Here is a 121,896-nt window from a genome sequence, read left to right as displayed (position 1 = left end):
CATGGTGGTTGATGCCCACAAGGTTTTCATCTCAAGAAAATATGGCTGGCATGTGAACAGAGTTCCAGAAGTACAGGAGACATGTCTCCTATTCAAACTCTTGAATATCCTTTCCCTCTTTCATCTTTCCTCCCTTATCACGTGGTGAGAAAAATTAGTCCTTGAAGGTCCTTCTCCTCAACTTTCCAGGTAGAAAGGGCTAATCAAATGAGATATTAAAATAAAATAAAATAAGCTCCAACACTGAGATGAAGTATCTTCTGCTAATTTTTTTGCAAAACATACCCTTAATAAAGATACATTCTGCACACCCTGTGGGTCACCTGTCATTTCCCTCATCTCATGCACTTCTTTTTTATATCTGAATTAGTTTAGGAGCTCCTTGCTCATCTATGCAGGATTTCTGCTGCCTTTTTTTGATCTCTTACTCATTGGGATGGAGCTTTCTTAAGCTTGAATGAGATGATATTTTAATATAAACCAGGTCTCCTGGATCCTTTTCCTATCTAGAGTTATATCCTATGGGATTATTCCAAGAAATTTTATGAGGAAGTTGGAGTCTGAGCTCCCAAAATGCAGGCTTGTGGTCCTGATTTTTGCTCTGCTTCCTCCTCTCTGGATAGTGTTCTCTCTGTGTCCTTCTGTTACCCCCGTGGTCATATGGCCACTGCAGCCAAGGCTGCTCCAACTTTCATATCCCTGACCAATTCTTCCTTGTTTGTAAGTACCAAGTCCAGGAAAGCACCTTTCATTGTTGGCTCCTTGAGGAGGCTGAGAGAGTTGGGCATGGAGAAGAGAGGCTGAGGGGGCTCCCATCCATGTGTATAAATACCTGCAGGGAAGGAATGAAGAAAAGGTGGTCACACATTTTTCAGTGGTGCCCAGTGACAGGACCAGGAGCATGTCTCTCAGAATGAGATGAATTGCATCACGGAAGTGCCTTTTCTCCTCCACTCACTATAAAAAATACCCAATTATCTGGATCCAATGCAGACATCTGTGACAGAAACATCTAAATTTAGGTGAGCTAACATTCTGCTCTATAGTAGAATAAATCGGGGTAACATGTCTGACAAATACTTCAAGATTAGCATTCTTCCTTTTGATTAGCTGAACTCACATAAGCATATGCAGGATCAAACCCTTGCTGAACTGCTTGTTTTAGAGCCCTTCTGCATATAACCAGCAGCATTTAAGACTTTCAAGCATAGCACTGCCTTCTTTCCCTCCAAACTGACAGGAATGCTGAAATACCATGCCTGAAGCCACCTACACATACCACACAATGGAACAAAAGCTAGCTTCAAGTGGAAATCTCCACTGAAGATTATTTCTCAAAATTTATTCCTTTCTACCACTGCCTACCTACCTAGGTCAGCTCAGATGTTGATGGACACTTCCACTCAGATTCACTGAACTAGGCATTTTTTCCAGAGAGCTACATACTTTTCAAAACAAGAGTATGCAAAAGACCCGAGAAACTTTTATGTGTTTGCATATTACTAGTTCCTCAGCAGCTACTGGGTAAAATTTAAGCAACTGTCTCTATCTGAAATAGCACAGTATATTCTGACATTGGGGCACAACTTTCTTTGACTGTTAGTGTGCTGGACCAGTGAAAAAGAACATTTTTCTCCATGTTTAACGAATTATCTGTTGAGGTAAGTGGTCATATTCACATGCTACCTAAGCTTATGTGGCTAGCTAGTAGGTAAAATCTATGTACCTCAGAAACCCTCTGAAAGTCATTTGAAGAGTCATTTGAACCAAGAAACAGAATGCTTAGTCAACAGGAAACTAGAGGCATGGGGCCTTAGCCAGAATTTAGGCTGAGTTAGCATTGCAGCTGGCTAGGTCTGGTTGATGATCTGGTGGTTAACAAAATTTCTGTTATATTCTGCTCTATTCCTGTTTGTATTCTGACTTATGTTCAAAGGAGACTAAGCTGGCACTACAAGGAGCCACTGTAACAGCTCAACAGCTGTGTAACCACTGTGTGATTTTTAATGCAGTTATGTTACAAACACAGAAGAAAAGGGGGGTTCAAAATAAAAGAGGTTTATAATTTATGCGGAACTTTATTTTATGTAGAAGAAAATTAATTTGGGCATAAAGCCTACCCAAGAGCTGTGTATATGGGGAACATATACAATGATGAAAAGACTGAGAGTTATTTAGAAAAAAACCACTATCAGTACTGTGCAGGGCAGTGTCACCGCACATCTGATTTGAATGATCAGCATCATTTGGATACTGAAAAGATCATTTTCATTTTATAGCTTTTTCAAATAGATTTTTATATTATGTTATAAGCATTAGGAGAAATGCCAACACATCAGACTTACTGACCTAGCAGTAAATTACTGTGAATATGTATCCAGCTTCCTTCTGTTCCATTAGGACAGAGAGCATACTTTGCAGTTAATACAGCAACACTGGCCCTACAAGAGCATAGAGTTACTTGTGTACCTATTGCTTGGTCTTTCCTCTTCTAGTTGTATAACAAAATGATTTTCAGATAACATCAAGGCCTTAACTGGTTAGATTTTGTTTTGCATACAGACAATTTAATATCAAAGTAGCTTTCAGATAAATGGATTACCAAATTTTTGATAATCGTTTTCCTAAGGAATACATGCTAAAACTGTTTTCTACCTAATCATGCCTTATTGATATTACAAAAATGACAAGTATTGCCAAGATCAGAATAGAAATATCTTGTCCAAATAAGACTTCATAACAGCATTGGATTTATTCTTGTAGCATGCATCTGCATTGACTTTCAATGCACTAAGCCTACAGATGTCTGTATTTTCTACCATTTCCTCCATTTTTTCCCCAACAGACCACAAGGGTTTGGGGATTGTTTTGTTGTTCTTTGTCTTCCAGCTGGAGGTATTTTCTCATATATTTCCCACATTCCTTCACAGTTTGGTGTATATCTACATTCTCTATTCTGTATTTCAATTTTACTGTCATCGGTTTTATCGGCTCTGACTGACTTCTGCACATTCCATTCAACATCACTTGTTAAATGAAAACTTCAAAGCCATAGGGGGATTGTTTTGTTTGTTAAACATTGTGTATTTACATAACAGCACATGTTGGCAGCTGTCAACATCAGGTTTTTAACATCAGATCTGTAGCTAAAAACACACTGAAAAGCTAGGCCATATAAATTTTAGAAAATTCTAGTTACTTCTCAGCTTTTGACATTTGTGGTGTGTTTAGGTATTGTCTACCATCAGTGTTCATAACACACAAATATTTAAATTATTATATTTTATTACAAGGGATTTAAAAAAAAAGTTATAAACTCACAGATTTTTACCAGACAAACTTATTTTAAGTGAACAACTTCAAATTAGCACACATTCATGTGTTCACCCCTGTGATTCTTCTGCTTTAAATTGACTTCTTTCGAGTACATGTGCCTCTCCAAATAGGTGAGACTTGGCAGATCCTTTTTACTCAGTGTTAGAGCCTCCTCTGCCACCTGTGTGAAACACCAGCAGCCTTTGCATTCATTCTTCATTCTCAGTGTGTCACATTACGTAGAAATACGACTTCTTAAGAAGAATCTACTCTGAGAGCCAAGCACACACTGCCTCAGCCTTTATTTATGGACTCTCTACCATTTCCTCTAGGCTCATAGCTTACTGCACAGAACTGGCTAAGCAATCATCTTGCAGTGGCAGCTCATTATGCTCCTTTTTTTCCTCCTTGCCAAACCATTGAGCTGTACTGAAGAAGCTGTGCTGCTGCTAATGTGAGCACTGGCTCCCTGAACTTGTCTGAAGCCTTTTTGAAAGATGATGTTCCTTCACTTCTGTGGTCTCCTGCTTTAACTGCACTTGTAGTCAGCAAAGGTAATTAATGTAGATTGTAAGGGAGACAACAGAGATGTAGGGATCTAACCGTGCTACCAGCTTAGACAAAGTAGGAGGAGCTTGTCAGAATATACCTGAGCTAGTTCAGAACTGTCTCTGTGAGTTAGCAGGAAATAGCTGTGGCAGTAAGGAGATCCATGCAGGCTGCCAAATCTGTCCTAGACCAAGGCAAATATTTGAGATGTTTCCCAACCTGAGCTCTGTGTTGCAGTAATGACTTTTAAACCTGGTTCAGACACATTTGCATGGTATTTGGGCATATCCCAAGGCCAGATTTACAAGACTGTACACATGTACATACACACTAAACACAAACGATGACAGTGTAATTGAAAAACCTACATTTGGCTAAAAAATATTTAAAGTAGCCCAGTTTTCCTACTAACTATGGCTCTGGCATTGCCTATGTTGCCTAAAAAGGAGAAGAAAAGATGAAGAAAACCAAGCCAAAGTCCTGCTGTTTCTTTCTAAGAAACTCAGTTCCAGTGGTTTGTTTATGCCAGCTTCCTGCTTAAATAAGTATCTAAGCTGATACAGAGATTGCAAATTTTGTGCAGTTTACATAACCAGGAACATAGATTTAAAAGCAAATAGTTTATAAAAGGAGTTTGAAAATACAGATGAAAATAAATACAGTCAATAAATTCACAGCCTGCTTTAGGATTGGTCCATAAGTAAATTAGGTATATTAATTTCATTAGATTTACATTTGGAAAAAACCACTTTATTTCTCACTGACATGATCTGTATTAGAGGTGTAAAAACACATGTTAAAGATGTAAAACAAAGCTATAAAACCTGAAATTTTACTTTGTTTCCCAGGCTTTGAATAGGAATGTACAGCTTCTACTTTTAAATTTTTAAATTATTTATACAATACAGAAAGTAAAATATTATAGTAACTGCTATATTTACTTAAAATAGTACAAAATTATAGAATAATATAAATATGTGGTATTTGGTTTAAGATAAAATTAACTTAGTTCTGAATTCTACCTTCTCTGTAAGTTCCATAAGAAACCTTAAAAATTTGGATAGGCTTATAGAGGAGAAGAAATGTAAAGATAAATACTGTGCTTTCTTATTTGCTGGCCATTGATTGAATAATGAATGAAAAACAAGATTAAAATTGCTAACAGTCCTGTACTGCTTGCCTTTGTGCAACTAAGTTCAGACTTGTCTGAATTCAGATGCCATCGTTCAAGACAACTTTTCACAGAACTGGGCTTGCAAGAGCTGTTGCTACTGAGAAGAATCTTTTCTTGGCTTGTTTTCATGGTGGAACAAAGTTTAAACTGTTGTAAATTTGCTGACTAACAGCAATTAAATTTCTTTTTTCCTAAAAAAAAAAAAATCTGAGGCAATACTTCCTTTTAAATGTAAACTTGAAACTATTTTGATGACATGCTAGTTGAAGCACTATTTCTGTTTCTTTAAATACAGCTCTTTGACAAAAAACAATATTCAGTAAAATAGTAAATATCCAGAAAATAGTCCTAAACCATTACTGTCGTTACTTAAACTTAAGGTTTAAGAAGGTTAAACTGAAAAAGTAAATCTTAAAACTAGCATTCAAGTGTTTTAGTCAACAGGACAATCTGCATGATTTGTTCATCTAAGTAATAAAGCCCTAGCACTTCTGAAAGACACATTTCCTACATTCAATATATATTCTGTACAAGAGAGTACAAGAGAAATATGAACTCTCTGGAGAGAATCCAACAAAGGGCCACCAGGGTGATGAAGGGATAGGAACATCTTTCTTGTGAAGAAAGTCTTTGAGATGTGGGACTCTTCAGCCTGGAGCAGAAATGGCTCAGAGGGGATCCCATCAATGTCTATAAATACCCAAAGGGAAGGTGCAGAGCAGATGGAGCCAGGCTCTTCTCAGCGATGCTCAGTGACAGAACCAGGAGAATAGGCCCACACAGAAACACCAGAGGCTCTCTCTGAACATCAGGAAAATTTTTTTACTGTCACAGTGACTGAGCATTGACTTAAGTTGCCCTGAAAACTTGTCCTTGGAGATATTCAAAAACCCTCTGGTCCTGGGCAGCCTGCTCTAGGTATCCCTGCTTGAGCAGGGAGATGGGCCAGATGGCCTCCAGAAGTCCCTTCCAACCTCAACTATTCTGTGATTCTGTGATTTGAAGGAACCTTAGTGCTTGCCAATTGCTTTGCCTTATAGATTAATATTATGCCATGGTCAAATATACAGATAACACTCTTTAGAAAATGCAAAGATCTGAAAAAAATGCATGATCTTCCATTTTTAGCCTTTTACCAATACAATGACATAACTTCCTATCCAGTTACATAACTTTAAAATATATATTTTGATGTTCCAGAAAGAATAGGAATTAAAAGAAGGGCATATTTAAAGCCTAAATTAGTCATGTGGTCTGCTTTGATACAAGTCCCATAAGTACACTGATTTTACTGAAGTAAAAGAAGTTTGGTCTTGTATATAAGCTATATCACCCATCCAATATTTGCCCCTAAATATGAAACTCCCTCTCCACACACAACTGTGTTATCTCTGCTCAATCTTCTCCTGCCTCTACTGACTCTTCTCCCAAGTGCTATGGAATATTTTCCAGTTTTCCTATTAAATACACTTTGGTTCTCGCCTATTATCCTTTCTTCCCTTAAAAGACATGAATTGCATGAGTTCAGAACTGAAGGTTACATCTTAATAAATACTTACTCAATTATATTCCTACACTTTCAGGCTCAAATTCCATTTGGCAGCTCTTAACTAGTTGGAGTTTCTAGGACAGTGTATTGCAGAGCTGAGATACAACACTTTAAAAGCTATGGAGGTCAGGTGACAACTTCCTGAGCTGAGATGTCATGTGAAACACTTCAGAAAAAGTTTACTTTGGAGATAATTGTTGCTAACAATACAGAAGATGTTAAACTGATTACACAGATGGTCTAATTTCCATGCCCCATGAAACCTAGAAATATAATTAAGAGCTTTTGGTAACTGAAACACACTGCAATACTCTGTTTAAACTTTCTTAAAGTCAAGATGACCTTAACTAATAACTGTTACTTTTAGGACAGAATAATTAAACATTCATTATGTATAAAGATGAAAAAGGAGAAAATCCTATTAGGAAAACAATATTAATCCATTTCTAACCTATATTTCCCTGCAAACTTTGTTTCCTAACTTCTGGGGCTTTTGATGTGCAACAGAGTTGTACAAGAACAAACACAACAAACAGAATAGGCCCGAACTTTCCAAACTTGTTTTTCTTTTCATTTGGATAGCTTTAGTAACTGCTGCATTAGCCAGGTATGGGCTGCAAGCAAGGTACCAGGCACACACACAAAGTCTCACGCGTTCACCTCCTCCCTTATAATCCTGCCTGTCTCTGCTCCCACCCCCATCTAGAGACATAACTCCAATAATAGAGCTCGCTCTCCACTTCTCTGCCCTCCCACGCGCACGTACTGGCACTTCACTCCCGCAAGCCCTCACCCAGCTCGCCAGTGATGACTGCCTGCACAAAAGCACTTACCCTGCTGCTCAGGTCAGCAAGCAGCTACGGAAAGGTGATGACCTGAGCTGCAGGATAAAGTTCTGCGTGCCGGCCATTAGCGATAGCCACTTTTGTGAGAGCATTTGCCTTGCAGATCAGCTATATCTGCTGCACAAGCGAACACTCCTCTCCAGTGCAGCCAAGAGATGCATCTATGACTATTTGAAATTGTTGTGTGCCACAGCTACGCATCTGGCAGTTCCGGAACCTAGAAATGAGTCAGCCTCATCCGATACACCTTTATGGGTGCAGGCGTTTTTAACTGGTTTTACTCCAGGAGGTCATAAACATCTGAACATTTAGTTTTAGGAGGAAGAGAGAAGAGGAAAATCGCAATAATGTCTTGCCATAGAACGGTGCTTTGCCTTCACAGGAACAGCAGGCAAACGGGCTTAGGACTCTTAATTACTTTAGGTAGATGCCTATTCAAAATCACTCTCCGGATCCCCAAGACGTCTTCTGTGCCATGCTCTGCTTCTTCTTGCCCCATGGTGATCAATAGCGACAAATATCTAGGCAAGGCTCTGGGCTTAGGACGTAACAGCCTCACAGAACAGAGTTGCCGAGCGAAGAGCGGGGAAAGACGAAAACCCGTTCTCGGCAGCCCCGGCAGAACGGCCCCGAGCGGAGCGCGGCCGAGCAGCGCGCGGGGGCGGAGGGCGCACACGCCCAGCCTCGGGCAGAGCGAGCGCGGCTCCCGGCGGGGCGGGGCCTGGGCCGGCTCCGCCGCCGCGGGGGCGGGCGGGGGGCGGCCGTAGCGGGGCAGGGCCGGGGCGGCGGCAGCGCCGGGCGAACGGGCGGGGGAAGGAAGGAAGGAAGCAAGCAAGCAAGCAGGGAAGGACGGACCGAGGGACGCGGCGCCAGGTCGGAGGAGCTGCGGCCGCGCCCGTGCGTGTCGGCGGGCGGCCAGGATGGATCGCCACCAGCCCGTCAGCCGCTACCAAGTGGTGAGTGCGGCGTCCCCGGCGAGGCCCCGCTCTCCTCCCCCCGCCCCCTCGGGCCGGAGCGGCGGGGCACGGTGCGACCGGGGCACCCTTCCCCCCGCCGCCGCCTCTGCTCCCTCGCGCGGGGGTCTGCCAGGGGCCGGGGCCAAGCGTGGCCCGTCCCACGGAGGGGCTCTGACAGCCGGGCCTTGCTCGGGCGGCGGGGGCTGCCTCCTGGCCCCCCCGGCGGGCCCGGCCTCGGTGGGGGCGGCTGCCCGGCCTGCTCGGGAGGCCGCCTTTGCCCGCCTCCCTCTCCCCTCCCGCCGGCTCCCGTGCGGCCGGTCCCGGCCCGGGCTCGGTGAGCTTTCCCGGGCGCCTCCCCGTGCTGGGAGCGGGTGGCGGCTCCTGGGAGAGCGCGGCCGAGGAGGAGAGCGGGGTGCGCCGCGCTGGTGCGGAGCAGCCGGGGGAGGAAGGGGCAGGGGTCCTTGTCTCTGCTGAGTACGTGCCGCGGAGCGAACCTCTGAAACCTTGTGATTTCTAATAGCCCGTAGCTGTCTGGCACAGGGATAGAGTGCAAGGCCTGTGTGAAGATTAGAGGGAGGGAGGGAGGGAGGGAAGTGTAAAATGCAGGGGGGAGACTGACCTTCAGTGTGTTTGTGTCTGTGTACGCACATGCACGAGCACACTCTTCTCAAGAACAGTCTGCAGCTTTGTGGGTCACTGGGACCAGTTTTTCTTTCGTTCCTGAGCTTAACCACAGAAGTAATCATGTAGAATACAAAGATTTTCATCCTGCCCGAGTTGATTGTCCTGCCCGAGTTGATTGTCCTGTTTGTTTCTTGCATTCGTTTGTTTAATGTCAGTTACATAAATCTTGCAGTCATTAGCTTAATGTCAGTTATACTCAAAATATATAAGCTTTTCTAGTTATTGGGTGCAAAAATGACTTAGGTGTAGTCAATCTCCGTAAAGTTTCAATTTTATCCTTAAGTTCCTTGTACTTTATGGCTTTGCTATGAATGTAAAGATCAGGAGCTCTGAAATCTTTGTTACTCTCTGTGATTCTAATTTCTACTGCAATCTTTCAGCTAATTCCTGAATTATTTATCTTAGTGTTTGTGCTTTACAGCTTGAGCAGTGAAAAGAATGTCCACAGAAGTAATCACACTTCTGTGCATATGTGAATACTGGTACTTACATTCAGATTGTTCCTAGGTTATGATTTAAGAAAAAAATAATAGGAAACACCTTTCTTGTATTTGGAATATTTGTTTGGATAGTCTTACAGCATTGTGGATTTCTGTATGCTTTTGGGCACTTAGATACAAGGATTGTCTTAGAGCTGATGAACATGCCACGCACCCTGTGATGTATGCCTTTAGGATGGTAGTTGGCCACCAACTGCTTTGTGGGTCAGTGCTTTCTAGCACACTTCTTTTCTTGCACTGTGCTTCCATAACTTGAAATCAGTAGAAGTCCTAAAGTCATTCCTCCTTCTCTGCAACAGAGAAGGAAAATGCTGGCAGAGCATTTTCTCGAGAGCCTACAAACAGTATCTTCCCTGAGGCCTGAGGTAACCTGGCCATGTTTTAAAAGGCCTTGAAAGCATATGTTATTAAAGGCCAGACAGGTAGAAGGGAAACTTTAATTTCATTACTCAGAGAAGTACAAAAAAAACCACGTGAAGAAATAATTTGTCTCTGTAATATTTTTATCTTATGCTTGTTAGGAACTTCCAGTGGTGGTGCTGATGCCCAGCTTTGGGTAAACACTCTTTGGTGTGGCCTTCCAAAAGGGCTTATCTTAATGTTTGACTGCATAAGTTGGCCTCCTCAGTTTGCTGTGTATATTAATCTGTGTAGTCATTTGTTGGAAATCAGTCTGATGTGCTCTAGAGTTTAAAATACAGCCTTACTGATTACTGTTCCATAGGAAGGAGTATATGTTTTAGTTTCTTTGTTATATCTGACTGCTGGAGATAGACATTTTTATAATGTTGTTTACTTACTGTTTTGGGTCAGAGAAAGGAAGGAACAAGGCAATTGCAGATATACTTAATTAGCAGCTGATTATTCAAGCATGTGATCTTAAGTGTTGTGATGTATTTGCTTACATAATGACTGTGATAGGTACTAAGCAGTAGATCATTGCAGATTTTATGGTTGTGTCCTAGTTTTTAAAGACAAAATATAGGAAAAAAAAAAGACTAAATATGGCTAATATCACATTTTATGAATGTGTGGTGAATTTACTTTTATGAAATCTGGCCGGTTCTGCTGTGTTCACTGTATTTTTTTTTTTCCTTTTTTTCTTTCTCCCATGATTAATAATAAACACTTTTTGGCCCGGCTTGTACCCATTCTGCCTTTACTTCTAGCTGATCTGTTTGACTCTATTCAGGGCAAGTTCTCTTCTAAATAGAAAGATTTCTAGGTGTATCTTATTATCAAAAGAATTACTGACTTGTGTTTCTGTTCCTAGCAGTAGCACTTCAGTGAAGTTGAAGGAGCTATCTTTCTCTTTTTATTTGTGGTTTCTTCAAGTAAGTTAAACTAAATCAGACTTTGGATTGACAGGCAATTTAGTTTAGAGTTTTATCTCAAAAAGCCAATTTTATGACTTCTTATGAAACAGAGAATGTCTCATCATAAAGCTGTCAGTTTTTCTTATTTTTATCTCTGTTGGAGATACATTATGAAGCCTTAGAGCTATCTTGTTCTTCCTTGTGTGTATGCATTTTATTTACAAAGCAGTTTAAAACTGTTCTAACTGGGCAGCTGTTAAAAGCTGGTACTTGGAATTGCAGCAAAGTAAGTGTAGTGAGCAAAGAGCAGGCAGTACGTCAGCATTACGTAACTATCTGCCGCGGGCATGTGTGATTTGTATTGCTTTCTGCCCCTCCTGTTTTGTCTCTCTTCGTAGGGCAAAAAGACAAGTAATTGATGGGTAAGAATTTGTCATGCTTCCCTGCAAGAGTATGACATTAGAAGTAAATTAGCCAACCTTTGTTGTCTTGCTTTACTTCCTTTTTTCTTTTCCTTAGTCACTTGCATGACTGCATTCCTGTTGGTAAATGTGTCTTAAATTTTACATTTGACATTCCTTGCAGGTATAAGTCAGTTCAGCTGTATCATGTACTTATTGCTGTATTTTTTCTATTTCTTCCCCTATTCTGCTCTTCGCTGGATTAGGCATCAACTTTAGGAAAATTATAATAATTCTTCAGTAATCATTATTCTGATTGTTTTTACCTTCTAGCTTTTTGTCATATGACCTTAATAGCATTACTATCTTGTCTGAAACATCTGCTTCTAGTCCAGCCTGTTTGCAGAAAAAGTGATTGCAATGATGCTTTGTGAATCTGTATTGAAACAAAGAAAAGGAAATGCAGTTGTTTTCTGCAGCACATAAAGCTGAGAGCGCAACTCAGCATTAAAGCTTGAGATTGCCTGTTTTACTTAGAAATGTGGTTTTCCAGCTAACTGAGTCATGATGGAAGGCTTCACGTGCATGTGAGTGATGTAAGCACAGAAATTGTATTGAAGGCTGCAGGACTTACCAGCTTTACTGCTCACAAGTTATAATAACCAGTCTTTCTTGATTAAAGTTTTGGGTAACCAATTTCGGGTCAGGTAGTCTTGAGTCTTTGACTTAGGGTTTGGTCAGAGCTAAATAGGTAAGTGGTAAAATGGGTAAGTAACAAACTGATTCGGGTGGAGCCGAAGGCAGCTGTCCACAGGGATGTCAGTTCAGCTGTTCCTGGACTTGCCATGCCACTGTAGCACTTGGGTTTGGTGGGGTTTGTAAATGATGTGTGAGGCAAGACTGATGGCAGCCTGCTGGCACTATACAGGGGTAAAGAAATTGTGGTTTTTAAAAGGGATGTCAATCTTGTATGAGTGTGAGTTGTGTGTGCTTATAGAAATGGGGCTAAGAGATGAAAATTTGTACTGTAAACACTATAGGAAAACACAAACTCGGATAAGGCTTTAATTTCTGTATCTGTTACTTGCATTGTTGCTGACTCTTTACTCTCCCAGTGTTACTTGGTTATAAACCTTGATCAAAGTCAAGTTGTCTTTGTAACTCTCATGAAAGTCAATCTACACAGGAAATATGAAGAAAGAAAAATGCATTCCCTCTTTCTTTTCAGGGGATTGAGTCTAATAGTGATTGGCAAATAAACTCCCAAATATAGGTAATGCTATGGCTTTGACGTGAGACCACTAGCTTATATCTATATATCTACTGTATTTTCTACAGTATTTATTGTCTTAGGAAAAATCTTATGTAATGGGTGTTACTGAACAGCTCAAGCTAGCTTAGGGAAATTCTGTTGCTTTCCACAGATATGAGGTGATGTCGTAACTTGAAGATAAAATTCTGCATCTGGAGGGCTAAATCTATAATACTGAAAAGTACTGAGGAAAGATGCATTAACTGATAAGTGTCACAGTTGTTTGCTTGTGACAGTTGCAGTGATATTTTTAGTGATATGAGCCTCAATTGCAAGAAGATAAAATTTTTCATTGCACTGACTTGCACGACACACCTAGTACAGACTTTTAATAGCTTAGAAAAGCAGATGAGAATCTCCTGAAATGAGGTAAATGATGCTTTCAGACAGTGATCTGTCCTTGCATCAGTTGTTTTTTGGAATGTAATAATAGACATTTTAAATTTTTAATTTATTTTTGTAGCCCTTACCTGTGACAAATTTCTCTATTAAACAGTAGTCTTTTTCTTGAAGGAATAGCTTTACTTTTTCATAAACATTTTTTCCCTATTTTTTAATGAAGAATCTTGCCACAAACAAAGAAAAAATTATAAATGTTGAGAAATTTGCAGATGCAGTAGGGATGTAGTTAATACTTAAAGGACTACATTTTACTGGGTTTTTTTTGGGTTTTTTTTTCCACTTTTTAGTTAAGTTTCTAAATACTTTCTCATTTTATACAACCAAGGAAATAAGCTTCAAATCTCTGTATCCATTGCTCCTAAGTAAAGGTGCTGAGGTACTGGACAGGTACAATACTTTTTGTATAAATTTAAAGCAGGGTGGTTTAACTGTGTATTGCCATTACTATCTGATTTCTGAATCTCTTGGAGGGCCACTGACATAATACCCTGCTCTGCAGCTTATTCATGGGAGGAAACCCTGGCTTACACCAGGAATATCAGTGGTTACAGTAACTTTCTGGGTTTTTATGTGGGCAGTTTCATTTCTTTTAGGTGTGGGCATAGAATGACCTAAGCAATTTTGCACACAAATTGGCTTAGTTTTATAAGGTACCAGTTTTACCATACTGAACAACAAAAAAAAGAAGAGTATGTAGAACCAGCAAAATGTACCTGGGTTGCTCCACTCAGGTTTTTCACCAAAGGTCTTGGTAGGCCAGAATCTAAGGTTGGATCTGTGCAAAGGTAGTACAGGAGGAAAGGCTGGGAACAAAACTGGCCTTTCTAGTGGCAGCAAGATCTTGGTGTGGCTGAGCCTATCTTGTGAAACCGGGGGATTTTTAGGTTCTTGAAAGATGCATGAAAGCTCAAAGAAAGGGGTACCTGATCTGTGCAGTGACATGAAGTCATGTAATGTAAAAAGGCAGCTTCAGGCTGTGGCATGCATGTCACATCTAGTAAGTCTTCTAATCCTAGTAGGAAAGTTCAGTAACATGAATAAAATGATTTCAAATAGCAAGGTTCTGAGTAGGAGTCAGTTGTGTTGTGGCCAAACTAGATGTTCTTTCCATGGTATTTTAAAAAGGAGAAACTGTAAACCCTTTCTCAGCTTGTTTGTATCTGAAAAATGTGGTAGGGACCACATCAGGATAATGTCAGAAATCAAGCAGTACATTAATACAAAATATTAGTAGATGGAGAAAATGAGTTACTTTTGACAAATTTCTAATTATAGGCGTATTTTGAAACTCTCTTCCCAGAGGCAGTGTTGACAAAACAAGGAAGATTTGGCAACCAGTAATGTCATCACACCTAACTTTGTGAGACCTCAGTGTTCAGTTTACAGTAATAGGTTTCAGTATTTTCTAAAGTTTCATAGCCTCAAACCTCCCTCTAGATTTCTAGCTGTTTTGGAAAGGGAAATGAACAAATAGACATATACCAGTACACTCAAATCAGGGAAACCATTTTCAAATGAAGAAGAAAAATAATTCTAAGAGATTGAGTAAAAAAAGAATGAAAAAAAAAATTGGCAACTTGTTAGGTTGGAGAGGCACTGCCAACTTTTCCTACTGAAACTGAACTACTGCAGAGCCAAAACTGTGGGTTTGAGCTGCCTCAGGCTTAGGTCTCCCACTTCCTGGGCAAGTACTGTCACAAGTAGCTGATTTTAGTAAATTGGGCACCCCCTTCACCAGCTGTGTTTTTTAATGAGAATGACTAACTTTTTCTGGTTTGTGCTTAAGTCTTGTCAGGCACTCAGAGCATGTTTGATTTACAGTGAAAGTGAAAAATATGTTTCCTTTTTAACATTTACCTGTTTATTCCACTTAAGTATTGTTTCCATTATTGTAGGTGAAGATTAGCCTAAACCTGAGATAGTCTAACTTTCTCCTCAACCACTCCATAGCCAAAACATTAGATATTGAGTCATCCCCCCACAACCTCATCCATGGCTGTGCCTCCAGCTGTGTTTGGAATGCACAGAACAATTTAGAAGAAAATCCTCCAATCTTTGAGTGGTGTAGACACAATAAAATCTGGTTAATAAGCTGTATATTGCTTTATTTTTGTTTGTAAACCTATCTTTCTTTTTTTTTAGTTACTAGGTGCTGGGCAGTGATTTGTCACCTTCTTACTTGTAAAGAGTGGGTTTCCTGTAAAAAAATGAAGAAAAAGTTGGTCTCCCCACTATTGCAGGGTAACAACATATGCACAAACATAGGTTGTCTATTTTAGCTTCGAACAATATTTTACCTGTTGAAAGTAATCCTGTAAATGTTCACTGATTGTTCTTGTAGGGGAGGTCAGAATCATGTCCTCTGTAAAGATGTATATGTAGCTTGAGCTATTGAACATGCTTTTTGCTTTTCCCTGATTTATCTGAAAAGGTTATGTAGAGCAGCCCTAAGGAGAGGTTATTGAAAAGAAGATACTTACAGTAGCAGTTGTTTTCTTACTGCAGGGAAGAAATTTAGGGTTCTTTCAAAGTGGCACAAGCACATGGTTAAGCTTTGCTTTGGTAATGGTTAGTGTAATTAACACTTGTCATCTTTGAGGAATAAGGGGCACCTTTGGTAAAACATGAAACAATTGGGATAGGGATCTTGGCTGATACTGAGGCCAATTGTCCATTTTGATCATGGTACTTAAGAATCAGTTGGGGTTTTTTTTTAATTTAACAGAAACAGTCCTTAAGGTATCTTTCAAGGAATGTACTGAAGCATTAAGGCTCTTAATTGAATCTCCAGAGTTGTGGTCATAAAATTGACTTGCGTCAAATACATGGAATAAATGGTTAGGAAAAAAACTTGCACAAACTGTTTGCTCTTTAAAATCTGTTCCAAATTCTAGAATGGGTGCATAATTCAAATAAATGAGCTGGCCACTAAAGCCCTGCAGTGCTGGGCCACAGCTGATGTTGAACGGTGTGGCTTGTGTTCCTTTCTCACCTGCCTCAATGTCTACTATTTTTTTTTTTTTTAATTTCCTCCTGAAAATACTTTCTATGATTTAGTGATAGCACTGATTTGGTCGTGTTCTGCTGTCTTCCAAAGAGGTGAACTTCCTGGACTGCTGCTTTTTTGTTTTGTTTAGATGCCTTATAATCAACCAACCTGCTGGAAAGTGCCTGCTTTCAGATATGTGCGTCATCTCTCCGGCAATTGAGAGGTCCAGAGAATTGTCCTTTGTGCCATGTATTTTGTAGGATTGCTTTAAAATGCTCAGTCAGCACTCTTTTAACAGTAGGGTTGAAAAAATTCTCAACTACCTGTTGGGACATAAATGTGTTTTTTTTAAAGGAAAGACCTTGAGTGTTTATTAGTGTTATGTGAGTTGCAAATCAAAATGAAAATCTTTTCAGTAGAGTCTGTTCTTGCAATTCACAGTAAGTGGGTTCAGCTGGTGTTGTGTGTGTGTTTTTTTTAAGCTGTTGAAATTTGTCTGTAATATCTCTGTGAGTTGATGAGCTCAACTACTCCATTTCCAGTTACTAAGAAAATGAGTTATACTGAAAAAGTTGAGCATGATTGACCCGCTAATAAGACTAGAGTTTGGTCTTATTGATTAATAGTATCCTCTGATTTATATTTTATTTAATTAATGATTTAATTTTGGGCTACTGAGTCATATTGTTGAGTAGGAAACTGTTCTGCTTGGCTGGCTTTATTTAAGTACACATGGAATAAAATTCTTGGGTTGTCGATAAACTTGAGACTTTTAAAGTTTTTTATAGTTTTTCTGAAGGATTTTCAATGACACTTATTCATGGGACAAGAGACACAAACTTGAGTCCTTTTTTTCCTACTTCTTTCAAATCATGGCCTTGAGGTGAAACCGTATGCTGCTTTAGCAGTTCAGTTTCCATAATACATCTCCAGGAAGAAACCTCCCTTCATCTTTGTTACTCCCTTGTAAAATAAATTTATCGTTACAGCATCCTCCTGCCCTGTCTTTAAGAAGCTTTTGTGCTTGAGCTTTCCCATTGTACTTTAAGTGAAATATGTATAACATATTTAGAGCTTTTATTTAATTAAATTTTATTTAATTTAATAAAATTTTTATTATAATATTCAGCTTTTTCAATCTATGCTGAATTTTGCAGCCCAAATGCATGTAGGCTAAAATGGAAGCTGAAACTAATTGTTGAATAGTGAGTCTGCTCTTTGTGACATTTCCTAATTTTACAGGCTTTCCTGTTCCCTCTACTTTTACTGTTTACTTGTTGTGTCTGTTCTGTGTGACTTAAGAGTGACCAGGATCTACTTTCTGTACTGATTCTGTAAAGCTGCTGCTACGTAAAGACATGACCTGTGACTGCTGGTTTGCTGAAGCTGTTGGTTAGTGGCAGCTGCCAGCAAATCCCGATGCAACATTGTCCATCATTAGGGAATATAGTGAGAATGAACAGGAAGTGTCATTGTATGAAACACAGGATCTGTCCGTGTGTTGGGTACTGTACGCAGTTTTGGTTGCTCACGAGGGGAGCTACAGAAAGGAAGGGGAAGCAGATTTCTTAAAAGTGGTCTGAAATGGGTGGTGGGAGTTGGAAGTGACCAAGGCAGTGGGGTAAAGTGGTTGTGGAGCTGTTATTCACCAAATTGTGCAATATGAAAATTGTAGAGTGCTCATTGAGATTTGATTTAGAAAAGAAACTACACAAGGAGAAGCAAACATATGTAGTTTGTTAATACACAAGATTATACAGGCAGATTATATTAGCAGATTCAAGAAAACAAACTCACGTGCATCCAATCCGTAACAGATGCAAGCGGAATAGGCAGAGATGTACGCTTTACCAGCTGTAATGGACCTGCTGTGAATATTGGGGAGTCTGAGGAAAATGGATGTCAAATAAGTGATTAAGGCTCGTGTGCTGGTGATTGTGTTGGAGACAGAACATGCCCTTAGACTGACCTCTGGTCTTGGTAACACGCTTCTGTTTTGCTACTGAGTTTCTTCTATCCAGAAAGTGTTCAAGGAGGAAAACCTCATTTTATACTTTGTTTACAGAATTTAGACCAGTTCCTCAAGCTGTTCTCAAGTTACTATTTGACAAACAGAAGGCTACATGATAGGTGGTAATGTTTTTAGTAACGTCTGCATTCTGGAGTAGATCATAACTGCAATACCTCATTGTGTACAAGTTTTAGAGTAATCTTTTAACAACTTTGTTTTTCCTAGAGTTTTTTTATACTCATGTGTGAAGATTTGAAAATGTTGGTCCCAGCCATTGTTGTTATTAATATTTAGAGACATCAGTTTTTTGTTGGCAAATTTATCTATTCCTATAATTATGCAATAGGAAGAACACTAGGAAACAATGCCCAATTCATAGTTTTACAGTAAATATGAAGCATGTATCTGTTTGGATCATACCAAAATTCCAGTATTCAAAATTATTGTGGCATAATTCTCAAGTAGACAAGAAACCTTCAAAAAAGGTGGAGAGAAATGGATATACTTTAAAGAATAAGCTCGTAATTCTAATATCATTAGTCTTAGAACATGTACTTTTCTGGGAGAGTTCACACATTCACACCAGGTACATTCTCATATCCACTAATAGCTCTAATTTTACTGTTAATGGGAGGGATTGGAAGGAATACATCTCAATAGAAGCCATAGGGAATGAATGCAGATGTGTATGTTGCGCTACTAAATGTGTAATTAATTGGTTAAATCTGGGTTATAATCCATGTAAAATGAAAGAGCAAGTAAAATGTTACATGTGAGGTCGTCACTGGGATGGAAAGAGAGACCTATCTATACAGATATATCTACACACACATTATAATGTTTTTATTTTCTTTTCCTTCATGAAGTCCTGATCACCATTGTTTTACTTGGTTTATGGTTTTTTTTTTTAATCAGACTTACAAGATTCTTTTAAAAAACCTTGAAAAATTCAATAGCCTAAAGATCCCTAGTTAAAAGATAATTAAGATAATATAAGTATCACTTACATGCATGTGAAACACTTTCACTTGCTACAGATTATTTTTGCACAAGGAAATTCACTGTGGTAGAAAAGCCATTCTCTGGCAACAGCATTCAGTATAAATCTCTGGATTCTTTTCAGTTGAAGTTTGCCGCCAGAGGTTCTGGGTTTCCATGGTATCTAATCCCTGTTTGACAGACACACTTGGTATTTCTACATAGCTGTGGAATGGCAGCAATGGACTTCTGTTCAGCTTTCCTGCTTCTAGTTCAGATTTTACATGTTTGACCTTCTGACATATTAACTGCTGTTGAAAGCATTCTGCAGAGATGCCTCATGAAAAAAAAAAAACAACAAACCAACCCACTTTGCTTTCATGAAAGGATATTGTTAGATCTGGGTGTTGGATGGTTGATGCTTGCCAAGTGATGGGATGGTGAGGAAAAGAAAATGATGTGCATCTGTGCAGTCAGGAATTCTAATCAGATTTAATCACTTAGTTTTGAATACATAAAAGTGAAAAGTAGCTGAAAATTTCATAGTATTCAGTGTTTATTAATCTGAAGGCTCACTAGTCTTTAGAGGATGTGGTTTCTCTGGAGTGCTGTGGCTGTGGCCAGGACTATATTTCAGCAGAGCATGCATTTGGTAGTGAACTGCAAATAGTTGCCTTCCTGATAGCTGGTCTGCATGGATTCATGGTAGATTGGTGTTAAAACATGCATTTGAAGAAAAAGGCATGTTGTAAACTACCTTATTTGTGGAGGATAAAAACCAGATACTGAGGAGAAAGCTAATAAGTTAAAGTACAATGTGGTTTGTTTGGCTTATTTTCTCAAGAATTCTTGTATTCTAGAAAACTCTGAAATACTTCTTTCAAATAGCTGTTGTGGATATGTTTTTTTCGAAATAAACAAGAAGATATAAACATTTATTTTGCAGAAGGATTTATTTATCTCTTCTGCTCTTAAAGTTATTCTCGAAGTGTAACTACAGAATATTGGTTTTAGTTTCGATTTTTCAGTGGCTACCAGTGACCTAAATCAGAGCCAATTGATCTTAGCACTTGCCTGCAGCAAGTTTGCTGATGACACCAAGCTGTGTGGTGTGGTTGACATGCTAGAGGGAAGGGATGCCACCCAGAAGGACCTTGACAGGCTTGAGAGATGGGTGGGTACAAACATCATGAATTTCAACAAGGCCAAGTGTATAAGGTCTTGTGCCTGGACTGGGGCAATCCCAAGCACAAACACAGGCTGGGGATGAACAGATGAAGAGCAGCCCTGCCGAGAAGGACTTGGGGGTGTTGGTGGATGAGAGGCTGGACATGACCCAGCCATGGGCACTTGCAGCCCAGGGAGCCAAATGTGTCCTGGGCTGCATCCAAAGCAGTGTGGGCAGCAGGGCCAGGGAGGGGATTCTGCCCCTCTGCTCTGCTCTGGTGAGACCCCACCTGGAACATTGCATCCAGCTCTGAGGTCCCCAGCAGAGGAAGGACATGGAGCTGTTGGAGCGAGTCCAGAGGAGGCCACCAAGATGTTTAGAGAGATGGAGCAGCTCTCCTATGAGGAAAGGCTGGGAGAGTTTGAGTTGTTCAGCCTGGAGAAGGGAAGGCTCTGGGGGTACCTTATGGCAGATTTCCAGTGCTTAAAGGTGGCTAAAAGAAGGCCAGCGAGAGTCGTCTTACAAGTGCATGCAGTGACAGGACAAGGGAGAATGGCTTCAAACTGGAGGAGGGAAGGTTTGGGTTAGGTGTTTGGAAGAAATTGTTTACTGTGAGGGTGGAGAGACGCTGGAAGAGGTTGGCCAGCAAAGCTGTGGGCACCCCATCCATGGAAGTGTTCAAGGCCAGGCTGGATGGAGCTCTGAGCAGTCTGGTCTACTGGAAGGTGTCCCTGTCCATGGCAAGGGGATTGGAACTATGTTATCTTTAAGCTCCCTTCCAACACAGACCAGTCTGTGATTCTATGAGTGGTGATTATGGTTTAATGATATATGTTTTATGTGTTTTTCTAAAAATAAAAAAATGATAGTATGAGCTGTTGATACTATTAGGTGGCATTCAGAAACAAGAAACAACATGAAGTATTTTTCTAACCGGTTCAGAATCAAATTTTATTTCAAGATTTTTTTTTTTTGTCTTGAAAATCCCAAGATTACGATTTTGCTATTAACAGATAAATAAATCTTATTTTTAGACTAGCAAAGCTGAAAAATGCAGTATGTGGTTACAAAACAAGCATTAAATTTGCAGCCTCTATTTGTTCAAGTGAAGTTATTTTTATGTAGCAAGAGTTGTCTGCTTTCAAGCCTCATTTGTGGAGAGCAGTTTAGTGCAGACTTACAAATCACTACCAGTAGGCAAGTGTAAAGGGATCTGAATTTTTCAGCAAAATGAGAGCATCAGGTGAAACAGATGTGAGAAGCTCCCTGTAACCTTAATGAAGATGATAGCTTTTTTCCTAACCCATTGTTATATTTACTGTAGTTACCCACCTATCATATTTACAATGTTATGATTTCTGTGGAATAAATACGTGTGTACCAGTATGGAAGATGTCATGAATCTAATGCAGAATTGGCAGAGTTCTTTTTATGCACTGCACTGGCAATCTTGAGTCTGTCATGCCTTTCCCTCCAATACTAGAAGCTACAATAAATGGATATTTTTTGTTGACCTCTTGTCATAATCTGAAAAATAGATAATAGAAGGCGAAAGTAACTTCTACCGAATGAAGAAGATAAATCTCAGATGCCAAGAGTTCCTTTTTGTGAAGGAAGTGTATCAATGGACTGTTTTGCATACAGAGGTTGAACTTGGATGATCTACTTGATTGTCTCTACAGTTTTACTTAAAGCAAAATATTAGGTCCAGCATTGTGGAATTTCTGTGTATTGTAATATTATTAGTTTTAATACAGTTTGGAAGAACCCATGAGGGTTCACATACCCATGACCCATCATTATGAGGTCAAAACTGGAGGAGTCAAGGCTTCTTCAAAAACATAATTTCATTTGAAGGGTAGAAAGAAGGATATGTTAAAAGTGCTTTGTAATTTATGATTGCTAATGAGAATTTTGTGTAGCTCTGTGGTGCCCCAGACAGAACCATCACTGCTAAAATTTACCTAAAAGTCACATTTTGACAAGATGAGCTTGTAATAAAGGTATTAGAAGAAACAGGAGAAGAAAGCTGGCTAGTTGTTTGGGGTTTTGTTTTTAACTTATATGGCAGTATCCCCTGCATAATTTTGTGCTACACTAAAGAAATTATGTACGCAGAGCAAAAAAAGCATATGTTTATAAATAAAGGATTTTTAAAATATCTGCAATATGCTGTTGAAGTTGTGTTGTAGTAATTTTATAATGTACTGGTTTCCATAAATCATATTTTGTGAAAGGAGTAAAGAGCAGCTTTTGAAATGTAAAATCAGGTAACAGAAAATGAGTGGTGTTTTTACACTGACTAGAATTAGTGTGTTCTACTTCAGTGCACTTTATCAGAGAGCATCATTCTAATCTTGTGTACGTATGGTGTACGTACGTATAGTACGTACAGGTGATATAAGACATGTTATTATATCCTTTTCTCCTGATTTTTTTTTTAAGTGGCATAATTGAATAACTTGCCTATATTGCCACTCTTGTACAACTAGTCAGTTCATCAGAAATGAAGCAAACTGTTTAGCCAGGAAAGCAAACATCTGTAGGTCAGATAGTTACTACCTGCAGATAGATGAAAAGTGTTCTGTAGAGAATGAGATCTTTTAGTTTTTATTTTGATAAACTTAAACATTTAAAGTATCTGCATCAGTTCCCTCAGTAAAAGCTTCTGTTCTAAGCACTTTCTCATGGGTCATGTTTCTTTGTAAGCTGTCAGCTGATTTCATATGTTGCATCTGATTACTTTGGAAATAATTACACAAAATAACAGACTTAAGGAAATCAATTGTAGAAGGAATAATTGTGTACATTGTGAAAGAATAATTTCTTTTTTTAAAGAAATTATTAATGTAAAACTAGAAAATAAAGGTAGCTGTATTTTATACAATATTTTGGTGCTGAAAGGTCTGGCATTGATTTTAACTTCTTTGGAAATGAAATAGTGAATCACTGTTCTGTAGATCTTTTCTGGGAAAGAAACTGAAGATAGTGTTGGGCAAAAATCATATGAAGGAAACAATTATGTTTTCCTGTGCTGTTCACCCTTTAGTAGTTACTACAAGATTGAGTTGTTGTCAGTAGAACAGCCATTGCTCCTCAATTGATCTTTGAATTTTACATGTTCTAACACAGATACATTTTGAGAATACAAGCATGCAATGTACTGTAGTTTGAGGGCTGCAAAAGCAGAGATTGAAATACTGGCATTAACAATTTAAGAGTAATGTGTCTAATAGCAAAGTACTCACTTCTTTTTTTCAGTAAAGCTCCATACAGTCAGCCAGATACCCCAAGTACAGACTAAAACATGAAGGAAAAATTTCAGTGTCACCAGCTTTTAAAATGTGAGGGAGGGAATAGGGGAAGGTACCAATTTACAGTTGTCTGTGGTTTAATAGGTCTTGATAATTGTTTTGACCATGATCTTGACAAAAGCAGCTATATTGCTTACTACCAAATAATGGTTCATTGAGGGCTTGGGAGGGGCTGAGATGATGAACTGTAAGTTTTCCTTTGTCCTTTAATTAAAAAGTAGGCAAAATATTCTTCTGTATTAGAAAAACAAAATCTTCTATACTGTTTATATACTTTCAATGTTAAATGCTGCTTCAGGTGACATTCAAGTACATAGCATAAGTAATGCCTTGAAACAGACATTTTCTGTTCTTTTCTGGGTGTTTTTAGCTTGGTTTCTATGGCAATGAAGTCTATGCAGAATGTCAGGCCTCTTCTTCCCCTGTCTCCAAAAATAACTTCTAAATTTACTGCCAGTAGAAGCCAAAATTAAACGTGAAGGGGGAGGCTTAGAGGTAGTCAGATTCCTCCTGGTTTCAGGGAGGCTGGTGATTCCAGAGAGGAGAGTGCTCTGTGAAGACAAGACAGAGTTGCTTCAAGACAAAAATGATATAACTGGTGCTGTCTACCCTGCTGGTGTGGGCAAAATTTCCAGTTTACTGGGGCAAGTTCTGGTGCAGTTGTGGGGTTTTGTTTTGTGTTTTTTAACCCAGCGAAATTGTCTTCTGAAAGGAGCTGAAGTTACTGCCTTGAGGAGAGAGTAGAATACAGGACATTTGAACAAGAACTAACAAAAGCTGGTTTGTGTTTGTGGAACAACTTGTGTTTATTATTCTAGCTGTAAACACTCAAGCTACTTAATCCAATTCTTGTGATTTTTTTTCTTTTTTTTTTTTAATTAAAGGATTCAGGATTTTTCTTTAAGTTGCTGCAGCATTGAGATAACCTTGGTGCTTTTCAGAATTTCTGAGAGGCCTTTATAATAGAAGAGAGGATAAACAGAAATACTTGGTTCCTGAATATAAGTCTTACAAAATAAAGACACTTTGAGTGAACTAAAGGGTATAACAGGTCTCTCTATTGTATGGAGCCCTTCGGATGGAATTTTTCCATTGCAGTTGCTTTAACCATTGAATGACCTGTTAGCTTTGTCTTCGAAGGCAAGAAGTCTCATGTACATGCTCTTGTCTGATTTTCATGTTAACTCCATCGTCTACTAATTACTCCACTGTTAGTATATTGCAGATAATTTGCAGTAAAACAGCTTTCAAAAAAGCATGTAGGAGGTGTAAAATTAAATTTCTGGGGAATGGCAACGTTTTTTGTTTGGTTTCTTTTAGGAGTAATCTCTGTATCTTCAGAATAGTGATAGCACTTACTGTGGCATGGTAGGGAAAAAAAGTTGCAGTGATTGAAGAGGAGGAGGACAGGAGAGGAATAATGAAAGTAACAAAGATCCATTTAAGTTGGCTTTACTTTTTCCCCTGCCCAAAGACCAGGTTGTTGTGGTGGGGTAGTCAGAACTACATACACATCCAAAATGAGGGTCAGTGTAAGAGCTATTAGTGTAAGAACTATGCCAGTAGTGTATTTTTTGTATCTTAGCTAATCAAATGATGGTTTTATTGAAAAATGGGCTTATTTTGGCTATGTCCATTGCAATACTGTATTTTTCTTGTGAATGATTGTTCTTAATTTAGAACCATAACATTTGTAGCTCTCAGCTTGCTTTTCTGGTCTGTTCAACCTTTTTAGAGTTGAGTGGTTTGTATTCTCAGTTGCTTTCTGTATCCCAGCATATATTAGGTTATTTTGAAGTGTTTTTGTTTTCTTTGGCTTTAACTACTCTAAATGGATAAAAATACTTCTCATATTACTGCTACTTCTGGATTACTGATTAGGCATTAAATGACCTGATTGCTCAGGACCCAGAAACCCTCAAAAGCACCTATCATTTCTATTGAAGGTGACCTCCGAGCGTCAGGAAACATTTTTTTCTTTTTTTTTTTTTTTTCTCCTTATTTTTAGTAATGTGAAGGTGACTGAGCACTGAAACAGGTTTTCTGCACAGCCTATGTAGTCTCTATCCTTGAAGGTATTCAAAAGGCGTTTGGATGTGGTCTCATACATCCAGCTGTAGGTGTCTCTCCTTGAGCAGAGAGGTTGAACTAGATGGGCTCAGAGGTCCCTTTCAACCTCAACTGTTCTGTGAACTTTGATATAATCTGCATATGAAAACAATTTGGAGTGTTACACTGCTTAATAAGAAATTTAGCATTCTTTCTTCTCAGAATGCACTTTTTCCAGTAACCTGATTGTACTTTGCCTAATAGGAAATAATTGTAGTTCTATTCTTAATATTTGTTACTGAAATAATATTTTTCTGTAGCGTGTTTGTAACAAGTACCAATTTGAAATTATAGCATTCTTCTTTTAGATATGTAACTTAATCTTATTTTTTGGTCTGGGTTTTACATGTGGTGCTTCAGTTGTTGCCTTCTAGGCATATAATCTTGTAGTTCACACTACTGGAACTAGCACTTTTTAAATTCCAGTACTCTTTCTTTTTAAAAGCTTTATACATTCTAGCACTATCAAGTTAGCTGAAAGAGTCAAAAATATCTTCTCTAAGAAAAGATATTCGCTGCTGGATCTGACAGTTTTAATCAACATTCTTCCTTATCTAAATTCTTATTTCTGCACATGCTTTACTGGACATGTCTTTTTCAAAGCTGTATCTTAATCAAGAAAAAAAACCAAACAACCAGCAACTTGAAGTTTTGTTGGGAAAAGTTTGTTTCCAGAGTGTAAAGAAAAGCAGAATATTTTGAGAAGTCTTAGAATTTGCATGGAGAAGCTCTTGGACAAGATGTAGGAGAATGAAAGTCCCAGTTACAGAAGTAGAAATGTGTGTTAATTCTTTCTCTTCCAGATAAATACAATAAACAATAATATTTCTCACCTGATGGGTTTTAAAATAGATTAATACATTTTATGACTGTATATAAGAACAAAAATATAATGGTATTAAAATATTCATATAGTAGTATTTTGCCATGTAGTAGACATGGAAAACTCCAGATTTCCAGTAAACATGGAAGACTCCCTGAACATCACTGAGAAGAAAACCATTCCCGGGGGGGGGAAAAAAAAAAAGGCAAGGCAGTTAAGTTAATCTTTAGCTGATTACTTAAAAGAATTTAGCTGGACTACTTGAAGTGGTCACGTGCTGTTTTGTAAATAATTTCTTTTGTTGATGGCAGTAATCTTGTCTCTCTTTGAGCATGTCTCTGCAAGTATTAGGTTGTCATGGGAAGTATTCCCTGAATGCCTCTGAAATGCGTGTGTTTCTCTCCTAAGCTTCACAATGAGGATGACTCCCCAGAGCCTTCAGCAGCTGAGCAGCCTTCGACGTCTGCAGAGACTCCGCAGCCTCCGCAGACAGCAGCCTTACCTGAGGCAGATACTTCCCCTCCACCTTACTGTAGCATAGCTGTGGAAGCAGCTGCAACCTCAGGTATTTTTCTTGCACAGCAGGTTGTCAGGGACGAGTGTGTATCAATCAGCCCTTGGTTCAAAGTGGTCTGATGCTGCCATGTATTTTTTTTTTCCATGCACACAATTGCAGTAAAAAGCTGTCCTTTGATGTGCAGCCCTTTGGTTTGTTCAGAAGAAGCATGCTTGTAAATTACGCTGATTGTTCCAAATTGCTAGACTAAATGGATATTCATTAAGTAGTTTAATAGGTTTTATTTAAGTCTGCTTGCAGTTCATTTCCACATTTAATCTACATCTTTGAGTAGTGCTCCATTATTAGACCTCATTAGCAATTTTCATTGCCTCTTTATAAAAACCCCCTCAGATTTCTTTAGTGTGTGACATGGTTTGGTGACAATACTGCCATGAAAAGGTTAATTTTACTTTAAAGGCTCTTGATAAAACTTCTCATGAAAAATGAGTAATGGGTCTCTTATCCATTTATTCACTGCTCCCTTTCTTAGGAGATTGTGACTTTTCTTGCGGATACGGGAGACTTAACAGCAGGCAACATCGAAGTTCCTGTTTAAGTAAAATTGCATGGATTTGTGTCTCCCATGTGCCAAATAAATACTTTAGGAGTAGTTACCAACCTAATTTTTTTAATGTTGGTTAAAAGAACAGTTTCCTCTCCCTGTTCTTTGAGACAGTGTTTGCAAGTATAATACATAGCTGTGTGGAATTATCCCTATATATAACATCCTTGTGTTGGTGTGCTGACAAATCTGTTAACCATGTGATCTGTGCTGACAAATCTTTACCGTGTAAGCAGCCTTGTAATGAACTACTGCTTGCTTTAGGAGGAAGCTCAAGGCATATTTTAAGTACTTTTAATTAAATGCTGTTAATAATTCTATTCTATACAGTGATGTTTTACTGTTACAACACAGAAGAATGAAGTCTGTGCTCCATTTTGATGGAAGGAATATTTTTAAAAGAATGTGTTGAGATTGAAATCTTGGAAAAACTGATTTTCAGAGAGCACCTGGAGTTGGCAACAGGCCACACTAATAAGAATACAGCATGGCTGTTACCAGACTGAAGTAACAGATTGATAATGATATTTAAAAGCTTTTTTTTTTTCAATATTTTTGTGTGTATGTCTTTTGTATGATTGGATAAAAAGCATTTAGTTGGAATGCCTAGGGATATAACTAAACAAATATGATTTTTTTTGTTCATAAGTTTGTTGACTCCTTGCCAGCATCTGTGTTAAGGTTTCTGCCTTGGGTAGCCGCTGCGGCGTGCGGAGGTGGTGAAGTGCCGTGACCTTCCCAAAACTGTCCCCAGATAGAGGGAGCTGCTTTGGCGCTGAGGCCAAATGCAGGCACAGGCTCACACCCCCTGGGTGGTGCAACCACTCAATCACACGTCCAAAGGTGGCGATCAGTGGAAAAGAGGCGAGAAGGGTCTTTTGTATGGGATTCCAACAATGAGGGTTTATTCCACATGGGGAGGGTCCAGGAGCAAAAGACAAAATGGAGGATGAGGGTGCAGGTTTCTATATGGGGCTGGTTGGGGTGGGGAAAGATCAGAACTGATGGTTTGAGGGCAAGAAGGCAGAGTGATGGTGGAACAAAGGTGCAACAACCAATGGGGAAGTAGGAGGGGTGGGCAGGAGAACAGAAAGCACTGGGAGAACCAGGAGAGGGGAACTTCCTAGATGGGGGCCAAACAAGGTATAAAGGGGTGGGGACCAAGGGGCCAATCCAGAATACAGAAACAGCATATATCAACATAATGAAACAATGCATTGTGGGAAAGCTCCTTGTGCTCACCACAACCTTGGGGGGTGGTTCAGGACTTAGGGGCTGTCCCACCAGCAGACCTCTTTTGTTCCTGGGCCAACTGGCCCACTGGTCCTGACCAGTGCGGTTTCATACACTGCAACATCTCCCCCTTCTTTATTTAAAGACAGGGCCTGCCCCAATTATTTGTAAAGTAGCCTCTTGAAGCAACCAAACAAACATACAAAAATAAAAATTATCAAAAGGACCCACAGAGCAAGTCAGAGCAAAGAATTCAGCCACCCTTTCAACCCCCAAGGTCCAAAGAGCTCTTCAAACCACTCTGGTTCCTTTTCCACCTGCAGTTTTTTAATATGGTCCTGCATTTCTTGAGTTGTGGCATGGATGCCCTTACTATGCGATGAGAGGTTGAAGCAGCAAAGCCCTTCAAAATCTTTGCAGCCACATCCATGGGCCAGTAGCAAAGAATCGATTGCGGCCCGATTTTGGAGGGTCGCGTGCCTGGTGGTCTCTTCGTCTTCAAGGACCTGACTTAATGCATTGGATGTCAGGTTGGCCTGCTTGCCTAACCAGCGTTCCAGGTGGGAAATCTCCTCTAATGCTTTCGCGATGGCCACCCATGGCAGAAAAAGGGTGACTGCCACTTTCTTTACCCTGGACCAATCCACAATTGCATCATTGCAGTTTGGATCTAATTGTCTTAGGTCTCTCTTTTGGAGACCCAATTCACTTTGGTGTCGCCAATTAAGAATTTGAGTTTTGTTTGGAGCTAGTAGAGAAAGCCGGCCAAGCATGCATGGTCCTCCTTGAAGGCAGGATGGAAGCCCTGCCCATGCCCTTTCTCCACAAATTAAGAACAAGCCCAGTTGGAGCACCTTGGGTTTATTGGTGGACGCTGAAAATGTTTTAGTGGTATGATTGCACCACTCTTCTGAGTTATAAGCCTTTTGTACAGGATTTGTCACATTCTGTTTTCCAATTCCCTTATAAAAGAAGTGGATGCAATAGGGAGCTTCGGAGGACCCCAGCAGATCCAATTCCTGGGGCTCCTCTGGTGCATGTTTTAATGTCTTTGCCCATACATCCCAGGTGTCACACAGGCTAGGTCTCTTCCCCGTAGGGGATATTCACTCGGAGATAGGGGTATCCCCACCAGGCACAAGGACAGGGGATTGTCCACACTGCCCATGGACAGGCACCATCAAGCTGTTAAAAGTTTTTCTTTTAAAAATATTTTTACAAACTTTAAAATGCAAATATCTTCAGTTTCAGTCTCTGTAAAAAAATGTACTTTAAAGGTAGATAATTATGTGCATGTGAAAGTTAATATTCTTGACATCTTTCTGGTTTGAAAATAAATAACTTTTTTATTTTGAACAGACACACACAATGAGTTTTATCCTGTACCACCTCCATACAGTGTAGCTACCTCTCTTCCTACGTACGATGAAGCAGAGAAGGCCAAAGCTGCAGCCATGGCAGCTGCTGCAGCTGAAGTTGCCCAGCGAGTAAGTGATACAGTTCTGCTGTATTTCAGTTTTGTGGAATGTGTTAGGCTAATTATTTATAACAATTGGGCCCATATTATGACCCATTACGGTAATAATGGTGGGTGGATAATATAAATATTTTGGATGTTTAGGCTTATATAGATAGTGTAAGTTAGTTGTAAAATACTGTGACAAGCACATCATATTCAGTCTTTTGAGAGACATAGCTGTCTAAACAGCTTTAAAAGCCGAATGTTGCCCTGTTTTAATAGTTTATCTAGTATTTTGTTGACTTTTAATTAGGTATTTCCTACTAATGTTTGTAGAGTTATTGCTGTTGTTTAGTGTTTTGGATGGTAGAAACAAAAGAATTACCATAGACCTTTAGAGAGAAAGGGAGAGTTCCAACAGTCTGGAAGTGTCATGACCCCAAATCATGTAGATAGTTTTTAAAAGGAAAGGTTCCTCTTGTTTGATCTATGGAAACTTAAATACTGATGTTCAAAGAAATGTTCCAAGTACTTAAAACAAAAAAGCCCCTGCACAAGTTGTGGTAAACAGTAAATAGGCATATATTCAGTGTTTCTAGTTTTGTAAGAATTAACCTTAAGAAGAATACAGTCTTCAAAACAGAAGATTGATGTCTGCAGTTAGTGATAAATGTTAGTTTTGTAAGCAAGTTTGTTATTTTCTCTCAAGTTTTGGAATGTGGAAGTTCTGCTTGGTAGTATTGACCATAATATATTATACCCAAAAAAGACTTCCAGTTCTTTCACTAAAAATCTCCTCCTTGAGATCAAAAGTGATTACATTTGATACACATTTAAAACCTTACTGGCCGCAGTGTGCTTGTGGCTGGAAAAAGCCCTTTACTCACCCAGCAGGAGGTAGGTCCTTCCTGGACTGCTGCACAGTGCTCACAGTGCACAACACTCACTTTAAGGTATGCACAGCTAAAGTTAAAGTGGATTTGTGTAACATCACCAGTGACAGTGTCACACAAATCTGTTTGGCTGAATTTAGGAGGAAACCATGGTTTTTGAATGGTTACTTGCCAAATTTTAGCAGTGAGGGGATGATCTCCATTGTAAAATTTTATCTACTCTAACAGGAGCATGGATTCTCTGTAGTCTGTCCTTACTGCTTGTCACATAAGTAAAACTTTTGCTGAAATACTGGTCTGAATGAAACCCTTATTCTGAAATTACAAACTTGGAGCATTAACAACCCAAACCCTAACTTTTAGAGTACCTGTGACGCTGAAGGCAGGATGTGCAGCTCTTGCAAGATTCTTGTTCTTACATCTAGAACCCTATGAAGTGCAAACTTCAGACAAACAAGCAATCTCCCTTGACAACTCAGTCTGGGGTTCAGCCAATTGCAAGAATAAACCTAGAAAAACAAACAAAACCCCAAACCAAAACAAAAAGTATTTTTTGTCTTGTCATTTTAAGCTTTTATTTACTCCTTCTTACAAGTTCAGGTTGCTGTGACAGAAACTTCTTTTGCCCTTCCTCAAACAGTCTGCCCGCTTTTGGTCAATCCACAGATTTTTGAAAAATTAATTTCCTCAGTTGATACATATAGCTTCAAATTTTGTAAATGCATAGAGATGGTCTTGCATGAAAATGTTTAGGCTGCTTGTAGCTCTGAAGGGGATGGGATGTAAGATGTGCTGTTCCCAGAGAACATTCTCAAATGTTCTGTATCAGAGTAGAATTACAGAACTAAAAGTAGATACACCTTATGGCTGCTCTTCACTGCTTTCGGTGAAATCATTGAACCTGAGAAATAGCAATTTCTGGTGTGCCCTGAAGCAGTTTTATTATTCTTAGCCTTCAGTTAGAAGGGAAGGGGAAAGCCACTAGATTCAGCTGTCTTCAGTGATGGGTAGTGGGAAGAAACACCTGAACAGAGGCTGAGCCTCTGAACCTTACATGTTGTGGGAAGTCTGGTTTTGATTGAGCAAGCAGGTAACTGGCTCTGGCAGAGATCAGAGAGGATGTGTCTAAGTCAAAACAAGAAAAGGCAAGGATGAATGGAGAGCAATGGTATGGACAGAGTAGAAAGACTTAAATGACAAACAGAAGGGAAAAGGATAAACTGGGATTGGTGGAGAAAGGAACCCAAGTGGGGACAAAATGTAGTACTGGGAAAGGAGCTGAAGCTGGCGTGTGAGAAAAGAAGAGCAGCGAGGGAAAAGGAATCTGGAGTTGAGGCAAGAGAGCTGGATACAGTGATGAAGTGAAAAATAAACTTTTTCACAGTCTGCTTTGCTAGAACATACCAGAGAACTTGACATTCAAGAACTACGTGCTGACACCACAAGAATTTCACTTACTTATGAAAAATCAGTAGGAACATACTATCATTCCCCCAATGCAGAGATTGACTAAAAGGTTCTAGACTTATGGCAGTACTAAGTATCAGAAGTCTGCACAGTGTATCTGAAAGTCACATTCTTGCTGACTGCCGAAGAGCTCAAGTTTGGCAGTAATTCTGCTCAGTTTGCTTCTGTGGTTTTTTTTTTTTTCTTTTTTTTTTTTTAAGCAAATGCATGCACACACACAAGCTGTATTAGAGAAACAGCATTAAGGTTGCAAAGTTGGGATTTGGGAAAAAAGTAAGAAATGCTGAAGCTGAGTTTCAGTTTTGTAGATGATATTAAAATTATGTGCCAGTGCAGTTTTAATTACTGCCATTTTAATTATCTTACCACGTGATGCTGCCGCAAAATCCCTACCTTATTTATTACCTCTGGACTTACACTGAGATAGACTAAGGCTGTGTAATAAAACTGTCTTAATGTGGCAGATGGTTGGAATAAGAAAGAAGGGTCTTGTTACAGTTTCAGTGGTGGTTTGCCATCTTTGGGGGAAGGCTTTAGCTCTGAATACCCATGGAAGAACAGATAAGTAACTTAATTATGTAACAGTAGTGCAAAGTTTGTTTTCTCACTTTCACAAGTGACAGCTGCAGACATTACCTGACCTGCATGTTACACACTTTGCAAAACATAGACAAATGATGTAACATGTAGATTTTTCAGTTTTTATTTTCAGCCTTATGAAATTAGTGCTCTTACAAATGTGAACTCTGCTGTGTTCTGTGCTTCTGGTCTCTTCCTTGTAAACTGAGGATATATTGCCTCTACTGCAATAATGTGAACAGTTGGAAAAAGTTAAATGTTACTTTGAGTGATGTGTGAAGCTGATAATTTTCATGGTATTCTCCAAAGTGTGCAGTGAAGGTTACAAATCTATTCATTAAGCAAAAGAGAGGAAAATGACGTGAAAGGGCAGGACCCTTAATAAGCAGCTTTCATATTTTTGTCCCCCAAATCATGTAGGGCACTTAAAAAAAAAAAAAAGATCCTTAATGTGATCATATTAAATACTTCATCATAGGCCCTGTATTAACAGATAAAATGAACAATCCAAACTTAATATTTACTGAAACTTTCAGTAATTTTATAATTCTTTGTGTAGCTTGTCTTACAGGAATAGATTGTGTATAAACATGCATGCCTTTCAAATGCTCCCAGATGTCTCATTTCAACAAAGAAATTCTACTAGCCCTGTGTCATCAGTAGTGATAGCATTAGTTATCCTGGCTTTTTCTTTCCAAATTCTCAAGGTCAGTTTTGGAAGGTCAATTAAAATGGACAAAAATACTGCTAACAGTTTAATGACTTGTTTGTATGTTGCAATGAATGGCTTTTACTTAATGCTTTTCAGTTGCATTTGTCTTATGTTTTTCTGTTTTTACATGCTTAGCACGCCCAGTTTAGGGAATCTAGGAGTCTGTTTGATGAAATATTCCTCAGTCGTCCAGAGGTATGGTATAGTTCTCTCTAGTTTAGACTTTGCTATGAATTTTCCTGCTGGCAAACAAATGCTTCTGGGGTTAATTGTGCCTTTCCCCCCCCACTATTAATTTCTCCATATTGGTTCATATACTGAAGGCATAATTTTTGGGGTTTATTAAGTAATTTAACCTTTTCCTCTGAAGTTTTTCTCTGTAAACATTGCATTGGGAAGAGTTATATCAGTTTAGTGGTTCTTTACTTGATTAAAGGTGGTTGTATGCCATGCTAGATTTCAGTTTGAAAAAAGCTAAAAAAACATTAAGGAGAAAAAACAGTCCTCCTCTTGCAGAGTACTACAGAGAGCACTGTAGTTTACAGGGAGTTAATAGATTCAACTTCAATAGATGCTGTGTACCATTGATGTTCTTTTGCTTAGAGAAATTACTCTGTGTGACTTGCCATTTATGTTGATAATATAATTCACTGTTTAGATGTTTCTCTGGTCATAGGAACAATAAATTTTCTGTTCCTACAGATGTCAGCTTATTTAGAAAGTGAGAAATGCTGTCTATCTTCCTTAACTTGTCTAAATTCGTCAGAAATCAATGAGATACTGAAACAGTGTTAAATATCTTAACAGATTTGTGTGTGTTGTGTTACATACTTCTCATTAAAAAGAAAAATATAAATAAAATATATAATCTCATTCATAAAAGTGTCACAGAAGTATTTGATGACAATATGTTTAAGCATCAGCGTAGAGGACAGTTGGTCTTCATTGCCCATTTTCACTCCTCAGTACATGGTGGCAAACAATTTTATTTCGAAGAAAGACTAGGGCAATTGACACCAACCAGATCAAATGAGAGCACTGAAAGACAGCCAGTATTAGTGGGACTTGAGCAGTGGTCAGTTAGGGTTTTCTGTCTGCAGGACTGCTCATAAAACCTCATAATCCTAAATGATGTAGATATAGGCTGATGTAATTTCTTAGTATTCTAAGTATTTAATTTCTTAAACACTCTCATAATTTTTGTATGCCAGTTTTTACAGACCATAAAGAGAACTCAATTTCCCCTTCTTTTCTATGGAGTGTGATAAATTACTACTTGTTCACACTTAATACAACAGTGCTTTTTGCAGACGTCTGCTCTCATGTTCCTGAGCTGTACTTACTGACTTGTGCTTCTCACATGTGTAAGCCTCAGAGAAGCCTCTGCTAAACTTGTTACTGTCATTGAACAAAATTTTCTTTTTTCTGAGGCAACTTTTTCATGGAGCATAATTCACTAATTGTTTTGGAAATACCAGTATTAAGTACAGTAGTTAGCAGACAGTTTAAAAAAAGCCCAAAATTATTATGTATGGGGTTTTGTGGACCTTGTGAAATTAAAATCGAAAGTACTTTTTTTTTGTCCTGACTTGAAAAAGGAGCTTTTGTGGCATGCATTTCAGAGATAAATGCATTCAAATGCAGCTCTTTTTAAAATGCTTTTTCAGCCCTTCCTTCCCTCCCGTTCCCTTCCTCTCAATCAGTCTTGTAGCTGCAGCAAAGTTGAGCTAAATAAATTAATGCTTTCTTAGTCACTTAAGATGACCATTTAGAGACACCTGAAATTATGTGGAGTTGAATTATAGCCCCTTAAGATTGTTGTTCAGCTGGCTTTTTGTGCTTTCCTTGGAATTGTCTGTGTGAATAGCAGTGTTTTTAAAGTAAGTTATCTGATACAGTGTCTTGGTTAATTAATCTGAAATACAGAGCACAGCTGGAATTTCACAGCCATGTTACTAAGGGTGAATGCTGACTGCTCTGAGTTGGTACAGCAGTCATTCGAGCACATTTTTAACCTAATTGCCATACCTTGGTAAATTATTTTGCTCTGTTGACAAAGGGGAGCATGTGACCGAGCTTTAGACCACTGTGCTTGTTTAATGCCCTTTCAGTCATAAACATTATTTCTGTATTAAGTGCTTGTGGGTGAAACAGCCAAGTAAATTTCAATTGAATTGATCTCTCTTGATTTCGTTTGTTTTTATAGGTAATTTCTTATATCAGTTCCAATACATTATGTTAAATAGGAGCAAAAATTAGGAAAAGAATGTTACATGTGCTTCTGTTTAGACCATATTACTGCTGCTACTGACAGCATTATTTAACTTGTGTCATCCTGCATTGTTTTGATGTTACTCATTTAAGAATAAAAATGGTGTTTGATTGGCCTTAGTTTTCATTAGGCTCTTTAGGAAGTGCTGTAATTGTGAAAACTTTAGTGTTTGCCAGGCTACAGCTGAAGCAATGTTTCACCTGTGCATAGAACTGCATATATAATATCTGCCAAGTTCTGTTGAAAATCGAGTGCTGAGAAGCAAAGCAACTCTCCCTTTCAGTATTTTAAGGTCCAGCATTTTGACACAATGGGAGAAATCTTTGGATCGTTTTGACTGACATTTGTTTGCTTTGTTTGACTTCAAGTACTGTGCTTTTTGAGCTTAGAAGCCTTTTAGACACTTCTAATGTCCTCGCGCCCTCTAGTGACCCTGGAGGTGTTCTTTGCCTTGCTTATGTTTTGCTGTGGGTTATAAAATTTGTTAGTGCAATGCTGTTGCATCAACACTTGATTTTAAGATACTAACCTTATTCCATCACCTATTTTATATTTAGGGAATTATTAGAAGACCTTTCCAGCAGGAAAACTATAGACCATACTGTGTGATGACTTTTCAAAAAAATATTTAGTAGTTTGGCTACATGTCAAGATAGTTACAGTAAAAAAAAGAATTATGTTGGTTTTGATTGTTGAAGTACTAATCTGAAATAATTCTAGCTTCATTTAAGATGAATAGACAGTATATACATATCTTCTACAGAAATTTTACAGAAAATTTGGGCTCTGTCAATATAAGCAACAAATAAGACTTGTTTTATAGTTATAAATTATTTTTTTAAAACTTCCTTTATGTGGACATGTTACGGAAATGTTAATTTTCTTCTAGCTTTAGAAACATGATTAATACTTTATCCTATAGGTAGTTATTCTAAACTTTTCACTAAATTATCACTAACCTGTAAATCCAGGAAGAAGAGTATCCACCACGGGATGATTTCAGTGATGCAGATCAGCTTAGAGTTGGCAATGATGGCATCTTCATGTTGGCATTTTTCAGTAAGTTATCTTGTATCCCAGACCTACTGAGGTATATATTAATTGTACCTTTTTTCTATGGACTATAAAAGAGAGCTGTGATAAATTGCATTAATGTACTGTAATGAACAGATTTTTCTGACTGTGCACAGATATAAACACTTCCTGTTCCAGATACAGCAAATATCCTGCCTTTTTTTTGGTGGCATCTGTCACAGATAAGGGGATAAAGCAAAGTCATGGTAAATGCTTGAAGGTCTAGCACTGGAAATTCTATCATCTTCTAGTTGGACCACCAGCTTGAATTAAGGGCCAGGTCACGGTAATCTGGCAATTGATTTTTTTACTAGAAAAAAATTGAGAGAGGTGTGCTGTGTAAAAGTTGCTAATGTTAGCACAGTGAATTAAACAGCCGTGGATGGATTTTTGGAACAAATACAACCATACTCATTTTCAGGTTGAACTAACCACTGTCATATAAAAATGTGTTGTCTTAGGTAACCTCTGATTGCGAGCCCTCCTGTAGCTCTTCATCATGTACTGTGTGCACACTGTGCACGTCTTGTAACTTGTGTACTGCATTCAGCAAAGTTAGATTTAGCAACTAGAAGCTGTTTCTACAAGGAAGCTGTGTTAGTTTTACCAATTACTTATTTCTTTCTAATTTCTGACGATTTTTTCCCTTTCTGAAATAAATGTATTTGGCACCCTGGATGGAAGCTTGCTATTGGGGATATATCTGTTCTGCTGAGAATTCATCAGGATTAAAGCTGATTGATTATCCACTGAAATGTCCATGTCTTTCAACCTAGGTTTCATACTAGTTCTTTCTTCTGTAATCTTTTTTGCAATCTCTTTAACTGTTACAGATGCAGATTACCATGCTTTCACAGAAGGTTTTTTTCATGTTGGTGTGTGATGTACTGGGACAATGTGGTGTTTGCATCTTGGGGTAAAAATATGTGTCTGCCTCACATAGCAAATCTATGTGATATATATAAAGACACAGGGTAGTGAGTTCTGTAGTCTGACCTCTTTCTGTGTGGGAGCATGCAAAGAGTATATTCTTGGGGGCAAAGGGAGGTGTGACTTCATTTTTCTTTTTCCCCTTTTTTCCTCTCCCTTTTCTATGTGCTGTAACTTTTTGTGTTTAAGCGATTTAGGTCCTTTATTGTGTGAACTTGTTCTTGCTTTTAAATTCTGATTCAGGCCTTCATTGGCACTGCACTTGGAGGTCAAGGGGATTGTTGGCTTTAATATGTCAGTCCTTTAAGTCACAGTTGTCCAAAATTGCGTTTCCAGAACCTTGTGTCCACCTTCAAGAATGCAAGTGTGTATTTGGATAAACTGGCAACTTTCTCTTCAAATATGTATTTAGCTGAGTCTGACTGCACAGAGCAGTACTCTTCCACATTGGACAAAAATACTCTGTAGATCATAATTTTTCTTGATTGTTCTGAGACTATTTTATTTCAAACTTTGCTTGCCTATGAAGGAAACGCATAAAATGAGTGCTTACACGTTGTAAGGTATTTATGCAAGTGTGTGTTTAATTGGGATGTGTAGGTTATTATGGATACTGGTTACATGGGGAAATTGATAAACTTGCTGTTTGTGCTCAGAGTACGAGGAGTTCACAAAAACAGTCATAGTAATAGACCTATAATGTTAGTTTTTGGTAGTTTTTCTTAGGAAATTGGAGAATTAAATGAAAAATGAGCTTAACATAATGAGGGTATGTTGTATATAGTGGGTTGTGTATTCATGTTTGTCCAATAAGGAGATTAAAGTCTCCAGAAAGCTAATGTGTGTAGATTTAAGAGAGCTGTAATTAAAATGAAATTTACAGTAAGGCTATCTTTTGGGTTTTTTTCCAGGGTGGGATAACTTTAAATGCTGCAAGTAGAGGCGGCAGATCACAGCCTCAAATAAATTCCCTCAAATAGTTAAAATGTAGGAGAACTGTATCAGGAGCTGTTCTCTATGAAAGGAGAGGGAACGAAAGGTTTGTTCTAATTGTGCTCTCCCACCTCCTCCCCTGACTGTCGAGTACAGCGTTGGAAGATCTTGGGGATGGAAGTGGGAGCAGATAGCTTTGTTTTAAGTATAAGAGTAAGTTAGCATTCTTTAATTTCATTTTATTCAAGTGAAATGTAGTAAAATAAACTTTTCACTGAGCTTACCTGCATATTGCAATCACTTAGTGATATGTAGCCACCATCTAGTGGTAGCTGCCCACGTTGCATAAAATTGCTGTCTCGAGGCCATCTCGTGGCCAGATCTGTTTCTTGTTTGTTGGGGAGTTTTGGTTGTTCTAGGAGTCTGGTGCATGCCAGTTACAGGCCTGTTTCCCATCTAAGCTATAGAGTGTTGTTCTGTTTAGCAGAACTAAAAGAATGAGACAATACACACTAAAGAAGAGAAGTCTTTTGCATGAAGAGGTGGGGTTTTTTTGCTTGGTGCAGAAACTTGGTGAAAAAATTTGGAAAACAACCTGTTTTATTTCTAATGGGAAAATTGTGTTTCAAGAAATTGGTGTTGCTCTTGAAGTCTGTGATTATGTTGGTGATCTGTCTAATGATCAGGGCTGATGTCTATCAGCTTCTCATTTTGAGGGAAATGAATATATATGTGTATATATATATGAATATATTAATTTTGCTATGAATGCAAAATGGAAAAAAAATTGCTATCAGACCACTTCATGTGTTTTTTATTATGTATTTTTAAGTCAGCTGTGCCTTATGTAGCATAGTAGAAATTTTTCAGAATGCAAGAGGAAGTTATTAGTAGGTGAGTTTCTCAGTATTTTTTTTTATGCACAAAAAAAGGGAGGAATTTCTGAGCTGTTTCTTTCCATTTTGAACACAGCTATAATTGTGATAGAGCAAGTAACTGTCATGACCAAAGGGTTTGGTTTTCATGCTTAATCTGCCTTTGGTGGAAGTCTTTTGACCTATGATAAACTCATCCTGGTACTTAATCTGAAGAAGGTTCTTTTGGACATTAATAAAAGGCTTATATGGTTTTCCTTTACATTTAAGGAATGCTTTAGACCCAACCTTTTTTCCTGTGGGCCCCAAGGGGAATTGTAGAGCTTGTCTCGATTCTTTGAAACCGTGTAAGGGAGTTTTGGATTGTCCTTACAACATAGAAAAATGAATTTGAACTTCACAGATGGGTTAATAAGGAGGAAAAAATGGAGAAAAGTGTTCAGTAGTACAACCGAAGCTTAAATTCTCATACAGAAATCTGACCTGTTCTTTTTGAACATCTGGCCTGTTTAAGCACTCTATACAACTCACAGCAATAAAATCTTGTTTTACAGGGAAATGTAAATGTTGTCCCAAACACTGTATTTGAACAGAAAATAACCATACCAAAGTTTTGCAAATTAATGTTCATATAGTTTTCAAACTGTTAGGTGCCTCAAACAGTCCATAAACTGCACACAAGCTGGGGGATACCTCCTTTGGGGGTTTCGGTTGGGCACAAGTTGGAAGGCAGTGTTGTAGCACAAGCTCAGGGTGAGCACAGCTTCCTGGTGTATGCTTCCTGAGGAGGGGTAAACATGGCTGAATTTCCCATGGAGGATTCCTCTGTGTTACTTTATGCCTGTATATACTTCTGTATGCCTGCATCAGAAATGTTATGTGGGTTTCCCTTAGTCATGCAAGAGAAGCTGTGGGGAAGTCACTTCATTAAAATGTTAAATGTTGGAGGGAGATAGAGGAACTGTTTTGAGTGCTTATTTCTCTCTGGTAATTAGGGGAGGCAGATTGATCTTCATACACAATCACCTAACTTCTTTCTTACTGTAGAAACAATCTGACTTAACATAGTTTTTCTGTATGCATTAGATATAATACAAAACAATTGGAATGAGGAAGCTTCTAGTTGGGTAGTAAGAAAAACATAGTAACAAGGGTAATGAAGAAGTAGGAATAAATTGCCAAGGAATGTTTCTGAACATTAACCACTGAGAAAAAAAATTGTCTGTTTTCTGTGGAAACTGCTAGCCAACGCTTTTAGTGATCATCATCAGTATATAGGTGAACCGTCAGGCTGGAGCAAAGATGTGTCCCAGTTAATGAATGGAACAAATTGTATGCAGGAATGGGAGGAACAGTTCCTAGTGGCACATGAAGATCTGGAGAGGATTATTTATTGCAGTATGCTTAGTAAGTCTAGGCCAGGTATAAAGCATTAAGCTCTTTGGTGTTTGCTATATATTAAAATAGTAAATGAACAAATAAATTCTGGAATGAAGACTACAACTGAGCATAGTTGCTTTTTGTATATGTAGTTACCATTATAATCTTATTACAGGCTTAAGCCATGGCTAAAATTTGGAACATAAGGCTTCAGATCAGTTTTGCTGGCTTCTTTTCATCACACTGAATATAAACTTAAAACAAGTGATTAATGTGTAGCTGTGGAAAGCTAAGCAAAAAAGATCAGCAGGTGAAGTGCTAGAGCAACTGGGGAAAAATCACAGTGTAGTGTGCTTGTCATCATTTCGTGTGATGTATTTCAGTATGAACAATTCAAAAGTCATGTACTTTGTATTTTGGCTGGAATTATCTTACCGAAAACCTTAAGGAGAAATACAGCATAAATGTAGGCACTGCACTGGATCAAGAACACTCTTTATTAAAAAAAAACCACCTTTAGTCCAACCCTCTTCCTCCCAAAAAGCAGTTTCTTATGTGTTTCATTATGAGTTTTGTTGTCATGAGGCAGCAATGCTAATGTTTGCTTTTTTTATGTGAATTACATTAATACAGACTTACTCTCTCCTCTTGTCATCACCTTAGGAGTTGTAACATTCAAAAACCAGACTTTTTATCAGTTCCACTTGTCTGAATGGTGCTAGAGTATCAAAAGTAGACTCTAAAATCATTATGCCAGTGTAGTCAGCATGAGTTTCATCTAAATGTCTGAAATTTATTAAAGGAAAGTTGACAATAATTGAAAGCTGGGCTCAAGCAGGAATGTAATCACTTTTGGGATAGAAAACAATTCTTGTTGCAGTGGTTTGATTTGCAGCAGAGATCTACAGGATGCACACAAAACCTGGCTGCATGAAGAGGATGGGCAAGCAGAAGTTCAGAGTTAGAGGGGAAGTCATTATGTGGTTGTAGCAGCTTATTAGATGCTTTCCCCTCATTTTTAGGAATGACTTTCCTTACGATAGCATGTATTAGTGTCAAGGCAGGTATACTGTGTGGGAATGTCATGGAAGCTAATATGGTATGAAGGATGAAGTCATCTCTTGAACAGCTGAGCAGTGTCATTTACATTTCACAAAGTGAGTGAATGCAGAAAAATAGTGGAGGATAGCATTTGTTACAGCAAGGAACTTGTACAATGAGTTAGTTATTTCTAGTAGATAGAGAAGGAAGTTGGTAATTCTAGAGAAATTAGTACATAATTCCTTTTACTGGTCACTCCCCTCACCAATCTATTTTCTCCCTCATTGAGTTTGATGGGTGAACTTGTGCTGTGGCTTCTCTATGGCCACATAGGGATGAAAATTATGAACAACTTTCATTGCAATAATAAGTTGAGACAGGAATTAACTGCAGTAACTTCTACCAGATGCAGTGTAAGTTGTAAAGCTCAGAACTTGCATGGCTGACAGAAGATACACCTGGATGCACATTGTGGAAAAAGATATACAGATAAGCAAATGAGGCTGATCTTGATGTAGAGGAAAGCAATTAGAAGGAATTGTAGTCTGCTCAGAAGCTGGAGATGCATTTCTGAAAGCAAATAATGTATTTTGACCAGAGTGAGACAAGGAGAATGATTTTCAGAGTTAGCAGTAGGACGTGGGATGTGAGAGAGAAGTAATGGGAAAGATGGAAAACACGTATAGATTATTGTTGCCCATCTTAAGTTTATTAAAATGATGCAACACCAAGGCAGTGTTGGGAGAATCTCCTTAATACATTGCCTGAGTTTGAGAGGTGGAAGTAACATGTTCCTTATTCTGCTGAAGACACAAAGTTTTGATTAGGTCCTCACTGTACAAGTTTTCTAGCAAATGGTTACAGATAAAAACTTAAATAATGAGATTTTTCTTCTGTATATAACTCAGTTTTATTGGAATGTGTGAACTTGCATAGTTTACAACTTTTATAAGGTTTATATTTTTTCTGCTGGCATTAACTGCTCATGTAACTTGATGGAACAGCAGACTGATTAAAGAGAAAAAAACCCTTACTGTGAACAAGACTGGAACATTTTGATGCCTTTACTTTCAAGAGTTACCTTGATGTTAAATATCCATCAAATACCTATGCAGTCACTGTGGATTCCATTTTGAGTATTCCTTTAGTTCAGATTGAAAGTAGGGTAGAATTGTCAGTGTTCATCTTTAATTATAAAAACCAAATTTTTCCCCTCCTATATTTATGATTGGGAAATCTCTAACTTTTATAATACATTTACAAGTGAGTTGAGGTAATTTTTAAAAATATATATCTATTAAAATTGTATATATTCTGAGAATTCCTCTAGTCCTCATAGACCATTAGAAACATGTCAATCCTGTGTCCTTTTTAACATAGGTAACTTGTCTTTGGAACCATAATCAAAGTCACCCTTTGTAGCTTGAGTAGTGGGGAGAAATAACATTGAGCTCTTATGCTGAGACAGGATCAGAGAATGCATTGAATAAGGAGCATTTGAAATCTGTTACTGTTAAAAGATGGTGGGTTTGGAGAGCTTGCTTAAAATAGGGAAATCAAAACAGTTTATATAGGCTCCCTTAGATATAAAGGTGTCTTGGAAAGATAGATAAATGTTAGGGTCCCAATGTTGTTCTGCAGGTGTTTTTTTAGGGTTTTGGTTTTTTTTTTTAGGGTTTTGGTTTTTTCCTCTGCATATGCCAATTTGGATCAGCATCTGTTCAAAGTTGTGTGCGTTGTTTTTTTTTTTTTTTTAATTTTTTAAAAATTTTTTTTATTTTTTTTTTTTGGGGTCCTTTTAGATTAGTAATTTGTATAAAAGTAAGAATTCTTGTTGCCACTGTCTGTTACCCATGTGTCTGACCAAAGCAATATTTCAAAATTTCAAAAAAAATTTTTTTTTTTGCTTTTAAAAAGCAAAATTTCTCACTTGTACTAAATGACTATGTTGATGTGAAGCCTTCCAAAACTTCTCTTGGAACTTCAGTTTCTTTACAGTTCATGGAATCCTGCTGCAGTTTTACAGACTAATTTTGTGAGCATATCATTGCATCTTCATGTGGATTATTGGAAGAATTGTAAGAAGGTTTTAAAGTATAAGAATAGTTGTTTTTTATAGATAATACTTCAAAATGCTTTAATTAAAGAAAACTATTGATCAATTTTCTGTTCCTAGTTCTTGTTCAAACTTTAACTGAAGAGACAGACTTATTTTTCCTGTCATGATTTAATGTCTGAATTTTATGTAGCTAAGTTTGGGATTTTAAACATGAAGGATTTGTGGGCAGGGGTTTTGTTCCCCTCTGCCCCATTTTTATTCCTGTTTCCATCCTCTGTGATTCTTGTGTTTACTGTGGAGTTCCCTAATGTTTTCAATTTTCCACTGTCATGTCCTCTCTAGAATTCCTGAGTGCCGCCTTCTACCAGCTCCTCCAGCTTTTCTGTTTGGTGGTTTTCTTTTTATATGCCCTCACTGATTCCCAAGCTGGGACATTCCCCTAATTGTGAATGCTCACACTCTGATGTAATGTATGCAACCTGAAGTCAATACAGATGATGCTGATTGCCAAGTACATCTGCAGATATGAAAATTTAAGTTGTTAAACTGGGGGTTGTGTAAAAGTGTTAATTGAAGCTGCAGTGGTAGTTATGCTCAATGTCCTATTTTGTTCATTGATTTCTTAAACTTCTGCGTAAAACTTCCAAGGCTTCTTATGTCTTATGAATATAGATCTCAAAGAGAAGACATGAATATAGATCTGAAGGAGACCCATGAAACATCAGCTTCTCAACTTATCTTCCTTCCTATCCTATGTTTACAGAGCAAGAGTGGATAGTTTTATTCTGTTCGATCCAAACTGGATAAAGTTGATACATGCACGTATGTGTGCATATAACTGTATTTTTGGTTATAAAAGTGTAGCAAGGGTGGTTCTTTGTTTTAATCCAAATCTTGTATGTTATAGTCCTTTTTGTGAATTTACCCTTCATGTCCAGTATAATCTGTTTAGGTGTCTATTGCAGTGCAATACTTTCTTTTATGTTGGAATTTTCGCTTGTGTAAAGTAGTAGGTTCCAGCCTGTTTACCATTTGCTTTGTCATTAAGTGACTATACCATGGGGAATGTCTGGGTTCAAAGTCAATCTCTGAAAGGCTGAATTACCGGAAGGGAATTAACTGACTGTGTAAGCATGTCCTTAGTAGTTTAAAAGTGAAATTACTGTTAAGTCTGTTTGCTTAGCTATACAGATTAACAGAAGCTACTGTTTCTTTTATTTTATAGTGGCGTTTATTTTCAACTGGATTGGCTTTTGTTTATCCTTCTGTATAACAAATACCATAGCTGGAAGGTATGGTGCAATCTGTGGATTTGGTCTCTCCCTGATCAAATGGATTCTCATTGTACGGGTATGTTTCTTGATTCACACTGTACAGACTCTGTAGAACAAACCCATAACAATTTATTCAAGGATATAATAAGGGAATTAAAAATAAGTATTTTTTCTTTTTTTACCTGACATAGCATTTGATGTTCACATTTTCACTAAAATAAATGCAGAATGACTCATTCCTTGCACAGGTATTTAAGAATCTACAGAAAAAGTGGAGCAAGTACCTAAAATATCACTGGTATTACAGTGTCCTGTATAAAAGATTTATAAATGTCTTGGTCTGTTGGGAAGGAAATATAAGAAAGCATTTCTTCCTTGTATTTGATTCTTTTATTCCTTTTAAGATACATATGGGATCAAATCCAACTTGAATATTAAGTTAGTCACATTTTTACCATCTTAAATGCTTGATTCTTGATGTCTTCACTGCAAAACTAGATACTTTTCCAAAAGCTGTATTAGCCAAATGCAAGTTACTTAGCTAAGTGTGGATGCTAGATGAAATGTAATGCTGCTTTCTGAACTTGAATTCTATATATCTGTGAGACACAACATTTAAAATCTCATCCCTTTTTATGAAGAAAAAGATCTTGGATAACCTAGATAACTTCTATGTTCTTCCATCCATGACTTTTTAAAATTTTTTTTTTCCCCTGTTTGTGTGTGTGTGTGTTAGTGACTTGATTTGATTTTAGCATGATAGTAAAAAAGTTGCAGAAAGGTTGCATGGTCCTTCCTGGACATGTACTGCATCCTTCTTAGAGCTTTTTTTAATGTGCTTTTTGCTCATTCAGAGCAGGGGAATGCTGCTGGACCAGATGTGATTCTGGTGTATTTGTTGGAATTCAGGGGCTGAGATGGAATTTATCTTAATGGAGAGAAGAGACATAAATTTTTCAACTATGCATTCATTGGGGATATTTTCAGCTTCCCTTAAGGCATGCTAAACAGAGGGCAGAACTTGCTCATTATGTCAGCTTTATTATTCCTCTCTGCTGGAAAATGTGCTCAAAACAAACATAAAAATTAATATGTAATAAACTTCCTTGTGGAATTACTGTGTTCTAGACTATAATTAAATTATTGTATGCAATCCACTACTAATTCAAAAATATTAGAGCTGGCTGATTCCAAGACCTCAGGGGTGGGGTTTTTTCATAGTGAAGATCATCTTGTTGCTCTGTTGTCTCTCTTCCTAGAGACAAGAGCAGAAAGCCCATGAGGTGTGTGTTGAAAGCCAGTTTAATGGTGACACACAAGCAGGCCTATGTGCACCAAATTGTTCTGTTGCTTTCTTTCAAGCTCTTCCGAAGGTCTGTGTCACCCTTTTTCACTCAGGTTCAGTAGTACAAAACTTTTTAGTGTCTAAACAGCCTGAATTCACATATGCTTGATCTGTATCAGTTTTTACTGGGGAAAAGGAAGAGCAGGGGGAGCAAAAGCACAGTTTTACTATTGGGGAAATTCTGCACCCATGGCTGTTTCGGCCTGAGGAGAGTAAGGCACGTGGGGAAGTATTTGATTACTGGTTTTAGTAAATCTTCTTTCCAGTTAAATGAAATTGTATTTTTTCAAAAAGTGTATTGATGTGTGTGTATATATATATACACACATAGATGATGTTGAATTGAAAATACTGACTAACAAGTGAGATGGGATCATTGTCAATGTGTTGTCAATATCCTAGGAATAGAGTATTAATATAGGAATAATGTAAATAGCAATTCTTTAGTTCAACTTAGCAATTCTGTTCTATTTTTTTCTTTGATGATAGAAATGAAGAGTATATAAGATTAAACCCTCCAAGAATTCACATGATTTGGCTTTATTCTGGAAAAAACGTGTGGATTAATTGAAGAAAAGAGCCAGCTATACCTAGAGTTCTTTAAATGTATTGGATTTTTATCTCGTTGCATATGTGACCCAGTATCTTTTGTTTGGTTGATTTTGGTGGTGTTTTTATTTATTTTTTTTTTTTTTTTTTGGTTGTTGCTGATGTTTTGTTGGTTTTGTGGGCATTCTTTTGTTCATGCAGGGTTTTTTATTTCTCCCCCACTACTTCTTGGTTGATATACTGAAATGTCCTAGAAAGGGCAAATGGGAAGTACTATCAGGATGCAGTAAACATAATGAATGATAGCAGGGTGGAAGTGTATGGAAAGTGTGCAGAGCTGCTAAGTAGGTTATTTTATTCCTTCTGGAAACTCTTCACACATGTCCCCATTCTACTTTTTGTGTGGGTTTTAGAGACATTTGATTAGCCTTTTTATCAGTGAAGCATGAAGTCTGGAGTCTGGTAAAGGCACAGATACCTGTCTCCAGTACGATCACACCCTGCCCTCCAGCTGCCTCCCACATCACAGGGAGGACAAAACTGCCTGCCATGGTCACTCGAAGGAACAGTTGAAATGGCACTTCAAGGTTCATTTGGTTGCGTTCAGCTCGCTGCTGGGAACTGAATGCTGGTTTGAAAATGAAAAGACTTTAATGAGTTGGGGGTCTTTATGGGGCTGGTATTCGTGGCAACGATTAACAGTAGGGGGTATACAGAGGGTCAAAAGCTCTTCTTTTGTGGGGTCAGCAGAACATCCCTGTCTGATAAGATTAAACTAATGTGGCTTTTCGTGTTAATATCTAAAGCAGCAGGCTGCTGTAATGTGTTTGGCATGGCAGGCATGGGGGGAAAAAAGGAAAATTGACAAGCGGTGATTCATTATAATAAAAAACATTGGATTACTGGCAATAATACAAGTGCCTTTTTAATATATATATTTTTATGTAGGTACACACACACATTTTTTAGATATTTTAAATGACTTTGCCACAAACCAACTGATACTAGAAGTGTTTTGTGTATTAAACTGCTGCACAAATACTAGTTTTGCATTTTAGTAGGATACATTACTTTTATTTAAATTTGCATTTTTCCTCTGTGCTTTCTCTATTTGCATTAAATATGCCTTAGTTATCTATCTTACTGCAGCTAAGCCTCATGTATGAATTTCAGTTTTCAGATTATTTTACTGGATATTTCAATGGGCAGTACTGGCTTTGGTGGATATTTCTCGTACTTGGTAAGTGGCAGGTGAATTAATTTCTGTTTTGATGTGGAAGTACTCAGAGATGAATCATGTCATTGTAAGTAAGAGTTTTGTCACATGTTTAGCTGCTGATAGTTTTGTGCGTTGTTTTGATTTCTGTAGTATTCATGAGGTTATTGGTTACCATAGTAGTGTTATTGTGTAAACTATGAACTATTCAAATACACTTCAGCTCAAAAAATTTTCTTCTGCATAAGTGATTATGTGTAAAACGGAGACTTGTAATTTTAAGAAATAGGACTGAACCCAGGAAGGTGGAGTCTGCTGTCTTGTGCACAGGTCACAAAACGTCCTTTTTGAGTCCTTTGAAATGCAAACTGCATCAGCAGTTGCTCAGTAGGATGAGAGAATGGCTTCATGCTTGCTGATCACAGTGGTCCCATGATGTCAGCTTTCTCTTAAGAGCTCTGCCTGCCCATGTTCAAAGTCTTATGCACATCAAATTCTGCTCTTCTGTTTGTTTGTAATGAAGGTATACCAAACCCCAACCACTATACTTTTTTTCCAACTGTGGATTTTGTAATTTGAATATGGAATCTGGAATGATTTTCTTTTACAGAAGTGAATGCTGCTATGCATTTTAATTTCTGTTTCCAGCTCTGGAAGCATGCTAAACTGTTGCTGGTTCAGTAGGTGGCACTCTTCCCTTTGAGTCAATTGATGCAAGTGGCTGACAGCAAATGATAGAATGAAGTGTTGAGTAAATTAAGAAAAAACACCCATTCTGAGATCTTGACTGTTTGTGACTTGCTATTTATCTTGCAAGAAATGCCAAAAGTCTTAAACAACATTACCTAAAACTTTCTCTATCTGCCTTTTAGTGTTCAAGGGCATTCATCAGACTTTCTAATGCTCACCTTGCTCTGCTGTGGTGCACTTGGTTGCTTGAAATATGTAGAAACTGCAAATGTTTAACACATCACAGCATTGGTCCCTTGAATGTTTTTGTATTGTTTGAGGTTACTATATTGAAGTAGGTGAAATGACTCTCTGTAGGCACAGACAGACATTGAAGTGAAATGACTTTGCAGGCACAAACATCTCCAGATAAGTCTTTAATTAAAACCAAGCCCTGTGGTGCCTGAGACTGAGGTTTTACACCTTTTTTCACTAGGATGAAATTAGTGTTCTTCCCCTAGCACTCCCCCCGCCCCCGCATGTCTATGGAAAAAGCTGTAGTTTTTATTTTTACTAGTCTTTTGCACATGTTCAGGAAGTAGCTCACTTTAATTTGGGATAACCTTATTTTTGGTCTGATGTGTCTGAGGATTTTTTATTTTTTCTTTAAATCACAAAGTTTATAATATGCCTTGGAATAAAAGTCACTCTGAGGCATACAGTGTGCATCCGACAGTCAGCATTCCCTTATGTATGTTTTGCATGAAATATACCAACAATGTTTTTAAGCTGATGAAGTGGCTGTATGGGATTGCTAGGATGCCACAGGAGGATTCAACCCAAAAAAGCTATTATCAGGACACGGAGGAGTATTATCATGTCATAGGAACACTGCCAACCAGATCTGTATTTTGTTGTTTTCAATAACCTTCCCTTAGAGCACACAAAGTAGTATGTCCAGCATCCCTCCAGAAATGAATGAGTTGGAGCCTTTCTTTTGCACAGTGCTTTGACACCCTTGAGCCCACTTACTGCTATCTTCTCTCTTCTGGTGTTCACTGATCTGTTTTTGCTCGCTCTCCTTCTTTCAGCATCTGGAAAGATCTGCTTCTGCGTCGCGGAAAAGCAAAGTGGTCTAATTCCAAAGAGCTGTCATGTACAGTGAAAAAATTGGAGAGAGACAATTCTAAATTTGAAATTTAAATGCTAGCCAATTTTTCTTATTGAGGAAGACAATGGCGAGTGGGGTGGTTTTTTTTCTTCCCTTAACAGAGAAATTTAAAATATGGGTTGAGCTTGGACTGGTTTTCCAACATGTATAATGCAGAAGGTATGCTATCAAGCACCTAAAGAGCTGCCTACCCCCATTTTGCTGTTTCAGCTGCTTTTCAGTTGAAAGGGGGACTTCCTCTGGTAGCCTCTCAGAAGCAGGTTTTGTAGTAGACTTGTGGTCAAGAACTTACTGCTTTTCTTCTCTGTGCAAAATTCACCTTGATCACAGAGGTGTGTCCAGCTTAGTTGAAGTTCCGCTGGTTAGCAGAGCATTCTCCGTTGTCTTCTCTTTTTTTTTTTTCTTGCTTGCATGCATGTCCTGATGAAACTTTGGTTTAAAAAAGCAAAAGTAAAGTTAAAAAAAACCACAAAAATCATTTAGAGAAGAAATGATCACTGGAAAAAATCAGGGGCTCATCCAGGACAGCAGGAAGAAAAAGTGCATAATGCAGGAAAGAAAGGAATTAAATCTTTTGCTGAACTTGTAAAATCTTGGTGTAGATTTTCATTTGAACCTTTGGAGTTTAAATGCACATGTGTATATGCACATAAGCATATATCTTCAAGGTACCATTATTGCTAATGTAACTTCTCTGTGACTATTGTGTACATCTTTTTTCCTCTTAGCTGAAATATTCTTTCAAATGCAGTGAAATGTAAATATTTTTAAAGGATTTTGAAATGTGGAGTTGACAAAAACTGTAATATTGACATATGTTGAGTAATTTTCTTTGGCAATTGTTCTTCCTCCTCTTGGACAGGTGTTTTTTCATAGATGGTTAAATCCCAAGTCATAATCTTCTACAATTCATTATTGGCTTCTTGCTAGAGCAATCCTTACTATGTCTTTTTTTTTTTTTCCTCTTTTGACTTGCAGTACATTTACTGTATACATTGCTAAATGTACATTTTGTGAACCAGGTAGTCTTCTAACACATTAGTAATTTATTTTGAGAATTCTGCTTGAAAAGAATTTGCAAATCAGACCATTTTCAGGTTTTTTTTCTTCTTTATAAGTATTTTCATGCAGTCGTTTTAGCAGATGATACTTGAACTGAAAATTCTGAAAACTAAACATTTCTGAAAAGGCTTCCATAAAATTGAATCTTTGTATCACAAGATAAAAGTTGACTTGCTTGGTGAATTTGTGAATGATAAATAAAGTCTTCAATTTACTTCTTAGGCTAATTAAAAATTTTTGTTAGTAAGAATAATGTAGGATAGTATGGATATATGTTAATATACTGAATTTTGTGCATTTTCTACACTTTCAGGACTCCTTCTGTTCTTTCGAGGCTTTGTTAATTATCTTAAAGTCAGAAATATGTCTGAAAGCATGGCAGCTGCTCACAGAACAAGATTTTTTTTCTTGTACTGAAGGTAAGCAATTTTCAGTGATGAGGTTATCTTTCCCAGGAAAAATGGAGAAGAATGAAATATTAAAAATAAATAATCAAACTTCTGTCATGAAGTAGAAGTTGCATGGTTTTTGAACATCTGTCATGAATATTGCATATATATTCTTCGTGGGCTTGGAGATGTGTGAAGTCTCTTATTTGAAGGTAAATAATGCATCCTCATTGCCTCCAGTCTTCCCTGGAACTCATTTTCAGTAACAAAAATGAAGAGGAACATGTTGTTTTTCCCCAAGAAAGTATCTGCTGCTGTCAGGATACTGTCCTTTGTGTTGGAAAACTCGCTTTAGTAGTCAACCTGTTGTCAGCAAGTTAGGAAGCACTAATCTGCCTGCATATTAAATCTGATTGACATGGGTCTGAACATGCAAACAATAGTTGAGTATTGTCTCTCTTTACATGACTGGATTAAGACAGTCATGTACAAGTATGATTATTGTGTATGCAACAATGTGCTTTATGTATCCTTCAGGTAGCTGACTAATCAATCTGGCACATATCCACTCTTTTTTTTAATGCTATTTATCCGTTAAGTGGATTTATTGGACTTCACTATGTAACTTAAACCAGGGGTCTTTATTTGCATTCAACTTTTTTTATTTGAATTACATGACAAGATAAATTTAAGCCTAGAAACAAGTATTGCAGCATTTTCATTTCTCTGCACTTTACTAAAAATGCTTAAAGACTGTATTTTGACATTTTGACATACCTGAGAAGCTATGTTTGCTGCAAAAAAATGAAAAGTTTATTATAAATTTTCTCCAGGATCGGTCACAGGATCAATAAAACAGTGATAAACATGTAGCAACAGCTAATGATGAATGTGTGCTATACAGTATACACTTGATCATGAAAAAAATCTGTTAACATAACTGTGACATAATATTTCTTTTAAATGTGCCATTTTTTCCAAATTATGCAGTGAATTAATTAACCGAGGCCTATATTGCCTTTTAGTAACCAATCTAAATTGGCAGCTACATGGCAGCATTGCCTTTTTGCCTTTATGGCTTCTTTTCTTAGTGTTGTGGTAATCTCTTCAGAATACTGAAATTTGTTGAGGTGAGACTGAAAATATCTGTTAGCTTTCAGTACAATTCTGTTTAAAAATACTATTTTAAAAGCAGTTGTTAGGACTAAATGGTATTTGAGAACTGTAGTTTGAAGAGAACAGTGAGAGTGTAAGATAATGCACTCTGGGATTCCTTGCTCTTCTGCAGTTCTGATTCTGCATTGGGACAAAACACTGTTTAACCCAGCATTTACTGAAGTTAATGAGTTGTCCTAAGTTCAGTGGCTTTGAATTTTTTCTTTACCTGTAAGCACCACTGAGATGTATGGGTTGTGGGCTCATAAGGTCTGTGTAGTGTTTAGAGAGTTGAACACATAAATATTATGTTCTTGAAGCATCTTAAGTACTGAAACAAGAAGTTCAAATTAATTGCTATCACATTAAAATGTCCTTGTTACAGTGACTCCTGTACACTGATTATTAGTTTTAATAAATAACAAATAACACCCCTACAGTTAAAAAATATTCTCAGGTGTTCTTTTGAAATCATAACAAAATAACAGTAAATTTTTGGGGTTTTTCTCCCATCCTGACATGGGGGGTGGGGAGGCTGCTGTTCTGCTTGCAGTTCAGGTTTGCTGGTCACTTAGCAACGCTGCTTCTGGTGAGTCACGGTGATGAACTGAAGTACAACTTTTTCTTTATCTCCAGACTGCATCGAACAGACATTCCTTTCCTATGCTGGTGTGAAACTTCCAGATGATCTGTAACCCTCCAAGTTAATAAAATAGAAGACTACTAAAACCAGAAGATAAATTAGTGAAAATATGGCTCCAAAAATGAATGACAGGATGGTTATGCTCAAGTACCAGTTCTGGTCATTCCAGTAAATATTTATAATTGCTGCCTTTTGTTTTAGCACATTTGTATATGTGCTTGTTAAAAAGATAGTACTGAAGTAAGAACAAACTCTGTAAGTATAGATTAGGTACAGTCAGACTCAGTTAATCTGTGCTTGTTGTATCTGAAAGATTTGAGTGGTAACTTGTTTCACAGCTTGTATGTACCACTGACTTGGTGATCTGAACTTATGAGTACAATGAAATGCATTAAATGATTCAGATTAACCGGTTCAGGCAGGTTTTTTTTTTATATAATTTAGATTCATCTAATGATTGTAGAGAACATTTTTAAGTTTACTAAACCCCAGAGTTCCTTGTCACAAACATATATTCACCAATATTTTATTAAATTCAAACCAATGTACTGGTTTGTGCTAAAACTGATACACTTTGAGTCCCCTGTAAATAACTCTGCATAAATGACTGTTTTAATTGCTTCCTAGGAAATATGTCAAAATATATTTTGTAACAGCATATTCTCTAAATTTTGTTTAATCTTAGAGCTATATACATATTTTTTGTTAATTGGCTATTAAAGGTTGAGTTAGTAGTAGATGTAATTTTGGAGGTTTGCATTCTTGAGGTCACTATAAATACAACATCCACACGGAAGGCTTCTCAATAAAAATCATTCAACCACTTTATAATGCTTGTATAGAATAAATACTTTGCCATTTCATAAGAACAAACTAGTTTAAATGCAAGGTAATTTTGGAAGTAATCTGTGAAGGAAAAAAATCTTAAAGCTCTGAAAGTAGAAAATGTGTATTTTACCTCTCCCTTTATTCATTTAAGGTATACAATTACGTTCTTATAAATATCATCTCTTTAAGGGGTACTGTCTACTGTTCATGCATGTGTGGTTTCTTTTAAAGTTTGTGAAATTTATGCTTCTTCTTTAAATAGGAGAAGACATCTCTCAGTCCTTTGTACAACTGGAATCTCAGTTGCAAAATTACATTGGCTGTTGGTTGCACCTTTGAGGAAAAAAGTACAAATAGTTTCCTCCATTTTTCTTTTTAATTAGAATTCTGCTTTTTTATTACTAACATTAAAAACAGTGAGGTTTATGTTGTGTTAAGCTAGTGCTGAATTGAGTTTTGTATCTATAATGAATGTTTAAAATATACATATGTAAACATTTTCATTTTCCTAATCTTTCAGAGATAACTGATAGTGACTAAAATTTTAGGGGCACCTCTACTTCTCAGCATTTTAAGGAAAGAAGAAAGTTAGGTATTATGTTCAATATCTTACTGATATTTCCTTCTAAACTTCTGTTTGTTTCTGTGTTCTTTTGCATTCATTGTCCAGATGAAAAAGAAGCGAATAATAAAGCATTGCTTTGTTTTGCTAATTAAGACTTAATGCTTTTTGGGTTTTTTTTGTACTTCATGTCAAAAAATGCACACTGCAGTATTTTTGTCAACATCGAATTACAGACAAATTACTTGGCAAAATAGGTACTAACTAATCCTCCTTGCTCTTTTTCATCTCATATTTTATGGCAACAAACTGTGAGAATATTTATTTTAAGGAGTTAATGCAACCATGCAAAGCAGGCGATACTGCTTCATTTTCTATGCTTACCACAGTCAACTAGTACTATTTTTGAACTATGTCAATTTTCCCATATTAAGTAGCAACTTCTGGTAGAATTACTTCTGTTTGATCCATGCATTTTATAGAAAGCTTCATGCAGATACTTTGTGTACTACCTTGGAAAAATTCTTATTTGGTCAGAAAGAATATGTAGGGTTAAAAATGTACACGTTGTCTAATCCTCTATAGTTGATGCATCACTTTGGAAGCCTGAAATCTCATCAGCAGGAGGAAGGGAACTGGGACACTATTTTCAAAGACTCTGCAATCTATTCCAGATGTGTCAAATGCTGCATATTTTCCTTGCTATTTCCTGTGAGCTTGGTTTGGAGCAGCTGGCTCTGTGGTTTAGAGACACCTGGCCAGCTTTGCTTTGTGTCTTGGGGGTGCAGGGGGAGAAGCTCCAGTATCACAGTGAAGTAAACAGATTTTGTATGAATGCAAACAAGGCTTTGAAGCTTGGGGCAAAAACAGCTGAAGAGGGGAGGTGGGGAGAGAAAATTTTGGTTTATTTGAGCAGATGGCATTATCATAATTTTTCCAGTTTTGTCATCTACTTCTATTGATGTGGACACCACAAGAAGATTGACATCTTGAATGTGATTCAGGTAGCCTGTGGGACTTATTAACACATTTCAGAAATGATCTGTCACTCACACTTTCAGTCCTCTTTCAGAGCAGAGGTTGTCTCCAAGCTTCTGCTTTGCTGTCTCACCTAAAGTATGGACACAGTCCTTGACTTGCAACACCTTTTCAACACCCTACTCTTTCTGTGTCCGCTTCCCTCCCTTTGAATGATGACAGCAGGTGAGGAAAAGTGGCTTTGTTCGTGTGTTATCATAACACCAGAAACCTTTTAATCTCTCTTCCACTTTTTGAGAATGTTTTCCTATAATACTCTGCATTAGTCCCTCCTGTGTGGTTGCTTGCATTGTTCACTTGAGCAAAATGCATTCATTTCATGAAATGACTATAGATAGCTTCCTGGCCTTTTGGAGAGACGATGAATAACCTCTGCTATGGAAATAACATTCTCTCAGTAAGGCAAAAAAAAAAAAAAAATTTCTAATCATGCTGTAGCATGAGTAACATGTGCACAGCTACCCAGAAACAGCAGAGTCCATGGTATTGTTTCTCCAGTGTATGTTGTTCTTTTCCATCATCCAGAGATTCTTTTTTCTTTATAGTTCTGAGTATACTTTTACCATCTGTATGTTCTCTACCCTAGCATATGCTTTCCAGTTCCACATCCCTTCTCCTTTTTCTGTGCACTGGCTATGCTTCCTGCAAGGATGGGCAGAAGGCTGCTCTACTGCATGTGGGCTGCAGTTAATAAATAAAGCACCTAGCAATTCTGAAGGGTATTTTTTTATTTCTTGCAGCGATGATTTGTATCCCCATACATCCATATTTTATTTCTGATAGGTAATTGCCTTTCGCCCTCAACCCTTTTCAAATGAAATAGTCAGCTTTCTTGGATTTTTAATATGGTATATTTTCTGCTTGAGGTAAGTGGAATGCAATGAGGCTTAAAAGTATTGCAAACAGCATCCAGCTCTTGTTCCTTTTTTAATGTGTAAACAAGAATGGTGCCTATTCAAAAAAAGTTAAAAAAGTTTTGGTTCTTTCATGCTGAGGGATGGTCATAGTTATCCTCATGTTTTTACTTTTGTTCTTGTAGTCTTCACTTCTTTCTTGTGGTCAAAGAAACACTGTGTTTGTGTGTGGATCTGCTTAGTGTAATATGAGAAATTCTTCATTGGTTCTTCATTATACATGGCTGCACAGGTGCCCATCCTTAATTTTCTAGGATGGTGTAGTCCCGTGACTTTCAATTGCCCAGTTACACATGGAAGGTGGACTCCTGCTGCTATAAATTGTTTATGAGTTAAATAACTGTAAAGCATGCTTCACTTGGATGCATTCATTAACTGGGTCTGGTAGTTTAATATAATTGCAGTAGTGTTGCTGGTTAGTTCACTTCTACTACTGTTCTGTTCTGCCCACTTCCAGCTTTCTCCTGGAGTCTGAAGTGCTGGGTGCCGCGTCCTTCCCAAAACTGTCCCCAGATAGAGGGAGCTGCTTTGGCGCTGAGGCCAAATGCAGGCACAGGCTCACACCCCCTGGGTGGTGCAACCACTCAATCACACGTCCAAAGGTGGCGATCAGTGGAAAAGAGGCGAGAAGGGTCTTTTGTATGGGGTTCCAACAACGAGGGTTTATTCCACATGGGGAGCGTCTAGGAGCAAAAGACAAAATGGAGGATGAGGGTGCAGGTTTCTATATGGGGGCTGGTGGAGGTGGGGAAACATCAGAACTGATGGTTTGAGGGCAAGAAGGCAGAGTGGTGGTGGAACAAAGGTGCAACAACCAATGGGGAAGTAGGAGGGGTGGGCAGGAGAACAGAAAGCACTGGGAGAACCAGGAGAGGGGAACTTCCTAGATGGGGGCCAAACAAGGTATAAAGGGGTGGGGACCAAGGGGCCAATCCAGAATACAGAAACAGCATATATCAACATAATGAAACAATGCATTGTGGGAAAGCTCCTTGTGCTCACCACAACCTTGGGGGGTGGTTCAGGACTTAGGGGCTGTCCCACCAGCAGACCTCTTTTGTTCCTGGGCCAACTGGCCCACTGGTCCTGACCAGTGCGGTCTCACACACTGCAACAGGCCACCAAGATGGTGAGAGGGATGGAGCACCTCATCCTGTGAAGAAAGGCTGAGAGAACTGGGATTGTTCAGCCTGGAGAAGGCTCTGGGGAGCTCTTATGGCAGCCTCCCAGTGCCTAAGGGGGGCCTACAGAAAAGATGGGGTATAAATATTTAGCAAGGTCTGTTGTGATAGGACAAGGGATAATGGTTTTAAGTTGAAAGAGGTTAGGTTTAAACTAGATCTAAGGAAATTTTTTTTTTTATGAGGGTGGTGAACCATTGGAAAGGTTGTCTGGAGAGGTGGTGAATGCATCATATATGGAAACGTTCAAGGCCGGTTGGAGGATGTTCCTTCCTATTGCAGAGTGGTTGGACTAGATGCCCTTTAAAGATTTCTTACAAACTTCATAAATGCTATCACGGCATTTTTGATACTTCTTGTTCTTTCCCTGTGGCTTTTTTAAAGATTTACTAATGGTATTTGGGCTATATAAGTACTATATATAGAATTTGATCTCTGTCTGTGGTCCCTGTCTATAAAGTGACCTACTGTATTTTATGTGTGGGCAGTATACATTTAAGTTATCAAGAGAAAAGATGGTGTGTGGGTTTTTAGGTTTTTTTTTTTTTTAATAAGTCTAGTGAAGATTGCTTTTTTTGCTTTAGAAGTTTCAGCAGACTGTTTATTACTTCTGCATCTCAGCCCTAAACTGTTAATTGTAGTGGTAATGGTGATTTTTGTATATTTATTTCATTGGATTTTTCTCATTCTTTTTTTGATGCCTGTGTTAATGCTTGTGCAAGTGTTCAGCTCAATCCCACTGCCCATCTTTTTTAGAGCTTCTAATTATAGAGCATCTGTGTTACAAAAGTGATTAAACAGTTCACATTACAAATCACGTGTGTGATTTAATCCAGATTTGGTACTTGTGAAATGCATAGAATCCAGTTCAGTATTATTTGTACTCCTAATTAGTACAGGGTTGTTCTGCACTTCAAATGATAGACCCCATACTATTAACTCTCAGCTATCCAGAGGCAGCTTATCTGCATGGTGAATCCCATGGACTGACACCTGCACTGGTCTTGTTTGGCGCCCAAGTCTGTGCTTGGATCTGTTTAGTCACAGCAACCATGCTAAGAGCTTTGGATTTAGGTTTGAGTTTGGAAAAGTTACCACAGCCACCCAATGTCCCTGATCCTGGGCTAATAAGTCCTTTGCAACTGATCTAGCTTCATCCTGAGCCATCTTTAGTTTCCTAGACTGTGACTAGTATCATCAGGACTACTGGGAATTATGGTGCAGAAATTTAGATATGGAGCCAGCTTGGGTCTGATGTGGCTGGTTGTAATCTGTAAAACAGATTTGGTGAGGCTAAAGCATTTGCCTTTGGGGTCAGGCTGAACATGAGCATCACACTCTTCAGCACATTTGAGTATCCATATTAACCAGTTCTTTTTTGTGATGATAGTGAGAAATGAGTATCAGTATGATTTAAGTTCCTTTATGAAGCCAGATTTGGGTGTATTGCTTGGTTGTCCTGAATTCCTGCTTTCAGGAGTATTTCTACATTTAACATAAATAAAAATCACCTTTCCCAAGAATCCCAGCTCCTATCTGAGTCCTATAGCTAGGTTACAGGGTTGGGCAGCTTCTTACCTGCTTTCCTTTGGACCACTAAGTTCCACACTCACTACACAACCAGTCATTCAGGTTGGAGGGAACACAGGAGGTAATCTGGTGTGAGCTCCTGTTCAAAGCAGGGCCTGTGCTGAATTCAGACTACATTGCTTAAGACTTTGTCAGATGGATCTTAAAAACCCCAGAGCACAACGATTTTCCTCACACCGTGGGTGACTTGTCCCAGTGCTTGATTATCCTTGTTTGTTGTCATCACTGACCCCACTGACATCGCTGAAGTTTTGATGAGGGATGTGCTCAGTGCCTCCTTCCACAGCACCCCGGAGCTCTGAGCTCTCTCTTGACAGGGGAATCCTGCCATGAGGAGAAATGTAAGCCAGGTCTCTGGGTTACTGAGCAGCCCTGAAAACTGCTCTGCTGTCAAGTGACAAAGGGCAGAAGGCATTTGGAGGGAAAGAGTGTGGAAACTCTAATGAATTGCTCACATTTCCAACACTGAAAAAAGATTGTGGGTCTTTTGCTATGTCCTGCCAACTTGTTTAAGCATTGTAGCACTCAGGGTACTGGATTGTTCCTGAAATTATCTCTCTCATGAGGCCTTTTCCTCAATACCTGGCAGCTGCATATTCTCCTGTGATTCCTGCTTCAGACTAGCTGTAGGTTTAAGTGTGTGAATCACTTGCCATAGGACTCACGTCATCTAATTTCATTTGCCTAAAAGTTTGCATTAATTTCCCATCTAGTCTAAGCTAGTTACCAGGGCTTACTCTGTCACCAGATCAAGAAATGCAATTTCAAATGATGCTTTTTTCCACCCGAAGCCATATGTCCAAAATGGAGTCAATGGAATCAGCATTTAAAATATTGGGACTGCAAACTGCGCCTTTCAGTACCTTTCAAAAAATGTACCTTTCAAAAAATGTGTCTAAGAAAACAATAGCTTTTGGTCTCTCTGGAGCTTGCTGAAGAGTTCTCTATTTATAGGAAAATTGCTTTTCTTTCTGTGAAATTCAGTTGTGCAATTTTCCACAGTTTCCAGTGTTCCTGCCCTTCAGGACCATCTGTCCCGTGGCTGAGGATACCACAACTTCCAGAGTTGCCAGTCCCCTGGGTGCCTCCTGGATCCTGCCTTGTATTTGGCAATAGACTTCAGTCTGTGGTGTTTCGAATGGAATGGTTTGGGCTTTGTGAAATCCTGTTTTCCTACAGACTTTGTTTCATAAGCAAATAAGGATCAGCTGTTTGCTCCCTTCTGATCCAAGAATTGTCAGGACATAATGGAGCAAGTATGCAGATGTCAAAATTTTTTGACAAAACATACCATTGAGCTGTGGGACTCCTTCCCCCAGTATTTTGGTATTTATTGTGATTAAAGTGGCTGAGTTCTTTACAAAGACCAAAGAAACCAGTTTCCATGGCCAGGCTACTTTTTGGTATGGCTTGTGGAGGCTGTATGTTTCCATGATAGAGCTGGCAAGGTGTGTTAAGAGTGCCACACAGCAAGCTGCTGGTCAAAAATTTTCATGTTCCTGGCTCATTTACTTAGTTTATGAACAGTCTTTCCAGATGTTATTTTGGGATTAATTGCTACTTGAGTAATTTTGAGATTTTGAGGGGTCACCCAAGTGCTCTGAGGCCTACAGCTCCATTTGATTCTTGAATCCTTCCCCTGTAAGAGTGAGAGCTCCCCCAGTTCTGAGTTTTACTTAGACACTTGGCACAAAGAACAACAATCCTGCTGCGGGAGTGCTGCTCAGCAGCTAGGCAACACTTTCCAGATGGGGCTTAGGGACTTGCACTGAGATGAATTAAACTGATTTTCAGAGGCAGCCTGGGACACTCAGTGCAGTGCAGCTGCAGACAGGGATCCTCAACACCCAGGCCAGTGGTGCAGAACAGCTTGCATTTGTGCAGATACAGCAGACCTGCAGCAGACTGACTGCATCCATGCTGCATATGTATATAATGCTCAATTGTCCCAGGACTTCTGAGACAGTGTTTGGAGGACTGAGACAGTAGAAGAGGAAAGAGAGTCAAAGCTGCTGCAGTCTCAGTCATACTGCCTGTTGGGAGCCTCCTCTAGAATAGTTTCATGCCTGAACTGCATCCAAGTCCAGTCAACGGGGAGAGAACTTACTCAGAGCAGTCCAAAATAGCACCAGAGAATGACCTAACAGTTCTTCAGTGCAGAAGATTTGGGCTCTGGTGCTTGCTTTCAATCCATGATTCCTTCATTGAGCAATGTGGGCATAACCTTAAAACCTATTTTCATGATACCACAAATTTACTTTGCTGCAAGCTCAATCAGGTAAAACCTGAGAAAAACCTCCATATTGTTTAAGAAGTAGTGGAGACTCTTCTCAACTCTGGAAAACTGATTCAGTTGCTCCAAAATAAGCAAGATTTTCTTGTGATTTACAAGGTTAAGCCTGAATGTTTTAATCTGTTACATGAAATGAGAAGTCATCCATAATGGGGAATGGGAGAGTCTAACACCACTTCTAAGCTCAAACTTACCCTCACTACCACTATGCAAGTTAAAATGCTGTGACTGTGTGACTTCCAGGCAGGTAGCAGAAGGAGCATGTTAATATTTAATTTCCATACTGTGTGACATAGGAGTGTCTGCCCGCTCCCACCTCCACTCCGCATCCCATCTTCTGGCAGGGCAGTTTCCGTACAAAGGAAGGAAGTTTCAGAGAGCTCTGAAAAATATCCTCAGGTCCAAACAACTATGAAAGGAAGGTGTGTTATGGAATACACTCACCCCACCCAGGCAGAGAGACCACACTTGGGGTAGTTTCACAAGCTGTAAGGCCTCAAATCCTGCCAGCGTTAGCACATAGTCTTTGCTTTGCGTTTGTAAGTGGTACCCCTGCTCTTGAAGACTGGGGGAGTTTAGAAGAGGCGCTTTTCTTTGTGGGACTGAGGCTTCGTCTGATTTTTTTTTTAATCTCAATCAATGTTTCTGGTTAAAGAACAAGCACAGAAAATGTGACTTGTTTAATATTTTAGCCATGTTTTTCCTCCTTTGGTTTTCTGTAATGAGGTACGGAAAGGATGGCAGAGCTGTTGGCACAAGCATAAAGGATAACCAGTTGCTCTTTGAGGGGCTGGATGGGTATCTGGAATGTAATGCTTCACCTGAGCTTTGTCTTCATCCTTGGTGTTTGTGCCCACCCAGAAGGCTCAATAAAAACCTGCTTTGTTGGTTTTTTTCCTTTTGCTCTTGTTCTAGTGAGAAGAGGCTTCCTGAATTCAGCTATATAAAGTTTTAATGAGTGACCTATTTGTGAGACTCCTTTCTACATTGGCAAACAGTGTGGATGGGAGGCAGCTCCTTGTGCTCTCTGGCCCACAGCTGTCCCCTCCTCCCCGTCCCCTCTCCATGGGGCCTAACTGGGCAGCGAGAGCTTGACCTGAACTCTCCAGCCGAGAAATACAGCAGCTGGACATGGTGTTTCTGCACCTTGCTGTATGGACACCAAAACAAACAGGGGCCTTGTGGTGAAACTGGTGGTGTGTGCTGTCTGCCCCGGCTGATGAGAAACTTCTCAGGTCCAATGCAAACATCTCTTGCTGAATGCTGGGGCCCACACAGTTGTTGACATAGCGATAAAATCCCGTTTGCACCATACAGCCTCCTTTCTTTCACTGCTTGTGAAAGGTGCAGTGCGTCCCAGCACCAAAAAAGCCACGGATTGGGATTTGGTGTGTTATGCTTTGCAAGGAGAGATCCCTGTGTCTGTCTGGATGGGGCATAACAAGCCCTGCTTCCTCCTTCTCTACCTGCTGCTCTCAGGTTTGGGGTTTTTCTCCAAACACAAACTCTGGATTAATTTCTCCACCAAAAAAAAAAAGACAGTTCCTTGAAATAATACCTTTTGCATGCTGATATTCTTTAGGCATAATGTATTCCTGAAAATGGGATTAAGAACTAGAACTGGGGGAGAAGTCCCAAACCCAGAGTAAAATAATTAATAAAAATGATTGAAAAAGTGAAGATGTAGCATTGCACATTCTTTAAAACACAGATGAGTTCATAGTATGCAAGACAATATGACAGAAGAAATTTATAATGAATAATCCAGTTCATCATATGATATTCCAGTAAATACTGAAAAAAAAAGAATTATTGCTCAAGATTATGTGGCCAGGTATTTTTTATGAAAACAGTGCTGAGTTAACTTCCACAGGCAGCTTTGATCAGATTTGTTCCACAGACAGTGGAACAAATCTGATCAAAAGACTTTTTAAAGAAAATGGCACTCGTTAACTTTAAAGACAACTTTTGCTTTAACAGAAAGGAGTTCATAGGCTGTACTGATGGCTGCTTAGTCCTCCATCTCTGACAGACTTGAAAGATGTTCATACTGCTACAGTGAAGATGAAATATGAACATTACATATGTTGTAAAGAGACAGGATACATAAAGAGGAGAATAAGCAGGCATCAATTAACATCTGGTTTCACCTGAGGCAGATGTGGGTTTCACATCTTGGATTTGGTTCCATTTTACTGTTCACATACAGGCTTTGTGAGAGACCAGATGCACATGTTGATTGCAAGCAGAGTCCCTCTTTTATGTCTCCATACGTAAGAATGCACCATTTAATGCTGTGTGCAAGGAGAAGGACAAAACCATCCATGTTTTTCTTGAAGTTGTACTTGGAAAGTGAGAGAAAAATGCCCATTTCAAGTCTGCAGCATTGCTCCCTTTTCCATGGCTTTCCAGTGAGCTGCTCTGTAAGCCCATTTGCAGCTTTGTCATTACAGTTTGCATCCCAGTATTTCATCTCCTGTTTCTCTACAGTAAGTAAGAAAAGCTACAAGAGTGATATCCAGTGTCCTTGAAATGCCCAGATTTAGTTGCGACAGAGTTCAAGGTTTGTGTAAATAATCTTCATCCTGGAACTTGAATTCAAACATTGGTTTATTCAGTGTGTTGGATAGTTTATTTGTATACATCTCAAAACCACTGCATAGTTTGGCATGGGAAGGGAACAGCAGCCAACTGGTGTGTCAGGAGTGAGGTCAGCTGGCAAAATGGTGAGGAAGCTGGCACAATACCTGCCCGCCACTGGTTTTGCTCCAGCTGATACTAATTCCCCATGCCATCAGGAGCTCTGAAGTCACCCACAAGTCAAACAACATTAAAGAAACATTGTAGACATTTATATAACACTGTAAACATGAATCATTTTTTGCTAATGGAATGTGCTGTATCAATGGAACCGGGAATCTGGATTTGGGGGAAAGGAGACTGATGGGAGGTGGGTTGTTTTCTGGGGGTGGGGTGAAGAGGAGTCTTTTCTTTGAGAAGAGTGAAATTCTTTCTTCTGGAAGGTCCCCACCAGGTGTTTTGGTGAAGTCCTGTGGAGGAATGTGAAGTAATAAAAAATTGAGATTCAGTGAACAAACCAGGAGGGAAGGATAGATTTATGTCCTTGGCAGCTCAGGCCAGTCTCCATATGTTGTTAACATTAGATAGTGAGAGAAATTAACTATATCATACGCTATTGCACAGCCTGCATGTTAAGCCTCTCCTGTTTAAAAACTATTTAATACAAATGGAAGAGATAAAATGAGAATTTTCCTCAAGTGAGAACAGATGGCAAACTTTTCAGGCTCTGGAAGTCAGAGGGAGACTTCTCCGTGGCCAGGAAAGAAGTGGGACAAGGAGCTCTCCTCAGGGCACCGTGTCACCACTTTCCGCAGCAGGAGTGTCTAAATCCTCCAACAGCATGCATTGTGTTGCATTAGCTTCCCTTTGGAGCTAGCCATCTTCCGTTTCTGTGCTGTGGTTTGAAGCTGAAAATATTATGGGCATAACGTTGCATCTAATGATTGACATGGTCATTATTCCTGATGACACTTGATTCATTAAGCTGCATTTCCCAGTTCCTGCTTCAGCAAGACTTGGGGAGTATGATGTGGCACTGTCGAGCACCTTGGTCTTCTTCCTTTCTTATATCTCAGGAAATCCAGGAGCTTATTATTAATTTTTGTGGTGTCTAAGTTGCTCTCAGGCTATTTGTCTGTCTCCACCTCTTCCTGGGCTATGGTGCCAGTGAGCAAAGGAGCTGTAGCAGACTTTGGTGGGACCTGTAGGTATCCTGCCCAGCGTCCAGAGCCTCCAAATAAAGCAGGGAGGATGCATTTAAAACAATTAGTTCAGGAACTTTGCAGTTTATTTAAAGGTGTAGTCTGACTTGAGCTCCTTAAAAGCCTGACTTGCAATTCTCTTCTTTTAAGATATGAGCCTTTTCAAGGCTCTGAAACAAACTCCACTTTCCATTTTATCCAAAAATTGTGTCACTAAAACACCTGCCAGGGGAGGCTGCAATTCTCATTTTACCTGCAGGGGACTTTTTCAATCCGTATCCATTTGAAACGTGACAGTTATGCCATGCTGAAGCAGCACCCCCAAGTGACAAGGTGTCTGGGGCCTATTTTCCCAGTCACTGATGATGACTTTTTTCTTAACCAATAAAAATTTATTAGGTCTCTGAAATAGCAACATCATTAATGAATTATTTACTGGTTTGCTTTACCTCCCAGCAGAGTGCCCTAACTGATAGGCCTTAAAGTAATTTCCCTCTCTCTTTGTTCAATGTATATTTAAGTAATTACTTTATACAAAGGAGTGGAACAGTTCCAGGAGCAGAGCTTGGCAGAACAGGGCTGCTTTGTCAGGGCAGGCAGGATCCTCTCCCATGAGATGACTGCTAAGGATTCCACATCCTGAACCAGTATCTCCCAAATCCAGCATGCTAGCTGTTGAATAAAAGCACTACTGCCTTCATTTTGCAGATAATGCTGAATTGCAGCCACTTGAGCATTTCATGTGCCCCAAAACAGCTTGGTTTGTTTCAGTGTCATTAAGAACACTGCTCTTCAAGTCCCATTTTGCTTTGAAAAAATGCCTTTTAATTTCTTTCAGTGGTTTATTTTCAAGACTTAAGTAAAATGAAAAAACCCAAGGAATTTATTGACACATCTATAGCTTGCTGGGCCTTGCAGAGAAAAGGCAGCAAGGGAAAGGCAGCTGCAGGTTGATCCCTGCAGGGCAAGGAGATAGCTTTTCATTTTCTGTCTGCCGCAAGGTGATGAATTTCAGTTCATCTGGAAAATAGTCATGGCTGTAGGATCTCAGTTCAGCTCTGACCTTCTGGGCGGTTCCTATCATTGCAGAGCCTGGGGGCTTGGTTGGGTTTCTAATCACTTTTGCACTGCCTTATGCTCAGTAAACATTTTGAAAGCTGACTGCAGCTCTAACTACTAGAGACTTTATTTTCCAGTGTAATCTGAGATCCAAGGCATGTTTTGCAGAAGGGTTGAGCTGTGGGCACTCATGAAATATACAGCAGAGGCTGCCATCGCTCATGCCTGTGCTCCTAATTGCTGTCAAACCTGCTAGCAACTAAATCACTTTATAGCCTCTGCAAATAGGAACAACTGAAATACCAGGCTTGCCAAATGTTGTGGTATGACTGCAAATAAACTGCAGTGTCTGGGTGATTTTGGGGTGGATTATCTGACTGATCAAAATTGGTAAGGTGTAGTCTACAGTATAGAATCTGAATTTCTCAGCAGCAAGTCATCAAAAAAATTGAATGATTGGCCAGGAAGTTAATTGTTTACACTAAAACAGCTTTCTTTCAAGACTTTGGGTGTGGATGAAGCATAATATTTATTTAAAGATGGAGATAAAACTTTACCATTCTCACATAATCTTGTATGTACATCTCTGATGTAAATACCTTCTTATCCCTAATGCCTCTGACTGCTGTAATTGTGTATTGCACTATTTATACAACCAAGAAGCGATGAATGAAAAAGAAAATCCTGTACGTCCTTTAGGGGTACACAAAAGCATCCAAATCAGGGAATCAGAACCTTTTTTTTCCTACAGATTTTGTGGGTTTTAGCAAAGAGAATGGCTTCCAAGCACACGTATTTTCTTCTTACCACATAGTTTTTAGCAGTTATGGTGTAGTTTGTGCCTAGAGAAGATCAATATAGACTTTTGTCCCATCTTTGTAATAGCAGTACAGCAGAAGGTTGTGGGTTTGGTGCTTCATCCTTCACCTCACTGGGCTGCAGGCAGGGGCTCTGAGCTGCAGCACCCTGTGAGCAGTGAATGGCACAGTGATTGCTGTGGTGAGGAGGTGCTTAGCAGGCCAGTCCCAACACGGCCTATTTCTCCCTTACCAAGGATTCCAAACTTGTTGACTGGGAAAACCCTACTTGCCAGAACAAGATCTTTTTACACACAGTGAGAACAATCTCCTATTGTCTCCAGGGATAAAATGGTGCCAATAAAAGATGAAAACCCCATGCCAACACGATGATGCATAAAACTATGTTAACTGCTTCACCACTATATTTAACTATGAGGTAAAAGCCTCTGAGAGAAGTGTTTTTTGGTCTCACAAATCCAAATACATGGAATGTAGTAATTACACTGAAAACCCCCAAATGTTGTATTCACAACTCTGTAACTCTGCAGCTATGAATATTACAATTTTTTTGTTTGTTTGTTCTTGTGCCCTGGCTGAGTGTCTGTATGGTGGGGTAGGAGCGAACATTCAACTGTCCCCTGCTGCCTTCCCAGCTTTCTGGGGCTGTTGTCAGAAATGAAGCATTCACATTTTTGTTCTCTACATCTGGAAAGAAGATGCTATGACACACTTCAATTTTTCATGGGAATGTGCCGTTTCTTGTTCCTCCTCTCATGGTGCTTCTTCCCTCTACAGAAATAGAGGGTGCCTTAGTTTCCCCTTACTAGAGCAGCTCAGCTCTCTATGAGCAACAGCTCCCTGAGGGTACCTGTTTAATGTAGCTAGGAATTTTTAGGGAATGGAAGGAGACTGGGGATGGGTTTTATCTAAGACATGCACTGACTCGAAAACTGGAAGCTGGTCTGATATTTCTGATTCCCCCTTCTCAGCTTTATGCCCTGACAGTGAGCCTGTAGAGTAGGGTTTTCTCTGCCTCTGACTCCTCTTCCTCCTCCAGCTCACACTTTTGATGGCCTGTCCTGCCAGGTAAAGGTGCCAAGGGAGAAGGGCAAGGTACTTCCAGTGGCAAGGTACTTCTTTTCACCATGGTCTCTTTATGTAAGCTTTGTAGGTGAAGCCTGAATCACATTCTCCAGAGACATTCACAGAATTACAGAATATTCTGAGCTGGAAGTGACCCACAAGGATCATCAAGTGCAGCTCTTCAGTGAATGGCCCATACAGGGATTGAACCCACAACCTTGGCATTACTGGCGCCGTGCTCTGACCAGCTGAGCTAAAATTATGCACAAAAGGCACCAGAGGTATGCCCTGAAAGGACCCCGGATGCAGCAAGCACCTCTTTCAAGAGGCGGAACATTTTAATATCCCAGGTCTGTCATGTTCACTAGTAGAGGTAAGGTCTACCGGATGTGAAGCAGCAGCTTGCAGAGCCTGTGTGGAAGATGCATGCCTCTTGACAGAGAGGAGTGTGCTCAAGGCAAGGGATTCTGGAAGCTCCCAGGCTCACCAGGGAGGCTCAGAGGGACTGTAGGTTCCTCAGGCTTTGGTGCTGCTGTCCAGTACAGGTTTTCAGAATCTTTTGTCTACTTGGATATAGGTAGCCACAAGGAGAGCTTGGTGGTCTGAATCTTGACTGAATCTTGCCTTCACCTGATTTTCCCTACACAAAATGGTAATTCTACCGACAGTTTTGAAACCCATCTGCTGCTTATCCTTTGATCTTCCATTATTCTTTTTGTCCTGCTTAAGCCCATTTTGTAAATTAGCTGGATCATAGTACTGGCATTGCCTTTGAGCAGTCTTCAGATGTTTGCTGAGGGGTGGTTTACCTCGAACCATTCCAGCCCTTTCTTGTCTTTTTCTTCCTCCCCTCCCCTGCTCCAGCTTCCCTTCGCTAAGCTCAAACAATGTATCTCCTAGAGATCAGGTAGAGAAGCAGTTTGTGTTGTATGAATATGTATGTAAAATGCACATATATATGCATGGGTAGTGCAAATGTACACACACAAAGCATGTATTTATATATGTATGCACATATATGCATATATGGAATATTGCAGAAGAGCTCGAAATGCAGCACAGCCTCTAGATGCTACTGCATGCAAACAACCAGCCCCTCTTTGAAAATCTCCTTTTTTAAGTTTGGATGTGCTCATTGTGGAATGCTGGCCCCATTACGGGGCTTGCCCTTTTCCATTGATTACGTGGCACCAAAATGTAGAATTGAATGCAAGTCTAGGTTCATGCTGAGAAAACCCTGCTAACCTCAGGGAGAAAGAATTAGTCAGTTTTGGAATTTTAATTTGCTCCCAACTGTATTTCAGCTTTATTTCAAAAATCTGAAAGCATAACAATCAGGAAAAACATGCTACATTGATCCATGCCATTGAGTTTAAATGTTTGTTTGGAATAAATAAATGGAAGTGCAAACCACTGCAAACAATCTGGTTGCAGATTGTTGTCAAAATATATACACATATATATGTTTTCATTTCCTTCCTTCCCAAGGTAAATTATTCTTTAAGCTTCTCCTGTGGAACACGTGTCTCTGGAATTCCAGGGGACTATAATACGTGGAAATGCAACATGTGAAGTCAAATTACATCTGGTTATGTACTTTTTAACTCCAGTATGGCTCAGTCCCTTGCTTCCCAGTGATGTTTAGATTAAGCCCTCCAAGATGAAAATTGATTTTCTTTGTGTCTCTGAATTTGCAGACATGAGAAATTTAAAAAAAAAAAAAAAAAGCAAGGAAGACTTTTTCTGGTGTAGTGTTTTCCTGTATTGCTCTATGTATTTTTTTTTAATTGATAAAATCAGCTGTTATGACAGAGGCAGCATGATAAATAATAAGCAGCAAGCTGTCCAAGCTTCTTTCTCACGCTATTTCCTGCAGAGTCAGGTTGTATGAATGCCTGCAAATATCTAAACTTGGGGCAGTATTTGAACATCCCTATTACCTTTCCGAGCTTTAGATCCAGCTCTTTGATTTGTTCTCTCAAGCTCCTTAAAGCACCTTCTCTGCCAGTTTGGATGATGTGTAGGAGTCTGTAATGAATACGCTCATTATCTAATACAAAGTGGCATAAAACACTCATGCCATGAACTCCGCCACACAGCTATACCCCGCTGCAATTCTCTGATTCATGCTGTACGAGATTAATAGCATTTATGTTATTCATCTATCTTGGTTGACCTTGATCTGTTAGAAACTCCCTCCTTTTTATCTCTGTCCCATACTGGGGAGGTTTTGTCCCACATTAACAATGGAACTTTTGTACTTCAAAGCACATTCCCCCCACGCCCAACATCCTGAGTTTTAATTTTCCTTACATATATAATATCTGTTCCCTTCTCTTTCCCTCTCATATTCTTACCTATGTTTAATGGGCTGATACTATCTCAGGAGCTGTAAACTTTTATTTATTTTTTTTTTCCATATCATAGTAAGTTAACCCTTTGAAATCTAATTGCAGAAAAATATTTAAATTCTACCAGAAGAAATAAAAACATGCTCTAAGAATAAACAGTATTTGTAGCTTTTCTCTGTGGCATTTGTAGGGCAAATACTGTCATTTCAGCTGTGATAATACAAAAGATGTTGTGTGTGTATGGGGAAAAGATGATATAGAGGCTTGAATAAGAGAAAGAAGGGGTCATATAGTTATAGATGTGATTTTTCAGAATGTTATGAGTCTTTCCTTGGGCACTTTGCAAAACTAAGGCATGTTCCTGCCTCTTGCATTGCTCCTGCACTCAGAGAGATGAATTGGCTCCCATGATCCCCCACTTCTGCTTCCCACTGCAGCACACTGCTCCCTGCTCATGGTGATGTGAGAGACCCTTTGTCTGTGAGAAAATCTGGGCTGTGCAGAAAAAAGATATCCCGTGGGAAGTAGGTGTCTGTGGTCTAATATGTCTCAGTCAACAGGTCTTCCTTTGCTGGTTGCAGCCTCTCACCTCTACTGGTGATGCACAGGGAGCTGGGGCTGGGAGGAGCTGTCCCCTGCAGATGAGAAGCCTCCTTCTGTCCCCTGGCACAGCAGAGGTGCCCTGGGGACAGTTTGCTGCCATGCTGGTGGGGAAGGAGCTGTGGACAGGCCCAACAGCTCTTGTCCAGAGCTGGGGCAAGAGCTAACAAGGCTCTGGGGTGAATGTGCCGAGGAAGAGACAGAGGGACAAGAGCGGAGCTGGGCAGGGGTTCTGGCAGTGCAGTGGGGCAGGGAGGTGCAGAGGAGCACACAAGCAGATGCAGAGAGAAGACAAGATAAAAAAAAGATCAAAAGTGGGATGTGGTGACAAGCATGAGCGGCAGTCTAGCGAGAATAAGAACAGAGCCCCTACATATGGTGCAAGGAGAGATGCTGCCTGTAGCACTGGGGACAGAGTCACACCTCGAGGAGTCATGGCTCTGCTGTGCACTGGACATCCTGTGTCCTTACTGTCCTTCCTGGCCATCTTCCACTATAGCTGGAAGTGGGATCCAGCTCTGTCTGCATTCCAGTCTGTCAATTGCTGTGGCACCATGACAGGCAAGCAGGAAACTCCAGCTACCACCTCCCTCCGTTTTCTTTTCCTCAGCACATGCCAAGACTGAGAGCTGTCAAAACAGGTGTATGCCTGAGTCCAAAAACTGCAACTGGCAAGGACCACGTGGTTCTTCGGCTTATAACAACTTTCCAGTCTATTTATTTATTTACATCTCCCTCCAACTTGCGATTGGTGGCTTCTTAATTTTTATTTTCCCATCAGCTTTCTGGAAGGCTGGATTAGAAATGTAATAGCAAAAAACACTGATCTGGAAATACTTATGAACCCTGAGTTGCAGGGACAGGCAATGTCTTTTATTTAGACACTGATAGCACTGAAAAAATAGGCAACTTCCAGATATAATGGCTCAGCTTTAGGTTATGAAATCTTGTCTTTATTTTTTTCTCCAGTGGTTAGGACTAATAAAAGATATGACATCTCCTTCCAGCTCCTTCCTTGCCTATGTTCCTAGACCATCATCACTCCAGCAGCACTTATCAGTAAATATTTGTGGCCAGAGCTGTGCTGCTTGGAGTGGTTTCTCCCTCCAACTTCTTCCCTCCCCATCTGTTGTCTCTCTGTGACCCTGCTGCTGCTGGCCTATAGCCCCTGTGGTGGGTGGCAGCAGCCCCAGGAGCATAGAGGTGTCTGGCTCTGCTCCACATCCCTAATTCTGCATTCACTCACAGGTCTGCTTTTAGGGGATTTGCTGCAAGGGAAATAAAACAATTGCATTTAATGCAGAGTAAATAGAGCAGATCCTACAACCTTTCTTTGTGAAGTATGGTGAGCTCTGCCTATTTTTTCGTTCTGTTTTATAGGTTTTTTACAGTATATGAATAATCATGAATCAGAATTTTGAAGCTGACAGTGCTCTGAAATCCCTGGGGGTTTTCCTTGTGTTGCTGCCCAGGTCTGAAAAATGTTAAGATCCATCTGTGTTATAATGCACTGAATTAGCTAAAGGAGAAAAAAGGAGCAACCAGGATAATTTTTTTCTAATCTTTGCTTTAATCTTGCAAAAAAGCTCCTGACACTTTCTAATAGAATTCCTAATTGATGAGTGGCAACCTTCCTGGTATTAGGCCCATGGTTTAATTATACTGTACCAGTATTAAAGGAAAGCTCTGTTGACTCTGGATTTGTGGCAGAGCATATACTACTTTCATGGGATTAGAAGCCCATATACTCTGGCCTTGTGAAATTGTTTTGCTTTCTCGGCATGTTCGAACTTCTTGAGGAAGTGAAGGACTTCCTCTATGAAGGGCTGTGCTTACTTCATTTCTTTGTGCTCCAAATACTGAGACAGCAAGTTCCTCGGGACATCTGTTCTTTGTTCGCTTTGGGTTTATTTATGACATGCATCTGCCTGCCTTTTCCTCTCTGCATTCAGTACTAAGAAGAAAAAAGAAAGGGGAAAAAAAAAAAAGAAAGAAAGAAACTCTCGGTACTGCTACAAAACCATATCCCCTAGTCTTTATTCAGAGACAGACTGACGCTTTAAGACACAGTTTCGCACTAAATTAAATTGCAGGATGCAGTGCCAGGAAGTGTATCTGAACATCAGCAAGGAAAATATCCTCCCCACCACCATCCTCCTGGGCTTGGAAAGAGCTGAGCTGCTTTCCTTTTTTTTTTGTTTTTTTGTAGACCATAAGAGGAAAGACATGCACCAGTACGGCCAAGCATTTTCTAACCTTCTGGTCTTCACCAGGCCAGAGCCAATTAAAAGGTTTATCTTCTGTCTTTTTAAGCCTTTTTGTCTAAGTTTTTCCTGTAACTTAATGTGTTACATTCCTTGTTTCCATGCAGGCCATGTGAATTCCCACAAGTGCTACAGGACTCATTTACTGCTTGCAAAATTGTGCAAAAACAGTCCTTAAACAGGATGGGCCCCCAACATACTTTGGGTAGGATCAAGCTGTATTGCTGATGTCCTACAGCACCACACAGGACATGGATTGAAAAGTGGTAAAAACTTTCTTATTGTGTCTCCTGAAAAATCTGCACTTGAAAACCACACTTTTTTTCTGAAATAGACATGTAAAGGCACAATTTGTGATGCCAGAGTTGATTGCTAGGCTTAAAGTCTCTCTCACTCCAAATTAAACTCATCCTTTAGGGTTCCTCTGTGGTCAGGGGTGATGGATTCATCCCCATTCAAGAGGAATGGTCTGAAATAAGGATGGTTCTCGCTCTCCAGGGATTCTTCCCTCCTTCATTCAGGGGTAGCCCAAGCAGTATGCTTAGGTTAGCTGACTATATGTTAGATGCTTAATATTTAGACAAGTTATATCCTACCATGAGCGAACAAAAGCAGTTCTCAGCTGAAAGTCAAGGTACCCAGACAATGACCAGGTTAATACAGAGACACTTGCAACAGTTCCTCAAAACATTCCACAGCACAAAACCACATGTGGGACTTCTTTAAATTGAATGGTGTTTCTGCCTTTAATGCATGTGACAGTTTTTACTTGCTAGAACTATTTGCTGATTCCTCGCATTACATAAGATGCAATGGAAGAAGGGAGAGTGATTATAGCATTTAAATTTAACTCCAAAAGGAGGAAATTCATCTTCTTTTCAGGTCCATTGGGAAAATAAATAATTTCAACAATTTTATTAAACTAGAGTGGAAATGATTTTGGTCAAAAGCCTTTCTGACATAAGGGGTGACTAAATGCTAAACTAGACTAGAGGCTATGGAAACCTACCACTAGAGGTTTGTGAATAAGAGGTTAAACAAACTTTGGTATAGTTTATATAAAGAAACAAGATCAGTTGAAGAAAGATGGACTTGCTCCAAAGTTACAGAATGAATTTCCCAACACTGATCTCTGGGCACTGAAGTATCCTTCCTACTGCTGCTGCAAAGGAAGGAGAGTCAAAGCAGGAGTCTGTCTCACAAAGAACTGGGGAGTGACTGATCTGATGACTCTGAACTTGGGGGAAATTTTTGCATCGTGCTAAGAAAGTGTGAATAAGGGGTAATAACAGAAACCTGAATGGGCACTGCATTTCTCAACAAGGACTGATGAAAAGCCATTTGAGTTAAGGAGTTACATGACACAAACCTGGAAAAAGGCAGCCAAGCCCAGTCTGATGTGAATTTGTGAACTTGGTAAAAATTCTTTCAGGATGAATGTAGAATAGCTAAAAATTGGTAAGAAATTCCTGGAAATACAAGGAAAGGAAGTAGCAGTCAGCATGAGAAAGAAGCAATGTTGTGTATAATGTTGTGTCTTGCTGTGCATGTTTGTACATCCCTGCCACTCTGTCCCCTATAATCATCTGCATTTGTTGCCTGCCTTGTTTGGGATCTGGACAGGGGCTGTATTTTTAGCTTGACTTGAAACATTGTCAGAGCTTGGCTCTGAGTTGCAGAGACTCTTGCCATTTCTAATATTCATTGTTTGGGACTGGAAAGCCTTATATAGCCTTGAGCTGGAAGATAATGTATTCAGATCCTACTGTCACAGGAACCAACTGATTTATGTCCACTTGGTGTTAAAGATTTAGGTAAAATGTTCAAAAACCTCTTCGTGTTGTTGTGTAGAAACTGGGAAAATTTCTAACTGGTACCACATTTCACAATTTCCTTTTACCTTGTTTCTTTTATAAGTTCCTTTTAAAAGTGGATCCAGCCTGGCATTTGAGATGGGGCTGTTGTGGCAAGGGCTGTGGCTCTGTCTGAAAACACCAATTCCTCTCTGCTTACCATAGAGGGAGCCGAGAGGGCCAGCTTGGATTACACATTCATCCTTCTGCCTGCTGACATTAGATTAGAGGAGTCTGTGTTTCTGTCAGTAGTGAAATCAAGCCACGAGGAGAGAAAGTGCCAGAAAGCAGATCCACAGAAGTCAGTATAGACTGGAAAAGCTTAGCTAGCTTTAAGGAAATACTTATTAGATGGTGTGGTTTAGGCACTACTTTGGAAAGTGAAACACCGACTTTGAGGTTCCAAAGAAACGTCTACTGCTGATTGGGGTTGCAGCTGTGAAACAACTCCCAGAGCTGGATAAACCTTACTGCATTTGTTCTCATAAAGGCCAGCAGAAGAAGCTAGCCAGGGTTAAATTATTCTCTGGACATGTCAGAAATATGAGGCCTTTCTCTCCTCTTTTGACTGCCACTTGCAAGAAAGGGCTGGTTTAATAGCAACTGTCAAAGAGACAGTTCTTAGCCATGAGTTCCACGTGGAGGACTGCATACTGTGGTTCAGACTCAAAACTTGGAGCCCAAGTGCACCAGAAATCACAAGAGGTGTCTAAGGTTAAAAGCACTGTTCCTTTGTGTTCACCCTTTGTGAACAGTGTTTCCTTTGTGCGGACAACAAAAGAGCAAGAATCACCTACAGAAAGGAGGTACCCCTGCTTCTGGGTTGAGATGAGTGTCTGGGACACCTCAGGAGTGTTTGGGTGGGCACCTTGTACTGTACCACTACCAAAAATGGGACTTCTGCCACAGAATTAGTGGAAATGGACGATCCTTGTCTTAAAAACTTTTATTTGCACAGAAATCAGGAGCAAAGCTGTGCTCACCTATCATAAAAACAATTCTCTTGTAGACAGTGTGAATTTGCCCATGTCCTAGATACAGATGTTTTTGAAACTAATCAAGTGTTTTGATGAGATCTGTTTCATAAATCCTGTTGTATCATATGATACTACTACTGATCCTATGTGTTTAATTTCAATTTACACTGTTGGCTCTGTTTATTGCATTTTATTAAAGTTCATCACACAGGTTATTTTTAAGTCCTGTTGTGAGAAAGATGAACTCCAACACATGAAATAACCTAGATAAGAAAACTGAAAGTAGTAGTTGAAAGCTTCTATACTCAGGAGTGCCTTATTTGAATTTCTTACGTGGGAGTATTTACTTGCAAAAGACAGGATATTGATGATCAAACATGCAATTAACTGAAAGGGTTCTCTGTCTTTGTACAAAACAAAAGTATATTGCATAAAAGCTCTGGCAGTTTATTTTTTACGTTTTTTTCACTCATTTAAATGTATGAATACATATGTTTCAGTATCCTTCTACCATAAGTTGACTAAACATAGTCACACAGTTGTTAAAGGAAAAAGATCAGCTTTCAGTGACTTAAAAGCTCACAGAACTGCTGATATAAATTGCTTCATCTTGCAAGCTGATCTGCCCATGTTATATTATACTGTTTCATTTCTATATTTCAGTCACAGGGTCATTGAAAACATCCCATCAGATCTCCTATGTGATGTAGCCAATAGGTCAGCTTGCAGTTTAGAGTCAAGTCTATAGTGTGTATAGGAGCTTGAAAGCATCTCAAAAGACATTCACTTACAAAGACTGGTGGAAGGATATTCTGCCTTAATATTGCCATCCTGTCACGTTTCAGAAATGCTTTTAGGTTATCATCATCCCTCTGTGCCAGCCATCCAGCCTTCTAGTGCACCTGTTGGTTTTTTTCCTTTTTTTTCTTTTTTTTTTTTCTTTTTTTTTTTGTTGTTGTTGTTGTTGTTGTTTTTTTCCCCAGGCTCCTCACAAGTGTCTGCATTCAGTTTTTGTGTGTCTGTTTGTATTTTACTCTGTCATCTGACACCCTGTTTCTTTGCTGGGATGTACCTCTGCAGTCTCAGTCTTTCACATTTCCTGTTCAGTTGTCATTTTTATCCTACCATCTACTCCCAGACACAGAGTTACCTTTGTGCTCTTGACATCTCTAGCAGATGTCTTCATCTGACCTGAGTGCTCCCCAGCACCTGTTAGCTTTCCCCCAAATCCTATTTGAAATTATGCCTTCCCTTTGCAATTCCATCAGTTTTCTTGAGTAAATTGGCTCCACTGCACTAAGTAATCCTTTCCTTGTATGATCATTTTCATCTTTATTCCTATCTTAGCTGGTATTCAGGAAGAATAATCTTCCTTTTACGTATCTTTTGCAAACACTGGGCTTTCCTTGCCAAATGCTGCAAAGTGTAGCGATGCAGAGCAGTTCAGGATGGGATTTGTGAGGCAATTTCAGCCCTAATGACTGTAAAGTCATACTTGCATAAAGAGATGTATTCTGTGCAATGTCTTGCAAGAATAAACTGCATTAGTACCTCACTGTTGCATTATGGACACATGAGGTTGAACTGGTATGTAGAACTGAAATGGTTGAAGAGAGGATTTAATAACCCAGAAGTCCAAACTTTAAACCATAGTTTTGATAATCAAAGCATCACTCTAATGATCTTTTAATTCCTCAGACATTTGTGAGATACAAGGTTGTGGTCATTAGCAGAGAAATGTGCATCCATGGAAAGATACCCTTCGATCTTGTGAGGCACAGTTACCCCTGATAAGTGAGGTCTAAGGGCAGAAGATGCTGAATCACAATTGCTGCATCTGATGGGGGCAAATCCTCTTTTGTAGGCACACAGATGACATACAAAAGAAGAATATGACCTATTGTTGATTTTCCCTAGCTTTTCTAAAGCCTATATGGCAGTGACCCAATTTTCTGCACCCTCTAGTGACACACAACCCAAATTCTGACACACAAAATGGGGTTGCCCTTTATCAGAGAGTGTCCTCATCTGCTGCTTTTCACCCATTCCTACTCCAGTGAATGAGTTTCTCTGAACTACTCTGTACCATGCTGCAGATATTTGAAGTGTTGTGCAAAAATATTTGACTTGGTCCCACATAAAATTTATTTGCCCAGATTCAGTTCTCTTATTTAACTGATCTGCAACCTTCCCATGCTTGTGTCACATCAACAAGGCATGCTTTCTTCTTGGGAACTGGTGACATAGGCAACAACTTAACACATGGAGCAAACTATTTGGTCTGTTTAAAAGTGAAGAAAACTTTTCTCTTTGAACTCTGTGGTGTGAACATTTCTTTTAAGAAATGTTTGGGGTTTTTTTTGTTTTTTTTTTTTAAGGAGGAAGCGAGTACATCATCCAGAAACCCATCAAAAAATTCTTTCCAAAATGTGTAAAATATGATCTCTGCTAAAATCTAGCTGGTGTATTTGAATTTAAAGAAGATGTCGGGGTTCTCCTTTTGAAACTTATTTCTTATTAATCAGCATTGCTAAAGTACAACAAGGTGTAAGATTTAGCATGGTGGGATCCAAATATTTTCTGGGCTCTTCCCCTTTTTCTTTCTTTCATTCATTCACAGATCACCTTGCCCTGTCTATGAGTTGTGCCATTAGGCAGTGGCGATACTTACTGGACTCTTGATTCTTGGTCACACATTGTATGAGCAATATTTTTGTTTGTTTGCTTGCTTTATGTATGGGCAGAGAACATTTAATACAGTGCAAAAGTACATAGGGAAAGTGTAGGAAAACACCCAGGAGAGTTGCTTAACTCCTTGCTGAACTGTGGCCATTTTCACTGCCTGCTTGGCCACCTCTCTGTACGACGGGGCAGCCTACACCACATCTGTTCAGGACCTGCAACTGCATTAACCTCGGGATTATGACATCAAGAATGGCATTTGTACAATTAAAAATGTTATCTCACAGGGCAGCCCTTGTTGCCCTCGGCCACCTTTGGGTAAATTGTGTTGTAGGAAAGGTTAAAAAAAGCTGCTGGAACTAATCCTTTTGATGAAACCTTTAACAAGCATGTCAAGCTCCTCTGATCTCAGCCCTGGCAGAGTATAGTTGTAGTTAATGTCCCCGGCTCTAACTCACTGTCTAAGACCCTCTTTCCTGCCGCGTGTTTTCTTCATCAGTTTGTATTTCTGCCAGTCAGTGTCACAAAGCACTTCCTGCTTCATCCCCGCCTGACGGGGTTAAGCCATGCTGATGGTCTGCAGTTGTGTGCAGCTTCATTTTTCATAGATTCTTTCTGATAACCATAACATGAACTCTGGAGTATGTGTTAGGAACTGAAAACAGGCCAACTGTTTTGTATTAGAGCCTGTATTCCCACATTCACCAATTCTCCAAGGGTTGAAAATGCATCAGTGACATGTATGAGAAAAAAAAGGCTGGGACTAAAATCAATTTTCTCCCCTCTTGCCTACATGAAACAAAATTAAAAGCACAATGAGCCTTATTCTTTTTTCATTTACTGTTGAAATTCCTCTGCCGTCTGTGAAGCAACTCTTGTTACACCACTGTAACTGGAAGCAGAATCAACCCCGGTATCTGCTGCAGATGGTTATACCTTAAAAAGCCAGGAGCACACACGGTGTCTCTATCTACTAATTTTTTAAAAATCCAGTAAACATTTTATCTTTATGGATGGAACTAGACCCCGGAGAAGTGATTAACCAAAACTTGTAACTTGCTCTAAATGAACAATTTGATACTCCCTTTTACATGACTGGCTTTCAATATCCTGGTGCGTATGGTGACCCTAAGCTGTCAGTTTAATGCCTGTGTTAGCACAGATCAAAGGACAACAGAAACAAAATATAAAAACACAGCAATAAATAACCTAGTGTGCTTTCTTATCTCTAGTGAACATTTTATATTAGGCTGGTTTATTTGCTTGGTATTACAGAGTCATCTTTACTTCCGCTGAAATAAACTGGGGTGAAAAGCCACAATAATCCTTCAGATAAAATGGAAAAAGTTATTTATGCTGTGCTATTCATAGATGTCTCTTCTTAGAAACCGGCCATTTGTGGTTTCGTTTTTTTCTGTAGCATCCGCTTTTTTCCTTGAGATCTCACAACCTTTTTATTTTCAATTAAAAAAAAAATTAACCACAATGCAGACCCATGCTAACAATTCTGCAATCCTGGCTGTCAAAAAGATTTCCTGAGGTCTGTTTTTGGCTGTGCACTCAGCCGGTTGCACTGTATCTCAGGCATTTATTTTAAAAGTAAACAGCTACAGTCATCATCGGCATAAAAATTAACCCCTGATGTGCGGGACTTTTCACTTTTTTAGTGTCTATCCATGAGCCACCTGAAGACTCGTTGAAAGGTGGACAGCCAAGAGGTTGAATGCATCTGAGGGAGGTTGTTGCCGTGAGAAAAGCAAGCCAAGTGTCATCGCCTGAATGCTAAACAGGGGTAACCATGGATTTGCTCATGTGACTTGGTCCCTTTATGCTGCTCAGAGGAAGGGATGGAAGAAATACTGCTGAGGCCTTTACAGCTGAGGACAGAAGGGGACAGTCCCTCCCTCCCTGACAGCACAAGGCTGTACAGGTCCCACACACCCCATTAAAATAGATCAGGTTCATTTTCTAAGAACAGATCAGCTATGGATTTTTCTCAGTATTGTTTGAAAAATAACTGTGGTTTCACAAGTTATTTTTCACAATAACATGCGAAGAAAAGGCTAAATTATTCTACTCTGTTCAGGATGTAGGGGTATGTAGAAACATTTTCCAACAGTAGGTGCCTTTTGACTTAAGAACTTAAATAGATTTTGGGGTTTTTTTTCCCCCCTCTGTTGCAATTTCGACTTAAGGTGCCTTGTCCTGCTTTAAACATCAGATCACTGTCTGGCTCAATCTCACAGTTCCTAAGTATTAAAAATGTATTTTGATGCTTGCCAAGAATGCTATATGAGTGAGTAATGTGATTTGACTTACTGAAAGGGTTCTAATGCAACATTAATTCAATGTTAACAAACCACTCATGGAGCAGAAATACAGCTTTCTTTAAAAGCTGATGAGATACCATACTATAATGTTGCAACCATAAAGATTTGCCATACATTAATTTTAGGCTGCCTATTTAAATTTGGGCAGTATGGAGATTAATCTGCATAATTATTTGCTTTAAGAATGAATCAGAATTTATATTTCCTGCATTAGACTGTACTTTTAAAGCAAGTGTCATTGGAGATAAATGCCTCTGTTTGCAGCAGCAATGTATGTTAACACATCTTACGGAAGCTGCCTGTTCTTTGTGATACAGAAAACAAAATACTGATAAATTATGTAGAGGTCCACAGGTTTTTATCAAGCTTGGAAAACCAAACCTAGGGTTATACAACTAAATTCTTTACACACAAAAGAATATACCAAGGCATGTTACAGGGTTATATGGAATAGGTCTCATCTCATCTAACTTTAGCTCCTCAAAGGTAAGTCTGCAGGCAGATGTGCTCCTAGTGGATTATATATACCCCCATCTTGAAGTTAAATGCTCTCAGAACAGTGGCAGTGCCTGGTTCTAGGAGGGCTTGTGAAAGCACTTCGTGGTTGGGGGTCCTTTATGGGATGTGACATGAAATCACTTTCTAAGCTGAAAAAATGTACTTCCAGCACTGATAAAGATGCCACTGCAAGTCACTAATTTCTCCTATTAAGTGGATCCATTATTTTGGCTCTCTGACCTTCTAGTTCCAGGAATGCCCTGGGCTTTTTTTTCTGAAGCTGTATTTCTTTTTGTGCAGACCATGGAGTGAATTCATTTCTCTAAGGAACATGAATAAAGTTTGTTTTTCTTAAATTCCTGGCAAACAAGTTGATGAAATCCATATGGATCACAAAGTCTGAAGCTTGAATACAATGTTCCTCGGGTGAGCAAACACTTGTCTTTTAAAATAGACGACTTTTAGCTGTGGGGATTATATATATACATATTTGAGATCCGTCCTGTGAGCCATCAGCTCAACTTCAAAAACATAAGACAGGAAGCTGACTGCTTCTGAAGGTGTTTTCCTTCTTCCTCCTGTTAAGCATACATGCTTTTCAGATAAGGGCTTTTAATTTGATTTTGTCATCATATCTTAAAATTAAAGAAAAATTGTTAAAAAGTGGTTTGAAGCTTTCATTTTAAACCCACTCCTTGTCAGCCTAAATGGCTCAGAGTTTTAACTTTATTCTTACTATTGTCAGAATCCTTTCAACATGTACACACACACACACACACACATCATGTGTCTCCTACCTTGGCCAAGATGCAGATAATCCAGCCTGCTGGGATTTTGAATCAATCTCTTTTCAATATGTCCTGTGCACATCTCCATGCCCCAGCATGTCTCCAGCCACACCTTCTTGGCACCAGTCTATCTAAGACATCCTCGAGTGCAGGCTAGGATGGGAAGGCATCTTTGGGAGAAAGTGCTTTGAAAGGCTGCAGAGAAGGTTCTTTCTTATATGTCCCAGGCTGCTCAGTGGAAGTCTATGACCTTCCCTCCTTTGGAAAAGAAAGGGGGCGACCAGCTTAGTTAATTAAAAAATGCTTGTTTGTGAAATGAATAGCAGTGAAACGAATCTTCAGTTAGCAGAGCTCTTCTGCATGTCCTTAAAATCTGTATGGTGCTTTCTTATCCCTGTCTGTACATGAAATGTAGCCACTTCAGATGCTAAACCCTATGGCTATGCCACAAGGGGAGTTCATGGTCTTCCACCGCTGCACCTTCTTTGACTTCCCCAAAACTTTTCCTGAGGGCTTCCACACCAGCCAGGTGCTTTGCAATGCACAACCTGCCCTCTATTAGGGTAGAAAGAAACAGACATGTTTAGCTGTGTCGTTTACTATCTTATCTCCTCACCTCCTCAAAAGACAGTAGAAGTAGAAACAGCCTGAAAGTTCCAGGGGAAATGTGCATGGAGATGAAAGCATTGGTGGGAGAATGAGCAGCAAAACTGGGAAACAACAAAGTGAGATGGCTGTATTTGGGTGGCTTGGAGGGTGAGGATGGGCTTGCTGTGTCTCTTTAGGGAGGCTGGGTAGGGCTGGGCAGCTGCCCTCGCACCTGGGAGCTGGAGGTTGCTCCTGGCCACCTGCGGTGACCCTACACAGTAGTGCACAATCATTGGTCTTCAAAACAAAGCATAAGCTTTTTTGTTTAAAGCCTCAGAAACCTTTAAAATTGCTTGAGATGAGAACAAAAGCAATTAGCAAAATATGTTTTTAGAACTGAGGCAGTTTCTGCTGATTTTTTCCTAAATATTTATTTTGTAAGTGGAGGGAACAGTGCATAGTAAAAAATTAATAATTGTGAAAAGTTTTCCTTGGCAAAAAGAAAGCATTTTGAAAGCAGCTGAAGATGAAATGTCAAGGCAGCTGTTGGACTGCAGTCACCATGGCAATCATAACACAACACTTTGATTAGTTAGGCACATGGTGCAGCCTCTGGGTAAGAGTCCGGGGGTAGTGGTGGTGAAGGGCAGGTTATTGTTTTTTAAGGACTTTAAAAAAAATTCAGCACAGAGAAGGATCTGTCCTTTTTAAAGACCAGAGTGTATCAAGTTCTCTCTCAAAATGCATTTGTACACACATTTTGGCACTTAAAAAATAAAATCTTAAAATTGGTAACAGTCAGATGCATTTTGCTAAAATAATTCTTGCAGAACAGGAGGATGATTCCCTTAATATGGGATCCAAGCATCTTTTGTCTTTCATGTATTTGTATTTTCAACACCCTGTAGAACAAGGAAGTCTTTTATTCACATATTTTCCTGTGGCAACAAGAAACCAGAAAGGCTATGGTATGGATTCAGGAGAAAAGGCAGGTGTTTGGGCACTGCATGACCCAATGCAGGGACATCCAAACTGCTTGCCAAGTGAGCAGGGCTCACTTGTGACTCCATTTGTGCAGAGTTTTGACAGTGGCATGAACTGAACACACTGGAGGCAAGGCAGAGCTTCCTCGCCTTTTGCTCCTGCTGTCCTCCACTTCCCAAAAACCAGAACTGAGCATGTGTTATTGGTTAGAAGTGGGCAGTCCTTCCAGTCCAGGAAGGAAGGAGGGTTGTTCAGCTTTGAAGTAAAGACCTGGCTTCCCAACTTCAGTAGTGGGTTTAGAAGTGGTAAAACCTCCTGGTGGAAGTGAGCATGGGTATGTCTGGGTGAGGATCCCATCACCATGCTGCCTCACTGCTGCCTTGCTGTAAACAAGGACATTTCAGCTCTGTAATTGTGGGTTCTCTTCAGACCTTTTGCCTGCTGTGTTTATTTTGACTAGCAATGGGAGGGAGGTGTGTGTGTATGTGTGTGTGCAGGGACATACAGGGCTGGCTCCTGTGATGTGTGCACAGCACGGTTCACCTCTGAGGTGATTTGGATGCTGTAAGAATGCATCACCAACACAAACAGCACAAATAATGTTACACATTTCAAAGTGGTAAAATATGTGAATTACATAAAGTGGCACATCACCTGTTTACCCTTTTTTCTTTCAAAAGCCCACACAAATCAAGATCAACTTGCATTGGTTTTTTGTTGGTGTTTGTTTGGTTTTTTGTTTTTCATTGGAAAGCTTGAACAGGAAGGACAGTACCAAATCTTGTAATATGTTTCCCCAGGATAGATTTTCTTACTTCTTTTAGAGCTGCTGCTAATTCTGTGCAGTGCTATTCTGCATTCTCACAAGTCAGGGGTTTTAAAATCAATCCCTTCTTCATTTTTTGTCAATTAAAAATCTCCTCTTGCCTTTTTGAATTCAATGATTATTCCCTTCTTTCAGCTGGCACTTGTTTTCCTGGGTAGCAGCCGCCTTCCTCCACTGTGACTTGCCACCATGACATCTCCAACACTCTCATCTTGGGGAGCCCTATCCCCAGCACAGCCCCTCAGCTGTGCAGAAACTTCTCTGGTCTGACTTCATGGATCAGCTTGCAGGGCAGAGATCTCAGCACACAGCCAAAAGTCCTTTCAGGCTGAAAAGTGCAGGCGTAATGCAGTTATGTAAAGTGATGCCCAAACAAACCACAAAACCTAGAAGAGAAGAAAGTCCTGTAATTGTCCTAAGCTTTGCTAATTGTGAGACCTCCAGCTCTGATAAAGGAAATTGGTTTCATCAGTTGTCAGTCATCCTCCTTTTTTTAAATGATCAGAAGTTCGCTTCTGCTCCAGGCAGATCAAAGTCCTGCTTTGCTCTGCTCCTCTCTTGTCATGCTGAAAGCTTTGGCTGTAGCCAACCCTTGCATGTTAGGTGGGAATTTTCTCTCTCCCTGGTGGTTTCCCTTGCTGGGATCATGCTGAGACGAGTCCCTGTCTCATCACTTGGAACATCACTTGGAAGTTTCTTGTCAAGCTTGTTCCTTCAGCCCTACACTTATTAACTAATTAATACATCTGACTTCTAGGGCAGAATTTGTCTGTGCTGGGTCTGAACTGGTTTCTGCTAAATACAGCTGGGCACCCTGAGAGAGTGTTATTAACTATGATGGGTAGTACAAAAATGCAGGACAATGCTGACTGTTTCTAAGAAAAAAAGGGGCATGCTTATTTCAAATTTACATGAAACTGAATTCAAACAAGCCATATTGCCAGTGAAGTTGTTTTATTTGACAACACATCAGGGAATGTTCCTTGCCACCTCTCCTTCACTCCAGTGCAAAGCTAACTCTTGAAAAAGCTGTTGAAAGATGGAATTTTATCAGAAGGGAACTTGAAATTTTGCTGGCTGCATATCCATTGGTTCTTGCTTGTTAGGGTTTCAGTTTCAGATAGATGTGTATTGACAAGCCTTGGTACTGCTCTCAGGAAAATTAGAGAGCTCTTAAAAATAAAAAAAAAAAATTGAAAAAGAAAACCAGAACAGGCATGTCCTCCTCCCTCTTCATTCTAAGTAAATGACTCTGGCAGTGCTTTTCCAGCTGACTGCATGTGTATAGAGTAAAAAGCTGTACCAGAGTTTCAAACTGTCAGCACTGAACTTTATTCTCAGTAGAAATACATTATTTAAAAATTTATTGAAGGAACATTGTGGGGGGAAAAAATAAATGCTTTGGGGTCAGATGAGAGGTTTTGCTTAAATGCTGAGGGATTTATTTTTCCTCTGTTTGCTGTATTCAGACTTGCCCATCTAAGATTTAGACACCTGAAGTAGGGCACATGAACCCACTCCTGAGGTCTGGTAGAAGAGCTGGTACTGTGGCATACAAGTGCTGCATTTAATCAGTGTTCCCAGTAAGTGACTATTCTGAAGGGACAATACAGGGGACAGCATTGCAGTTCCTGTCAGAACTGTCTTGCTCCACAGTCACTACCTAAGCATTGCTCTTGACTTGAGGCAATGTCACCAGTGCTGGAGTCCAACTGGGATGCAATCAGTCAGAAGTCAGGGAACAGAAATGTCAGTCATTACCATTGCTGGGTGGCTCTGCACTGAATTATTATTTATTAGGGTTTTTTAGATACAATTAACACAGATATAGATTGAGTTAGATGCGCTAAAAAGTAATAAGCCAGAAATTAAAAGCCACTTCCAAACTCTTTTGTTTTCATCTACACTTGGGGATATGTGGCACAATTTCACCTCTCTATAAAGTTCATGTGGGACTTCCCTCTGTGCTGTGTATTTTAAAGGTCTTTGTTCTGTTATAAAATCCTGAAGCTGTGTGAAGCAAGTGCAGCGTGTGAGTGCAGGCAGCTTGCTGCAGCTCTGGCTCTCTGGAAGTGCCACCTCTGACAGGCACGAAGCCTGGTGTCCATTTGAAGACTGTCTGCGGGGGAAAGTAGGTATTTTTAGAGGCACCCTCCAGTAGCAAACCATTCACTGCCAGTTTGTCTCTATGTTTAAACAATAATCTTCCGGTCTCAGTTGGTGATTCACAGTAATTTTGTGCTGTACAGGCTCTAGATTAGATGAAGGCAGCTGCGTACATTTGATCAGACTCTCACATCAGCTGAATTCCGACAGGCTGGCACTGTCCTGCTTTAGCACCATCCTTCATGCATACAAATGCTCTGGCATGAAGATTTCCTTAATGACATGGCTGAGGCTGACCAGCATGGGAACCCTGCTACTGCAGAGAATGAATAAGTGCCTTGCCTATGAGGTTCAGGCTATTTTGTTTCCCATTTAAGTTGCTGCACTGGAAATGTGATACATCCAGTTAATCTTCAACAGGCAATCTCAGACGTTATAGATCCACTTATACCTTGTGATGAATTGCTTCAGTATTTGGAAAATATTAAATAACATTTTTTTGTTGACATGGAAGTGTGACCTGCAGGCTGCAGCTGGTCCCAGTGTTTGGTGCTGTTTGTGTCCTGCTGTCTGGCTCTTCCTCCCTCTGTTCTCTCACTATTGAGACTCAGCTGGTTTATGTCCATCACTATCAATGGAAGGAGATTTCCAAGCTGGTAATTGCTGAGAGGATCCGGTGCTGATGGTTTCTGGAGCTGCCAATCTGGGGAGCAGCCTTTGGCTCCTGCTGCATACAGTATGTCTGCAGTTTGGCCATTTATCTCACTTTACATACTTGAACTGAAAGAAAGGTTTGTGCAAGCACTTGCTGCTCCTTCCCTGGGATGTCTTTCTCCCCCTCGTTCCCCCCTCCTGCTCTTGTGTGTTATCAGCTATTGCAATAGCACCAAACCGTGTCAAATAAGGTGAATGCCGTTATCAAGTTCAGAGGTAACACTTCCCAGTGACTCCATTTGGAGTTGGGTGGGGACTTCGAAATAATCACGGGTTCATGATCATGGGAAAAGAAACAAAATTATACTGGCTACATTCTGAATGTTGAAGGCCCAGACTGTCAAACTGTGATCTGTAAATGCAGTTGCAGAAAATCTATTTAGGCATTCTTAAATGTGTTTGTAAGCTCAAAAGCCAGTGAAAACTCTCTTTAAGGAGACACAGAAGGTGGAAGAACAAAGAAATCTGCCTGATGACGCAGGTGATTGAATCGCTTCATTTAAGGTATCAGATGATAAAAATGTTGAACAGGATTCAGTCTGTAAAACCCCACCTATGCTGCGACTTAGGTTCCCAAAAGTCAGTCAATTTCCAGTTTTGCTTAATCCTGTAGGTATCTAAAATTCACTAAGCCGTTAAATCTTACTACCTGTTTGAAATTTTCAGTTCCTGTTTTGATTCACCTTCAAACACTCAAATTGCTGTTGCTAGGAAATGAGTGTCTGTCTGTCATCTAAAGCAGTTTGGGATTCAAGATGAGGAGTACAGGCACTCAAACACTGCCCAAGCCCCTTGGAGAAGAAAATGAAAAATGAGATTTTGTCAAACCAGTGATTACTTTCGTTTGACACAATGACAATGCCCATGTGCTGCTGATTAGAGCAGTGTCTCGCATGCTGACAGAAGGAGGGAGATGCTGGGTGGTTAGCACACTGACAGAAAATTGACAACAGAACAGAAATGCTATTTAGTATCTTTCATCCAAAGAGCCTGTGGAGCCCTTAGAGCTATTAGTGGAACACAGCTGGACATAGCTAACTCCTTTCTATTAGATTATCAGTGGATAAACAACCAAAACTGACTTGAGGATCAGGATAGTAGGTGTCTATCCTTTCTCCTATAGTTTCTCAATTTTTTACTAAGTTACACAGAAATTGTACTGAAGAAAGCTCCTAAAATGAAAATGTTACCCTTCCCTTCCCTTCCCTTCCCTTCCCTTCCCTTCCCTTCCCTTCCCTTCCCTTCCCTTCCCTTCCCTCTCCTTGGCTGCTCAGAGTGTGCAGGGAGGAATGCTGTCTTCCTGATTTGGCATCTTTGTTTCACTCACTTGTTGGTCGAGACTGCTCACATCCGTTTGCTTCTCAGGCTCCATGGAGACTGAGTATAAACCCAGAGTGAGGTGACAAAGACCTCATAAAAAGGTGTGTTTGCTTCCAGACAGATATTGAGAAATATCTCATAGGTAGCCACCAGATAAGTGGAAGTAAACATCCTTCTGACTCTATGGGATAAACCTGACAATGATCCCTCTTGTTTCTTATCTCATGCCTTCAATGAGACATCACCAGATAGCAAGAATTGAAGCAACCTCCCCCCCCATCCTATTTTTCTCCTCACCATTTTCATCATAGGTCTATCACATCAAATCTGTACTAGGTGCAGAATGGAGAACATCACTCTCTTCTTTACAAAAGACTGGGTTAAATAACTATAGTACTGATCTGTGGAGAAGGCTTAGTCTATGTCAGACTCCTCTGTCTGCCTGTGTTCTGGTCCACATACAAATAGTGTGCCATGGTATTTGGAGGAGGAAGGAAAAAAGAAGGTGTAGGTCTGTTCCCCTCTCTTACACTCTGTGACTGGGTGCACACAGCTCAGTTTTGCAGGGATGGCCCCCAGAAGGAAGGAGATCAGCTCAGTGCCATGTCTGGTCTGGCTGTGGAATTCCATTCCTGATCCAGTTCCTTGCACTTGGGCAAAAAGAAAAAGAAGATTGTTTTAGAATGACTTTCTGGCTCAAAACTGCTCAGTCATTGAAATGTGACAAACCAATATGGAAAGTTATTGATGATTAATTTGACAAATGACAGAAATTATTCGTGGCACAATCAATTTCTAATTATTATTCAATTATAAGTCTTAAAAAATCTCACCTACAGCATATTCTTAAAGGGAAAGCTCTTTGTAACAATAGGACAAAATGTGTGCAAAGCCTTTTTGTACTGTCTTTTTAGCAGTGTTTGGCAGCTTTTTATGGCTGCAGATGACTACAAATAGAACATGACAGCAAATCAGCCACAGCAAAGAATCAATGACAGCTAAACTGGTAGGCAGTAAAATATAAAAATAACTCATACTTCCCTTTTAAAAAATTAATGGAAATATTGTGCTTTATTCCTATATTCAATTGGACAAGGAAGATGGGAATTCAAGGACTTTCAGTATGATCTAGGAAAGCCTTGTTAGACAATATTTTTGAATTTTTATGGAAAATTTTGGTCTTTATTAGGTTTTATAGAATTAGGTGTTTGAGTAGAGAAAACCTCATAGAGAGAACACTTGCAGCATTTCCCACCATCTAAGATTTGCCTGAAGGAGTAGAAATTTTTGCCTTTTTTTGCAAAATATAAAAAATGTAAATATAAATTTTGAAAAGAAACTATTCTAGGATTTATTCACAAGAAAGGTGAATAAATAGATTTTTTTAAAAGAGACAGATATCAATCAAGGTTGAAATGCTCCTAAATGGCAACACTTCTTCACACAATTTATTGTAGTCAATAGGAAAATCATTGTGCATATGTTCTTATCCTAAACCAAACAAATCATTCACACGTAAGAGTGTGATATATTTGTCTGTAGGTAAAAAGAATAAACTACTTAAAATGACAACACATTCATAAAAGTGCAATAATAACAAAGGAGCTGGAAGAACTGATCTTCCCATTTTCACCAAACAACAGCAGGTGGATTAATCCATCTGACCGCCTTGTAGAGACAAACAAAATATATAACTCCCATAAAATATCCCTCCCATAAAACTCTGCATTTCATTTTCATTTCCTGGGTAAACACTGGAACTCTGTATCAAACAGCAGGTGTCCATTGCCTTGCCTTAAGGCCTAAATAGAAATATTTGAATGTTACATAAACACTGGGATGTGAATATGACTGGAACTTCTTTGACCTCAGTGGATGAACGCATAAGCCTCACTAGAAAACAGTGATCACACAGGACTGAAGCACATGAAGATGCTCAAAATGATAAATGACACCTTCAGAACAGACTTGAATCACTAATTCTGTAACAGATGAAGAAAACAAAAGGCAAATAGTAACAGATGAATGCAGAATCCAGATTTGCCAAATTCAATAGACGATAAAAATATTCCTTGGCAGTGACTTTGTTAAGTAAATAGTTCATGCATTGCAAACCTTGGACATCAACAAATACATATATATATGTGTATATACACACACACACACACACAGAGAATAGTACTAAAGTTCCTTCCCCAGTGTTCCCTCTTCTGTGAACATATGAATACACTTGCTACACTGGCGTCTCTCTCAGAAATTTATAACCACTATTTCTGATGCTGTTGTATCTGGGGTGAGGATGAGGAAGGGTAAGGTCCTTCAGGATTCCATTAGCTCCTCTGCCACCCCCATCTCATGTCACCCTGTCCTTGGGGTCTATGGGACCCTACAGCTTCCCTCTCCACAAGAAATACTATGGCATAGATCAGCTACCTGCTACTGATTTCCCCACCACATCCCAAAGCATGATTTTGGGGCAAACCGTGTTGTTTGATACAGTGAAAGCTGAGTGCCCTGTCACTTGACACAGATCATGGGCCATCTACTCTTCCAGTTCCCATCAGCCCATTATCTTATTCAGAAGTTAAAGGTGCAGTAAATTTGGAGTTTCTTGGAGACTTATAAATTTGACAGTGACTTCTCAGAGAAAGGTGGGTAACCACATTCTGGGAATAAAATTGAATTATGTTCTCTTCAGCTTCCATATTTCTTGAGTTAGGAAATACACTTTCTCTTCTAAACCAAACAGTACTAAATTATAAGATTCTTGGTCAAGTTCCGTAAGTTTCTGCAAATAGATTTTATGTTTAGTTTGACCTGTTCACGATTGCAGCTAGTCCCCAGTACAAAATGGCTGCTTCCCTCAAACTTCTGTTGTACAAGAAACTGGGCTGTTGAGGAAGGTCATTTCTGAGCCTGTACTAAGAATGTTTTGTCTTATATACATAAGTTTCAGCATTAATTCACATTAATGGTTTCATAAACTTTATTGTCCACTGTCAAAACAATGTTTCTTGCATAAAATTTGGTCTTAATATACAGCATGCACTGAGTACTTCGCTGGTCTTCATCATAACATTTTACATTCCTCCTATACTAGTGATGAATAGTTTTCTTCCTTACTGCATGCCAGAAAATTCTGCAAAAGTAGTTTCTAGCCCATCAAAACAGTACTTTGAACTCCTACCCTAACTTTAGGTTCTTAGACTTGCATCTCTGAAGTGTGAGCAGAGAAGGGAAAATGTTACCTGGAAGGTACATTTGGTTTGCAAAATTCTTTAAAATTCAACCAGTGAGAAGAGATGGATTCTCTGATAACTGCATTCACTGGGTACTCTTGCACTGCACTGGGTTTTGATCTACGGTCTAAAAGACAAGCCCACATTTAAAATATTTTTATTGTTTAATACAAAGAACCAGAATTGAGCATCCAGAATTTCCCTTTCAACATATTTACTGTTCACATAAAATGTATTCTCATCTCAAACTGTGAAAGCTCTGACTGTTCCCTTTGCCTTTCTTTACTTTGATTAGTATGTGCAAGGCACACTAAATACTTCATTTGTTATGCCCTGAATTATAGCATCTCACCTGCTTGGCTAAAATAAATCATTAGCACATGGGTTTACAAATAACTTGGAGAACATCCTCTCTGAGAGTATTTCTGATATAGTCTAGTCAGGTTGAATTCAAAACATTCCTCTAGCTCTAAAAATATACATACTCATGGTTTCTTCTTTTACAGATTGGTTATTATGCTTGATACCAAAGTCTACACGCTACACACTAGCAGCTCCAACATGGAATTTTCTAAAGCGGGTTGATTCTCAGCTCATTTTTAGACACAATAATATTGGTTAATAACTGCCTAGTTGTGCCTGCCCTCTAAAATATCTAGAGCATTTGCTGTCCTTTGCTATGATAACTGAAAAAATAAATAGTAGTAAAGTTGGTTAAATCTGATGCTGACGGGGTTAGGCTGTGCAATTCAGTAAAATCTTCATGAATTCTGTTCTCTACATTTTGGAAGCTTAAATCCCTTTTCTGTTTTGCACTTTTCTACTAAGGACTGTTTCATCCAACTTAATTGCAGAAAACCTGTTTCCAGAAAACTTCCTCCAGAATTATAAAAGCTGTAGTTTCCATTATTTCATTCAGGAAAGAAAAATCAAACTAAAATTTGTGAGAAAATTTGTTTTGACTTCCCACACCCAGTCTCTTTGAAACATCAGAATAATTTTCTTCTTGCAGACTGCATGGGCTAATAAAGTTAAAGCCTACTTCCATTCTTATAAGTGTTTTGAACTTGTTCAATGTAATAGCTTTACAGTGTGAGTCCTTGACTAGCAAAATAACTGGTATTATCTCATATTTTCATCAAAATAGTTCTGTTTTTCTTCTAAGAGCGCTGAAAACTTTGTGATCTAAAAAAAAAAAAACCAGGAAAAAGAGAAAAAGATAAGTACTCGTGGATCTTTGGTCACAGGAAGAAGCTTGAAAACTTCCAATTCAGCTCCTATTAAAAAAAATTCAGTGAATATGAGAGCTTTAACCGGGCATTTAGTTGAAGGATAGCTCATGTTTAAATGGTACAGACAGATCAATAAAATTCTGAATCACTAGGTGGACAATCATTAACCATTTAAGCTCTTTGAAAGTGAATTGGTTACCCCTGAGTGAAAAAGGTTTGCAAGCTGTTCCACGAACAGTGGAAATGATGAATCTACTGTGTTATAAATGTGTTTCCTACGTTCCTGCTCCCTCATAGGTGTTATTCCTAATGAAATACAAAAATAACAATAACTAGTAATTATCACTGATGATTCAACAAACTTGTAAATTACCTGGGTTCCCTTTCTACATCCCCTCTGGAAGAAGAGGTAGCCTGTGGTATGTCTGATTTCGTATTTTGCACACATTTGCTGGCTGGATAGGAAGTACAAACCAAATAGCCATGTTAATCAAGGATTTCTATAATCCTTTATTGGGAAATCCAGATGGAAGATGCATGGATAAATGGAGTAAAAGAAAGGACTTAATTTCTCATGGACTCTTCTGAATGTGCAGGGGTGAGCCACTATTTCTGCAGCACACATCCTTTGCCTAGCAAGGCTTTATCCTCATACTACCCTCATGGTAGAAAGAAAAGTAGCAGCCATAATTACAAAGAGGGTGACCTCTCACACAGCCAAGTCCTGCAAGGGAAACCTACCCAAGCAGTGATAAAGTTACTGTGAGCTCCAGCAGGTCTCATGGCATGAGCAGGAAACTTTACGGCAAACATCTGTCTGCCATTTAGATGTGTCTTGATGTGCTGTGTGCTAGGCAGTTGTAATTGCATTGGTTCAAGTTACCTAGTGTCTGGACTTGGAGCTGTTGCCTTTAGTTACCTTACTGGGCAATTAGCTCACTGACATTCATGTCCTTCCTTTCTGGACTACGGAGAAAGGCTATTTGTAAAATGGCTCCATCTCTGCTGCTGCTACGGTGCCGTGCCGGCTAGCACGATGTCCTGGGCACCAAGCCATCTTCTGCTTGCCTCGAGCGAGGATGGATGGAGACCGACCATGGTGCAGGAGGGCCGGCGAAGCACCTGCTTGGGTTCGCCTTGGCCACCGGTGGTGAGGGCATGCGAAGGAAGTAGGAAAAAGGTGGAGGGACTTCCCGTGGGGAGAAGGAGTTTATTCAGGAGCAAAATCCATGGAGAGAAGCCAAAGCCATGCGGCTTGCAAAGCCTTTTGTACCCCTGCCAAAGGGGTGTGGAAAACACACAGTAACCAATGATACATCAGCCACAGGGTGTTACAGAGGCGGGGAGAAGGGATTACAGCAAATGGGGAAGGGGTAGGCTGGGAAGATTAACAAGGACCAATTAGCTGCTGACAAACAGAACTCTCTGGAAAAGCGGCCTGATATGAGAAATGCGGGGAAGGGTGAACCGTGGCTACAGGTAAGGCATGGATCACAGCCTTATGAGTGCTCAGGGCTTTTGGGCTGGGGCAGCATCAAACCAATGGACCTTTGGGTCCACTTGATCTGGCTGACCCTGGCTTTGGCCATGGCTCACTGCAACACCATGATAAAGAAGGCAATCTCAAGCACTGAGGCCCCTGCTGAACTCCTGACTGTCCACAGAGTTTAACTGCTTGCTCTCTCCATTTCAAAGTGTCTCAGGATCACAGAGCTCTTGAGATCACTGTAGATGGAAAACTAAATTAGAGTCAGCAATGCCCTGGCAGCCCGGAGGGCCAGCCATGTCCTGGGGTGCATCAGGCCCAGCATTGCCAGCTGGGCAAGGGAGGGGATTGTCCCACTCTGCTTTGCTCTGGGGTGGCCTCACCTTGAATATTGTGTGCGATTCTGGGTGCAGCAATATAAAAAAGACATTAAATTATTAGAGTGTCAAAAGGAGGGCCATGGATGGTGAAGGGTCTGGAGGGGAAGCCATATGAAGAGTGGCTGAGGTCATGTGGTCTGTTCAGCCTGGAGAAGAGGAGACTGGGGACAGACCTCACTGCAGTTACAACTTCTTGTAAGGGGAAGAGGAGGGGCAGACACTGATCTCTTCTCTGTGGTGCCTAGTGACAGAACTCAAGCAAATGGACTGAAATTGTGTCAGGGGAGGTTTGGGTTGGATATTAGAAAAAGGTTCTTCACCCAGAGGGTGGTTGGGCACCGGAACAGGCTCCCTAGGGAAGTGGTCACAGCACCAGCCTGATAAAGTTCAAGAAGCATTTGGACAATGCTCTCAGGCACAGGGTGTGATTCTTGAGGATGGTCCTGTGCAGGACCAGGAGTTGGGCTCAGTGATCATGAGGGGTTCCTTGCAAATCGGCATATTCTATGATTCTATGATCTAGTCAACTCGTTCTACTCAAATATGGTCACCTAGAGCAAGCTGGCCAGGAAAATGTCCAGTCAGGTTTTAAATATGTTCAAGGAAACTCCACAACCTGTCTGGACTTCCTGTTCCAGTGTTTGATCAACTTCAGGGTAAAAAATACTTTTTTCTTGCTTTCAAATGGAATTTCAGGTGTGTTAACCTGTGCCCATTGCCACATGTCCTATCACTGGGCACCACTGAGAAGAGTCTGGCTGCTTTTCTTCATCAATATATCAATGTGTACTTTTATCACATTTGATAAGATCCACCTCCCCCTGCCTCCAAGATTTTTCTTCTCCAGGCTAGGGTTCCAGCTCTCTCAGACTTCTCTAATTATCTGATTGCTAGGTGCATGCTTTGACTGCAAAATCTGTTCTAGTGCAGTTTTGTTCTGTAATCTTTATTGTGTCATTGAATTATTAAAGATATTCAATTTCCAAGCCATACATGCATAACGGAAGAAAGGTATTCCTCTGTGTATTCTCGGGACTTCCATGGCAGTTTCAGTTACCTGCAGCTTTATTGGGTAGCATCCCGTACATTTTTATAACAAAACACCATAAACAAAATTGTCTTTTTGAATGCTTAGTTTTTGGTAGGACATGCACGAACCACTGACTTACACTTTTTCCTCCTCTGTTCAGTCAAGCAGGCCATGATGATCCTGACCTTGCTGCGGTCCATTCTCTCACCCCAAAATACTGTTCTTATTTGATGGAATTTCTATTTTGATTATTATAAAATGTTAATTTCGTTTAGCAGAATATCGTTGTATCCTTCCAAAACTCTTCAGATTCACTGATTATGGTCCTCTGTTGTCTTTCCTCAGGAAAAAAAAGGCTATTTACTTTGACCTTGGTAGTTGTCTTACCATCATAATGTTTACTTTATTTTCAAGCAAAAAGCTTGTTACCAAATACAAGACAGATGGTGGCTTATTTTTCCAAAAGATAACATGTAATATAGACGAACATGCTGTGATGTCTCTGAGGACAGAAAAATATTTTACACCAATGATGTGTCTCAAAAAATTTGCTTTGTAGAGACCATATTATCTTTTACCACATTTATGGGTTGTTCTGTGTCTGTACAAGTGAATACATCCAACTTTCCTGTCTACAACGGCCCTGTTTTTGGTCTTTACTTGTGGTCTGATTTGAAAAGAAATTAATCATCCTCTGATTTTGCACAAAGGGACCTTTGCAATGACTAATCTAAAAATTCAGGTTTGATCATATGCTGTTGGGATTTTACTTTAATGCTGAACAGGGGAGAGCTTTCTCTCGTAGTGTAATGAATGATATTGATCTCCAAATACATTGCTCACATCCACTGTATAAATTTCCCTTATGGGTGTAAACCCAGCTTTGAAAGATGCTTGACTTTTATTTTTCGTTTCTTTAGCGTATATATTCCTTGCAGTGTTAGTGCTGTTGTCTCTGACCTTGTATTAGCCTGTTCATCTGTTCAGTTTAAAATTAATGATATTCCCCTGACTTTCAAGATCTACTGATGTTCTGCTGTGACATAAGCTAACACTCCACTTAAGAGAGGTCATTTAAGGTAGTCCTTTTGTTGCCATCTTTCTTGTCTAAACAATGAAAGTCCTGCTGGAATTTGGACAGTTTTGCAAAGTAATGCTCTGCATTGCAATCCTAGCTTTTCTTTAAAGTGCCAGGGATTTTCTGGGCTTGTTGGTCAGCATGTGTTTAGTGTGTAGTGTTTTCGGGATGTATGCGAACACAAGGTGCTCAGAAGTAACTTCGTGACATATGGAAAGTGGACATGGTCTTCTCCAAAGAGGCTAAAGCTGAACAGCGCTTCTGGGTACACACTGCTCGCAGCATTTGTACCCTGTGGCACCAGGCAGAGGCACCAAACTCTGATAATAATGCATATCACAGTGTTGCTTATTTATCTACGATGCGTGCTGGTAAAAGGCTGGCAGCCTTCAGGCTCAGCTCCTCAGCAATCCACTTGGTAGCTTATCAGCAAGGCAAGCAAAAGAATAGGAACAGTCAGCTTTCATGTGGAAGCTTTCACAATCAGCAGATTCTGAAATCCATGTGTTCTTCTTAACATCTTTGTCAGTGTCATATAATTTCTGAGAAATGTTTCACTTTTGATCAATCACCTGTCTCTGTCCAAAAAAGTTCCATTAAGAGACTTGTAGCGCATCACATGTATGGCTGTAATTTCAGAGTCCTACACATACAAAAGGAATTTTTAGGGCATGGTTTTCTAGAAACAGAGAGTAAAAGTCCATTTCTATCTCACAGATATAGCAAAAGACTGCTGACATTGGAGTTCAAAGCAGACTACCTGTAAAGAAGATATACAATCCCACAATATACTGTTATAATGTTAATCTGTGGTATGATCTTATCAGGGGACTGCCTATGGATTTTTGGATATATTCACAATTATTTTTTTAATTTTTAATTTTGAAGTAATATTTTAATTTAAGCAATGCCTTAAATTAAACAAACCACAAGAAAAAGAAAAAAAAAAGGATATGAAGTTATCTAAACTACCAATAATACCCTTCATTTAGAATTGAAACATTTAACATTTTATATTAATCCAAAAATCTTCTTCCAAAAGTGTGGCATGGTTACAACACAAAAGCTTGGTTTGAAAGCGAAAAAAAATCTTAACTTGATTACTTATTTCTTTTGGAACTGTTCTCACTTTTCCATTCTCTGTTCTTTTTTATTATTCTACCAAACAAAAATATGAATATTCATACGGTTCTTTTCTGAGATGTTATTTCTCTGTGTATGTTCCAGTCCTCATTAGAAAAAGCTGAGACTGCAGCTTTCACTAGGAAAATGCTAGTACTACAAAAAGTTACTAAGATGTTTTTAGTTATTATGTGAAGCCATTGAAAGAAAACTGAAAGCTATTAAGAAAAAAATAAAAAAATCCAGCAACTATGAGTTCTTCTCTTTCTTAACAATATATTTTCCTAAGGATACCTTCCTTTTCAGTACAATTCATATTGATAACTCCCTCCTTTGCATACCAAAAGTGTTAACAGGGATATACTATTTAATTTCAGTTCCAGATGTCAAAGCATTTGTTGTTTCTCTTTCCAGCCTTAAGAAATGTTTCTATACCTAAAGGCTTGTCTAATTCTTCCACCTACATCAGTAATAGATATTAACTCTGCCTGCAAATAATGTCCTACATGTACTTTTTGTATTAGCATTACAACAAAATACTACTTCAGAGAGAGGTACTAGACAGTATTTTGGAGAGCCTCTCTAGTTTTCTCCACTGATTATAGGGAAATGCAAAGGACACTAATCTCCTAATTTAAGCACTTCATTATGTAATTTAAAACTCATCTGTCCATGTGGATACAAAAATGCTGCTAGCAAGGATTTTCTTGCTATTTTCTAAGCCCGTGAGAGACTTTTCTCTCTCACAGAAGAGGTAGCAGAGTTATGTAAACAACCAAACACCTGCAGCCTTGAAAAGTCTTGTTTATGGTATAGTAGAAAAATATTTTGACAATGGATGTTTTAGGATTTTGGCCAATCACCCCCAAGGGGTGGCTGATCATTTGTCCAATTAGACTATGAAGAAAAAGTCTATAAAAGAGTTTGTAAAATAATTAAATAAATCAATCTTGCTGCACAATTCCTGCCTGCTGGATCTTCTCTCCTCCTCCCTACGGCTGCGGGACACGGTAATATACACTAGGGCATAGGATTTTTGTAATATGTCCAAAATATATACTTAAGTCTTGATCCTTGCTGTTTTACCAGGTAACCAACTATTCACACAAGTCTAAAGATTTGTGTATCCCACGGTGAGAATGTCAGTACAGAAAAATCTGCACTGTAGAAGTCAGAACTCAGCAATGATTTCAATCCAATCGTTAGACATATAACTTTTAGATTACAGAATATCCTTCCACAGAAAGACTTACAAATATCTGAGCTTTATCTGAGGGCTCCTTGTCACCAGTGGCCCTAGTGGGAGGATGCCTCAGCCTCTGGGGACCTGCAGTCTCACTCCAGTATGTTGCAGCTTCCAGGCACATGGTGAAATCAGGGAATGCCATCCAACATGTACCATGTGATTTGTCATAGTCACCATGAAATCACTTTCTTATGATATTTTGTGCAGATTCTCTTAAAACCCCCACTATTTCTCCATGCCAGGAAACTGCCTCTGTGGCAGTTCTGGAAAACTGCACTCTTTCAGGGGCTGTGTGCTTTTGCTTTCTCTGGTGCCTATCTGAGTGCTTTGTGAAGGCAAAGGAAACTCTAAAAGGAAAGGCTGCAGAAGTTAACAGGAAAGGTGAGACAATGGCACAGATAAGAGAGTCAGGTTCTCAGCTTCAAAGGAGTTCCGATAATAATGGCTAGGACATGAAGTGATGGGAAGCATTTGCCTGTCTGGCTCCATCCTTTCTATGATCAAAAGACATGGAAAAAACCTCAAAGACTCTTGAAAAGGGAGTTGTGTCAATGAAAAAGCGCTGGTGGGCTCCCTCCTCCCACATTAGAGAGAGAGGTCACTTTTGACAGAGAAATTGGGAGTAAAGTAGGGCTTCCTTTTGACAGAGTGGAGAAAACTTGGTAAATAATGCATCTGATCAACATAATTTTAAAAATAATTTTCCCAGTATTGCATTCCTTCTGGGGAGAAAACAAATGTTTTGCTTTCCATTACAAATGTTTTTCTTACTACTGTGGAAGATATTCAGGCTCCAGGAAGAATGACTAGTTATATCTGTCTCCTGCTCATAGCTAAAAGAGGATAAAATGCTGGAGGATGTGTTTTGGATACCTCTCTGAGAATGGGTTCAATGAAGCCAGTCACTCTGAGGATTCATTCATAAACGGTCAGTAGTGTCCTTACCCTTTGTATGTCACTCTGTGTATAATAACACAAAGACCAGGTAGACTGCATTCTGACAGAATGTTTATTTTTCCCTCAGGAGACTCCTCTGAACGAAAACATTGTGGTGATCACATCCTCCTGTCCAGCATACACAGCATTTCCTGCTTTCTCATAAATGTCTGCAGCCCATGTGCAAGCTGATTGCAAGAAAACTATTGATCACAAAAGCATATAAGGAAGAATAAAATTATTCATGTTTCCCAGAGGCCGTTGGTCTCTCCTTGGGCCTGTGGTGGCTGCTACAGGAACATGCCACAGGTGTTGTGGTTTTCAAGAATTCAGGATTTGCTGATAGATGATTTGGCACTAGCAATAATAGATCATGTCTCTTTCTCCAGCTCTTGTTTTAGCAACTCTCTGTAAATCTTTCATTAGGAATTAGTAAAACTGGACTAATTCTGTTGTCAGCAGTTAGAAATAGGTATCTTTAGAACATGCTCATCATACCTCAGTTAGCTGTTTTTGCATGAGATGACTCAGCCTCGGGAGCTGGGTATGTCTTTACATTGACAACAGAGGATGAGTCAGTTTACTGGCTGAATTCTTATGCTCTGTGAGTTGTCAATATGTTGACTTAAATATCTCATATATGTGTGTGATTTCAGAGATCTGCCGACCATGACTCACAAGAAACTTTAAAATAATTCGGTATTTTTAACTTTAAGAAGAAAACACTGAAACCACGTATCGTTATCCTAAATATTTAAATGGTAGCTGCAAAGAGAAAAGAAACACAGTCTTTCTTTAGTCTACTGGGACACAAAAATAGCTGCCTAACATTGCTCTAGGGTGTATCTAGGTTAGATTTGAATAAAACCAAGCACGATTATCAATTTAATGAGCAGCCAGGGGTGCTTATGGGATCTCTGTCCTTAGAGATTTTTGAGAACTGTATGGACAAACATCTGTCAGGAGCACTAAGCATTTGTCAGGCACGATCTACCCCATCTGCAAGAAGCAGTTGATCTTTTCAGGCTCCCTGTATCCCTGTTTTCTAAGGCTTCATCTGTATTGATAATTTAAATCTGCCAAGGTTCATTTTATGGCATGATTCCAGCTAGTATAGAGCAATGTGTATCTGTAGTATTTAAGCACCTTGGTCACCCAAGATGAGGTGGTCAAATCCACCCTACTCAAGATGGACACTATCCTGTACCAACTGCCAAGTCACACCTAGAATTTGTTCAGGAAACTGCTGATTGATGTCATCCAAAGATGTGTGGAGTCCCTTCCAGCATTTGGACAATGCCAATGATCAAGACAAATTGCTTGGGAACATTCCCATGCCCTGTTTAATTTACTAGGATCCCTATAATTTGTAATTCTGTAGCCAAGTCTGTCCACACACTCACCAGAACTGTTCTCAAATTGAAAAATGAAATAAAGCTCAGTGTTCTCTACACCTGAAAGCAAGCATTCTTTTATTACTTGTACTAGCTGGTGAAGTTTCTCTGTAGCTCTCCTTAGATTTAGACTCCTATCCTTTTTTTCTCAGTAGAGGGCATCCTTAGTACAGTCACTTCAGCAGTCTGTATCCATACAGCAAAGAGTGGGGGAAAACTTCATATTGCCTCCAAAGCAGACTAAACTGAGTAAACACTTGGTACATGCACATATTTCTGAGAAGCACTAGGTCTTCTGGAACAATTTGGGCCAGTGTTCTCTTGAACAGACTTTCTCCTTTTCACCATAATAGGCAAAAAAAAGGGGAATAGGGACTGGAACACTAGAAAACACTTGTGAGTGTTCCTTGCTTAACCTTTTTTGGGGGGTAGAGAAAAAGAACCAGTTTGAGCATAGAGTCAAAATAACGTATTTATGTTTTTGTCAGAAGAAGGAGGGGAGATTTCCCCATTTACTTTAATTAAAGTTCTCCACAAGCTCTTTTTTTTTGCCTTGGGTTTGGGAGTTTGGCAGGCTTTATGTTTTTTAAAAAAATCCAGCAGGCTCACTCGGCAAATTTTCCCATGCTTTCAAAGCTGTACTGTTTAGGCAATCAAATGTTAATCCAACCACAGTCTAGCTTTTGCTTTCTTCCCAACAGCTTGATATCTCTTGCCATTACTATTATACCCTCAGATGTAGAGTAGACAGTGATGTCGCTGTCCAGCACATGAGTGGTAACGAGCTGCAGCATAAATAATGAATTGATAACATGCATGTGTTCCTCACCCCCAGAGCATGTGCAGGGCTAAGCCAGCTGCAAATGATTTATTCAACGTACCAAAGCTATACTAAATCAAGCCAAACAATATTGCCTTTTTTTTTTTTATAAGGGTGAAGTATTTCCCACGAAGCTGATAACTCATATCTATTAACTTATAATCTCTATAACTTGAATGTTTTGCTTCATAGCACTCTGCCAGTGGTGAACATCAAAACAATTGAAGACAGTCTCTAAGGGCTGTGTTAGCTTAATCACTGTGAGAGTGAGCATGCAAATGAAATGAAGACGGCACATCTGAGGAAAGAGAGAGTATAAAAGTGAAAGTCTAAAGAGTTAAGCGATCTTGGCCTTTGAACAGTTTTTCACTGAGTCTGATCTGCAAGGAGTTACCAACATGAATATTTTAAAAAGCAGACCAATATAAAATTTGAATTACAGCCCTTAAATCTACCTGATCTCTATTGCTCTTCATTGGTGGCCTTTACTGATAAATTTAAAGTTTATCTAAGATATCTGACAACAGCAAAAAAAAACCAAAAGAGAAGAAGTTTTTTAAAAATGCATTGTTTCATCTTTTTCTAACAAACATCTTCATTATAAAGGAGGTTTGTAACATTTCTTTATTAGAAGCTAAATTTGAATGACAATAATTTCGCTATGATTGTTTTTGATGATAAACTGGAAACAGCATACAGTGATCACTACCACATGTATTTAGACTTGGGTTGGCTAGACTTGTATTCTCCCAGGGAATCTGGGTACTTCAACTGGATTTCATTTTTTAAAATTTATATCTCACTGAGAAATTTCCAGCTTAGTTTCCAATCTATTTATTCACAAGAATTCTTAGGGTTTCCACTAACGGCTGCAGATGTTCTTTGCTAGCCTGGGTTCCACAGTTTTGGAACAAGCTCTCGGGAGAGAAAAGGCCTATTTTATGGGATCAGACTGTTTATTCACACTGAAGTCAAAAGGACTAGCTGTATCACGTTGCAAACAACAGCAAATTATCTGAACAGATAGATTCCCTTTCATTACAAGGATAAATGTGCACGTACGCACACATGCACACAGACAGACACACAGGCACAGGCACACATATGCATGAACTGTTTGGGAATAAATCTGAGAAAAAAAATGAGGGAGGGATGAGGTTAGAAAAAGTTAATGGAAGAAAAATAACCCCCTTGGGCTTAGTGCTACTCCTGTCAAAGAGTAATAAAGGGGTTTTGTTTGTTTTGTTTTGTCTTGTTTTTGCCCCGATGAGAACAGATGACTGAGGCCTGATTCTGTTCTCAGCAAAACTATTGTAAAAGCCAGAGTTGGAAGTTGAGCAAAAGTGGGCACTTGTTGGTGCTTGCCCAGAGAGAGGAGCTTGAAAGTTTAGGGCCTAAAACAGTAGTGTGACATTAACGTCAGAATGTTTGGACTTCTTTATTTATTAAAAAAAGTGCCCATGTCTTTTTAGGTGCAGAAGTTAGATGGATGCAGCAGTAACAAAGGACTCAGTTTCTCAGAGATTCTGAAGACCTGCCAGATAAAATTAGGGTTTCATGAAAGGCTGAGAGAGTGCAGACGCTCATAAATAACGATGCTGTCCTCCTTCCTTCAACAGCACTGCAGTGGACTCTTCTGGCAGCAGGCACTGTGTTAACGCTTTTAATACACTTTAAAAATTAGGTTTATAATTTAATGAAACATCCATGTCTGTTTTGAAAGAGATTTCTGTTTTTAAACAGAAACTCAGAAGTTATTTTTGTTCAAACAAGATAGCCATCTCTTCTTCCTCATCCAGAATATGGAATTTCTCCCTTGAAAATTCATAGTGAACTGGAAAAACCACATAGCCATGAACATCACTGGAGCCACTCTGACTCCCAGCAGTGCATCTCTGGATCTCAAATGTTCCCTAGGTTGCACCTTAGTCAGTGAGAAACGAAGAAGGGGGGAGTCACGGTTTGTCACTTGTTATATTTACAGCAGAAGCTATCCTGTATCATGCAGGCTCCCTCCCCGTGGTCAGCAGAAAGCTGAAAGTGAAGAAAGGTGATCAAAAGGATTCCCCTCTAATCCTTCTTAGCCCGGAAATAATCCAAACATTTCTTTATAAACAGGAAAGCTTCATTTCATTTAAAATCATGACAAAATGCATACTTGTGTCAAGCTGCAAAACTAACTGCTGTATGGCTATATTTTGTGCCTTAGAAAACAGGTGTCTGCACTGGCCTAGGCATTGTCACATGAGTGAGATGACCCAAAACAGCTCAGTGTAAATGAGATTCAGTGGAAAACCTCTTACCAAGTTTGTTTCTTACTCCTTATCTGTTAGAAGAAAAACTATTCCACCGAACTTCTTAAAAATAGTTTTAAAAATGCAAACATGAGGGCAAATCACCAACCTCCCCTTCCCAAAAAAGCTACAAGCACTAAGGAAACACATAATATTTAGCTGGATTCACCCTTCTGTTTGAAGCAAAAAACACACCAAAAAATCAAAATGACAACAACAGTAAGCCTTTCCTGACTCTGGAGTGATGGCATCCTCCATGCCTTTTGGTTTTGTTTCAGAACGAAATCCACCTTCCAGCCATTCAGTCCCAGAAGCTCCTTGGAACAGGTGGTGTCTAAGCTCCAGGGGGAACCAGGAGGCTGAAAAGGAAAAGCTCCCAATTGCATCCTACCACAGCCAGAAAAAATACTTCATTATTTGTGTTTCTTTTTTGAAATTCAGCTCCTTTTATAGCTGAGGCAATACAGACAGCTGTTCCGTTTATTTCAAATGCTGCCTGTTTCTGGGGTAATCATTTAGATCTGGTAGCTGAACCTCTGAACAGAGTCTGCTTGACTTCTCAAATAGAGATGAAAATCCAGCCTGCAGATCAACGGGAACTTTTCTGGTAGTTCTGGATAATTAAGATAAATTTTCTTATTATTCTTTTCTTTATCTTGCAGCCAGGCTGTCTTCCTGCAGGAACTGAGGGAAAATAAAAAAGCAATTTATAAAAGCCAGCCTCAAAACTAAATCTTACTGTGTAATATAATCTCTCCTTGGGAGTTTGTTTTTCCCTTGACCAGGCTATATTGCTGCCAGTTTCATGACTCCAAAATTTGTGAGTCACATACTGATCTGCAGAGGAGCTGGGTCATGTGCATTGTCACACATTGCACTTGCCTTTCCCGTTGCTACTGTGGGTGAGTATTGCCAGTTCCATTAGCATGGCTAACGGTTCTAATTTGCTTCTGGTTTACATTGGCTGCAGAGAAAGCAAATACAGTAACCCTTCACTTTAGGTGGCACCAGTAGAACTAGGTTTGTCATGCCATGGAGCAGCCAAAAGAAATACAGTCATTTCTGGGGAACAGACTTATTTAAATGTTATATTATTTTAAGTGCTATACTCTCATAGCTGTATGTCTGTTTAACAGGCTTGGACACAAAAGATCTGGATGAGGCCTATAAAAGAAGCAGGGGAAGGTGGAACAAAATAAGGGAAGTACTAGAAATAACAGAGAAAACCAACAATGGATCCTTACTGAAATGCAAACTTGAGACAAGAGAATACTGAAGATAAAAACATTGGTAACATAAAAGAAGGAATTGAATGTGGTCAAATTCAGGCCCTCTAAATTTAAAAAACGAACAGCAAAGGAAAGGTGAGAAGTATAAATAGTTGCATTTTGGCTTCTCTAGTTGTGTAGACCCTGTTCTCTCCAAACAGCCAAAGTTCTTGGCATCCATAAAAAACATAGTTGGGCCCCTCACTTTCTTTGTCACTTCTATGTCTAGGACTTTTGTCCCTGTTATACCTAAGCAATAATTATGGATAAACAAAAAATACCTACAATGTATACGTGCTAATGTATTAATATAGTTTATTTTGTCCTGAACAGAAATGGAAAGTACCAGACAAATCTTTTACAACACTGATGAAAGAAAGTCACAGGAGGGACAAGTTTTACCAGAGCATTCTTGTGTGATGTTAATCAAAATGTTAATTCCCATAAGGGAGAGAGCAGGGGTCTGACTTTAGGACACATAAGACATTAGAGAAGCATTGAAAGCTGCCGGGCCTTATCAAACTCAGAAGATGCCACAAAAATTATAATCTTGGCTTGTGAGAAAGGGGTTATGGGGAAGGCAAAAGCATTTAAAGATTGATAAATAAGCATGTATTTTTTAAAAATTTGTCGGAAATAACCCCGAATTTCAACCTATACTGAATTAGTAAATCTGCAGTGCACACTGGAGAAGTGTTGAAGCAAAATGATGTTCTTCATTCATTGACAAACTGGCAGAAGAAATTAATCACTATTGTTTCCTTCAGTAATTTCAAGGGGTGTGGAGAAGGCTCTCAGAGCAATTCAAATATCTGAATTGCAGAGCACCAAGTGAAAGGAGACAACTACAGCTGATACTTGTGAGCTATTGCCCAATGGCAAAATATCTTTTCTCTTTGAGCAACACGTATTCCAAATATCTGCTGCTGGCACTTTGTCATCTACTTCATCGGATGCTGTGCTTCCTGTTTTGGATCATATACTAAGCACATGTGGTAACTAACTTTTATCAAATCTGACAGCCAACCACTGTTTGACAGACTAGTTTCTAAAAAATGTGTAGAATTTTTGGACTTAAATGCAAGGAAATTCAAACCCAGCTGGACACCCTCCACTGGCCTTTATGTGAAAAACCTCTGCTTGACAATTATTAAGAGCATTCTCTTAGAAATATCTCTAACTCAATTTTGAGACATTACAATTCCATAGCTTGTCTCACTATGGGGAAATTGTCTGGAAAGTTTTGTTTCTTGAAGGCAAGTAAAGATGGCTTTTCCAGCTATCAAGCAGAGGAAGCCTGATTGTGACATCTCCATAAATGCTCAGGTCACAGCTGCCAGTTGAAAAGCCAAGAAATGTACTATAAAAGAGGGGTGACAAATGCTGTCTTTGGAAACTCTGGTTTCAGTGTCTGCCTGGGAGAATACGAATCCTAAAAAGACATGCCTCTGTTTCTACACAATTTCCAGTCACCAGAGGGAAACCACATGGAATTTAAAGTGAATCGCCACCTTTCAATCAACTCATCAATTTCTAAAGCAGAGATGTAATCTGTTTTGAATTTTACTGGATGGCTTACAGACTTTCAGAAAGGATTTAATTCTAAATTAATTTCCACAGAACATTTCTCTACTCCTATATTGGCTTCATCTCTATTATATTTTATGGGATCTTTCACATCGATGAGGAAAAGTCCTTTACTACCTGAAACAAGGGAAACTTGCCCATTTAAAAGCCATGGGCTCAGGATACATATCTATGGCACACTACCCTGGATATTCTTGCTAGGTTATGGGAAGCATTATGGCTGTATTAACACAGAACTTTACCCAGACTTGTATAATTTGCTTCTCAGCTGAGCTTATTAGGCTATAGAAAGTGTTGTATGGATGCAAAAAGTATTTTGTTCCACAGTAACCTATTTAGATTTCGCTTGCCCTTTTTGGGACATCACATCCTGTGATGACTCTCCAAAAGCGGCTGGAAGGAAAAAAACTTTTGTGTGAGAGGTGATTCATCCAAAATAAATTAAATTCACTGCATCCCCTATGGAAGGTGTCAACAAATGGGAACGCCAAATGCAATTATTTACCGTTGATCCTGATTGTGGTGATTATCTTCCAAGAAGTAGGCAGATTAATGTGCAGTGAGGAGGAGGAAAGTGTTTCTAGTGTGGTTGAGTAGGTTAGCCACAGGCCTAGTGATCTGATCTAAGGCACTTGAGCTGAAGTTTTCAAATGCCTCTGCCTTCCCACTTGTGCACTTTAACACAGTGAGAAGCTAGTTTTTCCAAAGCACATATGAATCTGATCCCAGGCTATGTCTGAAAATTTAAAGTAAAGGTTCAGAGCTTCCTGGAATGTACCTAGAATGAACAGTATGTACTATAATTCACACCACTTTGTGGTGATTTTTGTTATTCTGAGGGCAGTCTCCCCATATCATACAGCCTGTGATTTCCAATAATAACAAAATATTTTTTTAGTTTTTGTTACAAGTGGCTGGCTGTTTTATCTGTACAATGATAACTGCAATTTCAATTTAAAAAATCACTCCCTTTGCAAGAGCCAGGAATTTCATTCACCACATGTGTCTGGATTCCTTTAGATTATCCTAACACACACACAAGTGTCAAGCTAGACTTTGACAATGAAATTAGTGTCATGGATAAAAAAAAATAAGAGCTTTAGCCTCTAGGTGCACCTGTTTACAGCAACTAGGCAGGCTCAGTCAGGGTGTGTGTGTCAGTCTGCCACTGCAGCTGTTCCATTACCATAAACCCCATAGTATTTATTAAGTTTTAAGCCTTTCTGAACTCTGTAACTTTGGCTTACAAAGGGAGGCTGTAATGCTATGTCTGGACTGTGATAATAGTTCAGATAAAGATCCAGCATGTGACTCCTAATGAAAGCATTAAATCTATTGGAAGGAACTATATCAAACTATATGCAGTAAGGCAGACAGCAAATATGAACCATGAAGAATTAATGATTAACTACTCACTGCATGCTTCAATTGGAACAGCACTGCCATTGAAGGAGTCTGCAAACTCTGTGGAAGAAGTTAACTCACAAACTGGTATTACATAACAAGGTAAAAATCACAAATGCATTGCTAACACTTTGGGTGGCTGTTTTTTAGTGCAAGAAAATGATTTCCTTTGCAAATAAATGTTGGGTCTTGCTCATGTCCCCAGTTCTGCAGCTGATTGTACACAGACAAGACACTCCACACAGAATACCCAGGCACATTGAATTTATTGGCTGTCCCAGGCATGTCCACATGGATTCACCTAAAGCATAGAATTTTCAGTCATGATAAACAACCAACTCCTAGATTCTGAATTACATCTTTATTATTCTTTAAAACTGCTTGTGGTTTTTCTTTTCCTAGGAGAAACTTGTGTGGGATTGCACTCGTTAATCTTTGTGCATTCTGTTATTTCAGCAAACCGTAACATTTGAAAACCGGCTTTGGAGACACCAACTTGTAAATGACTTCTGTGTTAACATTCAAAACTTCAAATTAACATCACTGACAGAACTGGAGGGAAACCGTGGTTAACCCAAGGCCACACCTACTGACAGGCTGTGAAGATGACATCTGTCTCCCTCTGTTCCTGGCAGCAAGGAATTGCAACTGGTCTCTTCTGTGCAAGGTATAAGTCTTGGCTCCTGGGACTCGTGTGGGAGGCAAAACTACCCACTCCAGGAGCACCGCCCACTCCACGGGCAGTGCTCCTGCAGGTCCCAGAGATTAAATCCTGCTGTCAGCTGGTGCGTTGTGGTTCACCACTGTCCATGTCAACAGTGTGAGAGCCAGCCTGCTCTGCTGCCATGCAGAGTAGTGGTGCGCTGGGGATCTGCTTGGCCTGCCAGGATCTGGGTGTGCCCCAAGGGCACGCTGCAGCTGAAATCCTGACCTGACTCCCCACCCTGAGCACCAGAGGAGCAGTCTTGTGCAAAGCTCATTCTGTAATCAGTGGAGGAAAGCAGACAACCCCAGCAGTTAATTCAGCTCTGCCTCAGATTTAAATTGCCTAACTGTAGAAGACAGCATTGACAGTGTGAAATGATGAGGCTCCAAACTTGAGGCTCACTGGAAGTGCATGGTTGTTTACCTAAGTTAAGTGCCAAGTACAGAAATTATGTTTATGCCAACACCGTTCTATTTATGGCACTTCTATTTATCTTGCAATCATGAATGGGCCTAATGAAAATGAAGATGAGCTACAGCATATTGAGGAAAGTAGGTTATAATGTTCTCTTCCTAAAACTACAGAAAATTTTCCGTGTTAAACAAGAAGTACTTAATGGTTTGGGCCAGCGTTTTGGTGCAGAGTGATGCAACTCTTGATTGCTCCACCTCCTGGCACTGTATCTTATCCCTTTATAATCAGCACAGTGCATGCGAATTCCATCTATGTTCTTGCAGGAGCTTTTCCATTTGCTTTCTGTTGCTAGATCAGCGGGAATTTGAAGGACTCTGAATTAGTTATGTTTTATGACAGATATGAACACTTTAACTTCCAGTGGTAGGCTGACCTACCAGACACCCACCAAGCCTGTCTCTCACACCCCCTCCTCAACAGGACAAGGGGGGAGAAAATAGGATGGAAAAGTTCATGGTCTCAGATAAGGGCAGGGAGATCACTCACCAGTTACTTTTATGCACAAAACAGATTCAACACGGAGAAAATTAATTTTATTTACTGCCAGTTAGAAAGAACAGAATGGTGAGAAAGACTGAAACTAATACACCTTCCCCCTCCTCTCAGGTTCAGTTTCACTCCTCAATTCCCAGCTCCTCTACCTCCTTTCCCAGGAGTTTTACAAGGGGATGGGGGACAGCTCCTTCCTGTCATTCTTTACTCCTCAGACTTTTCCTTCATCCAGCTGCAGTTTCCAAGGGCTGCAGTTCCTTTCAGGAGCCTGTTCAAGTGTGTTGCAGGGAAATACCTGCCAGACCATGGTCTCCTTGGGGAGCCAACTGCAGGGAAATCTCTGGGGGATGTCCTCCCCTCCTCTGACCTTGGCATTACCTCTGTTGTTTCTCCCTTTTTTCATTTCCTTCTCTGCTCTCTGGAGTTCTGTGTTTTTTTCCACCATTCTTAAATATGTTGTCCGTGAGGTGCCACCACCTTGGCTACAGGGCTCAGCTGTGCGCTGCAGTTGGTTGGTTGGAGCTGTCTGGAGCCATCTCTATAGGGCATGGTCCACTCCTCACCCAGTGCAGCATCTACAAAGGCCCAGATCCACTGGGATATTTGCTTCTGTCAGTCTCATCTGATCTAAACATTTCAGGCAATTTCATCAAAAGACAAGTTTAGTCATGTGGGAACTCTCGCACCTGTTTTATTCATCCAAAGGTCAGCTCTCTGGTTTACTGATTGGCGAGAGACAGGCTTCTTGAGGTGTGTGTGCAATATGTACTAAACCATGGGTGGATGGCAGGGCTGGACATCCCTTCAGCAGACTTGTCCTTCTCCACTGACTACAGAGGTAGACAAGGAAAGGTGTTATTTCTTTCTTCCTCTTTCCTGAAGTCTGCTTCATGTCTACTCTAAACCAAAACATCTCTCTGCCTTTCAGAGAGGAAACATCTGTTCCTTCATGACAATCTGATTTTAGTGCTCTATGGATCAAAGAGCTTTAGAATTTCACCATCATGGCAGACCAGAATTTTAATAAGGAGATATGACAACCCACTACTGCAGTAGGACTTCATGAAGCTTCACACAAATTTTGAAGTCTTTGGGTCTTGTGTGTGTGTGTGTGGGTGTGGGTGCTCCAGTGGAGAGGTTACGGTGGGGGTTTAAATGCAGGACCTGTGATGATCCACCCTGCTTAACGACTGCCTCTTTGACTGTGTTTTGGACTGCTCCAACTACCTGTCTCCAAGACAAATTTCCTCGGGGGGCCCAGACCAATCAGTGTCAAATGGGTTTTGATTTATCAGCAGAGACACAGCTGTTACTTGTGCTATCATAACACTAGAATATTGTGTGTTGAATGGGCCCGAGGTACAAATAAAATACTGCGTTTCAAGGAAGAAGTTAAATAGTGCTTTCAAAAATAAGGATGGGGAATGATGACCCTGGGGGAGAAGTCCAGTTTCAAACAAAGGCATTTGGAGCAATTTGAGGTGCCCTGAGGTACCAAACATGTCCACTTGGTGCTGGGAAACACAGCCCAGGGTTCATGGGGAATTTGCTTCTGGCATGGAAGCCAGGCACCCACTGGGCTATCCTGTGGTGACTACAGCCACAACAGGGCTATGTGTTTAAACAAACCTATCACACACTTATCCATTAATCACAGACATATATTTTCTTTAGGGAATTGATTTTAAAATCTTTTGTCTTCTTTGCTTCTTTTTCAATGTGTCTATTTAGGGAGTAATGACATCCTTACTGAAAATGAGTAGCGCTTTACATTATGAGTAGATATCAGTTTCAGTGTTATTTTCCTCAGTGACAACTTTGAATGTGAAAAAGGCAAAACCAGTCAAAAACTGAATAGATGAGAAAGGGAAACTGTTCCTAATAATCACTATTAATTTGAATTCCTTTTATTTGGAAAGGAATTCCTTCCTTATTTCTTTTCCCCCCTTTTCTTTAAAATAATTTAGAATCAGCTAAATCTTTCTCCAGCTTGGTTTTTAAATTAGTCATTGCTTTGGGTTCTCCAGTTTTATAATTTAGAGAAAAAAAATCTTCCTTGCATTACAAAACCACATTTCCTTTTAATTTAGTGGCTGCTTTCCAAAGCAGGAAGTTAAGAAAATAAAGCAACTTTATACCCAGAGTAAGATAAATAGTACTGTCCTAAGAGGCAATGTTATTTATACTCCCTTTGTATTTTTATTTCCTACTCTGCCCGCTTCCCCATTCCACTGACTGTAATTAAAATCATGGCTTCTGAAGTAATTTTACATTTCCTTTACAGTGCTAATGCTGTTCTATCCCCTGCAGAAATTATAGTGGTGTGATTGCTAGTGTAGGCAAGCTAGAAAGGACAACTAGCACTTTAATCTGTTCTATTTAAACCTTCTCTTTTTAGCTGGATCATTATGATAAAACGGGGGATGCTTTCACAAGTGTTTTATCATGAGTTGAGTCTTGATGCTGCACATGTTCTAACAATTTCACTGCTCTGCAAAAAATACTTATCTTTCTGAATGCGGGTCCTCTTCTTGGAAGAATGGGAGATGACCTGGGTTTCAGTTGGGAAGGAGCCACACACTATTTACAATGACTCTTTGTTCAGTCTGCATAGAGAAATACCTGCCTAGGGTACTTGGTTTATCTTCTGGAGCTCTTCACAGACACATGTACCTCTTCACTGAGAGAAGAGGGAAGCATGTTACATCATTTAGCAGGACTGTGTTGCTCAGGGATGGGGATACGCACCAGGTGCCCTAGAGCTGGATGCTTAAATTAGCTGCCCTGGACCTGGATATAGGCTATTACATAAAAGTGGTGTTGTCGTTATCATCAGCAGAAGCTTAGTAAGGAAAATCTGGAAATAATTCTGGCTCACAGACTCCAAATAGCCGGGATCAGATAAGGGACAAAGAGAGGAAATGTTTCAGGGACACCTTTGTCCTCAGAGACTGTGTCTACACAGCAAAAGGCATTTGTTCGAGCTGGTGCAAAACAGCCACGTCACTGCAGCCAGGGCTGTAGAGGTGGTGGGCTGGTGGGAGTGATCCCCAATTTGTGTCTGCCTGGAATGGCTCACAAGCCTGATGTCACAGAGAACCTGTTGTTTCATTTCAAAAGAAAGCCAGAGAGCTAATTAGTGCTTATGAGTTATCTTGTTTATGGTAATTGGGAGTGTATGGGGGAGTGCCAAGATTGTCTGGCAGTGTAAGAATTTTAATTTCTTTTTCCTAAATTATTATATATTCTTTCCTAAATTGTTTCCCTATATGAATAATATGGTGGCCATGGTGGAGTCCTCCTAAGACACCCATCCCTCACTGACTGACTAAGTTAACTGGAATTAACTGTAGGTGCATTTAGGCACTGTAGTTCTTTAATGAATTTAATTATAAGGACATTAAAAATGCGGTACTGGGCAGGAACTTTGTGGGAATGAATTCCATTAATACAAAATGCACTCCTAAAAAACAGCAACAGAATTATCCTGGTATCTTAAATTCATATTGTTTGGGACTTAAGAGTCACTGTAAGCAAATGGCAAAAACAAACTAAAACAATGCAGAGTTAATTGGCAAGGCTTTTTTAGGATGCATAAATATCCTTTCATACAAATGCAAACAAATTCCAACTACAGTGAAGGCTGCTCCCTCTTTAGGATCCACAGGCAATACAGGAAAACTGCACAGTCCCAGGCTACCTCGTCATGCTCCTTCAAAGGTGAAATAGAGGTGGTAGAGTTAAATCACTCAGAATACCAAGGCTCCAGTAAGAAGCAGCACTGTCCAGTGTTGAATGACATAAGGAAAAGCTGATTTAAACCAGTGAAACATACCTCTCTCCATCCCTCCTCTAAATGCAGTGACTGGTTTGACTAAAGCTCAGTCATACCTAGAGCTTTTCCAAACTAGAGATGTGTGTAAGGGGTGTCTGGTAGATGTGGAATAAATCCAAGATAAATGCAGGACCTGCTGGACGGGCTGCACGTGCAGCACAGGGGGCAGTGCTTGGGCTGCCTGTCGGCTGCTGCTCCCTGGAAATGTCAGGGGAAGGTGGGTGGTCAGACAGGACACCTCGGAGGAGACGGGACTGACCTGTCATATGGCTGGCAACTCCAGGTATAAAGCTTTTGAGCTGTGCCAGGGCTACCAGACATCCAAAAGTCACAAGTAAAACTATAAATGTATCAAAATATGCCTAGAGGGAGCCTCTCAGCAGGAAGGAGGAGGGGTGGTGGGGGTGCACGTTCAGAAAAATTTGGAAAAGCCTGCTACGTGCTAGATTGCGTGCAGTGACATGAAACAGATCTCATCTCTTGGTGTTTCTGAGGCTAGTACGTTCTTTTTCAAATATTGTTAGGGATTTTTCTGAGTGTCTAAATGTTAAAATGTGATCAAAGTAACAGTTTTTTCGTTAGTGATGTGCTCTAGAATGGAGCAGTGATTCCTAATTGCAAAATGGGTAGTACTTAGCCTGGCTTTCTGATTGGCTTCAGGGAGCTTGAATGCATGGCCTTATTTCACTGCAAAGCCCTGGCAGACTTTGCACATTAAAATTCTAAACTGTCTAAGTAGGTGTGAAACTAATTTTATGTTTATTTTTTAAAAACCACCTATGATCATTTAGGGCCATCCACTTCACTTTGGGAGGCCCTTACCTAGCTGCAGGTGGGCCCTAGGAGACAATAAAGCCCACCTCAGAGAGGATAATTTCTTGAATATCATAACCTGAATATTTATAGCTTCTGGAATCGTTGTAGCTACTTATCCATGTTTCCAGCCACAACTTTTCTTAATAAGAAGGGCTTTGAAAAACTTGCTAAATCTGGACATAAAAGGAAACAGAAATTTTCCTAGTGCAGTGGAATTTTTTAAAAGTCACATAGTAACTTTATTGATGAAACAAGGAAGAAAGCACTTTTCCACCAGACTTTGCAGAGCTTATTTACAAAACACAAGATTTTTTCATTAATGTGTAGGCACGGCAAAGTCATGACGAGGTTTCCTGCAGAGTGAGGGTGCTTATGTGGCGAGTCATTTCATCAGTGAGTTATCTTATTTGTTTGCTTGTGGTGTTTTAAGATGTTTATGAGAGATGAACCTTGGGGGGGAAAAAGGCTTTCAAAGAGAGATGAAAGAACTCAAAGACATTTTTGAGTTTCAAAGTTTTATTTTACATGTGAAAATGTGTGCTACGTCCTATTTACACAAATGCAAAAATGTTTGCTAATCACACTTTGCATCTATAATTCCTATGATCACTGACTCTGCTTCCAGGTTCACTCAGTCACTGACAGAGACAAGCTCCAAGTCACCAAAATTGGTCAGTGAAGTCCAATGAGCACTGAAATCACACTGGCTGACTAGGGTTCACCCTCAGATTGAGACACATAATTTTGGGTAATTTATTAGTTTCTGCATGTAAACTAGAGAACTAAGCTTCTTTCCCTGTCAGTGGGGAAGTGAAGAGCTAGAAGAGGACTCAATTACCTAAGAGTGGGTATCTGTTGTCACATGAGATGCCCAAGAGTCTCCCATCAGGTTCCTTCTGGTGCGTAAGAGAGGTTCAGGTCACTTGTAGGTGTGGCATATTAATGGTAAGCACGTAGTTAGGTCAGTTTGGAAGCATAAACACACACATACACATGACACATCTTACTGGCACATATTGAAGGAGGTGTGGTGGATAAGTAATTTAATTCTCAGTATTTATTTTTACATTTCTCAGGGTCCAAAGTTCTGAATGTTAAGGGACACTTGGGATGTAGGTGCTAAGCAGTTGCGTGTCCCCCCTCCACATGAGTGACACTAGAATGACAGAGAAGAATGCAGATAGAAGGCAGTGTCACTAACTAAACTTTCAGAAACAGAATCCGATTTTCAAAGATCCTGCAGACAATAACTTCTCTGTCCTCTGCAGGGATGGTAGGCTGAAAAATGCTTTTGCAAATGTGCCCCTCTAGTTTTAAGGTGCAAAAAGATACCACCACTACCAAATGGAGTAACTAGCTGCTAAATGAGGTTTCAAACTTAGTGCTAGCAGGATATATAAATCATTTGGGGAAGCTGTAATGCCTTATTGCAAATGATGGGAGCTAGGAAGCATTGCAGTTATGTGAAAGTGTTATTACTATGTATGCTTAATTAGCTTTTATGTATGTTTATATGACTATGCATGCTTGTATTATTACTACGTTTATAATTGTAGGGAATAAAAGCTAAAGTCTCATTTTCCCACTACATATAGTCCCTCTAAATCAGGACTATTCACTGTAAATTTCTTAAAACAGTTAATCAGCAATGCCATTCTCTGTCCTGTGAGATAATTGCTTTGGAGATGATCTGTGCAACAGTTTTTACCCTAAGATACTAAAACCACAAAAAACTGTTCTTTCCAACCATGAGGACTTCCCTCCTTTAAGAAAAATCTTGCAAATAATTGACTGTGACCCACATCCCGCTGCCTCGTATCCAGAAGGAAGAGGCTTTGGTTCTTTAATTAAGCAGTCCAAGTCCTTTTATTTTTTTCTGCAGCATTGGAAAAATAAAATAAAAAGACTGATTGATTATAATGACAAGCTGAACACCAGATGTTTTATGAATATATGGCTTCTCCAGCCCACACCCTCGTGCATGTAAGAGAAAAAGAAAAAACAAAGGACTGTTTATAATTGTCAGAATATTAAAACCTTTGCTTATTCAATGTTCTTTCTTTGCTGGCCTGTTCATGCAGCCAAAAAATTCATTTATGACATAGACCATTCATTGCTTGAGTTTTGCTTTCCAAACTTGGTAGAAGTATTTCATGGCCATAGTCAGATGTCTTTCTTTATGTAAATTTTGATAATTTGGAGGCTATCTTTAAACCAGTTCCTGAAACCGCAGGCTGCAATAACTCACTTAGTTTCATGCGCTCTGCTCAGTGCCATCAAGACAAATTGCTGGGTTCAGTGTCCTTTGCCAAAAGAGAGGAACATTCCCTTCTCCTGTTACATAACACTGAGACACTTGAGCAGGAGAGACGGGAATCAAGGCTTGCTAACTAGCAGGTATTCTGCAGCTTTGGGGCTGTCTGCCACTCTTCAGAGTATCTTTTATGGAAATCTAAATACTGTTCTACTACAAATTTGTGAATGCAGCTATTACTAGGGCATCAGGCTTTTCCTAAAAGACAGGCTGAGGACCAATGCTTTCCTGCTGTACCCCTAAAAAAGCTTCTGTTTGCTTTTAAAGGATTTTTTGTTACAGCAGTGTAAGAGTTGGTCCAAGAACACCTAAAAAAATAGTTCATCATACTGTTTTATGGTTTCTATAAAAATCTATGGTTATTTTTCCAGAGTTGTCAAAAAGCAAAATCCTTCTTGGATTCATTGCTACCTTTAACTCCTTGGATGACAAGGTACCTGAAACTGATTTTTTAATGGCATTACTGCTTTCATGAGTTTATTGTTTCACATCATTTGATAGAGTTCCAAAACACACTTCAGGCTTCACATATCAGTTTGAGCCTGTTGCAGCCACACTTTTAAAGACACACAGTAAAACTGAGAAGCAAGCATTAGCCTGCCTTCACAAGGTTACTGTTAGCTTGAATTAGGATCTTGAACTGCCTGAATCTATGCTTTGCGTGTGCTACACTTTCATGTAACTGAAATGACAAGTGCCATGACTGCTTTGTTTAAACTATGCAATGGCTAAAAAAGTATCACATAAAATCCCATGCTTTTCTGTTTGAACTGTTCTTCAGCAGTTTTTATAATCTGTATATTTAAAATGAGATAACTGTGTTAGTATTTTCCCTAACTTAAATATATACACATATGTGCATGAGTTTAGTTTAGTTTCTGAGAGGAATGAGGCTTAGGCCATCACATGGTGAAGGGCATGTCCATATGTCTTGCTCATTCCTCCTCTGTAATAATTTTTGAACTGGTTGCTACGTGACAACCAAAACTAACAAGCCAGAGGACCCAGAACCCCAAACTTCCTACACATTTTGCAGAAAGTGATGGCTGTGAAGGCAAGAGAGACCCAAATAAGGGCTGCTACCAAATGAAAAGCCATTGTAATCCATCTCTGTAATGTTTGAAGGGATTGCAGGTGACCAGTTTGCACACACTGCTGTTTGCAGGACAGCACCTGCTGCTGCTTTGCTGACCAAAGAGTTGGGGCTCTCAGGGGACTGCGAAGGGACACGTGGAGTGGAAATACATGAGCAAAAACATCTAGTTCATCCCACTGCTCACTGAACAATTTATGTGTATATCTGTACATACATAGGGTGATTAAAAATCAGAATAAGTTTTATATGTACCACTGAGGGCAGTGAGAACTGATCTCTCCTGCCATCAAGTCAGCAACAGCCAGCTGAGGATCTTGGGCTTTTCTTAGGCAGCATTTAACCAAAGAAGGAGAAAAAAGGGAAAATAGAAGATTCAGATTCCAAGCTATTTTTTTCTGGAACTCAAATGTATTTTGTTACTTTACTAGACTTCCCAGACCAGACTCTGATGCTTCATTCTAATTGACAGATCAGCAGGTGTTTTTCTGGTGCAGATACAAAGACAATATTCTGTCAGCACATTTATCCTCGGTAAGACTGTCAAATAGACTCTAAAGTTCCTCTTCAGTCTATAAGCAGATATGCCTGATAATAAGTAAATGTTTATCACTTTTCCACTTAAAATAGAAGCAAAAGGATTGCCTTTTACAAATAAAACTTTAGAATTCCTGATGTTAAATTTGTAAAAGAGAAATAAGGTTATGCTGTAGTCTAGAGAAAATACAGTGTATTTTTAGCCCTTTTAGAACAGTTTTGATTTCTTGTTGAAATTTTATTTCCATTGGAAAAAAGGTTTCTGGAAGACTACCAAAACCAAAATTAGCACATGAATTTTAGTGAAAGGCTTGTGAGGATCCTGATTATCCCTAGTAATATATAGAAATTAATCTCCTCTGTTTTTTCTTCTGTATTTCCCTCCTAGCATGAGGTCATGGATTGAAAAAAGCCTGTGAACTAAGATATGGATTAATTTTGAGCACCTGATGGCAGTGTACATGGTCTTTCTATAAAGCTCTGTATTATACAAATCTATAGATAGTTATAATGCTCTGTAACATTGTCACTGAAAATGAGTTTCAAAGATTTCAGCAGCTGACACATGCTAGGTGGTTAGAACAGGCCCAATTCCTCACTATCGCCTCTGACAGAAGTTGCCATCTCCTCTTTTCCAGTTTAAACACTCACTTAACTGTGCTCCAAACCAAATTTTAGCAAGTATCTTGCTTTAAATATATATGTATACACACACACATTTTAATATATATAATTTTTGGTGCTGGGGACAGAAATAAGAAAATGCCCCAGACTGGGGGGAGCAGTTTCCCTATGGGCTCTCTCAGATTCTTCTGGTTTCATTGGGGGCTGCTCATGAAACTGTTTTCTAAAATTTCCACAAAATCTTTACAGGAATTTCCTCTCTTCTCAAAATCCTGAAACCTATTTGGGTATCAAGCACTCAGTACTTAAAAGAGTATGTTCCTCGTGTTCCTTTGTGCAAAGAACTGACTCAGAGCTCTGCCACACATTGTGGGAATTAAGGAACTGCTGCCCCTGTGGTCCCAGGGAGCAGGTGCTCTAAATGTGTATTACAGCCCTGCATTTTCAGCTTGCCTGCTTCAGTCTCACATCAGAAAATCTCCTTTACAAAGAACTACATTTCCGTATTTTATACCTGATTTCACTTGAATTTACATTGAAATATACCAATATTCCTAAAGATTTCTGTTTGTGTATGTAAAA

At 39.4% G+C, this 121,896-nt stretch overlaps 1 protein-coding gene across 3 annotated transcripts; it reads left to right on the top strand.

Annotated features, from left to right (window-relative positions):
- Positions 1 to 8,227: 8,227 nt before the first annotated feature.
- On the top strand, positions 8,228 to 55,443 carry NDFIP2 (Nedd4 family interacting protein 2). Of its 3 annotated transcripts, XM_042029591.1 has the most exons (9): positions 8,229 to 8,388; positions 26,804 to 26,960; positions 30,109 to 30,236; positions 33,995 to 34,054; positions 37,103 to 37,190; positions 45,649 to 45,773; positions 48,765 to 48,831; positions 52,023 to 52,128; positions 53,890 to 55,443. In XM_042029591.1, the coding sequence occupies exons 1-8, from the start codon at positions 8,353 to 8,355 to the stop codon at positions 52,124 to 52,126; spliced, it is 765 nt and encodes a 254-aa protein (XP_041885525.1). In that variant the 5' UTR covers positions 8,229 to 8,352; the 3' UTR covers positions 52,127 to 52,128; positions 53,890 to 55,443. The 3 variants fall into 3 exon arrangements, with proteins under 3 accessions (XP_041885526.1, XP_041885525.1, XP_041885527.1); XM_042029592.1 differs by lacking the exon at positions 48,765 to 48,831 and having other exon boundaries at positions 8,228 to 8,388; XM_042029593.1 differs by lacking the exon at positions 33,995 to 34,054 and having other exon boundaries at positions 8,230 to 8,388.
- The last annotated feature ends 66,453 nt before the right edge of the window (positions 55,444 to 121,896 follow it).

The sequence above is a fragment of the Corvus kubaryi genome, unplaced genomic scaffold (assembly GCF_017639235.1).
Source record: "Corvus kubaryi isolate FWS band 111438036 unplaced genomic scaffold, C.kubaryi_AGA036_p1.0 37328, whole genome shotgun sequence".
Taxonomy (NCBI): Eukaryota; Metazoa; Chordata; class Aves; order Passeriformes; family Corvidae; genus Corvus; species Corvus kubaryi.
Note: the sequence above shows the minus strand (reverse complement) of the source record. Positions and strands in the feature narration are given on the sequence as shown.

Bases quoted from the DNA above. Each gene is read 5' to 3' on its own strand.
- NDFIP2 (XM_042029591.1), top strand. From the start codon at position 8,353: ATGGATCGCCACCAGCCCGTCAGCCGCTACCAAGTG. The intron at 26,961-30,108 runs GTATTTTTCTTG...TATTTTGAACAG, and splicing joins GGAAGCAGCTGCAACCTCAG to ACACACACAATGAGTTTTAT. The intron at 48,832-52,022 runs GTAAGTGGCAGG...CTACACTTTCAG, and splicing joins GTGGATATTTCTCGTACTTG to GACTCCTTCTGTTCTTTCGA.